The sequence below is a fragment of the Trichomycterus rosablanca genome, chromosome 2 (assembly GCF_030014385.1).
Source record: "Trichomycterus rosablanca isolate fTriRos1 chromosome 2, fTriRos1.hap1, whole genome shotgun sequence".
Classification (NCBI taxonomy): Eukaryota; Metazoa; Chordata; class Actinopteri; order Siluriformes; family Trichomycteridae; genus Trichomycterus; species Trichomycterus rosablanca.
In genome coordinates, this window is record NC_085989.1 from 36855538 (window position 1) to 36999716 (window position 144179).

Sequence of the window (144179 nt, forward strand, 5' to 3'; positions counted from 1 at the left end):
GACTATCACAAATTCTTTACTGGATCCCCTGCAGTTTGCATACAGAGCAAATAGATCTGTCGATGATGCAGTCAATGTGGCCCTGCACTTCATGCTACAGCATCTCGACAGTCCTGGAACCTACGTTCGAGTTCTGTTTGTGGACTTCAGCTCGGCTTTTAACACCATAGTGCCAGAGCTGCTGCAGGTCAAACTGTCCCAGCTGTCAGTGCCGGATGCCATCTGCCGGTGGATCATGGACTTTCTGACAAATAGGACACAGCGGGTACGGCTAGGAAAACACACTTCAGACCAGCGGAACCTAAGTACTGGTGTACCACAAGGCTGTGTGCTTTCACCCCTTCTCTTCAGTCTTTATACCAATGACTGTGTTTCTAAGGAACCAGCTGTAAAGATCCTTAAGTTTGCTGATGACACCACTGTGGTGGGCCTCATAACCGATGGTGACGAGTCTGCCTACAGAAAGGAAGTCGAGCAGTTGGTCTCCTGGTGCAGCGACAACCACCTGCTGATCAACACACAAAAGACTGTAGAGATGGTGGTGGATTTCAGGTGCAACGCACCCTCCTTACACCCCCTCACAATTAATGGCTCTATGGCCTTAGTGGTGGAGTCACTTAAGTTCCTGGGCACCACCTTATCCAGGGACCTAAAGTGGGAAAAGAACACGCTCTCCATCGCCAAGAGGGCTCAGCAGAGAATTTTCTTCCTGAGACAGCTGAAGAAATTCAACCTGCCACAGAGTCTGCTGATCCAGTTCTACACAGCAATAATAGAGTCCATCCTTACATCGTCCATCACCATCTGGTTTGGTTCCTCAACATCACATGAACGAGCCAAACTCCAGCGTATAATCAGGACAGCAGAGAGGATCATTGGACGTAGTCTGCCAACGCTTCAGGACATTTACAACAGCAGAGTGCTGAAGCGTGCCGGCAAAATTACAGCAGACCCCTCTCATCCTGGACATCACCTTTTTCAAACTCTTCCATCTGGCAGAAGACTCAGGACAATAAAAACAAACACATCAAGACACGCTAACAGCTTTTTCCCCAGAGCTGTAACACTTTTTAACCAAAGTTGTTCTCTTGGGCAGATGTTGGTAAATACTGGTTAACAGTCCGTGTGCTGTCGGGTCTGTTAAAAATGTTCTATGTTACATGTCATACGTGTGTAATTGTCTGTACTATTATGTGTATTGTTTGTACTACTATGTGGACTATTGTGTGTATCATTGAGTGTATCACCAAAGCAAATTCCTCGTATGTGTAACATACCTGGCCAAATAAAGAGATTCTGAAATATCAGAATATATGTAATCACAATACACAGTGATATACACACGTGGGGGCCCACAACCAGCCGTAGCCCCTGGGCCCACAGGCAGGTTAAATCACCTCTGACTACGATCAGCTGAACATTTAATATATCCCTGACCATGACATGCACAATTGTTAAAGATTAGGTATTCACATTCACATTTTGGTTCATTAGTGTTTATAAATAACTTTTTGTCATGTCCAGTATTGGTAAGCAGGGTGGCACAGTGGTTAAGTGGGTAGCACTGTTACCTCACAGCGAGAAGGTCCTGGGTTGTATCCCCAGGTGGGACTGTCTGGGTCCTTTCTGTGTGGAGTTTGCATGTTCTCCCCATGTGTTCATGAGTTTCCTCCAGGAGCTCCGGTTTCCTCCCACAGTCCAAAAACATGCAGACACTGAGTTGCCCTATAGGTGAATGGATGTGTGTATGAGTGTGTGTGTATGTGTGTCTGCCCTGCGATGGACTGGTGCCCCGCCCAGGGTGTTACTGTGTGCCTTGCGCCCGTTGAAAAAGCTGGGATAGGCTCCAGTACCCCCCCTGCTACCCTGATTGGATAAGCGGTTAAGAAAGTGAGTGAGTGAGTATTGCTAAGCTAGGACTGTAAGAACATAACATCTGGTGACCTCTGTTTCCATTTGAACCTGGTTCTTTATTCATATTCTTTATTTTCCAGTGACATTTTACTCCTCCTTTTTAACTTGTTAATGGTGTTATGATGTCGACTGCAAACAATAAAAAAAGAAAAACAAGACCCCCAAGACAAAATCTATAATTGATACATTATGTATAATATATTAAGGCCAACTGTGTTGGGTAGTTTGTGTTTCTTTCTCTAGTACACACATTTGTAAAGAACCAGACAATAGTCAGAAGGCATTTTGCCAACCAGGGCAAATTTTTCACCAGCATAGAGAACTAATACACATGTGATGTCTGTATTTGTGTTGCCTAAATTTGCCCAGTTTAACTTATTAGGTAATTAACCCACATAGTTAAGGCTAATGAGTCAGAGTCAGGAAATGCTAGGAGTTGGCCCTGAGAAGCACTGCATGTAAGCCATTCTTACAGCAGTGGACAGTAATCTGCTGTTATTATTAAGGTATTATGTTATGCTGTGTAATCAGTTTAAGCCCAGCTGTACAAACCACACAGCAGCCACTTCATCACTGATGAAGTAAGTGCAGATGGTCATTCAGCCTTCAGTAACATCACGCACTGAATAACTGTACAAACAGCAAAAACACTGCTATGAAACAGTGAACCCGTGCCAGAGCAGATGCATCCAGCTGTAGGACAGAAGTGGGTCAGTTCAAGTCCGCTTGATTAGAAAAGTGGGAGACAGAATTAGCGTTTTACATGTGCTTTGCCACAAGAGGGCGCCCGTTCACATACTCTCTCTATTAAAACATTCTTATTCTGGTTCTCTTGATGCATGCTCAATAATCCAGGTACACAAATCCACAAAGTTGAATCAGTTCATCTGGACACAAGTTTGTTGTAGAGATCGTTTCGCCACTCAATCCAAGTGACTTCTTCAGTCTGAGCTGGTGATGAATACCCCAACCTTATATGCAGCTGATTTGCATAACGACCGTTACACTACGCCAGAAATTAGTTCACCCTAAGGACCGGGTCCCTTGACACAAACAGAGTAACGTAGTCTATGCTGTTAGGTGCCAGGAGGATTGCCGGGAACTGTACATCGAAGAAACTAAACAGCCACTGGCTAAACGGATGGCCCAACATAGCAGATCAACCTCTTCTGGCCAGGACTCCGCCGTTTAAACTCACCTGCAAGCCAGCGGCCACTCATTTAATGATGACAATGTGCAGATCCGTGACAAGGAGGAACGCTGGTTTGAACGAGGAGTCAAAGAGGCCATCTATGTGAAGAGGGAACGACTATCTCTGTACCAGGGAGGGGGCCTGAGAGTACATCTCTCACCATCTTACAACGCCGTAATAGGAGCTATACCCCAATCATGTGTGAAAGGCACACATAGCCATTGTAATTAATGGTCATTGTGATTTGCAGATGAATTTGATCACCGATTCTATTGTTATGCAATGGGCGGTGATCGGTCGTTATGCAAATCGGCTGCATATAAGGTTGGGGTATTCACCACCAGCTCAGACTGAAGAAGTCACTTGGATTGAGTGGTGAAACGTATCTCTACAACAAACTTGTGTCCAGATGAACTGATTCAACTTTGTGGATTCTTATCCTGGTTGTTTAGGGTCTCCTCTCCATAGGCAAGGCTTATGATGGCAGCTTCAAGCCTAGAGTGAATCCTTGACACTCCAGCTCTGAACCTAAATTCAATTTATATTATATTTTTACTATATATAATTCAGGGGGACTAGATGAATCTTATCTACCTATCACTGTAGTAGGGTGGGTACCAACCCCATTTCCAAAAAAGTTGGTACATTTTGTAAAATTCAATAAAACAAGAACCTGTGATTTCTTAACTACATTGAATAATTGTATACCCCATGCATGTATAAAGAAAAGACTTTCTTATATATATATATATATATATATATATATATATATATATATATATATACAGTGTATCACAAAAGTGAGTACACCCCTCACATTTCTGCAAATATTTTATTATATCTTTTCATGGGACAACACTATAGACATGAAACTTGGATATAACTTAGAGTAGTCAGTGTACAACTTGTATAGCAGTGTAGATTTACTGTCTTCTGAAAATAACTCAACACACAGCCATTAATGTCTAAATGGCTGGCAACATAAGTGAGTACACCCCACAGTGAACATGTCCAAATTGTGCCCAAAGTGTCAATATTTTGTGTGACCACCATTATTATCCAGCACTGCCTTAACCCTCCTGGGCATGGAATTCACCAGAGCTGCACAGGTTGCTACTGGAATCCTCTTCCACTCCTCCATGATGACATCACGGAGCTGGGGGATGTTAGACACCTTGAACTCCTCCACCTTCCACTTGAGGATGCGCCACAGGTGCTCAATTGGGTTTAGTCCATCACCTTTACCTTCAGCTTCCTCAGCAAGGCAGTTGTCATCTTGGAGGTTGTGTTTGGGGTCGTTATCCTGTTGGAAAACTGCCATGAGACCCAGTTTTCGAAGGGAGGGGATCATGCTCTGTTTCAGAATGTCACAGTACATGTTGGAATTCATGTTTCCCTCAATGAACTGCAGCTCCCCAGTGCCAGCAACACTCATGCAGCCCAAGACCATGATGCTACCACCACCATGCTTGACTGTAGGCAAGATACAGTTGTCTTGGTACTTCTCACCAGGGCGCCGCCACACATGCTGGACACCATCTGAGCCAAACAAGTTTATCTTGGTCTCGTCAGACCACAGGGCATTCCAGTAATCCATGTTCTTGGACTGCTTGTCTTCAGCAAACTGTTTGCGGGCTTTCTTGTGCGTCAGCTTCCTTCTGGGATGACGACCATGCAGACCGAGTTGATGCAGTGTGCGGCGTATGGTCTGAGCACTGACAGGCTGACCTCCCACGTCTTCAACCTCTGCAGCAATGCTGGCAGCACTCATGTGTCTATTTTTTAAAGCCAACCTCTGGATATGACGCCGAACACGTGGACTCAACTTCTTTGGTCGACCGTGGCGAAGCCTGTTCCGAGTGGAACCTGTCCTGGAAAACCACTGTATGACCTTGGCCACCATGCTGTAGCTCAGTTTCAGGGTGTTAGCAATCTTCTTATAGCCCAGGCCATCTTTGTGGAGAGCAACAATTCTATTTCTCACATCCTCAGAGAGTTCTTTTCCATGAGGTGCCATGTTGAATATCCAGTGGCCAGTATGAGAGAATTGTACCCAAAACACCAAATTTAACAGCCCTGCTCCCCATTTACACCTGGGACCTTGACACATGACACAAGGGAGGGACAACGACCCATTTGGGCACAATTTGGACATGTTCACTGTGGGGTGTACTCACTTATGTTGCCAGCTATTTAGACATTAATGGCTGTGTGTTGAGTTATTTTCAGAAGACAGTAAATCTACACTGCTATACAAGCTGTACACTGACTACTCTAAGTTATATCCAAGTTTCATGTCTATAGTGTTGTCCCATGAAAAGTTATAATGAAATATTTGCAGAAATGTGAGGGGTGTACTCACTTTTGTGATACACTGTATATATATATATATATATATATATATATATATATATATATATACAGTATATATACTGTATATACAGTATATATATATATATATATATATATATATATACAGTATATATACTGTATATACAGTATATATATATATATATATATATATATATATACATATATTATATGTATATATATATATATACATATATACCGTATATAGTGGTGCTTGAAAGTTTGTGAACCCTTTAGAATTTTCTATATTTCTGCATAAATATGACCTAAAACATCATCAGATTTTCACACAAGTCCTAAAAGTAGATAAAGAGAACCCAGTTAAACAAATGAGACAAAAATATTATACTTGGTCATTTATTTATTGAGGAAAATGATCCAATATTACATATTTGTGAGTGGCAAAAGTATGTGAACCTCTAGGATTCACAGTTAATTTGAAGGTGAAATTAGTCAGGTGTTTTCAATCAATGGGATGACAATCAGGTGTGAGTGGGCACCCTGTTTTATTTAAAGAACAGGGATCTATCAAAGTCTGCTCTTCACAACACACGTTTGTGGAAGTGTATCATGGCACGAACAAAGGAGATTTCTGAGGACCTCAGAAAAAGAGTTGTTGATGCTCATCAGGCTGGAAAAGGTTACAAAACCATCTTTAAAGAGTTTGGACTCCACCAATCCACAGTCAGAAAGATTGTGTACAAATGGAGGAAATTCAAGACCATTGTTACCCTCCCCAGGAGTGGTCGACCAACAAAGATCACTCCAAGAGCAAGGCGTGTAATAGTCTGCGAAACCACAAAGGACCCCAGGGTAACTTCTAAGCAACTGAAGGCCTCTCTCACATTGGCTAATGTTAATGTTCATGAGTCCACCATCAGGAGAACACTGAACAACAATGGTGTGCATGGCAGGGTTGCAAGGAGAAAGCCACTGCTCTCCAAAAAGAACATTGCTGCTCATCTGCAGTTTGCTACAGATCACATGGACAAGCCAGAAGGCTACTGGAAGAATGTTTTGTGGACGGATGAGACCAAAATAGAACTTTTTGGTTTAAATGAAAAGCGTTATGTTTGGAGAAAGGAAAACACTGCATTCCAGCATAAGAACCTTATCCCATCTGTGAAACATGGTGGCGGTAGTATGATGGTTTGGGCCTGTTTTGCTGCATCTGGGCCAGGACGGCTTACCATCATTGATAGAACAATGAATTCTGAATTATATCAGAGAATTCTTAAGGAAAATGTCAGGACATCTGTCCATGAACTGAATCTCAAGAGAAGGTGGGTCATGCAGCAAGACAACGACCCTAAGCACACAAGTCGTTCTACAAAGAATGGTTAAAGAAGAATAAAGTTAATGTTTTGGAATGGCCAAGTCAAAGTCCTGACCTTAATCTAATTGAAATGTTGTGGAAGTACCTGAAGCGAGCAGTTAATGTGAGGAAACCCACCAACATCCCAGAGTTGAAGCTGTTCTGTACGGAGGAATGGGCTAAAATTCCTCCAAGCCGGTGTGCAGGACTGATCAACAGTTACCGGAAACGTTTAGTTGCAGTTATTGCTGCAAAGGCGGGTCACACCAGCTACTGAAAGCAAAGGTTCACATACTTTTGCCACTCACAAATATGTAATATTGGATCATTTTCCTCAATAAATAAATGACCAAGTACAATATTTTTGTATCATTTGTTTAACTGGGTTCTCTTTATCTACTTTTAGGACTTATATGAAAATCTGATGATGTTTTAGGTATATTTATGCAGAAATATAGAAAATTCTAAAGGGTTCACAAACTTTCAAGCACCACTGTATATACATCATTTGTTTATGTATTTTCTCCCTTTTTCTCCCGACTTTTAGCGCGTCCAATTGCCTGATTGTATTAGCTTCCTCTCCACTGATGCCGATCCTTGCTCTGATTGAGGAGAACAAAATGAACACATGCCCCGTCCGACACGTGTGCAGCAGCCAACTGCATCTTTTCACCCAAAATTAGGCAAGTTCAGATCAGCTTTGTGTACGGTACCACTGGCACAGAGGCATATATTGGAATTTACGACATCTTTTTTTAGTCCATGGGGTATTTTAGCAAGACCACAGAGTATGAGTATGTGTAAAAATCTTGGGGGGTGCTCAGGTGGTGTAGTGGTAAAACACGTTTGCACACTTGAGCTGACGTTTCAAACTTGTCTGTTCAAAACTCAGCTCTGCCATCAGGCAGGCTGGGTGGCTACATGAACAACGATTGGCTGTTGTTTAAGGGCAGGGTGCCAGAAGGGACCTGATAACTGATGCAATTACGACCTCTGCTGGCTGATTAATGGTGCCCGCACAGAGACGAGGGATAAGGGGATCAGGGTGTGTCTCTCCGTACTCAAAGCTGATCCACATATGAACTCGCCTCATGCCGGTGATAAGATGCAGTCGACTACTGCACATGTGTCGGAGGCAGGGATGGACTGGCCATCGGGAAGGTCGGGAGTTTTCCCGGCGGGCCGCTCTGTATGTGGGCCGCTGAGAGAGTGAAAAATAAATTCTGTTTTAAATATTCCTGAATAATAATCCTGAAGTGTACATTGGCCCACCACAGTATCCTCACTGCATGTCCATTGGCCAATCACAGAAATGTCCCTCCCCCAGGATAAACTGTAATCACAACCACCAGTACAAAAACTATGAATGAGTGCGAGATGGAGAAAGGGTCGAAAAAGCGTAAAGGAGGTGCAGAAAAAGCTGCAAGCAGATGCAGAAAAGTGCAGGATACTGAACAACCTGTTTGGCAGGGAGGAACTACAGCACAGCCAGAGAACAGAAAAGGTGTAGTTAGTGTTCAGTGACTCTGCTTCGTTAGTAACGCCGTTTAAGAAGAGACTGTGGGCCCATCTCAAATGTCGCCTATGCCCTACTTAGGGTACTTCCTAACAGTACAAAACATTTCTTTTAACAGTCACTGAATGATTAATAAGTAGTTATCTAAGCTACTGTTGGATACCAGGGGCTTTAAACCAGCCGTTTTAAGGACTATTTTTGTGAAAGTTCTATTATGTCCTGTCCAACATAGTGCACTACATAGGGCGGTGGATATAATTTGAGATGGTACCATTAGTCTCTGCTCTTCAGAAAAAGTAAACACTATCTTGTCCTCTATAATACAGAAAGGAAAATGCAGTTGTTCAGGAAATTTTTTAGAGTGATTATGTGCATAGCTCACATGGTTAATTTCCCTTGTCAACATATAAAGTATTTACACATGCGATGTATTTCTTTGCTCATCTGAGCCATGCACTAATTTGGAACAAACGTGAATCACGTGTGAATAAAAGTGCGAAAAAAGCATATTTACCAGTGTTAAAGGTTTAATGAAAGAAAGGTTTAATTTTATTTCTTGTGGTTTAATGAGACAGGATGGTGAAATCCAATAGAACCATTTCAGAAATTGTAAATTTTATGTGTGTGATAGATGGATAGAACTATTAATCACAAAGGAAAGTGTTGGAAATATATATATATATTTGTTTGTTGTTATTTTTTATTATTTAAATTTTTATTATAGTGAGTTATTAACTTTAGTGGTAAGATAGATGAAAACTATTAATATCAATCATCTAACATTTGATTAGGGGGTGATATGTGTGGCGTGATGTGCTTGTAGTGGGCTGGTCAAGAAAAAAGTCCAGGGCTGAATTCTGTTCCCAGTCCAGCCCTGGTCGGAGGGGGCGTGTGTCAATCTCGCTCTCCTCAACCAGGGTGGAGATCAACATCAGTAGAGAGGAAGTGTAATGCAATAGGGTGATTGGATACGACTAGATTGGATAAACAAATTACATTGGTTGATATCTGCTAGGTTCATTCAGAGCCGTATGATCAGCGTATTTTGTAACAGGCTTACGATCTGCTGCCATCAACAAACCCAAACTAAACTCTCAGAAAGTAGGACAGGATACCTTCTGCACTTCCCAGTTCGAGCCTAAATGAGCCGCCTTTATCACTCGTGCATCCCTTGTGCCACTGTAGATCATTTACAGGGCTAGTCTCATCTCCTGAAACTGGGACATCACGTTGCAGCTTGGGGCATTCTGCTCTCCCAAGACAAGCATGGTGAGAGGTCCAATGCACCAAAACCAGAGCAAGTTCCCAGAATAATTAACAGAATGCTGACATCCATCACTAGCAAAAAATGGAGCAGTCAAGCATAATTCCTTCAAGAGAAAATGCCCGGTATTTAGGAAACCATGCACCTGAGGCACATTAGCACTTACAGGTCACAAATGACTCTCATTAGGAGAATGACAGCTCACACTGTAACTCCGTGCTTCCTCAGCCAGCCAAAAAGGTAGTGGAAAAGGCCATTATTCGAATGGGGTGTTCTGCTTATAATGGATTTAGCCTCTACCCTGTTACAGAGAATGTGAAACATAGACACGTGTCTACATCGTATAAAATCTCAGCTCTGCCATCCAGCTGGGCTGGGTCAGCCACATGAACAATGATTGGCTGTTGTTAGGGATGGGAAAGCCGGAGCAGGGTTCCTCATAACTGGTGCAATTACGACCTCTGCTGGCTGATTGATGCAGCCTGCACAGGGTTGGGGAATAATGCTGATCAGGGTGTGGCTCTCCATGCACAGAGCTGATTCGCATATGAACTCGCCTCGTGCGGGTAAAAAGAGGCAGTCGGTACTGATCACGTGTTGGAGGGGGTGTGTGTCAGTTGCGAAGCTCCTCAGTCAGCAGTGGAGGGTTGTATCGGTAGAGGTGAAGCATAACGCAACCATGGTACTTGGATACGACTAGATTAGGGGAGAAAATTGTGGGGGGAAATCTAGAAAAAGAGGGAAAAAATCGTTATGGAGGTATGTCTTTCTCCACTTCTCTATTCAGTTTACACTACCATAATACTGTAGTTTGACAGATGCACCTCTAAAAGCAAATCTTACAAGCTAAGTACACACCTCACACTGTGATTTAACTAGTAAGCACACTGTGTTTGTATTCTTGTTTTTACAGATAGCTTGTGGTCAGTGTGTTAGTGTAAATCAGAGCCTGAAGCCTCTGTGTGTTTATACAAACCAGAAAGTCCCCTAAACTCCAACCAAACCAAAACATGCATCTGCTAGGCACAGAAATGAGTTGAAGGTCAGGGCTGTCTTCCAAATTGCCAAAATCATGCACAGACTGAAATTGTAACTAAATGCTGTTTCCTCCCTTTTCAAACAATTTGCTTTTGATCTTGTTTTTTACAAGCCTGAGCAATGTTAGAATTGTTTTAAGTACAGTAAGCCAAAACTGGTGTGTTCCTCAGGAGAGAAACTGTGAAATACTTCCAGATTATTCAAACAACAATACAAAAAAAAGGGTCAGAACAGATGCAGTGAGTGTAATCATATAATCTTTTACTGCCTTTTAGGTTAAGGTCACATCTGTGCTAAATAAAATAGCATTTTCTGTTATTCTGAAACTTTTTTTGCCAGATGTGTGAAGTAAAATGGCAGCTGGACAGAGGTAACTGAGTAATAAAGGTATTGGACAGAATCGCAAGGCTGAGGGTTCAATTCCCTTTTCCACCCAGATGCCAATAGAATGGCAACTGTTGTAATAGTTTTATTAAAGCAAGTATACCATACGCATAGCAAATGAAGACAGGTCTGCCTGGACTTACTGCTGTGTGTTCAGCTCTTCTGATATCCATTTACATTACATCTGGAGCATTTATCAGACGATTTTATCTAAAGCAACTTACATTTATGTCAGAATACAGTTTGAGCAATTAAGGGTGAAAGGCCTTGCTTACAGCTTACTTGCCAACAGTGCTAACTTGGTGGAGGTGGTGGGGCTTAAACCAGCTACCTTCTGATTACTATTGCAGTACCTTAACCACTAAGCTATCTCTGAGCTATCCACAAAAGAGACATGCTGTTAGAGTACCCATCCTTAAAAAAGCTGATTTTAATGCTAAATAGTCAGCCTTGTTACAAAGTACCTTGTAACCTCTCAATTCTAAACATTAATGGATGCTTAACTGTCTCTGATGCAATCATTATTGGATGTAAAAGGAGCTACAAAAAAGGCCTTATATTTTATAAGCTAGGATGGGTTGAGACTTGCCACCTTTTGCCACATTTTTTATAAACAATTCCAAGGTTTAAGTATTTTGCCCTCTACAGTAGTGCATAATAACATAAACAAATCTCTGTGCATGTATGGCCTCTTCAATGGCCATGTCAATCCATAAGACAACATAAAACTAAAAATCAATATACTTCTGTGATTGGATTTATCATATAGACTCTAGTAAAAAGAGCTTAGCATATAGCATATTCCACCAGCACACCAGTGCCGAGATTCTGAACTCCTCGGTTCGAAACTCGGCTGGGCGCCATCTAGCAGGCATAATTTGCAGTGCCTGCAACAGACACGTCTGTACTAGGGTGGTATGACCAGACTATGTGGGTGAGGTCTTCAATCGCTGTGTAAGGACCCTGATTGGCAGATAGAGAGACGCCTGTGCAGAGTGCATAGGTGAAAAAAGGGTTTCGCTAAGGGCTGCACGTGGGTCGGAGGAGGCGTGAGCAGCAATATATCCACCTTGACTGCAATCAGGGCTCTCCCAGCAGCGGAAGACAAATTCACTCACTCACTCACTTTCTTAACCGCTTATCCAATTAGGGTCGGGGGAGCCTATCCCAGCCAGTACATCACAGGGCAGACACACATACACACACATTCACCTATAGGGCATTTCAGTGTCTCCAATTAACCTGACAGCATGTTTTTGGACTGTGGGACAAGACTGGAGCACCCGGAGGAAACTCACACAGAAAGGTTTGATTTAAATTGGGATAAATTGGGATAAAATGGGATAAAATGAATAAATAAAATAGAAAACAGAGCTTAGTATACTTGCTTTTAAGGCCTGTTATTCACCATTACTGTTTCATTTTACAGGAACTAAACACCTCAAAGTGATCCTGTAATAAATGTTGTTAAAACAAATAAAGATGACTGTAGCATGTGTAAATGTGTTAATGCTACATGACCTTGCTCTGGAATACACCTTTCCAGGAAAAGACTTACCACTAAACAGTGTAGATTCCCAGAAGAGTTTGCAAAATACAGTGATAAAATCTGACTCAGTAGTAATTAAACTAGTTAGTTAGTGGTTATTATTTATTTTTTACATTTTTAGATGTATATATTTTATAAACAAAGTTCTACCCTTGCACTGTGCATTGAAATTTTATTTATAATTTATTTATAATAAAAAAAAAACAACAACAGTGATACGGCCAAGTATTACTTTCTCAAGGACCTGTGTGTTTTTCAGTACAGCTCTGTGGTTCCGTGGGATTAAATGACGTAGTTATATAGCAAATTCTCTGTGGTGATATAGCAGCAAAATCCCACAACCTGTGGCTATGTCATGGTTTCTTGTGGCTATTTTAGCATGGGTGTAACCACTAATAACCACTGTAAATGACCGAGCACTATATGCTAACCTTGACAAGAGTGTGATGTGGTTAAAGAAAAGCTAGAGTTTGTGTTTTTTACATTTCAATTGCAAAAGTCTATTTGTTTATGGTGGGCATGAGAGAGTGAAGTGGGCCTTAAACAAGGAAGTTAGTGGTTAACTTGGACTTTTCTAAGCTTTTTTAGCCTACATTCATTACACTTTGCAAAGCTTTGTTTGTCTTTGCAGTACAGACAAATATGAGGGAAGAAGTCAAGCACTATACTGGTCAGCCATAACATTAAAACCACCTCCTTGTTTCTACACTCACTGTTTATTTTATCGGCTTCACTTAAAATATAGAAGCACTTTGTAGTTCCACAATTACTGACTGTAGTTCATCTGTTTCTCTGTATCCAGGCTCCTTGAGCAAGGCTCTTAACCCTGTCTGCTCCAGGGGCACCGTAGGGTGGCTGACCCTGCACTCTGACCCCAGCTTCCAAACAAGCTGGGATATGTGAAGAAAGAATTTCATTGTACTGTACTGTACACCTGTATATGTACATATGACAAATAAAGTATATCTTCTTCTTCTTGTGCTGGCATGAGTGGATAAGACACATCAATGCTGATGGAGTTTTTAAACACCTCACTGCCACTGCTGGACTGAGAATAGTCCACCAACCAAAAACATCCAGCCAACCAATGAAGGTCTAGAAGACAACCAACTCAAATGGCAACAATAGATGAGCGATCGTCTCTGCCTGTACATCTACAAGGTGGACCAACTAGGTAGGAGTGTCTAATAGAGTGGACAATGTGTGGACACAGTATTTAAAAACTCCAGCAGCGCTGCTGTGTCTGATCCACTCATACCAGCACAACACACACTAACACACCACCACCATGTCAGTGTCACTGCAGTGCTGAGAATGATCCACCACCCAAATAATACCTACTCTGTAGTGGTCCTGTTCTACAATAATTGTAGAACTACAAAGTGCTTCTATATAGGACATGGAGCTGATAAAATGGACAGTGAGTGTAGCAAGGAAGTGGTTTTAATGTTATGGCTGATTGGTGTATATACCATAATTATTTAGTTGCTTTCATTGAGTAGTGTATGGGATTTTTACTTTGAATTACAACTCAAAATTTGTAAAGCATGGAACCCAGATTCTTAAATCAAATAACTACAAATAACTACGTTTACATTTACATTTTCGGCATTTAGCAGACGCTCTTATCCAGAGCGACTTACAAAAGTGCTTTCATAGTGAACATTACCTTACTCTAGTTTAAGTAGACAACTGTCAAAGAATAAAAATCTGAAACACTGTTAGAACAAAGATTGTTTTTTATGCAAGAAATAAATAAGAGCGTTAGTAAGTACGTCAGCTTAAGTGCTTAGTAAAGAGGTGGGTTTTTAATTTCTTTTGAAGACAGCAAAGGACTCAGATTTCCAGACGGACAAGGAAAACTCGTTCCACCACTTGGGTGCAAGTACAGAAAAGAGCCTTGATGCTTGTCTTCCTTGAGTTCTGGGTGGAGGATCAAGTTGAGTGAGACTAGTGGCTCGGAGGTTGCGTGGTACAGAGCGGGGTTTCATTAGCTCTCGAAGGTAGCTTGGGGCTGGTCCATTCTTTGTAGGCAAGCATCAGTGTTTTAAACTGAATGCGTGCAGCTACAGGAAGCCAGTGATGAGGACGCAGAAGTGGGGTGATGTGGCAGGGTTTAGGTTGATTAAAAACCAGGCGAGCAGCTGCATTTTGAATCAGCTGCAGGGGTTTAATAGTGGACAAAGAAGCACCTTCCAGCAGGGAGTTACAGTAGTCTAATTGTGAGATTGCAAGTAACTGGACACAAATCTGAGTGGCTTTCACGGAGAAAAAAAAGGGACGAATCTTCTCAATGTTGTAGAAGAGGAACTGGCACAATCTTTAAGATGTAATAAGAGGAAAAAACTCTTTTAAAAAACCCAGGTGAACTTTTGTAAAAATGCACCTTTTCATGGTATCATGTCCTGTTGATGTGAGAAGGCTTGCATGCTTCAGGAAAACAGAGAGCTATGCTGCCTGGCTCTCCCATGGCCAAAAGGTTCTAGCAGAAGTGCCAGATTAAGAAAAGTGTAAAAGGTCCCACCTGCCATGGAGATCAGCAAGTGAGGGGGTTCTTTTGAACTGACAGTCAGATGCATCTTGTTATGGGTTAATTCGCTCCAGGTGGAAGTGTTTCTATTTATAACAAAGTGGCCGTCTTCTTTGTAGGCAACCTGTTTTTCTTTGAAACCATGATGTCAAGCTTGAACCAGTCAGATTTTCCACCAGTGCAGATGCTGGCACTGAAATATGTACGTGTCAAGTGCGTCAAGAGAAACAGAAGGATGTCAAAATAAAACATCTTTTAGAGTGTGATTGTCAATAAAACGCGTTCCAGTGCGATCAAGTAATAAATGACCCATGGATCTGCTGCCTCTAGATCAGGGGTGTCAAACTCATTTTCATTGAGGGCCACATCTGCATATGGTGGCCTTCAAAGGGCCGATTATAACATATCCTGCTGTGATTGCAGTCTGCCTTTTAATTTTTGGACAATTAGTTGTTTTTCTTGGAGGCTTAATTCTGTGCTTGGTGTCAAAATGCCATATTTATACTACATATTTATAATGTACTGTATATCTACACTTATATTGTACTCCTTTACCACAGACACGCCTCATAACACAAGAGACGTAGCGGTTTTTCTTCTTGAAGCACAAACTTGTATTCACTTTCCCATCTATTATTAAATTAACCTCCTTTTGCTTCAATTTTCTCTTCTTGTACATTTTGGGATTATTTGTAAATATTTCTCAACATCACTTGTTGGAAAACTGCCTCAGTTAAACGCTGATGTGGAAACACTGCCATCTAGTGGCAGAATGTGGTCTCTTTGCGGGTCACATAATTGGCATGCATTGTTGGAGATGCAGTTTATGTATGATTTTACCGTGTATTTTTACCGTCATATGTCTTTTAAGCTCTCGCTCCCACGGGCCTTGAGTTTGACATGTGCTCTAGATTAGGGGTTTTCAACCTGTAAAATGAATAAATGAATGAAATGAAACCCACTGGTTGAAAAGTTGAAAGGTTGGAGTACCTGTCCGGGGGGGGCGTGAGTGCCTGTCCAAGGAGCGTGGCATTATGAGTTTTTTTTACTTCTAAAACTAAAGCAATTCATTTTAGACATATTTGATTAGTCTCGCTGACCACGCACACACATGTTTAATGTTATCCAGTTCAGTCTGAAAAAAACCTTAAAAATAGGGCTAACAGTGAAGATAAATCAGTGACAAAACAATGAGTGCTGTAATAGCGTCTTTGTGTGTCTTTAAGAGAGGTGTTCTGTTCACAGTGTCGATATAAGTGAGTCAGGAGTCGATTCATATGAAGCAAAGCATAAGTTTCTTTTCTCTGACATCTCTCCGTTTTTACTGTTATTAATTAATGTCACGGTTTTAAATAAACACCAGCTACTGCAGAACATTTTGTGTGACTTGCTTACCTTAAAAAGCTCAGGCTTAATTAAAATGCTGTTACCACAGAGAGGTAACCAAGTCAGACTCATTTTTTCTGTGGAGCAAATAGTTTTCTGTAAGTCAAAGGAGATTATCCTGAACTGATCAACCGCTTACGATTTACGAAAGTGAAATACAAATTTATATAACGTGCTCATAGAATAGGCTCAGACTGGATCTGGCACAAGTTCGTGGTTGGCACCCGGGGGGGGGGGGGGGGGGGGGGTGCATGTCCTGGTGCATGTCCATAAAGGTTGAAAACCCCTGCTCTAGGTGATCACAAAGTTGACAATAGCAACAACATTAGTTTAACTGGGTGGAAGAAGACAATGGCAAACCACTTACTCCACCAAACTCCACCTAGAAAACCAAATACTTTTATTCCAGAGAATACAGTGTCTACTATGAAAAACAAATAAGATATGTAGTGGCTTTCCCACTGCATATTTGTTTTGACTGTGTGAATCAGTGAGATTATAGTGCCAAATACAATATTGTACAAATATGTGACCACACAGTGTCTGCTTATCTATCCTTCAGAATGTGTTTTTATCTCCATACCTCCATATTTAGATAGATAGATACTTTACTGGTCCCACAGGAAATGAAAGAATATTTTCATATTTCTTTAAATTAGCTTAACTACAGTGTGTCTACAATTTGGCTGTACTAAACAATATACTATTTAAAAAAAATTAAAGTATCTATTCCTTGTGTGAGGTAATGCTACAAACTTTGTAATAGCCATCACCCATGTAACAGCTGATCCGCTGTTTCATGTGCCTCACAATAATAACCAATCTTTTCGTAAGATCTTCTAGTCTGGTAAAGACTGACTAAAAACAAATCAAGATGGAAAATAATTTAAAAGAAGTAAAAAAATCAAGTCAAAAGGACAACAGATCTCCATCAAAGAAGTAAAAAATACGAAACCACACTGTGTTGCAAACGTGGCTGCGATTGGAAATGCTGTGAATCAATATAATGGAAATAATGCAAGGAAGAACACCTTTCTTAAAAAGTCTCTTTTTTGTATTTTATTTATGCATTTTCTCCAATTTTCTCCCAATTTAGCATAGTCAATTTGTCTTCTGCTGCTGGGGGATCCCTGATTGCAGTCAAGGTAGGTATATTGCTGCTCACGCCTCCTCCAACCCGAACGCAGCCCTTAGCAGAACCCTTTTTACCTATACACTCTGCACAGGCACCTCTCTATCTCCCAATCAGGGTCCTTACACAGCGTTTGAAGAAAACAACCACCCAACCGGTCATCCCGCTGTAGCAGAGACATGTCTGCTGCCGGCCCTGTCAATTATGCCCGGTAGATGGTGCCCAGCCTATGGCAACACAGAGTATCAAACCGACGTGTTCAGAATCTCAGTGCTGGTGTGCCAGGGGAATATCCACCTGAATGCCACCTGGGCACCCACTAAAAAAAGTCTTTGCCACTAAATTAATAATGTCACTTGGAGGACATCTATACAAAGTGGCAAAGAGTAGTTTGTCTAATTAAAGTTTTTAGCTTCAATTCCAAGCTGTTTGTACTATACATCCAACAACTCACATCAATCAGGGAGAACAAAGTTCACTCTTGTAAATGTAAATGTGTTCCAGAAAAAAAATGGTGTGCAGTGCAGAGAGATAAAACCTGCTTCCCTTTGACAGAAACATATACATGGAGGGATGTTTCAACAAAACAATGACCTCAAGCATTCTTTCACAAAAAATATTTTTCTAAAACATTTATCTGTTAACGTCGCCATGTGAGAATCCTGATCTCAACCCCAAGTACTTAATCAGCTAGACTTTAAAATTAGCGCTGATGGAGTCTTTAAACACCTCACTGTCACTGCTGGACTGAGAATAGTCCACCAACCAAAAATATATCCAGCCAACAGCGCCCCATGGGCAGCGTCCTGTGACCACTGATGAAGGTCTAGAAGATGACCACTGAAGAACAGCATGAAAGGAGGCTAACAAAGTATGCAGAGAAACAGATGGACTACAGTCAGTAATTGTAGATATACAGTGTATCACAAAAGTGAGTACACCCCTCACATTTCTGCAAATATTTCATTATATCTTTTCATGGGACAACACTATAGACATGAAACTTGGATATAACTTAGAGTAGTCAGTGTACAGCTTGTATAGCAGTGTAGATTTACTGTCTTCTGAAAATAACTCAACACACAGCCATTAATGTCTAAATAGCTGGCAACATAAGTGAGTACACCCCACAGTGAACATGTCCAAATTGTGCCCAAATGTGTCGTTGTCCCTCCCTGGTGTCATGTGTCAAGGTCCCAGGTGTAAATGGGGAGCAGGGCTGTTAAATTTGGTGTTTTGGGTACAATTCTCTCATACTGGCCACTGGATATTCAACATGGCACCTCATGGCAAAGAACTCTCTGAGGATGTGAGAAATAGAATTGTTGCTCTCCACAAAGATGGCCTGGGCTATAAGAAGATTGCTAACACCCTGAAACTGAGCTACAGCATGGTGGCCAAGGTCATACAGCGGTTTTCCAGGACAGGTCCCACTCGGAACAGGCTTCGCCAGGGTCGACCAAAGAAGTTGAGTCCACGTGTTCGGCGTCATATCCAGAGGTTGGCTTTAAAAAATAGACACATGAGTGCTGCCAGCATTGCTGCAGAGGTTGAAGACGTGGGAGGTCAGCCTGTCAGTGCTCAGACCATATGCTGCACACTGCATCAACTCGGTCTGCATGGTCGTCATCCCAGAAGGAAGCTGACGCACAAGAAAGCCCGCAAACAGTTTGCTGAAGACAAGCAGTCCAAGAACATGGATTACTGGAATGGCCTGTGGTCTGACGAGACCAAGATAAACTTGTTTGGCTCAGATGGTGTCCAGCATGTGTGGCGGCGCCCTGGTGAGAAGTACCAAGACAACTGTATCTTGCCTACAGTCAAGCATGGTGGTGGTAGCATCATGGTCTTGGGCTGCATGAGTGTTGCTGGCACTGGGGAGCTGCAGTTCATTGAGGGAAACATGAATTCCAACATGTACTGTGACATTCTGAAACAGAGCATGATCCCCTCCCTTCGAAAACTGGGCCTCATGGCAGTTTTCCAACAGGATAACGACCCCAAACACAACCTCCAAGATGACAACTGCCTTGCTGAGGAAGCTGAAGGTAAAGGTGATGGACTAAACCCAATTGAGCACCTGTGGCGCATCCTCAAGAGGAAGGTGGAGGAGTTCAAGGTGTCTAACATCCACCAGCTCCGTGATGTCATCATGGAGGAGTGGAAGAGGATTCCAGTAGCAACCTGTGCAGCTCTGGTGAATTCCATGCCCAGGAGGGTTAAGGCAGTGCTGGATAATAATGGTGGTCACACAAAATATTGACACTTTGGGCACAATTTGGACATGTTCACTGTGGGGTGTACTCACTTATGTTGCCAGCTATTTAGACATTAATGGCTGTGTGTTGAGTTATTTTCAGAAGACAGTAAATCTACACTGCTATACAAGCTGTACACTGACTACTCTAAGTTATATCCAAGTTTCATGTCTATAGTGTTGTCCCATGAAAAGATATAATAAAATATTTGCAGAAATGTGAGGGGTGTACTCACTTTTGTGATACACTGTATATATAGTAAGTGGAGCTGATAAAATGGACAGTGAGTGTAGAAACAAGAAGGTGGTTTAAAAGTTATGGCTGATCAGTGTATGTTTGTGGGATAAATACATTTGCCTACATGTGCAAATAATGTTGACACGCTCATCAAATACAATTGGGGCCTTTTGGATTTGACCAGAGACAGTCTAAGCCTGGGACTTTTGACAAACCACGGGAACAAAACATGTGGTAACAAATGTCATTCAGACACTCTAATTATATGTCTACAACAGTTTATTATTATTTCATTTGCTATTTTGACAAAAAAAATCCTATCCCATGTACATCTAGCTGATTTAGCTTATGTATTTAGACACAAGTAATATTCACTGACCAAACATTAGAGCATAAATCAGTGTGAGGATTAAAGTTGTCGTAATGGAGTCACTCTGGCACTGACCTCTGGTTAGACCTGTCATGTAAAGTTTAGACAAGATTCTGGACAATCTCACGATAGCCCATGACCTCATTAACATGAATGTCAGATTGTAGTTTACAAGCCCTTATGAAAAGAGTCATCCTACTTCTCTGTGTTCTAGCTGATGTTTGCAAACTTTCAGTCTGAAAAGGCTATTGAGGGGTTTACCAAAACTCATGTCACCAGTAGAGAGTTCAGATGCCATCGATGTGTTCACTGGACAGTGTGAAAGACTGTACGGGTCAACAGACAAGGGAAATGAATGTCGGTGGTATGTCATGCAGTGGCAGGAGGATTAACATGAGCAAGCATGGCCCAAAGCCCAGAAAGAGAACAAAAGAGCAAAGAACGACAGAGACACAAAAGGCAAGGATGGTGGGTGTAAAGTGCATTTAAAGTGTAGATAGGCCTAATTCACCTGTCCCGTTTTAATTAAAGTATTAAAGTATTTATTAAAGATTACACTTTTATTAACGCAATGCTTTCTATTTCAGGAGTGGCTTAAGCACTGTTTTTTTGTGAGACAAGTAAAATCTTGTATTTAATTAAAGAAAACACGTTAACTGTGTACTCAAACCTGGCAGGTGACGTAATACAACGTTTCGTCTAATGAACAATTAGTATCATCTATATTACTCTCATTATTACTGACTTTGAACATTGCAGCTTTTCTTGCTTTGTTTCCTCCATAAATTTATTAGGGTGCAATCAGGCCTGTTTCTGTGGATCTGTTGCCTGGGGAATAAGAGAGGTCATTGTCTTTTATCTCCACCCTACATAGAGAAGAATTTATCTTAGCCTTGAAGCAGCATTTGGGTATTCATGAATAACCTTTTGACAGCAGATACTGCTGTGTTACGACTACATAAATAGTTCTTACTGAAGCCTTGATGGTTTCTTGGTGAAAAGACACATGATCCTGTAAATTATGTTACTGTTTGTTTGTAGTAAATGCTAACCATTGTGGTGTTACAAATTTTCCTCCAACCTTATTACCTTTCTCTCACTAATCTCTGGCTCTTTGACTATACCGCTTGGAATCATCCTTATATCCTCCTACCATCAGCTGTACCCCTGTCCTTTGCATTCATGTCATATAGGAAACAGCACACAATAAAATGGCCATGTTTTATGTTGTTGTGGTCTGTATGTAAAACCTAGCTTGAAATTTAAACAGCAAGAGTCTCAGCCCATTGAGCTCCTTATCCTGTACCTGTTGTCTTTTGTAAAATGTATGTAAAAACACTCCCAAATCTTTGTAAATGTTGGTTATCCAGGGGCAGTTTCAGTCCAAGTCAGAATTCACATGTTTGTCCACTTGGCTAGCAGGGAGGTGGATGAAGGTGCTAGCTGCTAACCATTATCTGTGATGGTAGGTCAAAGACAGCCAAAAAAATATGCAAATGATGGACTGAGTGTGACAATTCTAGCAAAACCAACTTCTGTCTATTTGGTAATACAACACAATCAATAAGCTGGGAGTAAGGTAGACCACAATACTGTTGTTATTTAAAACAGAATGTACAGCAGTGCCTGGTCAATTAATGCTATTCTGGGGTGGAAGATGCCTATTGCAATCGAATGCAGAAGAATGCAAAATGGGGGTGTCTATAAATCGAAATTGCCAGACAGAGAACTTGTTTGTTGCTTCTTGTGTGTATGGTGGAACCTCACACCTCAGGGACCTTCCATATGAGCCAAAAAGCCACCCCTTCAGCAAAAGTGTAATTCCTATGGTTTCTAGCTATTATAGTAATTTTCTAACAGATTTTAGTACATGTAAACAGGTCTGGGGGAGTACTGATGTTTTGTATACAGCTGTGGAATAGGGAACCTAGTGATTATGGTTAATCTTAGACCAATTCCTACAAACTTACTGCCCTACAAAGCCAGGACAGTTTTGTTCACAAACGTTGCCACAAACCCAAGACAGATTATTTGTTTGTCTGTTCTTAATCTGTGGCTTAAAGCTGTGGGACGAGGCTGGTATGAATAGCAGTCATGTAGCTAGTAAACATCTAATGGTTGATTTCACTACATTACCACTACATCTATTTTAAGTACTTTTAGCCTAGACGTTGGGTCTTTGAGAACTGTCCTGCTCTAAAGTGAACAGATCAACAGACGGTGACTACGAAAGATTCTGATTCAGCTGTTGATGCAGATCCCACTGAAGCAGACAAGGTGAGGAAGCTCCCACCAGAAGTAAACCCACATCAAACAAAATCAGAAAATACCAAGATTTGTACCTTGATTGTGGATTCATTGAATTTCCCATGCACAAGAACACAATACCTTTTGTCATACTCGCTGAAAGCATAAGAATTATATTATAACTCATGTCAAGGGGGTTCCAGATTTTTTTTAACACAGGGGGATCTAAGAGGGAAAAAGTTTGAGAACCACTTCTGTATTATTGTAACGAATGGGCTAACGTGACGAGAGGATGACACACACGCAGAGATGTTTTACAGAGTTTAATGATAAGACAAAAACACATGAACTAAGCTAAATGCTAATCTAAATGCTAATGCAATAATGTGATTAAACTATCCTGAACCTAAGCTAACAATGCTAAAACATGAACTGACTAACACAAAACATGAACAAGACTAAACAAGACTTAAACAAGAAGCATGAGCAAGAGCTTGGACTAAAAAGAGAATGACAAAACCAAACCAAAATCATGACAAAGTCAAAAGTCAAACCAACATGAAAAAAACCAAAAGCATGACCTGACCAGACTAGACCAGACCAAATTAACATGAGCTAGGAACCAAAATAGTCTCCAATGTAGAAGCCTTATTACCTCAAACGAGGTAATTATCCAGAGACCAATCACAAAAGGGGCTCGAGACAGAGAGGCTGGATTCATGACAGTTATCTGTTGATGCATGCTCAATAATCCAGGTACACAAATCCACAAAGTTGAATTAGTTCATCTGGACACAAGTTTGTTGTAGAGATACGTTTCTGACGTATCTCTGACTGAAGAAGTCATTCGGATTGAGTGACGAAACGTATCTCTACAACAAACTTGTGTCCAGATGAACTGATTCAACTTTGTGGACATGACAGTTATATTTCATGATTCTTTCTATATTAACTTCTACTGTCTGTTGATTTTTTTTGCCACAGCTCTTTTAAAGGGTCTTTTGTTTTTATTAGGACTATATTAAAAGGACACATTTTGTCATATTTTGCTAATACACCCAGTTGAGTAAACTGAAAACACATGTAGCTTAGAGTTATGGGTAGTTTTTAATTTGTTAATTGCTGTTAATAGCTAAGTAGTTAGCATTTAATGTAGACTGTTGAATAGCTAAATATCCAGTGTTTTTCCTAAGCCAGTTTAGTCTTGCCTGCTACTGAAAATAAACACAATTCTTAAAAGGCATGTTAGTCTATATTTTGCCAGCATGTAGCTGTATTTAGATCTATATTGGCTTTCTCAGATACCTCCACTGGCAGCACCTACAGAGGAGGTATTGATACAGCACAATCATATTGATCAACCAGAACAGTGAAGAAAGCACTTAAAGAGTGTGTTCTAAATTTGTAAAGGGGGTGGGGGCTTTCTTATTAACTGTCCATTTGACATTTATTCCCTTATCAAAAAATGAAGGACAATACACGTCTTATTTTTGAAGTGAACTTTTATTGACATTTAAAAAACACATACATAATCCATCTTATATTGACCGCCAACATGGCCCCAGAACCACTATAATCTCCAAGGGGGTTCCTAGAAGTGAGTTGCTGGGATTTTTAAGAAAGTAATTACAGCTCTCCATGGACCATTTGGCTTTTTAGAAAGTGAAACATGTCATGCATTCCCCCAACCAATTAAGAAACTTTCCTAGTGTCACCAACAGTTGCACTTTGTTCTCACGATCAGCCAAACAAAAGGTCTGATCATATGCTCATTTATTTTCAGTGAACACAAGCTAATAAATCTACTACCACCATGTAAGTGTTGACATCCAGGTGCTGTCCCACAAACCATTCCCTAGGCAGGGTAAAGCCAGAGAGACTGCTGATGGAAGCGTGAGTATGGAAGGTATTCTAATAGCACATAAATATGCTTTACATAAAAAAAAAAAGTGCTAGATGACATGTTAGTTAGCTTAACTTTAACCTAATGTTACCTATTTCAACACCTGTGTATGGTGACATAGCTAACATTATTGTTCATCATTTTAGAGGCATTTAGTATATATGGATATATGTTAATGTAGTAGTTTATTTGTCGTGGATCTTTTGTTAGAATCGATCCGAATTTATCACTATCTATAGCTTGTTTAATACACTACTGTTTTGCCTGAAGTTACATATTAGCTAACAAACGACCAATCTGGTGTTTTTTTTTTTTTTACCTCTAATGACCCTCTCAATCCCCCATAATTAAACCTTTGTTGAATTAGCTTAATCACATGTTGAAATAATTATTTGTTATTTATAATTATTTAATAAAGCGGCACGGTGGCCCATGCGTAGCACTGTTGCCTCACAGCAAGAAGGTCGTGTGTGTGTTAATGTAAGTAGCTAGCTATCTAGCTGTTAATGTAAGTAGCTAGCTATCTAGCTTGTTTATTACACTTAATTGCTTTTCTCTGACTTTACAGATAGCTACTAATGACCAATCCACCCTTTACTATTTTACCTTCCCTAATGACCCTCCCAATCCCCCCATAATTCGACCCATGCTGGCACCCATGTTAAAGATAATTTAAAAAAATAATTTTTATGATTATTTAATAGGGCTCGGTGGGTAGCGCTGTTGCTTCACAGCAGAATGGTCCTGGGTGCGATTTCCAGGTGGTGGAGCGGTCCAGGTCCTTTCTCTGTGTCTGTGTCTGTGTGTGTGTGTGTGTGTGTGTGTGTGTGTGTGTGTGTGTGTGTGTGTGTGTGTGTGTGTGTGTGTGTGTGTGTGTGTGTGTGTGTGTGTGTGTGTGTGTGTGTGTGTGTGTGTGTGTGTGTGTGTGTGTGTGTGTGTGTGTGTTGTGTTGTGTTGTGTTGTGTTGTGTTGTGTTGTGTTTGTGTGTGTGTGTGTGTGTGTGTGTGTGTGTGTGTGTGTATTCATGTAAGTAGCTAGCTATCTAGCTTGTTTAATACACCTGATTGCTTTCCTCTGACTTTACAGTTTAGCTAACTAATGACCAGTCCGCCCACTGGTATTTCTACCTTCCCTAATGACCCTCTCAATCCCCCCACAATTTAACGATGAGTAAAATCACCTTTTGGTGAATTAGCTTAATCGCACAGCCAAATAATTAGTTATTATTTATAATTATTTAATAGGGTGGCTCGGTGGGTAGCGCTGTTGCGTCACAGCAAGACGGTTGTGTGTGTGTGTGTGTTGATGTAAGTAGCTAGCTATCTAGCTTGTTTAATACACTTAATTGCTTTTCTCTGACTTTACAGTTTAGCTAACTAATGACCAATCTAATGGCCAATGCTGGCAACCATGTTAAAGATGAATATTTTTTTATGCTTACTTAATAGGGCGACGGTGGCTCGGTGGGTAGCGCTAGGTAGTGTGTTACCATAACGCCTCCGTGTAACGCGTGCAGCCTCACTTTTAAACCGAGAGAGCGAGCCAGCAATGTGTGTAGTGCTGCAGACCGAACCTTTATAACCGTAAACGGACAAACCTGATGGCAGCGGGGACTTCCGACACCGGTCACCACCTGAGCGCGTGTGCGGGCTGAATGGAGGGACGGTGTTCAGCGGAGTTCAGCGAGGAGCTCGCGGTTTCGTTATCCTCCGAACAATACGCGCTTTGTGTTGTTTTGCTGGCATAATAGGATTTTTGAGGACTCAGTACGGTATTAAAATGTTCACTTAATAAATATGTTATGATGCAGTGACTGTGAGCGCTCATTGCTCAGTCTTTTGTTTCGATCGCCGGTTTCGATCTCGAGTCAAAACTACCTGGAGAAGAATCACTCCGGTTCTCGATGCTGCTATGAGTCCCTGCATGATCAAGTACTGTACTTTCAGTCTGCAAAGCCTGGTGGTTCTCGCTGTGTTTTCTCTTGCGTTCTCTCATTCCGGTGAGTAATAACAGAATCATACATCTTACTGATTGATTAGGAGAATGTGCGAGTAATGGACGAAAACAGCTCACAGGTATTCGTGTTACTGGTTTCGCATAGATCTCGTTTCTGTTACGCTTGAAGCTTCACCGCTACCTGATGTCACTTAGCAGTATAAATCATGACCTTTGCACAGGTTTGGGAATCGTTCTGATTAGTTTTTTTTGTTATCCTGTTTTTCATTTATGCTGATTTTAAAGGTAGATAGACTCTCATCAAAAGTAGAAAAAAGTTTCACAGTACCAGAAAGGTACAGTGAAGGAAATTGCTCGCAACAACAGTGAAACCCTTTTTGGTTCCATAAAGAACCATATCAAGTTCTCCATAGAACATTTAGTGTTAAATTGAGCCATGGGGTTGTCAAGTCAAGTCAATTTTATTTGTATAGCACTTTTTACAGTGGACATTGTCTCAAAGCAACTTTACAGACACCAGGACCATCAGACCAAAACCCCTGTTGAGCAAGCAGAGGGCAACAGTGGCAAGGAAAAACTCCCTTAAAAATACTGGAAGAAACCTTGAGAGGAACCAGACTCAGCAGGGACCCCATCCTCCTTGGGTGGCCTGGAGGGTTTTCAGTCCAAGAATTTATTTATTAGGATTTTAACCTCATGTTTTACACAAGATTCATCAGTTTACAAGATTTAATGGTAAACACAGTCATGGACAATTTTGCATGTCTTTGGACTGTGGGAGGAAACCGGAGCTTCCGGAGGAAACCCACGCAGACACGGGGAGAACATGCAAACTCCACACAGAAAGCACCTGGACCACCCACCTGGGGATCGAACTGTGAGGCGACAGTGCTACCCACTGAGCCACCGTGCTGCCTCGGTCCAAGAAGACTTTTCCTCTTCTATTGTGATATTATACCTGTTTATACTCGTTCATACTTGTCATATGATATTCTATAATGACTACTTTATACAATAACCATTTACAATGCTGTAATAGCAAAAAATTCCATTTCTGAAAGTTAAATAATTTACAAAAAACAACAAATGTAATATGTAAAATAAATACATTAGTAATACATTCAGTAATAAATAAAAACAATATCTTACCAGCAGGTACTGGTTACATTAAAATACTCACATAAAAATAACATGGGCAAGGAATCATGTTAATAATGAAATATTTTTTAATACTGGAGATTTATAAAAAATTAGTGTAATTAACAGTTCTCAAAGAACACCTGTCTAAAATTATAAAGAAATAAATGATAATTGTGGCAATGTTTTAGGAAATGGGCTTTCCTGTTTCAGCATGAACAGGTAGCACAATGGTGCAGTGGGTAGCTCTGTCACCTCACAGCATATAAGACCAGGGTTTGATTCCCTGGCTTTGTGGAGTTTGCATGTTCTCCCTGAGTATATTCAGATTACTAGATCCCAGTTGGATCTACTAAAATTGCTGTGATTGTGTGTGTGTGTGTGTTTGCCTGCCTGTGTGTGATGGACTGGTGACCTATGCTGGTTGTTTCCTGCCTTTTGCCCAATGAATTCAACTCACTGTGACCCTGATTAGGATAAAGCGGTGGTAAAACATAACAGGAATAAAGGTTTTAGCATACAGTGCCTTGCAAAAGTATTCAGCCCCCTTGAACTTTTCAACCTTTTGCCACATTTCAGGCTTCAAACATAACGATATGAAATTGTAATTTTTTGTGAAGAATCAACAACAAGTGGGACACAATCGTGAAGTAGAACGAAATTTATTGGATATTTTAAACTTTTTAGAAATAAAAAACTAAAAAGTGGGGCGTGCAATATTATTCAGCCCCTTTACTTTCAGTGCAGCAAACTCACTCCAGAAGTTCAGTGAGGATCTCTGAATGATCCAATGTTGACCTAAATGACTGATGGTGATAAATAGAATCCACCTGTGTGTAATCAAGTCTCCGTATAAATGCACCTGCTCTGTGACAGTCTCAGAGTTCTGTTTAAAGCGCAGAGAGCATCATGAAGACCAAGGAACACACCAGGCAGGTCCGAGATACTGTTGTGGAGAAGTTTAAAGCCGGATTTGGATACAAAAAGATTTCCCAAGCTTTAAACATCTCAAGGAGCACTGTGCAAGCGATCATATTGAAATGGAAGGAGTATCAGACCACTGCAAATCTACCAAGACCCGGCCATCCCTCTAAACTTTCAGCTCAAACAAGCAGAAGACTGATCAGAGATGCAGCCAAGAGGCCCATGATCACTCTGAATGAACTGCAGAGATCTACAGCTGAGGTGGGAGACTCTGTCCATAGGACACAATCAGTCGTACACTGCACAAATCTGGCCTTTATGGAAGAGTGGCAAGAAGAAAGCCATTTCTCAAAGATATCTATAAAAAGTCACCTGGGAGACACACCAAGCATGTGGAAGAAGGTGCTCTGGTCAGATGAAACCAAAATCGAACTTTTTGGCCACAATGCAAAACGTTATGTTTGGCGTAAAAGCAACACAGCTCATCACCCTGAACACACCATCCCCACTGTCAAACATGGTGGTGGCAGCATCATGGTTTGGGCCTGCTTTTCTTCAGCAGGGACAGGGAAGATGGTTAAAATTGATGGGAAGATGGATGGAGCCAAATACAGGACCATTCTGGAAGAAAACCTGTTGCAGTCTGCAAAAGACCTGAGACTGGGACGGAGATTTATCTTCCAACGAGACAATGATCCAAAACATAAAGCAAAATCTACAAAAACGTTCACAAATAAACGTATCCAGGTGTTAGAATGGCCAAGTCAAAGTCCAGACCTGAATCCCATCGAGAATCTGTGGAAAGAGCTGAAAACTGCTGTTCACAAACGCTCTCCATCCAACCTCACTGAGCTCGAGCTGTTTTGCAAGAAAGAATGGGCAAAAATTTCTGTCTCTCGATGTGCAAAACTGATAGAGACATACCCCAAGCGACTTGCAGCTGTAATCGCAGCAAAAGGTGGCGCTACAAAGTATTAACGCAAGGGGGCTGAATAATATTGCACGCCCCACTTTTCAGTTTTTTATTTCTAAAAAAAGTTTAAAATATCCAATAAATTTCGTTCCACTTTACGATTGTGTCCCACTTGTTGTTGATTCTTCACAAAAAATTACAATTTCATATCGTTATGTTTGAAGCCTGAAATGTGGCAAAAGGTTGAAAAGTTCAAGGGGGCTGAATACTTTTGCAAGGCACTGTAAGTGTGCCCCTTTGCACATTGTGGTTAGGCATAGATCAGGGCAAGAATATAATACAATAGCTAAGACTTAAACCTTCCTGGAGTCATCCTGCCAAATTGGGCATAAGGGCAAGAAAGACTTTGGTCAGAAAGAACCCAACTGTAAAAGAGCTCCTGTACAGAAATGGGAGTACCTGTTAGATGGACAACCATTTCTAAAGCAGTCATATATCAGGTCTTTATAGCAGAGTGGCCTTGGTGTTATTATGTTCATAGTAATTTTTTATTCCGTTTAGATTTGTGTTTAGATTTGCTTTAGCTTAGTGTAGCATTATCTTAACATCAGCGTAGAGTTTAGTTTACTCTGACAGTTTATCTTGTCTAGATTTGACTGATTATGTGACTGTATATTATAGTATATTGTGTCCAATTTCATCTGTAGTGTGTTTGTGTTTTCCATTAGTACTGTAAATAAAATATCTTGTACTAGCTTTCAATAACTAGTGTTTAAGCGTCTTCTGATAACAACTCTGGCAACAAAGATTTTCTGGTCTGATAGGACATTGAACTCTTTGGGCAGAACAGCAATTGTTATGTCTTGCAGTAACAGGCAATACACATTACTTGGATAATACCATTCCTTTGGGGAAACATGGTGTTGGCTGCATCATGCTGTGGAAGTGCTTCTCATTGACAGTGACACCCAAACATCACTGGAGTGGCTCCGGGGAAGTCTCTGAATGTCATTGGGTGGCCCAGTCAAAGGGCAGATCTAAACTTTATTGAGAATTTGTTTTGAGATCCGTAAGAGCATAAGAGGATCTGCCATAAAGAACGAGATACATTGCCAGAATCCATGTGTGCAAAATTGTAGAGATGTAATCAGAAACATTTACAGTCACAATTTCTGCTAAAGGGGATTCCATAATGTACTGAATATGTGTCTAAATTCTTTTTGAAAGAGATTTAAGTTTTTGATTTTTACATGTTTGATCATCATGATGGGGAATAATGTAGATTGATAAGTTACATAGCATTTATATCTTTTTAAAAATCAAATCCACAACACAAAGTATGCAAAAGTATAGTGGTCTGAAGGGATCTTTCTGAATCTACTGTAAAGGTTGTTGCTTTTCCAAATGTTTCTAAGCACCTCTATGTTTTAATCAAAGGTTCTTTTGTTACTCTAAAGAAATGTGAAGTATGTTTGTGTTCCTGAGTACTTGTGTAATGCACATGCTCTTTTAAATCTAGTGTAATTAAGGTGCACAGGAAAAGCCTTAGAATGTGCAGTTACACTGCAAAATTGGAAATTGGTCTGTTCTTTGCAAGGTGTAATCCCATCTTTTCTATGCTGCAGCGGATAACCACTGTGGGTCACCCATCGTCTCGACGTGTAAAGAATGTCTGCGGCGTGGACCAGAATGTGCCTGGTGCTTTAATAAGGTATTGTAAAGTGTGTTTTGACTTGATACTTGGTACACTTTGCTTCGTTTTATTATCAATCTTTCTATGTCATATGAGAATGTTTAGTCTGAAGGGTGATGACCCTGAGGAGCCCTTGCTGCTGCTCCCTCCCCCAGCACTGTTTCTGGACCTTCCAATTCAGAGGGCCAAAGGCCCTCTAAGCCTCAGCAGCCCTTTAAACAGTTTACTTATGGTTGGATTGGTCGTGGGAACCCGTTAACAAGGGGCTAAGAAGGCTACAAACACAGGCTTCTAGTCAGGTGCTTTCCCAGCCCACACACAGACCATGACTGCCCTCTAATCTAGATGAGGCTTCACACATTGATAAATATTTTTGACCTCTAAAAAGATCCATGACGAAAGGCCCACTTCTCTCTAGTGAAAAAGCAAGTGTCATGAAAGTGAAATCTGGCAATGCTTATTTTTAGTGGTACTCCTCCTCCCCCACACTTACACCACCAATCAATAACAGCAGATTAGTCATTTCTGCCTATGTGTTTCCATTATCTGTATGTCAAAATTTTTTTAAAGGGCAAAATATTTCTAAAGTGCACATTTCATATGTCTACATAATGTTTCATAAAAAAAAGTATCCTCATCTAACTTCCTTTGTCGTATATTTGTCAACCTGAATTATTACAAATCACTAAACAAAACTTGATATATCACTTTTGTAAAAAGAAAAAATGATGTTAGCCAGTCTTAGAATATATTCTTACTCAATTGCAACTTTACCATTGAAGTCAAATACTAGTTAGTCAGGTTTCTTCTGGAAACATATAATCTAGAAGAGCTCGAAATAAAGTTCACTAGGGGAAGGTGTTACAAGTCACTTCTAAGGCTTTGGAACAAAATCAAATCACACTGAGAGCCATTGTTTAACATTAAATAAACAGGAACAATGATAAAACTCTAGGTCAGTTTATCAAGATCCTAGGTCATCTTATCCAGAATATCATAAGAAAACATTTTAAGAACTATCTAGGCTTTTAGCTTCAGATAAAGTATGTGTTTATGACTACACAATACCAAAAAAAAAAATACAAAAAAAAGAACACTAAAATCTGGGATGGTTGCAAGAAAACCAAGAGGGATGTAAATATATGAAGAAGAAAAAAACTATAAACACGTAAATGGCTGAAAAGCTGAATATATATATAAGCCAAATCACAGAAAGAGTTTAGTTGCAGTCAAGCCTGCTAGAAGTGGTTTAACTAGTTATAAAGTGAAAGGGGCATTTACTCTTTTACAAGGGTGATATGTGTGTTACCTAAATAAATGAAACTATACAAATTGGTTTCTTTGTTTAAGTTTTATTAGTGGAATATCATGTTTCTTTTACAATCATTTAATGTGACAAATACACAGTAACAGAGAAAATCAGAAAGGAAGCAAGTGTTTTTTTACAGCACTGTATATAATCGTTTATATAGAGGAATATGATCATCTTATGAAGTAAAATACCTGTGATAATTCACATCACAAGGGTCAGTATACATAATCCTTTAGAGAGCATTTAACATAATCACCCTGTATAGTATCAATGTACCTTTCGCTTTATTGACAAATGTACATTTACATTTTACATTTACAGCATTTATCAGACTTAAAGTAACTTACAGTGATACAGTCTAAACAACTGAGGGTTAAGGGCATTTGTGGCAGTTTGGTATATCTGGGCCCTGAACCCACAACCTTCCAATTATTAAAGAACATGCAACTCTATAGTCATGGAAAAGTGTTTTTCTCCTTAGACACTATGCCTTGTACTACATTACCATCTTGCATAATTGTGTAATGGCTTTAAAACCTGTAAAAAAGCTTAAGTGACTGACCTCTATCCTGCAATAAAGCAGAGTAGTCAGCAGACTCAGTTTACTGGGGTACATGCAATACAATACACTGCTGCTATAATGTACCAGGTGTTAGAATATTGAAGATCCAGTTGCAGAAAAAAGCATCTAATAGGCACCTATTAATTAGAAAGTTCTAACTATAATGTCACATCAATTTCTGTGTTTTTGAATATTTCAATAAAATGTATACAGGGGTAACATAAATCATGCAAACAGTTAGTGCAAAGAATGGATTAAAATACAGGCATTTATTTAGACCCTGAATTGTATGCAGGTCATATGAATGAAAAGTTTATGAAACATGATTTTGTAGACATTTGGTAATAAGATTCTACTAAAGTAATGTTAAAACAGTAGAGCTGCAGTAATTAAACCCAATTCATTTAATCACAGTACCACTTTGTGTTTAACTACTTTTTTCTAATAACTAAACTATTAATTAGAAACTGTATTTTGTGTTTAGGCAGGTTGTCTTTGTCATATAGTCTTTGATTTAAAGCTTTTAAACAATTAAGTGTGACAAATGTGCAAAAATAGGACAAATACTGGGAGGCAAATACTATACTCATAGTCTCATATGACTCATAGTCATGTTTTACTATATCTATAAAATGAGAAAAACTGCACAAAACACAAATTCTTTGGAAAATTATATATAAATACTGTAACCTTGACCCTTTTTATGTTCTAACAGAGGTTTCTGGATGGAGCTCACATAAGCCAGAGGTGTGATACTGCTGCTCGACATATTTTAAAAGGCTGTGGTGAAAAGTTCATTGAAAACCCTGGAATTAAGGTGGAGGTAAACGCCACACAAAGTAGCTCACAGGTGGCACCCAAAGAGATCTCCATCCAGCTGCGTCCAGGTAAGCAACAGTGTACAGCAATACATTCTGGCCACTCTAAATTCATGGACATTGAAAAAGAACTTTTTGAGTTGTTTTTAGCTGTTTAGGTCTGTATTTTATCAGCCGGGTTATTACTACAGATAGGGTTTAATTTGCCATTTAAACCTAGCAGTTGGTTTAATTTTGAAACAAATATTTAGGACAAGGGCTGTTACAAAACACAGTAACAAATGGAATAAGAAGTGGTTGACTGGGGGAAAACCTGTAAGTACACTGTTTCATTATTTAAAAGAAAAAATGCTGTTCAGCCCTATCTGGACTGATGTGAATAAGTAATTGCAGCACATACTGAATCAACCAGAATCAACTGAATGAAATTTAGTTAACAGTGGGGTTTAATGATACAAGCACGATTACTGCCAGACCTGTTAAATGTAGTTTAGCTGCTGAACGTACAGCCAAAGCAACACTGGAGTGGTTTTGGTTTTTTATGTCTCTAAATATCGAGTGGCCCAGACAAAGCTGAGACATAATCCCAATTTAACAACTGTGGGGAGACTTGAAGACTGTGGGGAGACAGTTCACAGATGCTTGACATCAGTCTGACGGAGCTTGAGAGGATTTGCCATGATTTATGGCATAAATCGGCCAAATCCAGATGTGCAAAGCTTGTAGAGATGTAGCTGTAATTGCTACTAAATGATATTGTACAGAGTATTAAATGAAGGGTTGGATTAATTTTGGGAACAGGAAATTTAATTAATTTATTCATTCATTGCTGGTTCTACCACAGCTTTATCCTGGTCAGGGTCCGGAAGACAGGAAACACCCGGGACAGCTCACAGTCCATTACAGGGCACACACAGACATTCACACACACACACACACACACACACACACACACACACACACACTCACATTTAGGGCAATTGTTAGTAGCTCCAATTGGCCTGACTGCATGTCTCTTGACTTGTGAAAGGAAACGAGCACATGGACGAAACCCACACAGACACAGGGAAAACATGCAAACTCTACACAGAAAGGATCGTGGCTGCCTGGCTGGAGAATTGAACCCAGACCCTTCTTGCTATAAAGCTATCGACTGCTCAATCATGCCGCCTCAAGAGATTTCAGTCTTTGTTTATTAATTAATATTCTCTGAATACTCTCTGAATCAACTGAATCAATTATATAATTAGACCATGGAGTTTGCAATGAGTAAATTTGGTAATAATGTCATTTCTTGTCTCAGGCAGTGAGGTGAGCTTCATTGTGGAAGTGCAGCAGTTGGAGCTGTATCCAGTAGACCTGTACTACCTGGTGGATGTCTCTGCCTCCATGCAGGACAACCTGGACCGGCTAAAGAATATTGGAGTGAGTCTATCTCACCGCATGAGGGAATATTCCAGCGATTTCCGAGTGGGGTTTGGATCATTTGTGGATAAACCAGTTTCACCATACATTGATGTGCACCCTTCGAAAATTGTAAATCCTTGCAGGTAAGCAGGTTTCTAAAAACTGTTTGCCTTTCTACTCTACCAAGATATACCGAATAGTGTAGTTGGTAGTTCATAATTCAAGGACACACTACATCTTTTATGTTCTTTAATACTTAGGGTAGCTTTAAAAAAGCCAAAATAATTTATAGTTAATCGAAGTCTTAGAACAACTAATTAGACCTTTCAGTTTATATCAGATTGTCTTAGCATGGTGTAATATTTTAGTAATTTAAGCTGCTTTGCCTCTCAAACATAGCTCAAGAAATGCACACAAACATCAGCAAACACTTTTTAACCGGAATGAAAGGTGTATAAAATGCTTTGTTAGTTGGTTATTAATGTGGTTACTAAGCTTCACCCATTGGTGTGAGTGAAGCTTTATTTTGCAGCAGCTCTGAGCAACAGCATTTTACATTTACAGCATTTAGCAGACACTCATATAGAGAGCCTCTTACAGAAGTGCTTTCTTGGTAAACAATTCCTTACTCTAGTTCAAATAGACAACAGTCTAAGAACGCAACTCTCCTGAATCCCTGTTTGAAGTATGAGACGAATATTTTGTTCAAAAATAGATTAGTAAGTGTAGTGTTAGTTTCTGTTCAAGTAAATAGCTAGGTCTTAGTCATTTTAAAGATGGCTAGACCCAGCTGTTTGTACAGATGGGGAAGTTCATTTAGCACCTGGCTGCTAGTACAAAGAAGAACTGTGATGAATGTCTTGCTCAAGATCTGATTCATGGGTCAAGATGAGCCAGCCAACACAGTAGTGCTAAATGGTAGGCCAGATTGAAAACTCAGTAGAATAACTATATTTAAATGCTAGCATTTTGGCCTGTGGTTAGAGGAAAGACTGTATGAGATACAGTTTTCATCAGTAGTGTAGCTTAACTTAATAAGAAAAAAATCATTTCCAAGTAGCAGTGCAGCATTAATATTTAATACAATGTTTAACACACACAGGGTTCATTTATTTATTTAATTGTTTTGTTTTAGTAAAAGGTTTTTGTTGCAAGTCAGTGGAGGCTACAGATAAGCTTAACATGGCTTAATATGGTAAAACTGCAACTTAAAACACCAACTACCCAGAGGTTGATGTTAAGTTTTATCCAAGTGCCCACTTACTTTTGATAATACATTGTAAATGTAGCCATGAATTTAAATTTGTATTTGGAAAGCATTGTCATTATTATTGCATGTTTACTATCAGCCCCTTGTTTGACGAACGGCTACAAACCTCCTCTACTGTTCTAATAAATTACTAAATGAATAACCATTTGCTAGTTTCTAAAAACTTCTAAAAAAGCATGTTACATTACAGTGGCTATTTTATCATTTGAAGTTGACTGTCATGAGCAAACCATCCTCCATTGTGGTTGTGGCGGTATCGATGTTAGGTGTAGTTTTTTTCTAGAGCTTTGGTTGTCACTCTCTGGTGGACCAAGTAGCTGACATTACTGTGGCAACACAATTACATAATCTTTAGCCACAGTATTGTTCTACTTTGGTTAGGTATCCTGCAGCTGGGTTCATTTATTCCATCCTCGCAGTTGCGGGGCTCCATCTGGTGCCTCTTTGGTGTAGCACGACCCTCTCTGTTACAGCTATTTCCTGGATTAATTGTTGGCTACTTCTGGAAAGTGTCAAGTTTCAAGGTGTTCAAGTTGCTTTTTAGTAGTTTTCTTTTCACAAGAATAAATTCGTTTGGTTCTTGAGGACCTGAACCTTAGAAATTACTTTCTAATCAATTCTGGACGCATATATTGCAATATTTTAATAAGAATTTCTTTTCATTGTAATATAGTCTGCTGCTTCTTGAGACCTGTTAGCATTGTTTCACGTTGCTGGAAATGTTTATTTAAGAGGTTTTTATATTCAACAGGGATAACATGTACAAATAGTTGTAAAGCTTAGTCTTTCCAAAGTCCACTGCTTATATAACAATCACACACAATAACCCTTTGTCAAATGTATTATTGAAAAAAAATTCCCAGAATTTTGTGTAGGAAACATAATAACCCCTTTCAACGTTGACAGATATATATACACCGATGAGGCATAACATTATGACCACCTCCTTGTTTCTACACTCACTGTCCATTTTATCAGATCCACTTACCATATAGAAGCACTTTGTAGTTCTACAACTACTGACTGTAATCCATCTATTTCTCTGCATACTGTTTTAGCCTGCTTCCACTCTGTTCTTCAATGGTATTATTACAGAGCAGGTATTATTTAGATGGTGGATGATTCTCAGCACTGCAGTGACACTGACATGGTGGTGGTGTGTTAGTGTGTGTTGTGCTGGTATGAGTGGATCAGACACAGCAGCGCTGCTGGAGTTTTTAAATACCGTGTCCACTCACTGTCCACTCTATTAGACACTCCTATTTAGTTGGTTCACCTTGTAGATGTAAAGTCAGAGACGATCGCTCATCTATTGCTGCTGTTTGAGTTGGTCATCTTCTCTAGACCTTCATCAGTGGTCACAGGACGCTGCCCACGGGGCACTGTTGGCTGGATATTTTTGGTTGGTGGACTATTCTCAGTCCAGCAGTGACAGTGAGGTGTTTAAAAACTCCATCAGCATTGCTGTGTCTGATCCACTCATACCAGCACAACACACACACACCACCAGCATGTCAGTGTCACTGCAGTGCTGAGAATCATCCACCACCCAAATAGTACCTATTCTGTGGTGGTCCTGTGTTGGTCCTGACCATTGAAGAACAGGGTGAAAGCAGGCTAAAAAAGTATGTAGAGAAACAGATGGACTACAGTCAGTAATTGTAGAAATACAAAATGCTTCTATATGGTAAGTGGAGCTGATAAAATGGACAATGAGTGTAGAAACAGGGAGGTGGTTTTAATATTATGGCTGATCGGTGTATATACCGTTGCATAATTATAATCCTAGGAAAGTGTATATAGACTTCTGACCTTAACTGTAAATAATGTAAACTGTTTAGCTAATGTAGATATTTTATCCCATTCCAAAACAATCCAACCCGCAAGTGGTTATTTTGTTAACATTACAGAAAGAGTGCCACCACTCAGTGGGGTAACCTTATGACCTCTCTGAAGCAGGCCTGGGGAACACCAGCACATTCCATAATGATCTCATTCATTGCAATGTGGGAATCTGCTCCAAAGAGACTCGTATTATTTCCTGCCTCTACAGCCTGCCCTATTTGTTAATGTCTTTTAACCTCAAAACTGTGTTCTCATATCTGTTCTTTTCTGCTTCACCTCTCTATATGACACCCAATCTTACTTTTTCTTTAGTGATTATGAGGTTAATTGCCGGCCAGCCCATGGCTTCACCCATGTCTTGCCAGTAACGGAGAACATGACCGAGTTCAAACGTGTAATTCAGCAGCAGAGGATCTCTGGGAACATGGATACTCCAGAAGGAGGCTTTGATGCCATGCTGCAGGCTGCTGTGTGTCAGGTAAACACTGAGACGTAAGCATCTGATGTTCACTCAGAGTGTCTTACTGCTCAAAATATAGGCACCTAGACCACATAGTTATAACTTATTTCATGTAAATAATTAGATTTAAGGGAGGACATTGTATGTTTCAAGACATTTATGATGTATTTACATCAGAGAATGAAAGTATTAACTTATTAATAACATTAATTCAGTAAATTAAATAATAAACTTTAATATAGACAGACAGACAGACAGACACTTTATTGATCCTTTGCAGAAAATGTCTTTGTTACAACAGCTCACTTCAGACAAACAACTTGTTACATACAACATCCACAGACACAGTATAAAAAACAGGCAAAAAAAATTCACAGGAATATCTATATACACTGATCAGCCATAACATTAAAACCACCTCCTTGTTTCGACACTCACTGTCCATTTTATCAGCTCCACTTACCATATAGAAGCACTTTGTAGTTCTACAATTACTGACTGTAGTCCATCTGTTTCTCTACATACTTTTTTAGCCTGCTTTCACCCTGTTCTTCAATGGTCAGGACCACTACAGATGATTCTCAGCACTGCAGTGACTTTGACATGGTGGTGGTGTGTGTGTTGTGCTGGTATGAGTGGATCAGACACATCAGCGCTGCTGGAGTTTTTAAATACCACTCACTGTCCACTCTATTAGACAGTTGGTCCACCTTGTAGATGTAAAGTCAAAGACGATCGCTCATCTATTGCTGCTATTTGAGTTGGTCATCTTCTAGACCTTCATCAGTCATGAAAGGACGCTGCCCACAGGCCGCTGTTGGCTGGAAATTTTTGGTTGATGGACTATTCTCATTCCAGCAGTGACCGTGAGGTGTTTAAAAACTCCAGCAGCGCTCCTGTGTCTTATCCGCTCATACCAGCACAACACACACTAACACACCACCACCATGTCAGTGTCACTGCAGTGCTGAGACCATTGAAGAACATGCAGAGAAACAGATGGACTACAGTCAGTAATTGTAGACCTACAAAGTGCTTCTATATGGTAAGTGGAGCTAATAAAATGGACAGTGAGTGTAGAAACAAGGAGGTGGTTTTAATGTTATGGCTGATTGGTGTACATGTAAACATTAGACATTGGTGTATGCATAGCATTCAGTAATGGTAGGTGTTTATTATAAATTATTATGAATTATTGTATAGTCTGATTGCAGCGGTTAGGAAAGACTTCCTGTAGCGTTCAGTCCTGCTTCTATGAGGAAGGTGCTCTCGAAATATTTTTAATATTTTTTTGTATTTAAGTGAATTTGTAAATGAGTACTCCTGAGAGGCATGTACTTACCTATGCATATTTTGTACTATGGATATTCTGCCTGCAGTTATTGTGGTGATAATAGTACAAGAAAGTTTTTTTGCAGGTGTGCTTAATTTAATAATTTCTTTATTTTACTGCATCACATCTATTGAATTTTGAAAAAAGCATTTCATACCATTATGGACAGCAGCTTTATCAACAGGGCTTTTCATTTTTAACCTGTGTTTATGGTTGTCATACATCTTGAATAAAAGTGCTGTAAACTCATTACATATTCAATTGTAAGGGATACGTATGACATGGCAGTTTTAGATTTTAATTAGTACAAGTGAGGAGGGAGACAAGTTGAGTTTACTTTCAGACCTTGGCAAAGAGACCACTCTTTCATATACTTTTTATGATTGCAGTGAAACTAGCTCTTTCTGTATGGGCACAGAAAAGTCAACAGCTGTAGTCAGTAACACTTTTTAACAAAGAATTGTGAGGCTAATAAATTGATAAACCTATAAAAGAATATTATCATATTTAGAAACCCATAATAATACTTAATAAAAGTAATAATAAATACCTACTTCAAGCAGCACCAGATTTGCTTATATCTCTTTATATTTGAGCCCCTCTTCACTACATACACTATATGGACCAAATATGTGTACACTGTGTTTTAACTATACCCATTGCTGATATGGGTTTAAAATCAGTAATAAAAAATAAATGATGTATATTTGTATATTATATCCCATTATACCACAATATATTCCAACAGTTTTGGGAAAGCTCTTTCATGTTCTAGCATGTGTTCCCAAGTGCACAAAACAAGGTCAATAATGTAGAGGAACTCCAGTGGCCTGCACATAGCCCTGACCTTAATGCCATTGAACACAGTCAGGATCAATTTAAACATTGATTGTGAGCTAGACTTTAATGTCCAACATTACTGCTTGTTCTTAAAAGTGCTATTTTGAGTAAATGGGCACAATTTCCTCACACAGACCAAAATCTTGTGGGGAAACCTTCCCAGAAATGTTGAGGGCCAACCTAATATTAACACAGATAGTTCAGGTGTCCACATACTTTTATCCATATAGTACCGGGGTGTCCAAACTACAGCCCGCAGGCCGTTTGCGGCTTGTTAGCATTTTTTAAATGGCTCGCAAGGTATTTTAGAAATAAAATAAAAGTTTGCCCGCTATTAAGCAGGTTTTTAAAAAACTGCGTGAACTGTTTGAACTCTGGGTGTCGTTATAGCATAAAACAAATCTAAAACAGTCCCCATCTTCCTTCCCCCAAGTCAAAACATTAACGTTACGCTTACATTTTCGTTCCTCAGTTTTGAAATAAACATGGCGACTCCGATAAAACAAAAACTAGACAGCGAATGCAGAGATTTCAGGCGCAATGGGAAAATGAATATTTTTTCAGTTCAGAAGGAATAGGGTATGTTTAATTTGAAGAAGCATAATAATCTTCACATTAAGATTATAAACTGGTGAATAAAATCGGCAAAAATCTTAGTTTACACATTACAAAATAGGGTAGTTGTAGCCTAGCGGTTAAGGTACTGGACTAGTAATCAGAAAGTTGTTGGTTCAAGCCCCACCACTGCCAGGTTGCTCCTGTTTGGCCCTTGGGCAAGGCCCTTAACCCTCAATTGCTCAGGCTGTATACTGTCTCACTACTGTAAGTTGCTTTGGATAAAGGCGTCTGCTAAATGCCGAAAATGTAACTAGTCTGAGGCCCATGTTTTCATATTTTTTAACTCCATCTGGCCCCCCAACAGGAAAAGTTTGGACACCCCTAAAATAGTGGTTATTGACAACAATGAGCACAGACACAAATGTCTTAAAAATTCTCTTTGCATGTTGTGGTAGAAAAACCCTTAATAAAATACCTCAGAGACTGGATTGTGAGTACAAAAGTTTTAATCTTTTCTGCAGAGAAGGATCACACAGCTCCATGTATGCGATAACAAATGATAAACTAAACATCTTTTTATACAGTGACCTTGTAGGACAGTAGAAGATTCCACAGTTAACACAGGAGCTGGTCTAAAACAGCTCAAAGTGGGCTGTGGAGGTCATACAATGCAATTGATGCACTTCTTATCATTTACACCGTGTACACATCCTACATTCTATTGTAGCAGTATTCTTGCAATATGACTACTGGCAAAAATGCCCTAAGCATATCTACATTTTAGTATATTCAAGTAGTAATTGATTATGTATTAATACTTCTAGTGTAAATTAACATTTTTCTCTCACAGTGTCATGTGCACTATTGTGTATGGTAGTTCAGAGATGAGCTTGCCTTAGCAACAGGTTAAGTTAACACTTTTGAAGCACATGTAGCGGTGGATCAGCGTCAGTTATTGACGAACTTTTTCTTGAGGACAATTCAGTTAGATTCAGTGTATATGCTTTGATTTTCCATGCTCTCACGCTCTGACTGGTCGGACTGGTTAGGTCAGTCTTTCATTGTAAATCCCCTTTTTATTCTAAAACTAGGCTTGACTGTTTAGAAATCTGACTCACTGGCTGTTTGTGCAATCTGGCCTTTTATTGTGGTAGGTAGAACATTTCACCTTTATTTTTTGCTAAGCAAGTCAGTTATTGGAGTCTTAGAAAAAAAATCTCAAGTATGAAACATTGTAAAAAACCAGGCATTATCTGTGTTGAGAAAAAATCATGAGATGCTATGGCATATCTTTAGACTGAAGTCACTACACAAGCCTGCAAACAATGCATGGGAATGAGTGTATTACATTGCACAGCCCCCCTTTGAGAGCTCTAATAAAAACAACCTCTTCAAAAAGCCTGAGTCATTCTCTGATCACCGATGCTGGTATTGTTTTTAGCGATGGCATCAATAACGGCCTCTTTCAGTTTAGCGGATTTCTCATACGAAGTGGGGTGTGTGATTCACAACAAGCGATACACAGTAAAAACCTGATCAACTAATCAGACTTGTAGCAACAAAGAAGGTTTTGTATCATTTTACTGACTCAGGATGCATTTGTATCCACAGAGGTCCTTGAACTACTCTCACTTTTAGAATTGCAGTGTAGAAAGTGAACCCATACTATGATTTATTACTGCATTTTCATGTTTAGCTGTAAGTAAGACAAAAACTGCTATTGAAGCTCTTGGTGTTTTACTGTCTTTCTTTCTCTTTCCCTTTATTTCTGTGTGTAATGACCTGGTTTCACCACTGCATGCCTACCAAGCTTGCCAGGTTGTCATATAGTTCTAAAAACAGTGATTATTTTTTTATATTAGTTAAAGTTCTATTAATAAATGTTATGAGTTTGTGCAGGCTTGTTGTGCGTCATGGACTCCTCAGAATTGATTCTTCTTGTTGAGTCCTGCACCTACCTACTTTCCCCAAAGGCAATCCTCTGTTTGCTCAAGCAGTATACAGATTTTTTTTTCTTCTTTTAAACACAGTACATAGTTGGACCAATGTCAGCCCTGTTTTTAGTCAGTCTTGCTCTTTGTGGTTTATTTACCTAGTCTGTAGGTAAGCTTACTGTAACTTCTTCCATTTCCACACATATTGTAATTAATTAATTGACTTAATTCTGCTGGTTTAAAACACCAAACATTAAATTATGATAAATTTAAGATTCGAGTTTTGACGTATGAATTAATTTTTAATTATTTAATTATTATTTCCAGTCCTCTCATTTCTATTAATCCGCTCACACTCAGTCGGGATGTTTGACTGTCTGATCTTACACATAAACATTCCATTTAGTCCTGCACCAAGAGCGATTGCTTTGGATCCTACTGCCTTATTCACCTTATTTAATCGTTACATACACCGAGGGCTTGATGTTTGATGGTGACAAAGCTCAATGCAAAGTGAATCTTTATGTCGTTGTGGTCTGCATACACAATACGTGTGGCATTAATGTTCAGTGGCTGTAATTATGTGATTAACTAAATAAACAGAACGTAATTATTCAGTGTTTACACATTTTAAGAGAAATCAGACCAGCACATAAATGTTTACATTGACTCACATCAAATATAAAGGGTTAGAGAATAGTTGCAAGTACAGTGGTACCTTGAAACTCAACCTCAATTGGTTTAAAAGTTTAAAAGACTGAGTTTCAAGGTATTTTATTCAATAAGGATGTATAGGAAACCTGTTAATGCGTTCCATGGTCCCGTGGAACTGCGTATATTATAGGCTAATGTAAAAAAATAGGGTTGTTTTTGACACTTATACACTGAAAATAACAGAAATATAATTTTAAAACACTGAAATACGATTAAAAAACAGTTAAAAATCAATATAAAAATACAATAAAACCTGCACTTTACCTTTACCTCTTTATAGTTTCCTTATGCTTCTTAATCGTGGAGATGCTTGATCTTGGAATACCGTATTCCTTTTAGTAAAGGTGCATTCATATGAGAAGCGGCACAATAGCTTCTGTGCTGGCTGTGCCGTTGTTTCCTATGGAGTGTACCAATGCACAAAGCCTAACATGACCTATTGTACTAAAACGAGCAAGGAATTTAATTAGTGGAGAAAACTTATGAGCAGTAATGATTGAGAGGTTTAGTGTTTCTATGTCTTTCCTTTATTCACGTTAAGCTTTTTTTAACGATAAGCATTTTAGACTCTCTTGGAAAAGCTGATTATTATCATTTCTCAGAACCCTGAGCTGTAACACAAGTTTAAAAGTAAAACTGGAGGAAAATACAGCTAAACACAGATACATGTGGACGGTTATTCCACACAAATGCAGATTAATCTCATATGCGCTCTTTGATAATGTTTTACTGTACCGCTCAAGCCGAGCGCTGAAGAAAGCTGTTCATTGTTAATATAAAATTAAATGAATAAATTTTTTGTTGAGTTTAAGGTAAACGTCAAATTTAAGGGTACAAATTTCACGACAAAGGGCATTGAGTTTCAAAGATTTTGAGTTTAGGGGCCGTTGAGTTACAAGGTACCACTGTACCTTGAATTTAGTCAATCAGCCAAGATGTATTTGGTATGCAATTTAAGGGTATTGTTATGTACCTAAGCTACAGGTCTCTCACACAAAATACTTGCTGATTGATTACCTATAAGCAGGTAAACATTTCTTTGTAATTTTTTTTTTCAGAAGGACATCGGCTGGCGCCCAGAGGCTAAGCACCTGCTGCTGATTATGACCGACCAGCCATCCCATCTAGCACTAGACAGCAAGCTGGCAGGCATTGTAGTGCCTCATGATGGCCGCTGCCACCTAGAAGACGGCACCTATTCCCAGTCTGCCAATATGGTAGGCTGAGTGTAATCAAACACACTGAAGTACATTATAACAACATTATGATGTGGCCATTGTAATCATCACTACCTAGAAATTCTCTTTTCCTTTCTTTGAATACTATTAATTGTTAATGAGTTAGAAAGTGTGAAATGACCCAGCGTGGACTGGCTTATTGCCCAATTATGGACCCGGTGTCTCTAGTTTAGGCTTCAGGCTTATTAACTAAATGTCATTGACTTATTTCTCTTTCAGGAGCACCCAACCATTGCACAGCTGGCAGAAAAGCTTCTAGAAAACAATATTTATTCAATTTTTGCTGTGGATTATATGCAATATAAGTGGTATGAGGTAATTTCTCACAAAACCAAATTATTCTTGTTCTAATTGTATGGTTTACGACGTGCTGATTGTTTCTTTATTTTTTCCTCTTTTGTGTTCTGTGAACAGGAACTGATTAATTTTATTCCAGGTAGTTACCTGGGACAGTTACTTCCTAAAGCCCCTAATCTTGTAAACCTTGTAGTGGATGCATACAGGGTAAGGTCCTCTAAACCTTTCATTTTCTGTTTGACTGTGATACCTTTTTATAGTACTGTTTCGCTCTTAGATGGCTAAAGATTAACTGTTACAAAGAACAAATCTTTTCATGAGTCTCAATCACAGTGTCATTTTTACAGTACTTTCCTTTGGAATTTACCAAAGCTACTATGAGGTGCATAAAGATGCTAGTGTTTTCCTGTCTGGCATGCAAAGTTAATGAGTTGGAGTGGAAAAACACTGGCAGGGGAGCTGAGGTGGAAACAGGCATTTAGCAGGGCATAGGCATAGGTATGGGGGCACAACCATCTATTGTTCCGCCTCTGGGAGTCTACAAAATCCACATGTACTGCTAAACAGTAGCCTGCATTATTATTGTGCCTAGAATGCTGCGGTGATACTGCGCCCTGTCCTACTGCTCAGTTAGGAACACAAACCCCTGTTTTTCTGTTAGGGCTGCTTTCAATTAAAAGTTGTTGGTTTTATTCCAAACAAACATGCTTTTACAAAGCTTAATTATGGTTTCACAAATGTGCTGACAATAAGCAGCATCTCTTCTCCTATTCACTTTTTAGAAATTCTTGTCAGATGTGGAGGTGGAGGTGGGAGTTAAGGACAGAGAAGCATCCAGATTCTGGTTTAATGTATCAGCTATCTGCCCAAATGGATCCACTGCAGCAGGAAATGCCAGATGTGCAAATGTTCAACCTGGGCAAAAAGTATGGAAGTCTTCTTTATTTTTAAATTTTATGTACTACAGTTTCATTTACATTTTATTTTTATACTGAGTCGGGTTCCATGGGGAAACACAGGGCACAAGGCAGAAATAGCCTGGATAGTGCATTAAACCATTGCAGGGCTTTGGATGTCCCCCACCCTTTGTCAGACATAGCCAATTATGTCTGTGTAGAGACTGAGATTCATCCACATAATATTTAATCAGTGCTGGACTAGCAAAATAGACTGCTGCACCACCCTAACCCCTTGTACTACAGCTGGGTAACAAATTAAGGAAAAATATATAAATCAAAACATGAGTGCAGATACTTCCAGACAAGCGTAATATGTGTAATATGTGATTTGACCCCACTTGTGCCTGGAATTAATATGAAGTTATTCTGACTGATTACTCTATCAATTTGTCAAAATCCTGATTGAGATGATCACTGAATAATTCAAGAAGTATGCAATAGTTCTTACTGTCACCATATCTTCATATTATGGACAGACATGTCTCAACCACTATTATCAAAGCGCCAAATGAGGAAATATCTTTAGGGACAGCTTCGTTCCTTTACGTCTTCTTACCAAGATGTGTTATGCTGTTTATAGCTTGCATTTGACATATGTCTATATATTATTTTTCATTACTTCATTTATTGCCCCATGCATTTAGAACTAACATATATGGATACTGTAATACAGATTTAAAGAATTTATGAACTAAAATCACAGGAAATATTTCTTTTCTAACTTAAGAAGACATGAAACTCACATAAACGTCATATGTGTGAAACTGTAAGCAACTGTAACATTAGCAATCACTCTTTAACTTACAATAAACACTTACTGTATTTCATAATAACCCAATATAAAAACTCTAATATTGGCCAGGATTTTAGACAACCAGTATATCAGTTGGGCCCTACTGTGTCCTGGGTTGTGGTTGAAAGTTTACATGCATGTACACCGATCAGCCATAACACTAAAACCACCTCCTTGTTTCTACACTCACTGTCCATTTTATCAGCTCCACTTACCATATAGGAGCACTTTGTAGTTCTACATTTACTGACTGTGGTCCACCTGTTTCTCTACATACCTTTTTAGCCTGCTTTCACCCTGTTCTTCAATGGTCAGGACCCCCACAGGACCAGCACAGAGCAGGTATTATTTAGGTGGTGGATCATTCTCAGCACTGCAGTGACAATGACATGGTGGCGGTGTGTTAGTGTGTGTTGTGCTAGTATGAGTGGATCAGACACAGCAGCGCTGCTGGAGTTTTTAAATACCGTGTCCACTCACTGTCCACTCTATTAGACACTCCTAGCTAGTTGGTCCACCTTGTAGATGTAAAGTCAGAGACGATCGCTCATCTGTTGATGCTGTTTGAGTTGGTCATCTTCTAGACATTATCAGTGGTTACAGGACACTGCCCATGGGGCACCCTTGGCTGGATGTTTTTGGTTGGTGGACTATTCTCAGTCCAGCAGTGACAGTGAGGTGTTTAAAAACTTCATCAGCGCTGCTGTGTCTGATCCACTCATACCAGCACAACACACACTAACACACCACCACCATGTCAGTGTCACTGCAGTGCTGAGAATGACCCACCACCCAAATAATACCTACTTTGTAGTGGTCCTTTGGGGGTCCTGACCATTGAAGAACAGCATGAAAGAAGGCTAACAAAGCATGTAGAGAAACAGATGGACTACAGTCAGTAATTGTAGGGGTTGCTGTTGAAAGTTTACATACATGTATAATGGACATGCAGGCATGACAGTCTTTTGGTGGTTCTTGGATTCCATTCAGACACATTTCCTTTCAGCATAAGCAGACAGATTAGGTTTAATTTCCAGCCATACCAAATACCACTGTTCCTTGTTCTTGCACAATTTGCTTTGATCTTGTTCCAGGTAATACTCCTGGTGTTATGATAGGTGTGTTGAGGCAAGATGCAAGTGCAGTGTTATATTGGGCAAAATCCATTCACAATAGTAGTTCATCCCTAGCGTAGGTTAGCACACAAGTAGACAGTAAAGTACAGGGAAAGTCGTTGATCAGAAGTAAAAATAATAGCCATGGGTAAATCACTGAAAACTATGGAACAATACAATCTAGACATACAGAAACCAAACTTGATCATGTGGACAAAAAGCCGTGAACAAGAACACAAAAGGTGCATACAGTGAACAAAAGAACAAATCACAGAGGAGGGGCGGTGAAAGACCAAGGAAACAAAACAAACTGACGTGCCAAATTTTGCTTTGGGAATCACAACCCCAGGAGGGGAAACTAAAACCATGACACAAGACATTTAAAAAATGAATGACCTGCTTTTTGTGAACTGTACAGAGCTTAACCCTTTCCTCTGTAATGCATGTAGATTAGTCTAATAGGTGCAGTCAAACTAAGATGCAACTAAGATTTAGGGCCAGCTGTAGACAACCTTCATAACACAAAATTAGGAGTCCATGCCACAAATACACTATATGGTCAAAAGTATTTGGAAACCTGACTATGAGTTTGTAAACACCCCATTTTAGAAACGAACTGTATTTAAAAAAAAATGACCTCTATGTGATCTTTTCTCTTTTTTTATATTTATTTATGCATTTTCTCCCATTTTCTCACAATTTGAAGTAGTCAGTTTGTCTTCCGCTGCTGAGGGATCCTTATTTCATTCGAGGAGGGTATGTTTCCTGCTCACGCCTATTCCGACCCGTGTGCAATCCCAGCGAACCCCTTCTTTTCGCTTGTGCACTCTGCACAGGGTCATTGCACAGCGTTTGAAGACCCCACCCACATAGTTCGGTCATCCCACCTTAGCAGACACAGTGGCCATTTAGTGTCTTTTACAGGCACTGCCACTTATGCTCGCTAGATGGCGCCCAGCTGACTGTTGGCAACGCCAAGTTGAACCGAGAAGTTCAGAATCTCGGGGCTGGTGTGCTAGCGGAATATCCAGCTGCATCAACTGGGCTCTTTTATGTGAGCTAATCAGATGTAACAACAGCCACTCTTCTCAAAAGGCTTCTCACAAAGTATGTATGTGGGAATTTATGTAATTTTGTCAAAAAAGCATTTATATAGCTGGACACTGATGTTGGTCAGGAAGGCCTTAATTTGATGTTCCAGTTCATTCTAAAGGTGCTCACTGAGGTCAGGGCTCTGTGCAGGCCACTGGAGTTGCTTTAAAACAAGGGCTGCATCCGAAATCACATACTTAAACAGTACGTACTACATTGGAGGCAGTGCGCACTGCTTGGCCGATAAAGCAGTAAGCACTTTCAGTACGCAAGTGTGCAGTATGTTTACTGTTTAATGAATACTTAGTATTCGGACACACTACCCGCTCTTGCTTACTGCTTTCGCGTACTGTTCAGTATGGAAGTATGCAATTTCGGACGCAACCAAGCTTTTTGAAGTTGGAAACATAAAATTTATTTTTATAATTGATTTGTTACACCTGTTAGCAGCTGTTGTTGCTAAAACACATGAATTCAATTATTAGAGAGGGGTGCCCCAGTTCTTTTATCCAAACAGTGAAAAATTACTTAATAAAACATATTTTGTTGATGTACAAAGTTGGTGAAGTTGCTGTATGTATAATTTTACCCTGGTAGATTTTCAAATCACCCACAATAAACTTAGGAAATAACTCAAAAATACTGCCGCCTTATACCAGTGACTTAGTATCTAATTACCCATGTCCCTAGAAGAACCGGTTTGCTGTTTTGTGTTGCCTGCTTTCGATATTATGTGTATCGTTCAAGGCCAGGTCCTGAATCAATACTGTGTTCTCAAGAAGGTGATTAGACTGTTCTGAGCAGAGGATTACAATACAGTTTACAGGAAAAAGCTTCAATAAGCAGAGGTCACATGTTATTAGTATAATACAAGCTTTCAGAGTAAGATACGTGATATGTAATCTGAGTTCAGGGTTATAATAGGCTTTGTAGCAATGTTGCAATGCAAAGGCATCTCTTTATCATTCAGGATTTCAATTTTAAATAAATAGTAGAATTGTGGAGCAGTAGGTGGCACAGTGGGTAGCACAGTTGCCTCACAGCAAGAAGGGCCAACATTCTTTTAAATAAATAAACAGAATTAAATGGAAAATAACAATTGGTTCCATAAAAATATTATTTGATGGCAATCTTTTGTAGCCTTTGAATGCAGGAACCGCACTGAAATTAGATATTTTGTATCTCATTGACACTTTATAAAATCCATGAACTGTGAATGAGCCACAACTTTTTGACATTGAGGCTGTTCAATTCCAAATTTCCTTGATAATATTTTGATATCATTAAGCGCTGCCCAGATTTATGGACCCCGGTGAGACGGTATCAATACAAAGAGTATGTGTTTTTTTTTTCTCTGGCACTGGAAACCTGTGCAGGGTATTATAAAATTAAGTCAAAACATGTGTTTGCTATTTGCTATCTTCTGGGCGGCACTGTGGCTAAGTGGGTAGCACTGTGGCCTCACAGCAAGAAGGTCCTGGGTTCGATCCCCAGGTGGGGTGGTCCAGGTCCTTTCTGTGTGGAGTTTGCATGTTCTCCCTGTGTCTGCATGGGTCTCCTCCAGGTGCTTCGGTTTCCTCCCACAGTCCAAAAACATACAGCCAGGCTAAGTGGAGATACTAAATTGTCCTATAGGTACCTAGCCGCTAGGATGCATAAAACAGTGCATTGTAGTGCCGGTCCCAATAAATGGGGATAAATAGGGAGGGTTGTGTCAGGAAGGGCATCCGGTGTAAAAAAACCGTGCCAAATCAATAATGCGTATCACGATCCGCTGGCGACCCCTAACGGGAGCAGTTGAGGAAATAGAGAGCTATTTGCTATCTTCTGATTACCAAGACACATTTCTGGGAAGACCTGAAATTGGGAGAAAGCACCTGTTAATGCTCACAGAGGTGAATCAATTAATGATTGAAACAAATGAACAATTTAGCTACAGAAAGTGTAAAAAGGTTTGTTCATGCCATACCATGTCATTAATTATAAACATGACAGTTTATGTTTCATTTATAATAAAAGAAAGAATTGTGATTACCATATATGTATATCTTTAATGAAAAACTCTGGATCAAACTATGCATGAACACTCCAGAACTGAGATTACAGAAAGCTTTCATGTATCAAAAATAGCACTACATTTCCCTGAATTCCACACTTATCTGCTTTGTTCTTCTTCAAGGTCTTTTTTAACATCACAGTTGGAATGCGAACATGTCCAGTTGAGGAACTGCAGAAGGAGAGCGAGCCAGAAATTCTGATGATGGTGAAGCCTGTGGGATTTAATGAATCTGTGACTGTGCGAATACAGCAAGCCTGTGGGTGTCATTGTGGAGAGACGGGAAGTTGCCATGATGATCCAGAACCTTACTGTGTACCAAGAGCCTATCTGATGTCTGATAAGACATTTATTGACAGTTGTCATGATGAAAGGAGTGGACTGGTCTGCAGTGGGAGAGGAACCTGTATGTGTGGAGCATGTGTGTGTGACCACAGCAACCTCGGTTCTGTCTACGGAAAATTCTGTGAAAAGGATGACTTCTCTTGTCCCTACGATGGGGGTCTAGTGTGTGGAGGTGTGTGCTTCTAACAGATAGATAGACAGAGAGACAGTCAGACAGACAGATAGAGTACTTTATTAATCCCAAAAGAGAAAGTCAAAATTTTCAGCAACTCAGGGTATATTAAAGTACAAAAAAGGTATTTCAGGTAAATCAGTGTTACTGTAGATTAGTTTGAAGTTGTATAAATAATACTAACATACACTCTTAAAAATGAAGGTACCAAAAAGATTCTTTGCTTGAGAAAGGGTTCTAGAAACAACCTAGTAAATTTTGCTAGCAATTAGCAAAATATCCTAAACTGGCCAACAATTAAGTAAGTGATTAAAGAAATTAAAATATTTTGGCTAACTGGCTTAGCTACATATTCAGCAAACTAGCTAACATCACCAATCAGGCAAAACATTATGACCACTGACAGGTGAAGTGAATAACACTGATTATCTCTTCATCACGGCACCTGATAGTGGGTGGAATATATTAGGCAGCAAGTGAACATTTTATCCTCAAACTTGATGTGTTAGAAGCAGGAAAAATAGGCAAGCGAAAGGATTTGAGCGAGTTTGACAAGGGCCAAATTGTGATGGCTAGACGACTGGGTCGGATCTCTAAAACTGCAGCTCTTGTGGGGTGTTCCCGGTCTGCAGTGGTCAGTATCTATCAAAAGTGGTCCAAGAATGGAACATTGGTAAACCGGCAACAGGGTCATGGGCAGCCAAGGCTCATTGATGCACATGGGGAGCGAAGGCTGTCCCGTGTGGTCCGATCCAACAGACGAGCTACTGTAGCTCAAATTGCTGAAGAAGTTAATGCTGGTTCTGATAGAAAGGTGTCGGAATACACAGTGCATAGCAGTTGCAGGGCTGTTTTGGCAGCAAAAGGGGGACCAACACAATATTCGGTGGTCATAATGTTATGCCTGATCAGTGTATGTGTATCATGAAAAAATCTATTTAATTTCACTTTTAATTCCAGCTTGAATTACAGCTTATTTACTTTAAAAAAGCTGTAGCCAGTACTGCACACGTGTCGGAGGGGGCATGTCAAGGTCTGGAGTGGAAGGTCTGCAGCATTAGAGGTGAAGTACGATCTGGTAATTGGATACATTTAGATTGATAGGAAAATTGAGGGAAATGCATAAACAGAAAAAAACAGAAAACTAAAAGGTCCAAACAATAAAAAATCTGGAAGTTGATAACTGTAATGTCTAAACTTTGTTGTTTTTGTGTGGCATTGATAACTCAGTGGTTAAAATAATAGTCTAGTAATTCAGTCCCCACTGTTGCCAAGTTGCAGCTGTTGGGCCTTTGAGCAAGGCCTTTAACCTTCAATTGCTTGCTTGGTATTTAGTCATAACTGTAAGTCACTTTGAAAAAAATGTCAGATAAAAATTGATTGTTGTATTTTATGTTAGATTTTATAACCAGGCTGTTAAAGAACCATCTAGGTCTGATGAATCTTTTTGGGTTTGTTTGTAGAGTAATAGAGGAATAAATTTATACCATTTTAATGTGATGCTCTCTATAAAATATATTTTTGATGATCTGAATAATCATTAAGATATTTTTAAGAACTACCTTAAAAGAATTGTAAAACTAAAATGTCACAATAATCAAACATGGTTTTCTACAAAAGCATGAATTGCAAAAAGTGGTTGATTTATTGCTTGCCCTAAAGAGCCATTTCTTCTTCCAGCTGTCACCTTTATTTATAAGAGTGTAAAACATTCCTATAACAATATACAAATTATTATTAAATATGTCTTTCTGCTATATATAGCTATATACTTTTAGATGTACAAAAACCTAAAAAGCTCATTTTAATAATGCTCTGTACTAAGGGAAACCAGAAGCATTGTGCAAAGCTGAGTTAGCTGAGTATACATAAGTCTAGATGCCAGCTGCATACTTTACAGTAGCTACGTAAAGTATCTGTCTGTCTGTCTGTCTGTCTTTCTATATATCTATCTGTCTGTCTATCTAATCTGTCTGTCTGTCTATCTAATCTATCTGTCTATCTAGTACTATTTTAACAAATGCGTTTTTTAATTTTAACCTTTATTGTCTGTACTTTTTGTGTGTTTTCGATGATAGGTCACGGTCAGTGTGTCTCAGGAAAATGCACATGCCAGGCTGGCTGGACAGGTGAGAGTTGTGGCTGCCCAGTCTCTCCAGAAAGCTGCATGTCGGCTGATGGCTTAGTGTGCAGTGGGAATGGCCAGTGTGTATGTGGCAAGTGTGTGTGTGATGACCAGCTGCATTCTGGAAAGTTCTGTGAGAAATGCCCCACCTGCTCTAACTCCTGTCAATCACATTGGTAAATAACTTCCGCTTTCTTTGTGTTATAGCTTTATCTCTCAAGTATTTTCTGTAGATTGGACTACTGTACTTTCCAACAATGTCAAATGGTAAAAAGACAATACATGAAGACGCAATGCAAATTTCTTTTTCTACACCTTAGTCAGTACCTATATGGCTATCTATAGTCTTTCTCACCAGGATCTTGCAGTGGCTTCCCTCAAAATAAAAAAATGGCACGACTTGTGGCAATGTTAACATTATATGGCCAAACGTAAAACTCAAACATTAACATTTGTTTATAACACACTGTTCTGAGAAGGCTTTGCACAGGATATTTATTGACACTTTGCCTAAAATCACAAATGCTATTTTGATGAAATTCTCACTGATGTAGTGCAGCTTATTGCAGGCCACTTAAGTTGCTCCACACCAAATGTCAAATCATGTCTTGTCTATGATTGATAATAGCAGTCACCACATCCTAACTAAATCATTTAGAATATTCTTTAAATTCAAATAAAAAGAGTGTATGTACGTATTTCTCCAATGGTGCCATTGTAATTGTTTTAGCTTTGTGTAAAACATACCAATAGAAAGTAAATTACTGTTTGCCACATCTAATACAGGGAATTACATCAGATGATCTTTCTCCTGATAACCCTACTTAGTATAGTTGCCAAAATGCTTTATATGTTGATATGCTGATATGTTGCTCCACCAAAACAATCCCTTGACACTCTATTGAAATAGCCCTATTGTGTGGAACAACTTTCCTAAACCATTAAGGGAATATCAAACTGCTCTGTTACTCCTACAAAAACAAAACTCTTGGGTCTTGCTGTCAAGATGGCTGCCATGTTTGGATCATGTGACACCACTAAGTTAACTCTCTTAGAAAAACATTTGCTTACTCTGCTTAATAGTACATTGCTGGTCACTTAAATACCAAGCAAGTTAAACCTGTGAAAATTAAATATGACAATGTTATTAGCCTTTTAGTGTCAATCCATCCCAAAGCCACAGAGTTACTAATCATTTAACCAGCCATCCACCTACTATAATGTTTAAGGAAGTTTAGAGAAAACCAGAGTAACTGAAGAAAAACACACATATGTAAGGAGCACATTCGTAACACTTCACAGACAGTAACTGCAAGCCAAAATCAAATCCAGGTCTGTAGATCCCATACTGCTATGCAGCACCTACTCGCCTTCATAGTCAGATGTAATACAAGAAAATCCAAAACAAACAGGCACTTGACACTGTACAAAGACAAGCAAGCTTTTTGTTGCCATGTGCTTATGGTTTTTAACTGGTTCAAACTACAAAATGCACCACAAACTACATGAAATGCACTAGATACTACGTCTAAAAAATAACAATGTATTAATCTGTCACGCCTTGTTATTTGTTTATTCCAGGAGTTGTGTGGACTGCCACCTGTCTAAAGGCCTTGTACTGGAGAGTACACAGCAATGCAACAGAAGCTGCACATCACTGGTGGTTTATGTTGATGAAATCACTGGTATGTCAATAGCTGGAAGTGTGTATAATAATGTGAAGATGGTCACATCACACTGAGAATAAAACATCTGTTCTGTCTCTTCTGTGTCTTTTGCAGTACTGATTAAAGGAAAGTACTGTTTGTATCATCGCAGGGATCAGTGTATCTTCAGGTTCCATGTGGATCTGGACACACTACAAATTAGCAGACGTGCAGGTAAGGCTGAAGGCTTTATATACATTATACTGTCCGGGCTGGGAGGCATTTATATAAAAGGGAATATATGGAAATATGGAAATCAGATGGTGCTTAATTCGGACTATAAGCTCTCTCTCAGTCTTCCAGACTTGACCGATTACTACTCCTCCCACCCTCACTGTTTCCAACCAAAATATGAAAGTGCAGAAACATTTTGAAGATTCCTCATATTTGCAGTCTTGTATTGATAAATGTTCTGTTTGAACTGATTGTTAATTCTCAGACTGGTGAGCCATGACCCACCAGGATTTCCATCATGGTGTAACTTGAATGCTTTGCCCCCATCCTAACTTTAAGTGTTTTGAAAGCATCAAATTCAGAATTTGTTTATATTTACAAAATACAATTCGGTTGGTATGTCAAAATATTAAAAGTAATTCATTTTTACTTTTGTCTGGTAAAGAAAGGCTCAAGACAATCAACAAATCACAGATTGTGTTTTGTATTGCATTGTACAAAATGACCCAGCCTCACTGGAAATAGTTTAAATGGTTTATACTATGTGTGTATATACGTACGTACTTTAAATGTATATGTACAGTGTATCACAAAAGTGAGTACACCCCTCACATTTCTGCAGATATTTAAGTATATCTTTTCATAGGACAACACTGACAAAATGACACTTTGACACAATGAAAAGTAGTCTGTGTGCAGCTTATATAACAGTGTAAATTTATTCTTCCCTCAAAATAACTCAATATACAGCCATTAATGTCTAAACCACCGGCAACAAAAGTGAGTACACCCCTTGGTGAAAGTTCCTGAAGTGTCAATATTTTGTGTGGCCACCATTATTTCCCAGAACTGCCTTAACTCTCCTGGGCATGGAGTTTACCAGAGCTTCACAGGTTGCCACTGGAATGCTTTTCCACTCCTCCATGACGACATCACGGAGCTGGCGGATATTCGAGACTTTGCGCTCCTCCACCTTGCGCTTGAGGATGCCCCAAAGATGTTCTATTGGGTTTAGGTCTGGAGACATGCTTGGCCAGTCCATCACCTTTACCCTCAGCCTCTTCAATAAAGCAGTGGTCGTCTTAGAGGTGTGTTTGGGGTCATTATCATGCTGGAACACTGCCCTGCCACCCAGTTTCCGGAGGGAGGGGATCATGCTCTGCTTCAGTATTTCACAGTACATATTGGAGTTCATGTGTCCCTCAATGAAATGTAACTCCCCAACACCTGCTGCACTCATGCAGCCCCAGACCATGGCATTCCCACCACCATGCTTGACTGTAGGCATGACACACTTATCTTTGTACTCCTCACCTGATTGCCGCCACACATGCTTGAGACCATCTGAACCAAACAAATTAATCTTGGTCTCATCAGACCATAGGACATGGTTCCAGTAATCCATGTCCTTTGTTGACATGTCTTCAGCAAACTGTTTGCGGGCTTTCTTGTGTAGAGACTTCAGAAGAGGCTTCCTTCTGGGGTGACAGCCATGCAGACCAATTTGATGTAGTGTGCGGCGTATGGTCTGAGCACTGACAGGCTGACCCCCCACCTTTTCAATCTCTGCAGCAATGCTGACAGCACTCCTGCGCCTATCTTTCAAAGACAGCAGTTGGATGTGACGCTGAGCACGTGCACTCAGCTTCTTTGGACGACCAACGCGAGGTCTGTTCTGAGTGGACCCTGCTCTTTTAAAACGCTGGATGATCTTGGCCACTGTGCTGCAGCTCAGTTTCAGGGTGTTGGCAATCTTCTTGTAGCCTTGGCCATCTTCATGTAGCGCAACAATTCATCTTTTAAGATCCTCAGAGAGTTCTTTGCCATGAGGTGCCATGTTGGAACTTTCAGTGACCAGTATGAGAGAGTGTGAGAGCTGTAATACTAAATTGAACACACCTGCTCCCTATGCACACCTGAGACCTAGTAACACTAACGAGTCACATCACATTTTGGAGGGAAAATGACAAGCAGTGCTTAATTTGGACATTTAGGGGTGTAGTCTCTTAGGGGTGTACTCACTTTTGTTGCCGGTGGTTTAGACATTAATGGCTGTATATTGAGTTATTTTGAGGGAAGAATAAATTTACACTGTTATATAAGCTGCACACAGACTACTTTTCATTGTGTCAAAGTGTCATTTTGTCAGTGTTGTCCCATGAAAAGATATACTTAAATATTTGCAGAAATGTGAGGGGTGTACTCACTTTTGTGATACACTGTACATACACTGTACATACAGTGTATCACAAAAGTGAGTACACCCCTCACATTTCTGCAAATATTTCATTATATCTTTTCATGGGACAACACTATAGACATGAAACTTGGATATAACTTAGAGTAGTCAGTGTACAGCTTGTATAGCAGTGTAGATTTACTGTCTTCTGAAAATAACTCAACACACAGCCATTAATGTCTAAATAGCTGGCAACATAAGTGAGTACACCCACAGTGAACATGTCCAAATTGTGCCCAAATGTGTCGTTGTCCCTCCCTGGTGTCATGTGTCAAGGTCCCAGGTGTAAATGGGGAGCAGGGCTATTAAATTTGGTGTTTTGGGTACAATTCTCTCATACTGGCCACTGGATATTCAACATGGCACCTCATGGCAAAGAACTCTCTGAGGCCTGGGCTATAAGAAGATTGCTAACACCCTGAAACTGAGCTACAGCATGGTGGCCAAGGTCATACAGCGGTTTTCCAGGACAGGTTCCACTCGGAACAGGCTTCGCCAGGGTCGACCAAAGAAGTTGAGTCCACGTGTTCGGCGTCATATCCAGAGGTTGGCTTTAAAAAATAGACACATGAGTGCTGCCAGCATTGCTGCAGAGGTTGAAGACGTGGGAGGTCAGCCTGTCAGTGCTCAGACCATACGCCGCACACTGCATCAACTCGGTCTGCATGGTCGTCATCCCAGAAGGAAGCTGACGCACAAGAAAGCCAGCAAACAGTTGAAGCTGAAGACAAGCAGTCCAAGAACATGGATTACTGGAATGCCCTGTGGTCTGACGAGACCAAGATAAACTTGTTTGGCTCAGATGGTGTCCAGCATGTGTGGCGGCGCCCTGGTAAGAAGTACCAAGACAACTGTATCTTGCCTACAGTCAAGCATGGTGGTGGTAGCATCATGGTCTTGGGCTGCATGAGTGTTGCTGGCACTGGGGAGCTGCAGTTCATTGAGGGAAACATGAATTCCAACATGTACTGTGACATTCTGAAACAGAGCATGATCCCCTCCCTTCGAAAACTGGGCCTCATGGCAGTTTTCCAACAGGATAACGACCCCAAACACAACCTCCAAGATGACAACTGCCTTGCTGAGGAAGCTGAAGGTAAAGGTGATGGACTAAACCCAATTGAGCACCTGTGGCGCATCCTCAAGTGGATGGTGGAGGAGTTCAAGGTGTCTAACATCCACCAGCTCCGTGATGTCATCATGGAGGAGTGGAAGAGGATTCCAGTAGCAACCTGTGCAGCTCTGGTGAATTCCATGCCCAGGAGGGTTAAGGCAGTGCTGGATAATAATGGTGGTCACACAAAATATTGACACTTTGGGCAGAATTTGGACATGTTCACTGTGGGGTGTACTCACTTATGTTGCCAGCAATTTAGACATTAATGGCTGTGTGTTGAGTTATTTTCAGAAGACAGTAAACACTGTTTACACTTAGACACTGACTACTCTAAGTTATATCCAAGTTTAATTTCTATAGTGTTGTCCCATGAAAAGATATAATGAAATATTTGCAGAAATGTGAGGGGTGTACTCACTTTTGTGATACACTGTATATAAGTGACACTTTAATGTCTGCTGTCTGAGTTGAGTAGATGGGATTGATTGTACCAGCTTGCCATCTTGTTCTCAGCCATATGTTGTTTTTAAATGTTCCTCTCCTGCTTAGTGTCCTTCATGTTCTTTTTTGTATTCACCCACAAATGTCACAGTAACTGCACCCCTCAATTGATGTTTGTGGTATGAAAACAGTGCAGGCCTTTGTGTGTGTGTGTGAGCGAGCATGCAGTCATCCCTGTTCCCCTGATGAGGTCGAGCTTCCTCAGTCTCCTGCTCCCTGCCTCCACTGCCAGATCACTATGGCAACACAAAGAAGGGTCAATTCAGTACTTTAGCCTCTTTGTATTTGGTAAAATGGCTCAGTGCCAATTCTACTGAATTTCACAATCTGTGATAACGGAGTGGACAGCAGCTGTGGAGGCTGCTGCTTGTGCTTTAACACTTGTGAAGATCTCGTTTGATCTTTTAGTTTTAGCTCTGTCCAGTTAGCATGCACTTTTTTTACAGCAGCGATTGTTTACTAGTGGGCATTCCATAGTCTATTTAGTTATTGCTGGTTACTTGGTTTTGTATGTAGGGTTGCCAGATTAGTCAAAAAATTTACCTGACAATGTGTCTTGGTTGCTTTACTTAAATTAGCCTAAATCAAACCTTACCATATTTAAGCCTAATATTTCAAAGCTTTAAATACAGGGTGAGTCAATATTATGTTAACACGTGAATGGCGGAAACCATTTATTCACAAAACATACAGTACTTCATATGTGTAAGATGATCTATGGGACATTCTCAACCTGTTCGCCATCATGTTCAACACACAAAAAACAGCGAGCAACAGTACCATTTAAAGCCTGGACACATTTCGCGGAGAATAGATCTATTAGTGTTAACATAATTTTGACTTACCCTGTACTTTCTCCTCAATCCCAACCTGAAACAAATACACTTTATGACCAAAAGTATGTGGACACCTGATCATGAACACCCCATTCCACCCATAACCATGGGCATTTATAAGAAGTTGCAGCTATAACGGCCTTTACTGTTCTGGAAAGGCTTTTTACATTTACATTTACATTTTCAGCATTTAGCAGACGCTCTTATCCAGAGCGACTTACAGAAGTTTTTTACAATGTTTTGGAGTATATCTGTGGACATTTGTGACAATTCAGTCCAAATACTTTCATTAGAATTAACTTTTCTCTTTGTGTTTTCTTAGAATGTATGTCGATTCTTCGACACTTTAAGACATTTCTCAGCATCTTCCTCCTCACTGTGGTGCTCGGTCTGGGTATTCTAGCTGTGGTCCGTTTGCTTCTTCGGGGCAAGAACCGCTCATGGAAGGAAATGTCAAATAAGACTGACAGTGACAGTAAGGTGGGTGTCTTTGTATTAGATAAATTGTCAAGCATTTCAGTTTCCAGTTGCATGCTCATTTAATTATAAAAAGATGTTTCCATTGGTTGGCTACTTTCTATGGTTGGCTACTTTCCATTGGTTGGCTATTTTCTATGAGTAGACACTAGAGAGCCAGAGAAAACACTTTAAACATTCCTGCCAGTGCAATTGGTTTAACAATCTTAATCCTAAAGTTAATGGAACCAGGCATTTTAATGCATACAAGATTTCACAACATTCTTTAAAACAACTTAAGGATATAGAAGAGAAGCCAGACGAAAAAATGACCTGAAAACAGCAGGAACGACAGTTACAGAAACAATAAGCTATGAACTGCATCTTTGTTTCTACATCCCATTCAGATTGTTTCTGCTAAAAGAAAAAGCACAGAGATGCATGGCTAAAATGGCATAAAATAATGTTCTGATGAATCAGACTTTTGGGTATATATGGGTTATTTATGGCTTTTGGATGTAGCTCCTATCTTAAAACCAGTTAAAATGTTCTAGAGTAAAAAAGATTAATGAGATGGCCAAAAAAAAGGTCAAAATTAAGCCTCAATTTTACACACAGGTAATTATGTTTTTGCTTATGCAAAAGACTGTATCTGTGTAAATTTAAAGTGGATCTTTTGACTAGTAGTATATTAAATAGCAAATAAAAATACTAAATACTTTTATTGAATGTATAAAATTTGGCCACATTTATTATTATTATTATTATTATTATTATTATTGGTGCAGCACGGTGGCTAAGTGGGTACCACTGTCGCCTCACAACAAGGTCCTGGGTTTGATCCCCAGGTGGGGCGGTCCGGGTCCTTTCTGTGTGGAGTTTGCAGGTTCTCCCCGTGTCCTCGTGGGTTTCCTACGGTTTCCTCCCACAGTCCAAAGACATGCAAGTGAGGTGATCTGGAGATACTACATTGTCCATGTCTATGTTCGATATAACCTTGTGAACTGATTAATCTTGTGTAACCAAAAGTGTAAAATCCTAATAAATAAACAAACATTATTATTATTATCATCATTATTAGTAACATTGGTTTACCTAGACTTTCATGTTATTATACAATCTGAAATCACAATAATTAGATTTTCCAAAAGAGCCAAAATTTCTGGAGCTCAGAATTTAAATTCTCTATTTCTTTTGCTCATGGTTTAAATCTTGATCTTAACTATGTATTAGTATGCAAATCCAATTTTCTGTGCCACAGGTTATGTCATACGCACCCACCGCCAGTGAGAAGACGATAACTTACAGACGGGACCGTCTTCCTGAGCACCCCATGGAGATGCATGTTCACATTCCCAAGATGCCCCTCCATGACATCTTTCCATGACAGAAGAAGAAAGAGATCCATAAATGAGCAATAAGCAATTTAACAAACAGATATAATGAGCAGATTTCTTATTGTGTGTGTAAATAGATTGGCTGTCTGTTCTTGTATACTTGTATTTCTTATACAGAGAGGTTAGCAGGGCTGAACCATTATTTTCATGGATTGTTTGTTCGGACAGCTCACATCTGTGTTTTGTTTTTGTGTTTTTATTGGCCTCTGGAACTGACAAAGGTACCTGAATTCTGTTATTTAAGTTTTAAGATATTTTCCAGTTTTACTTATTTAAAAAATGCGTCATTTTATTTAAATTAATATATATTTTTCTTTTGTATTTGAAACACTACGTTTTTACTTAACTACTTTTGCTTTCGAGACCTTAAGGGTGAGCTAGTTATGTTTTTGTCTGGTGTTTGGCTGCCACCTAGTGGACAAAATGGAGATGACCCAGATATGCTTGTACTTGTTTTTAAAGCTGCATTTGGTAAAATTGGAGTGACATTGTGGCACACGTGGTAGAGAGAGGTTTTGAGGACCTGCTTGCTATCTTTGCTTCTGGTCATTATTCGGTTGATGGTCATTGAAATTGCCCTTAGATGTAACTGAGTATCGAGTCTTGTCTGGTTCGATCATCCTGTCTACTGCTTAATCTCACCTTTTATACGTCGCCCCTCATCCATCTACTAAACTAAGTTTTTGTTTAGGGTTGGTCTAATTATAGGCTCCATTGTTAGATGAATTATTAACAGATTTCAATGATCATGTCTTACTTTGTCATTTATTTAAACTAAGTTACAAAATATCCAGTTACATGAGAATTTAATCCAAGTAGTAAACCAGCAACCTTTATTAACCTGTCTGTTTATGAAACCTATTTTTTTTTTCCTTGGCCAGTTTCTATACGTTTAACACTGACTCTTAGCAACTGGTGTACTAATGGTATAGACTGGGAATATTTTAAGTGTAGGCCACTACCTCCAAGGCTTGAATTACCTTATTGCCACTGCAAACGCAACTCCTACTGTCTAGTTCAAATAGTAGCAAGGTATTTTGCTAAGACTTTGTATAAAATTGCTGCTAGCTGGTGTAAAGATGCGACCAAATGATTCTGCTCAATGCAGCCATTAAGAAGTGGTTCATTTGAAAATTTAATGTACCCATTTTTGTCTGTACCCCAAATAATCAGATGTGTTCATTTGCACTGAAGCTAATACAGCAATGTAGCAAACATTTAATAGAAGTCTAGCTATTCTAAACTGTTTTCCATAAATACATTACCAGATTTATAAATACTTGCTTCAAACTTCTTTTAAACATCTTTTTGATTGATCAATCAATTTTTACATGAACAATTCTGCATAAAACAAGGATAGTAGAATAATTCCATAAATTAAAACACCTCTAAAATTTAAGTTGAGTCAGATTTGGTCATAATGTTCTTTTCCTCAGTCTCTTCTACCTCTTAATGTATTGTGGGGGGATACATTCTTCTTCTGCAGGATATCAAAACTTAAAAGCAAATATGTCAAGTCTTGGCTGACTAACTGCATTCTGAGTAAGTGAAAACATGTTTTAAAAAGTGCTTAACCACTGCTTTTATTGTTATTATGGGTACTATAGCTGTCAATGTAATTTAAATTGGACTTAATTGTGGTACAAAGTAGCTCTGATATAAAGTAATTACATGCTGCACTTTCTTAATCTCAAATATGTTGTTTCACTCAGAACTGGAGTTATACTGTCTCGCTTGTTTGGATTGTGGCTGTTTTCCTCACCTTCCTTTTTCCTTTTTTTAAATGGGTAATTTGAATATTTGTCGAATGTTTGCTAATGTGAACTTCTATGTAAGCTGCACATGTAAATGACAAACTACTGAAATTCTGCAATGTTCCATTTTATGTGCTGGAAATCAGCAGTATGATTAAGTACTGAAGACTAAAGAGTTTCAATAACGGGCTCGATAATGCTAAGGCATAATGAAGATAGCAATCTTTGGTCTTAGGCATGTTTTACCTCTGTTTACATCAGACATCGTCTCACACTAGAATGTTATTTATTGATTTTCTACTTTATATTTTGTTATTTTGCTTTATTAGTTTAGGCTTTGTTACTGGTCTGTAAAATGTTGCTGTTGAGAATTTTACTAAGAATCGTTGATATGCACTGTTAGTTTTATACTCTTCTGAACACTAATTCATCAGATGTGGAAATCAACTTCATTGTTTTTAGATGCAGCTATTGATGGCAGTGTGGTGTTCAAAGTACTGAATGAATGGGCATTATTATTAATAACAATTTTGTTTTTCTATCATTTTATTTTACAAATACATTCTTTTAATAAAAAAATTTAAAACTTTCATTGTCATTTCTTTTTCTGTTACTATTAAGTATTTAGTTTAAGAGTAAATAAAATATAAGACAATGGTTTATTGATATCTTGTCAAATGTGTGCTTTAAAAATGCACTAGTGGCCCATATTGTACAATTACACAGGACCAGTGTAAACGTTTAAATCAACTTATATCAGTGGCATTGCTACCTTAGCTTTAGTAATTCTTTTTCTTGTTTTATATCAAATATAGATTTAAGTTTCTTTTCCATTTTCTTCCTCTACAGTCATTTCTGATGACCAGACACGGTTCAAATAAGAACAAAACCATCAGATAAACCGAACTGCATGAACTCCTGAACCAAGTAAAACATGGTGCTAAAAATGGTCAACACATTTCCTAGGACGCCAATCAAAGGAAATAGGTACCAGGTGAACACATTAGGGAACCAGCCAATGAACTTAACGGGGTGGGGGAAAATCAAAACAGACACGTGTCTCGTGTCCCCTGTGGAAGTCGCTTCTTGATAAAGGTTCTTTATAAGCTGATTAACAATTATCTCACAAATTTTGTAAAAAATAAATAAATAAAAATAATTGCTTACCTTTGGTGGGAACCTTTGGTGGATCCTGCTTTTCATCATAATACTTGTACCTATTACCAGTTCACCTGCCTATTGCAGGATTTAGTCATTTAAATGGTTCTTTAAAATTTATTGTCTTTATTTTGACCGTTTCAACATTTTTATGTGTTGCAGGCGTCGGAATTAGTTTGAAATCAGTTTATATTCACAAGATACAATTAAGTTGGTCAGCCAAATAGTAAGTTTTAATGTTAATTTCTTTGTATTTTTGTCAGTTAATAAAGGTGCAAGAGAATTTAATAAATATCAGATTCTTGTTTTCATAACATTATACAACATAACTATGATTTGTAGAATTGACAAATAGATTTGGATTTTAAATGTTTTTTTTAAGCTGCAGTTTCTTTAAGGGCCTTCAGGGAGCACTAAGTATCCACAAAAACAAACGCGAGCGTCAACTTTTGCGGACGATACAATTTAATACTATTGATATACCCAAGAAGTTCATTACTAGAGTTAAAATCATATGGTTTGTGAGTTATTCTTTCTTTTGGATTTGTACTCTTCTATAGCACTTCTTAAAGAGTAGGTGTTCTGAAAAAAAACAGTGCAAGTTTTTTCTGTTTTGTTTTGTCAATAAGGAGAAAATGTATTATTATTATTATTTTTATTATGTATTGTTGTTACTACTACTGCTACTATTATTAATAATTATTATAAACTATCAGTTGTTTCATCACCTTCCTAATTAAGATCAACTCTACTTAATGCTTATACTGTACCCAAATAAACTTAAATACATATATGAAAGTTGGACAGTGTTAAATCCCAAGCTGCCACTGTTGGGCCCCTGAGCAAGGCTCTTAACCTTTAATTACTCGCATGGTGGTCATAACTGTAACTCACTTTGGATATTAAATTGTCTACTAAATAGCATGTAAATGTAAACATTAAAAGGCATGACTGTGTCATCCATGAAACTAACATGATAGACTATCATGTTAGAGCTGTTGTCCAACATAAACCCCCATACCAGAAAAAAAAAAAACATACCATATTCAGCCATTAAATGCCTTACTTTTTTGTCTGATTAGTTTAGTCAGGTGTGTTAAAAAAGGTAAAAGATGTAGTTGAGGCAGTTGTGTTCAAAGAGTACATACATGTACATGTAAATGTACATGTAAATGTACAGTAGAACCAACGGGTGGAAAATGTTCATCTCGTGCTGTTAAGGATGTATTCCAGTTTGTAATAAGTAAAAAAATTTTGGTATATTGATAGGTCTTTATTCATATGCATGTGAAAGACCAAGGTGAGGTGAAGATTTAAGAGGAGAACTCTATAGGACAGTGGGGAAAACAACTATATGGCGATATATAAACAGAAGAACTTGGCAATTCTCAACTTAGCAGTTTTCGCCTGACTACATTCTACTACAGTTATTTTTTGTGAGTACCGAGTAGTTTGCAAATATGAATTTGAAGTTTGGTCTGATCCGCCACAAATGGTTTGCTTATGTCAAACCCTGACATCAGCTGTGTTATAAGCAGGGTCAAGTCTAAAGACCCAGAGCTCTTGATAGCTTTTTAAACAAGTATGATATTTGTTGTTAGTTACTAACTAGAGTAACCAACAAGTTCAAAAATGTAACGTAACTTAGTAAATCAAACAAATTTAATTAGTGTTGTTTTTAATACAGTTGTGTATTCATTTACTAAATAGTTATATTTATAATGGGTCTAAAATTTTATTTGATTAGGCTACATCAACGCATAAACATGCATGTCATTTTAGTGCATGTTTGTAATGCGTTTAAGTCTCTAGACATTACTGTTTAGTAGCAATCTTAATCTTTTGACACCAATGGTTTACAACTGTAAAAGAATAATGGATTTAGTTCATATTTGAACAAAATATTTTTCTGGCCTATTTAAGTTTCTGTAATTGTGACCATGTTCATCTTAAATGTACGTGATTTGTATTGTAAAGCCTTAAACATTTTCAAGTAGTTTTATGTTTTCAGAAGAAATGTATTTTTCATTTTATCTCACTGTTGCATCCTCTCTTGTTTTAATCTACGAATTTTAAGGGCAATGATTCTCAGCGTGTGAACAGCCTACAAAACACATTATTACTTAAGCCTTTTTACAACGCCTACAAATCATAGTAAACAGATGTTTATGTGAATGAAAAAAGTAATAAAAAAAAGAATGAAACACACAGGTCAATGAGTTGAACAGTAAAGATACGCTGATTAGATGTAGATAAGAACTTCACTATTATCCCGTTCTAAGAGAGTCGGTTCATCATCAAAACTCTCAACTTCTTCCCTCATCGCTAACTAAGTATTATTTAACTTTTGGTTTCTAAATTGCTAAGTTTGTGATGTTTTCTGTGTGACCTGACAATGTTTAAACCTATCTTTTTAAAGGCCAGTAAAACATTGACGCAACCTTTAAACTAAAGAAATACAGTATTTATACGCGTTAAGTTCCACAATTGTGCGTTTTCATTTATAAAAAAAAAAACCTATTGGAAAAAAATTACGTTAAATGGGTTAATAATACTACAGAAACAATTTTGTTCTCATATTAATCTTTCAAGCTTGTGTTAGTTTGTTGCTTAATAGACGTTATATCCAAAGTTTAATTGATTGTTTGGTCGTTGATTTGTTTTAAAGTAAATTGATGCTTAACTTTAGTTATTTGCTCGCCATCTGTATCTGGGAATTCGCCCTGGTCATTCATAAATAATGTTTAAAAAGTTAATTCTTAAGTCAGTTTAAAGAACATACATTGATTATAAATCTATATAAACCTAAATGCCGCGTCAAAATCCTATAGAAATGGAACTGAGATATGTCTAAACAGTTTTCAATTAACAATATATGCTACAGAAAATGACAATTTCTTTTTGTTAAATTGTTTCCAGTTTTGTCAAATGCAACTGTCCATTTATAAAATGCTAAGTATATAACATTGTTATTTTATATTGGGTTTATATGTCTCACAAGGACAATTTTAGAAACTGCTATAACATACTTAACATTTATCTTCAAAGAGCCACTGGTTTCACGGTAATAAAGCAAAATCTGACTCATTTTGGTAGCACACAGGAGACAAAAAGAAGAATTAAACTGAATTTGTAGTCAATCCAAATCTGACTTTATTACGAGATATTAACCTTAAACTCAATCGTCAGTAAATGCAAACACACATGCGCAATTAAATTAAACAAACAAACAAAAAAGATTAAATAAAAAAAATAAAAACCTGATCGACATGATTTTATTCTAAAATCATAAATATAAATTCAAAGTGCGACTCTGATAGACTTCAAAGTACAGTCCAAACTCGTGGATAAATAGAACTGAGACACGTATGTACAATTTTAGTTTTTCAGGAGAAAGTGAACAGGTGAACAGATAAGCGAACTTGTAGATATCAGAGATATTTATGAATCACAAAGAAATTAAAACTACGGTACATAATCCATACTGAGATTGTTTTTTTTTTATTTGCTGAGTACAATTTACAACATTTCGAATGCCTTTTAGACCCTCTTGTAACTAAGCACTGTTTGTTCACAAACAAAAATTGCTGTATGAGGATGGAAGTAAAGAGAAAACAAATCTTATGGAATTCACTCAGTGTTGTTAAGCTGAGTTTGTGCATTAATTTACAAGAAGTAAACAGCGTTTGTGTTGAAATATTAGGAGTAAAGTGCCTCAGTATAAATAAAACCAAATACGCAAATAAGCGTGAAAATTTTTCAGTAAGTTTCTTTGACGCACATTGGTCTGTCTCTAGGTTATCATTATGGTTCCCTGTCCACACCTGAGACATACAAAATAATCTTTTACATTTTTTAAAGGTTTTTGATGATGTGAATATTCTATATTTGATTATAAGTAGGTTATATCTTTATACCTACTTATGCAGTATATGCCTCCGCATTTCACTTTTCAACCCCAAGATTAATTTGCTTGCTTACTGGACCTCCTGACACTTTACATGGCAGGTTATATATTTAAATTGTTCAGTTGGTTAAACTGTGGCCGTTCGGGCTTGACGTCTGGACTGGATGCGTAGTTTACAGGGTTATCTGGGGACTGGCACGTTGGGCTGCCCGGTGCGCTTTGCTCGCTGTCGGTGTCGCTGCCCTTTTTGCAGGCTCCGCTGGTGGATGTGGTATCTCCGCCTGCGCTGTGCGTCTTCACGTGTTTGCTGAGATGATCGCTGCGCATGAAGCGCTTGTTGCACACGGGGCAGGCGAATCGCTTCTCGCCGGTGTGCGTGCGCAGGTGCCGCTGCAGCTCATCAGAACGCGTGAACCTCTTGCCGCAAAACAGCCAGTTGCACACGAACGGCCTTTCCCCTGTGTGCCAGCGCAGGTGCGCCTTGAGGTGAGACGTCTTTCCGTAGACTTTGCCGCATCCTGGAATGTGGCAGCTGTGAAGCCCTTTGCGCCGTAGACTGGCACCTGCCGGTCCGAGTCTCTCAGCTTCTTGGCAGTTTGGGCAATCGCACGTCGCCCTGCCTGCGTAGCGTCGTGCTGATGAACGCGGAGAGCCTGCAAGGGTTACAGCAGCGGACGCGCCCGCTACCGAGCTCTGGCTGGGATCTGGATACGAGCTAGGCAAAACGGGCTTGAACCCGTCTACTATATGCTGTCCGCTGGCGAGCAGGTGCGGTGAGGAAGCGGCGCTAAATGCGGAGTGGCCAAGCGCAGTTGTGTAGTCCGAGTTGTAACCTCCTAGCGGGGAATGCAACGAGCTCTGGAGGCCGTTTGCACCCAGTGGATTGTCGATCCATCCTGTCCCCACGTCCCACCACGCAGAAGCGCTGGCCGATGCGCCCACGTCTCCAGTCGACTTGAACCACGAGTCGTACGCGTGCGCGACTCCCATCCTTGGGTAAATACCCTGTAGGCTGTCTACCGAAGTATGAACTTTGGAGATAAATACGGGCTGTGAAGTCGGTTCCTGGGACCCTCCCGAGATTGACACTGAACTTTGGAAGGCAGAGTAGTCACTTACGAACGGGCTGGTCGACGCACTGGTGGTTAAAGAGAACACGCTGGATACTGGCGAGCCTCCGGTGCTGAAGGAATCCGCAAGACCAGTTGCGCCACGGGACGAGAGACTCGAACCGAGGCTGCAGCTTCCAGGTGATGCTCGTTTCCAGGGATGAAAGCCTTTCCCGAAGGATGCGCTGTCTGAAATCATGGCAGATGTGGGGCTCGGGCTGCCGATTTTGTTACAGGTAGCAGCAAGCATGGCTAGAGGAGTAGATCCAAACTTAGGCTCTTCCTGTATGGTTAAGAACACAAAATAAAGAGCTGTTAGTTTTGTTTGTGTTAATAGACATAAGTAAACATTTCTACTACCAACTGCCAAGTTTCATTTGTCCATTAAATTAATGCTTTTATAGAAAACTAAAACTCTCTCAAACTCTAGCAATTTAAATTTAAATTCCTGGATTGCGTCATATACACAGATAATAATAATAAAGACGCCAGAAATAATTCTCCATAACGTTGTCATACAAAAGCCCTTTGGTTTCTCAATGTACATTTTGTTTTTGATATTTTTCCTTTAGGGTTGTGATATGTGGAATGTTCTTGTGTGGTGACATTATTAGAGCAGCAACAAAAAGGTTAAAACAAACTATTACATTTAAAATTTTAGGCTTACCAGAAATAAGTATGTTTTTTATTACTATTATTATAACTTATCATTAATTAGATATAAAAACAGATTTTAGTTGTCGCTGGATTCCCTAATCTGTTACGTGTAGTACTTAAAAGTGAGGAGGTCCAAACTTAAGGTCTTTTTTACACAGGTTACCAACAACAAATAAGGACCACAATGGCAGAGTGTGCAAAACGTATATAGATTCTTCTTGTTGTTGTTATTATTATTATTATTACATTTTTAATTAAAATCCGATCTGAGAAATCTAAAATTGACCACGTTTAGACCAGTATACTTGGTCTAAAAGTTAACATTTAAACCATCGACCCATGAAATACCTTGATAAATCTTACAATATGTTTCAAAGATATAACAGTAAAATATTTCAAGCATTAGACTTTCTAAAGAATCTTTTGGCATTCCTGCCCCATACTGGTAAAATAAGCAAAAGTGTTGCCTGTTACAATTTAGCAAATTTAGAAAACACTTTCACTGTAGATCAGACCTGTGAATGTGCATGGGGTTGAAAGTTACAGAGACAAGAAAGCCATGTGACCAACGAGGTGGTTACACAAATCTGCAGGTGTAAAAAATGTGTTGTAGTATTGTTGCTCAAGAAAACCAATATGACCCTACATTTAAATGTATTAGAATGTGGGAAAGTATTACAATACTTTTAAATAACAATAAATAATTAAAATAACTTTAGTTCGAAGTGTTGAGCATACTGAGTGAAATTAAAAGTAAAATTATTTGAAACTTATTTGACAACAACAGTAGGAGAAAAGCAGAAGACAAGTTCTTACTCACCCCTAGAAGTGAAGTTGCCATACCAGAGGTGTCCACTTTTAAGAATCCTTTTACATTTATAAGCTGCGTAAGACTGGGTTGTTTCGTTAGGAGAAGTGAGTTGTGCGGATTCCTGTCGCCCTTCCTGGTGCAGTTGTAGCTCCTCTCAGGCTTTGAAGTTGCGCAGGTTTGAGCTCAGCCAATCAGATTCCTCAGGGTTTCTGGAACGCGCGATCTATCGAGAGGTCTTCACCAATGACGTATTTAAGCTCCACAACAAGTGCAGATGTTAAAGTCTACAAGTGGGCGGGGCACGGGGGTGAAACCTAATCCGGTCATTTTTACTGATGGGGATACCCTCTTTATGAGCGCCTGTGACTGCTGTTTTAACGCATTAACGACTTATAGATAAATATTTTAAGCCTTAAATTACCAGTCATTTTATTTTCGTCGTTTTATAACTGGACCTTTAAGCCGGCTGTATGTTCAAGCTTATATTTTAATGAATGACTTTATAGTGCATTGTTTAGAGGGTTTACCACTTTGTAATTCAGGTTTTAAGTTTAATTAACAGGGCACAAGGTAATAGGGCAAATTGTCCAAGTACTGTACCAACAAAAACTTTTGGAAGTGGCAATCTTGTCAGTAAATATCCTATCATTTTTATTGGTGCAGCCTACATTTTACAACATCATTGGCTTTTATCAGTTGCGTTTTTTTCTGTTGTCATCGCCGAATCCAAATATTTGTAAGTGGGGTTCTCAGGGGCACTGTGCGTTATGAAGGCGTGGTCGACCTGCCCTAGGGGCGGAAGTGGGTGTACGCACATAAAAAAGGAATTAACTTCATCCTCGTTATCCCTTTGCATTTTAGTTCATTTGCTTGTTTTTGAACCTTATATAAACATGTTATATTTCTATTCGTTTGTTTTTCTGGCGGCACATTAGCATGATTTACTTGAATCAGTTACTTCATTTAAATGCATAATAATAATAATAATAATAATAATAATAATAATAATAATAATAATAATAATAATGACAATAATAATAATAATAATTTGATGAATAAAAATGATTGAATTAAATCTTCAGTGCCTAATTGTAAGACTCCTGAAGCGCAATTAATTAAAGCCATTAACATGCTCTGCACGCCGACAGCCTACATTTCATTTGAAATTCAAATTTAATAAAGTGCCGAGTTTAAATCACGCCTGGTTTTATTTGCTTGATCTGACATGTGTCTTGATCGAGCCTTCGCTGTCTGACACGTTGGACTCTATGCAAGACAGAAAAAAACACTATTAAAGTGTCTGTTAAAGATAATGCATGCAATGAATGTACATTTTAGTGTTATTATGGTTGAGTGAATGTTTACACAATTTCTATATTTTGTAACAGTAATAACAGAAGATATTCACATTTTTTATTAAAATATCTAGAGCCCTATACAGTATCTGAAATTATTTTTAAAAAGACAACTGAAATGATACAGAAAAAGGATTTCAGAAAGTACCCAGATTACTTAGAACGTTTAAGTTGTTTTTATAACATTTGATATTATATTTTTAACTAAATGCCCTAAATTGTTAGAAAAATTTTATGGTTGTTGAATTATGGGTACACTTTTACTCTTTATTTTATTTTAGTCAAGTCTTGCATTTACTTACTTATCCAGCGCGACTTTTGTGACCGAACACAATCCAAGCAATTAAGGGTTAGGATCATTGCTCAGGGGCACAACAGTGGCAACTTGGTGGTAGTGGGAATTAAACTAAACACTAACCACAGTTGTCCACGCACAGACCTTTTTGTAGACATGCAGATCAGGGACCACCCTTAATGAGTCTGTCTGTCTGTCTGTCTGTCTGTCTGTCTGTCTAATCTGTCTGTCTGTCTATCTATCTATCTATCTATCTATCTATCTATCTATCTATCTATCTATCTATCTATCTATCTATCTATCAAATGGATAAGTAGCAGAACTAAACAGAATTTGTCACTTGCATTTTGCATCATAATTGCTATTGATTATAGTTCTGTTGTGGCCTAGCGGTTTAGGTACTGGACTAGTAATCCAAAGGTCGCTGGTTCAAAACCCACTACTGCCAGGTTGCCACTGTTGGGCCATTGAGCAAGGCGCTTAACCCTCAATTGCTTAGACTGTATAAACTGTCGCAGTACTGTGCGTCGCTTCGGATAAAAGCGTCTGCTAAATGCCGAAAGTGTAAATGTAGTAATTTATCTGTATATGCTTGAATACTTTGTCGGTGCGACTTTTCCCTTCATATGCATTATCATAAGGTTCCAGCATTCACTTGTGCCTCAAACATTAAAGCCCAGTGTACAGGTTGAGCTGACTTTTTACAGGATCGGAACAGATGTTCCTCTTTTAGCTCCTCTGTTCTCACAGGGATGGCGCAGGAGCCCGCGCTCCTAAATTCCCCCTAAAAACCTGTTTCGCTCTTGACGTCATAATGAACGAATTATTACGGACCGGCGGACGCGGACAAAACGGAGCGAAATTCGCGTGCTTTCAAACAATCCTGCCGAGGAGAAGAAAACAGATGCCTGCCTGGCTCTAATGTCTGTAAAAACGAAAGAGGGGGTTTTAATGTATTTTACTTCCTTCTTCTGATTTTTTTGTAATTTAATGCAATTTCTGAAAACAAATAAGCTGTTGCAGTGCGTAATCCTTTTTAAAATATCTCTCAACCACAAATAGATGCGTAATTTATTTATTTATTTTACAGTAGTATAATAGATACAATTTTGGAGTACCATACGGGGTGAAGATGACGACGATGATGATGATAGTAGTAATAGTGGTATTTCGCATAAAGTCGTCATCATTTACTCTTGCAGTCTACAGGTTGAGCTGAATAACTGTTTATTCTTTTTCATATTTTATTCTATTTTTATGTAAAGCATTTTGGGCAAAAATAATTATTGTGGGTTTTTCATTCGAGCACAAGTCAAAGTAATTACCCTTCATGTAATTAACTGCACATCATAAAGAAATTAGCGAGGGAGATGTTGCGTGAAATTTTAGGTTATAAAATATAATGCCTTGAACAAAGATGACCAGCAGGCTTGCACAGTTTATTAACCACATGAGGTGTTCTACATAATAAAATTTCGACTAATTAGCGTTTTCGAGTGCATTATAATTTGTGTCTATTTTATGCTTTCGTTGTCGTCAGCATTTTTCCTTAAAACCTTAAACACAGTTGTCAAAGCTCTCATGCAAACACATAGCAGCACACATAGCCACAGCATCCCGCAAAGCATTCTCCCCTTATAAACACTATATAGTGAAACTTGCTGACGAACGACTGTGTATGTGGGAACTTCAGACTGCTGGAGCACATTTCTGAACATGTAAATTTAAAGGGTAAATAATCCTGTGTGAATCGGCTTCCTTTGGATGAAGACAGGTCCTCAATATTACTTGCGCTTTAAGTGGAATTTAGCTACATGACTCTAAAGAGTGGATCATTTAATAATACTCATATAAATAATGAACCTACATTGAAACTAAATGGTACATTTACATTTCGTTTCTTATTTTTGTTTCATTCTAGTTACAATGTTTAGCATGACTGTGAAATCGCGTTTTGTAGATTTGAAGATTGTAAGCAGTAATATATTAAATTTTTCAGTGTTTTCTTTAAGAGGGCAGATATTTGCGCAGTTTTAGAAATTAGTGCCCGTAGTTATACCCGTAGTATATAGTTCAGGAGTTCTATAATCATGTTTAAAAAATAATTTCATTATTTCAAAAGATCAGCACTACTTTATGAACAAAACATCTCAGTAAGCAACGTTTTGTTTTTGTACGGACTAACAATTTTAAAATATGAAACAAAAAAAACTACAAAACAAACAAAAAGTGGGCAAAAAGAAAATAATAAACCTGAGTACAAATTCTGAAAAAGCTTTAAAATGGATCGATATAGCATACATTTATCTGTTATGGGCTTTTTATCTTTTAATGTTTGCCAACATAAATAAGATTTCATACTATGCATGGAGCAGTGACAACACTTTCAACGTGGTTAATAAAAAAATCAGATTTAATTTGAAATGCATCTTTGTATTTTTAAGTGATCAGAAATGACTTGTTGTCAGGTTCCACAACCAGAAGCATTTGTTTATAATATTATATATTGTACAATTTATAAACACCTGTATTTGTAGACTTCATTAGCACAGTTAGAACAGTTTAAAAAGTACGTGAAAAAGTAATTTCTTGGCAAGGTCTGAATGAAAACGCAAATTGTCACATTATGCCCAGCAAAATATTGATCGGATTGACAGTGTTTGTGCCTATTGAATCAAACATGAGCACCATATATATATATATATGGTGTGTGTGTGCGTGTGTCTGTGTGTGTGTGCGTGTATTTTTTAACATATTTTCTTTGTGGATTTTTAAAACTTTACATGGTATGTTTCATTTTCAATTAAACTCTATTTACACAGGCACAGAAGTCACATACGTTGTCATTTATAAATGTATGTTTGACCCAGCATGTTTAACCATTTAATAGTCTCACCAAGAAAATAATGTTTAAAAATTATTTCTTTGCATTTCTTAGTTTCTTGGGACAATGTATATTTTTTACTAGTGCACACAGTATTTTTTTTAATCAGCTTCTACCAAACAGTTGAGATGATCACAAAAATTATGCAACTTTCATGGATGATTTTTTTAGCTGCTAGCTTCAAGTTGACCTACAGGTTAAAAGGCCTGTTTTCCTAAAACCATCTACCAACATTTTTGAGTTTAACACGTCAACCAAGGAGTAGATACGGTCCAAACAAGATTATTTAAATACAGCTTATTTTTACCCAAGTATTTAGACTCAAAGTAAGATCAACCAAATAGGTTAAAAATGACAGTAAAAAAAAGACGTAGGCCTATGTTTTAAGCCATTTAGTCACACAAGATCAGGTGTAAATCCAGGTGAAATCCCAAGACTGCCATTAAATAAGTGCCCCTTCAAGTGAATGTAAGGTTTGACTTCTAACCATATAAAAGTCTGATTTACCCGACTTACTGCTTAGTATAGAAGTATTTCAAAGTCAGCTGCCCAACCTGTCTGTCTGAACTCAGACAAAAACAGGTTGGGCAGCTGTGTTAGCATGTGTAAGCAAGTGTAAGTGTGTGTGTGAGGAGGAGACGAAACGACAGCTTCCTGTAATTATCCTCTTGAGAGGCCTTGTTTCTCATCCCCGGAACATAATGGCGGAAGTTATTCGCTGTCTATCATCATCGGAGAGAGGGAATGATGCGTGAGGAATGAGATGAGGGGATGAAAAAAGTGTCAAGCTGACAATTCGGCTCACTGTGCAGCAAGAGGGAGTTGTCACATATCATTTTCAAAAGGGTTACCTGTCACTAGAATATGATGTATGGACAGAGACAATCTAATATGTGAAGATAAAATTTGCATTTAGAATTTTAATAAATGTGTAAGGTCATTTATTCTTTTGGGACTTTCACTTACTTTTATTTGTGAAGATAAAATCAGTTTAATGATTTTTTTTTTGGAATGCAAACAAGCATTCTTTTCCAAAAAGCACTAAAAGCAGGTCTCAATATGAACACATTTATCCAATAATTGGCAACAAGAAGACTTGATAAATAGGATCACTATATATATATATATATATATATATATATATATATATATATATATATATATATATATATATATATATAATCAGCCATAACATTAAAACCACCTCCTTGTTTCTACACTCACTGTCTATTTTATCAGCTCCACTTACCATATAGAAGCACTTTGTAGTTCTACAATTACTGACTTTAGTTCATCTATTTCTCTACATAATTTTTAGCCTGCTTTCACCCTGTTCTTCAATGGTTAGGACCCCCACAGGACCAGCACAGAGTAGGTATTATTTAGGTGGTGGATCATTCTCAGCACTGCAGTGACACTGACATGGTGGTGGTGTGTTAGTGTGTGTTGTGCTGGTATGAGTGGATCAGACACAGCAGTGCTGCTGGAGTTTTTAAATACCTTGTCCACTCACTGTCCACTCTATTAGACACTTCTACCTAGTTGGTCCACCTTGTAGATGTAAAGTCAGAGACGATCGCTCATCTATTGATGCTGTTTGAGTTGGTCATCTTCTAGACCTTCATCAGTGGTCACAGGATGCTGCCCATGGGGAGCTGTTGGCTGGATACTTTTGGTTGGTGGACTATTCTCAGTCCAGCAGTGACAGTGAGGTGTTTAAAAACTCCAGCAGTGCTGCTGTGTCTTATCCATTCATACCAGCACAACACACACTAACACACCACCACCATGTCAGTGTTACTGCAGTGCTGAGAATGATCCACCACCCAAATAATACCTACTCTGTAGTGATCCTGAAAGAGTCCTGACCATTGAAGAACAGCATGAAAGGGGGCTAACAAAGCACGCAGAAAAACAGATGAAATTACAGTCAGTAATTGTAGAACTACAAAGTGCTTCTATATGGTAAGTGGAGCTGATAAAATGCACAGTGAGTGTAGAAACAAGGAGGTGGTTTTAATGTTATGGCTGATCGGTGTATATATGACATAAAGACATTTAATTAAACTCTAGTAAAGAACAGTGAGTACTTTTATTTCTTTTATTTTGTAAGGAACACATTTAATTTAAATAATATTTGATATCTCTAATATTTTAGTATGAACAAATTATTCAGAAAGATATTTTGTATTACATTTTACCAATTATTATAAACATTGCCTGAAATTCTGAAGATAACTGAAAGAAAGTGTTGAACAATTACTCACAGACTGGCCACAATTGAAGTTAAAGTACTGTCAGGTTCATCAGAAAAAATGACAAATGATTATAGTGGTGGTAAAAGTGATGAACCCACAGTAAACAATTACAGGTTTCAATCAATCTATCCAACCAGGCAAAGGTAAATAAAACAAAGTCTTCAGGGATGGGGGTGGGGAAGGAGGTGTGTTCATTGATCCAGACCCAATGCATACAGGAGACAGAGCCTGAAGCAACTGGTACTCAAATCAATAAAACTCATCCTCTCAGTCATATCCAATTAGAGCATGTGGAGTAAATAAACGCTTCTACTATAAATCAGACACACACAAAAAACACCTTATTGATAACAGGGATGATACAACGTATTGGAATGTAAATAAGTCTGGATTCATTTGGAAATTGGATATTGTTGGAGCAGCCTGTTGATGTGTTGAAAGCTAAATGAAAGCTATTTCTAAAGCCATGTAAGAAGAAGCTATAAATCTAGCCTCAGATACAAATTATATCATTAAATCAATGTAACATTAGACATGTGCCAAACACAGCAAAGAACCAACAAAGTATACAATATGTCTGCAGTAGTTAGTGCTTTGATTAGACCCAAATGTGAAGAGTAGAGCTTAAGCAAAAATGTTTTTGGTGGCACCTCTAAGATTTGTATTGCAGTTCAATGGCTAAAGGACTGGGATTGGTACTATTTACACATTTTGTTGGCTTAACAAACCACACAATGCCCAAGCTAAGCATAGCTGGCTATGTTTTTTCTTGACTGATAATTTGCCTTTTATGCTTAACAGTTTCTCAGGGGCCTACAAACATAATTGTGATAAAAGTGTTAAATTGAAGAAATGGTTGCTATTTACAGCAATGGTTGTCAGTCAGCAGGACGTTTATGTGACATGTGCCTCTTTGCTTTTGCTCTGGAGGTAGACCATATGAAAAATGTATGTGGACACCTGAACACAAACTTGTAGGACCATTCTAAAAATTACTATTATATGGAGTTGGACCCCCCCCCCCTTCACCAACCCCCTCCACACACATGCAAACAACTTCCACTTTACTAGAAAAGCTTTACACAAAATGTGGACTGTGTTTTCAGAAATGTGTGCTTTTTCAGTCAGAAGAGCACTTGTGAGATCAGGCACTGATATTGGATGAAAAGGCCTTGCTTGCATTCAACATTCCAATTCCAATGAATTCCAAAGGTGTTCTAAGGGTGTGACTGAAACAAATAAACTCAGTAATAGTAAGAATGTCTACATACTTTTGGCCATATAGTGTACCATGCTAATGCAGCTTAGTAGTAGTTATTTTATTCATCTTTATTAACCACTTATCTAATGGTAGGACCAAAGCCTTGGAAAACTATTCGCCAGTCAGGAACACTCCCTGGACACACTGTCAGTCCATTACAGGGAATCACGTATTCAATTATTTATTTATTGACTAAAAGTATGAAATGCTAAGGCTCAAATACTTCAGTTTGTAGTAATATAATTATGATCACTGAAACATTAATGCAACTATGGTACTAACACTGTCTTTATCTAGAACAAAACTATAGATGCATTTATATAGATGAATTTATCCCAATTTCTGCCCCATTTCTCCCAATTTGGCATATCCAATTACCTGGTTGTATCCCTCGTCTACTGCTACAGACCCCTACCCCGACCAAGTAGGGCCATACCCAACACATGCCTCCTTCAACACGTGTGCAGTCACCAAATGCTTTGTTTTAACTGTACAAGACACGTTCACACAGGGATCAGCATCGCACACTCTCAGGCCCCATTGACCCACCCACCCTCAGATATTAGCCAATCATATCTGCAGCCAAACAGCTGGTAGCGGAGCTGAGATTCAAACTTGGATTCGAAATCTTAGCAGTGATGGGGTAGCATGTTTTACTGCTGTGCCACCAGAGCGTCCAACACTATAGATTTTTAAGCTAAATATTTTTTATAGATATTCTTCATGCCCAAATGTCATTGTTAAATAAAGTAACATCTGTTTTTACAGATTTACTCTGACACCTTGACAAAAATGGTATTTACTAGGCAAAATGTGTGGACATTTATTTATAAAAAAATACATCTTGGGTCTAAAGCATTAATAGTTGCTTTCTTGAGATTTGTTTTAATGACTCTCTGTTTTGGATAACAATTAGAATTTTTGTATTAAATAAAAATACCTTTCCAGGCATGTTCATGTGTCAGCTATAAGCTTGTCTTACTCAATGGCTATATTATACGTTTACATATACGACATTTAGCAGACACTTTTATCCAAACTGACTTACAGTTATGACAGACCATTCGAGCAATTGAGGGTTAACAGCCTTGCTCTGGAGCTCAACAGTGCTAACTTGACAGTAGTGGTTCTTATTAGTAGTCCAGTACCTTAACCACTGAGCTACAGCTGGAAAGCTAAGAAACCTAACTATGAACACCCATGTCCAGTATTGTGTGGTCAACACCATTAAATATGTGGAACCTGGATTTGTGGACAATGAATTTTTAAAGTCAGCGCAAGTAAGGAAAAAACCCTGCTGCTATGTCAGTCCATCAAGCTCACTCACTAATTTAATTATTTACATCTGAATGTAGTTCAAAACAGCTAATACAGCTTTTTTATGTTTTAGAGGTGGAAGAAAATCTTACCAGAGTTACCACAGAAAACCCATGTGGCCATGGAAATATGATGTCATAGATATGAACAACCTCATAAGTAGTGGCAGGGTTTAAACTTAAGTCCTCAGGACACAACCTACAGCTACTCACCTTTAAAACAAGTAAGTAAGGTATTAAAAAACCTTTATAATACCGTCTTAAAACTGTAGTGTTGAATTGAATCCGACCAGGTACAATATAATTACCAACCTGAAATGCCTTACCAAAGTTAAAGGAAAAGGTCAGTGCAGCAAGTAATCCATCTACTCTTTTCCACCCTCCTGTAAGTTTGTGTTTTTCATAATGCCACCACCTCCACACTTTATATTGACTTTCAAATGGATTTCAGAAGCATCCATTATTCATTTGCAGATCCACGCACTAGCAGACCACTCCTCCAGTGACAAATAGGTCCATCAAGCAATCTCAGTAATCACGTTGTTTCATTTGAAAAACCAGGAGCCTATTTTTTATAATTCACGTACTATGACAAATTGTTAAGAAGAGTATATTAATAATAAGTGTGATAAAATGCTGGAATGATCATGTCCGGTCTGTAATACTTCTAGTTGCCCAATAAGATAGAATAAAATATATTACAGAGGAATTATAGTTTCCAGGGACAAGGTAACAAGGCTGAAAGTACTTGTTGGTTGGTATTTAAACACACACACACACACACACACACAAGCACTCCCATCAGCGGTGTATGTGATTAATACTTCTCCATCAGATTTGGATGAAAAAGCCATGTGTGTAATTGCAGTTAAATGGCATGATGCTGTTTGTTGATGCCATGTCTGTATGTAGTCATCTGTCATCTACCCATTAATCTGCTTCCTGTCACACAGAGTGGAGATGAGCAGAAGTGATCATGATGATTACTCATACACACACATACAAACACATTAACTCAAGATGAACATTGGATCATTAAAAGATTTTAATATAAGGTGCAATATATAAAGAGAAAATCAACTCTCAAACCAAACATTAGATTCAACCTTTAATAAAAGAAATAAAACTTACACAGTTTGCCCATTTTAGGTTCAAGTTAAAAACCCTTTTATGAGGAAATTCAAACATCCCTGCAGATATGGAATAGGACAGGGTTTCTTAACACCACTCAAGTTTTAAAGACTCACTACCTAGCAGACTATAAAGGTTACCTCCCCACCCAATACACACCTGATTCCTGATTCAGCATATAAGGTTATTATTAAGCCTGTTCACGTTTCTAGGTGTATAAAATGTTCACAGATGAAAAGCAGGATAGTGCAGAAGTTGGTGTGGTGGGTTTGATCCTATAGGCTGGTCCTATAGGTTTTCTTTACCAAGTGATGAAGGTTGCCTTAAGACATACAGCTTGTTTAAAGTTGGGTTTGATGTCCAATAGAATACAAAAAATGCATGTAGGTTTAATAAGAGCAAGTAATTCTTCTGGCCATTCTGCCACACACAGACGCACACACACACACACACACACACACACACACACACACACACACACACACACAGTGTCACTTAAATAAAGGTAAGAGTATTTACAAGTGACAGATTTTGGGAAATTGGGTTTGCTCTTAGAATACAATGAGCTCTACATGGTCACATGAGAGCGATTTTTTATCTTTTAAAAAATTGTAAGCATGTTAGTGTATTCTGCCAAGCTGTATTAGTCTAGGCTGAGCCCTAACTAGACTTTCTGTACACTTCATCTTTAGTTACAGTTTCATGTCTACTTTATCACATAAAAAGTGAACCAGTCGTGACTGGTAGCGTAAGCTGCTGACAGTTTTATCTTGTTACTCACAAGACCTGGGCATTAAGTAGGTGTTACAGTTTAGTGGAGGCTTGGCTTACCTTTCTATAACTTTATCAAGCAGGGAAGAGGTTAGCTCTGCTGGCAAGGTTATAGTTTATTAACAAATTGTAGATGGTAAAAAGGTAAATTATTTTTAAAATCTAATATCTTTCTGAGTGTTTGCTTAGTAGAAAATTAATCATTAATCATCACTTTTAGACAGTTTGATAATTGTTCCTCTTTTAAGTTAGTGACCCTGAATTTATAAATTAATTGGTCTCTTTATTTTATATTAACTAGACAAAAAAAAACCAAATTTCTTGATTTCCTTTAGGTTCAGTTAGATGTAGTTTGAAGAAATGTATATTTACATTTACATTTTCATAGTTAGCAGACGCTCTTATCCAGAGCGACTTACAGAAGTGCTTCCATAGTAAAAATTACCTTACTCGAGTTTAAGTAGACAACAGTCCGAGAATATAAATCTGCTGAAACCCTGTTACAACCATTTTTTTTGCAAGAAATGAATAAGAACATTAGTAAGTACATGTCAGCTTAAGTGCTTAGTAAAGAGTTGGGTTTTGAATTGTCATTTGAAGACAGGGAAAGACTCAGATGTTTGGACAGACAAGGGAAGCTCGTTCCACCACTTGCAAGTACAGAGAAGAGCCTTTATGCTTGTCTTCCTTGAGTTATGGGTAAAAAATGTTTATATCATTTTTAATTATTATTATCTTTGTAGTTGTAGTTTTCATCTAAATTACCTGGACAGTGAAGATCAATAGCTGTGAGGAGTATTTAACAATTTATTATTAAATTATTTACAACACACACACACACACACACACACACACACACACACACACACACCTTTGTTCTAATGTATAGATGTAGAGTACCAGCACATGAGCAGTTGTATGTGTGTGTGAGAGCATGTGTGTTATTTTAGCACTGCTTTTACAAATAAACTAAAAGCCCCATGTCAACACATACAAGAAAGCTTGTTAATGCCACCAGGAATAAATATTTCTGTCTGCTGACAACACAGGGGAGTCATGGGGGAATATCTTTACCCTTTTTAGCCTCCCCCCACACAAACCCCAGACAAACATTCACATACATAAATGCTCACATATTCGCTGAGAAAGGAGTGATGGGGGATGAGAGACAGCAGATGTGAAGACATGTTAAATTACCCCTGTGATGTATGGCTTAATGAAGCTCTTGTGTTGATCGCCCTGCGCATTTATCACTGGTCTGACGAAGGGAAGCACCTCTCTTTTTCAGTTTCTCTCTCTCTTTTATCTCTCTCACTCACAGGGAACCTCTGACAAACCACCATTTAATTTAATTTTGCCTCTGATGGGCAGTGCAAACAGCTCACATGGTCCGATTTTCAATAAACGCTGAGCAAAAGCTGTGATTAAGCTACAATCGCACACACACACACACACACACACACACACACACACTCACTCACTCACTCACACACACACACACACACACACACACACACACACACACATGCACCCAATACACTCAAGCTTTTATCAATCAGTAGTGTAGTATTTCAGTCCTGACATTTCATAAAACCATTTTGTTTATGTAACAGAATAGCTATGTGATAATGAACACATTTTTAAATCCATACTTTTCTATTCAGTTTCTCTACATGCCCCCTTTTTTTCTTTGCTCCCTTCAGCAGATCACTTAACCCCTACCCTGTCCAAACCCAATTTGTGCTTGTTGATAGGGATGCCTGTATTTGTTGGGACTATTGTGATACAAGGCCCCTGATTGAGATGATCTCCTTATGATTGCACCTATGATTGTGAGCCCTGACCTGTAATTCCCTGCAGTCCACGTTGATTTAGTCTGAATAAGAAAGAGACAGCTCTTTCTCTCTCAGATATACAAGGGTTTACTAGCTGTGGCACACTATGCTGGGATTTGAAAAGATCTGAGGAGCAGAGGGGATAGGGTGACTTTAGATTTACACAGTTAATGTCATGTGTATATATTATAAGCATAAACCAAAATTGGTTAAGAAAATGTATTTGGACATCGTAAACAAAACGCTTTTGTTATCAAATGTTTTAAGGGAGGTCCTTTTAATGGATTCTATAAATTCTATAAATTTCATGATAAAGTTTTTTTTGTTTGTTTAAATACATTGTTCTAATGCCGTAATTATTATAAAGGCAGATAAATCTGCTCTGGTGCACCAGTCTAGGGATCATTTTTTTGATTATATAAACTTTTAACTTTATTGAAATCAACCATTACTGAATCAACTGAATTGATTTTAGGGTTGTATATCTTTGTAGCTTTTTCCCCCATATATGTCATGTCTTATTTTCCCCTAAAATTTTTAGAAAGCTCCTTTATTTTTAACATGACTATTACTTCTTATTTAAAATATATCTATAAAATTGTTGCATCTTTGCATTATCTTTTACATTCTTTGCTTATATCTATATCTATATATACTGTATATATATATATATATATACACACACAGAACTGTGTGTGTCAGAACTGTTCTTTTAAAATACAGTGGTACCTTGAAACTCAACATCAATTGGTTCTGGGAGTGGCGTTGAGTTTTAAAGACGTTGAGTTTCAAGGTTTTTTTTTTCCATAAGGAGATATGGGAAACCTGTTAGTGTGTTCCATGGTCCCGTGGAACTGCATTTATTTTAGGTTAAAGTAAAATAATGAGGTTGTTTTTGACACTTATACACTGAAAATAACACAAAGATAATATAAATAACACTGAAATACTTTCAAAATCTATTTAAAAAATACAATAAAACCTGCACATATGCTTCTTAATTGGTCACATAATAAACATGAAAAGCGGCAAAATAGCTTTTGCGCTGGCTGTTCCGTTATTTCCTCTGAAGTGTGTCGGTGCACAAAGCTTAACATTTCTTATTGTACTAAAACAACAAGAGAGGAATTTCATTAGTGGAGAGAACTTATGAGCAGTAATAATTAAGTTTTGTGTTTCTATGTCATTCTTTAGTCACATTAAGATTTTTTATAACAATAAGCGTTTTAGACTCTCTCTGAAATGCTGATTCTCACAATTTCTTAGCACCTTGAGCTAAAACACAAGTTTAAAAGTGAAACAACAAGGAAAACACAGATAAACACAGATACATGGGGGCGCTTTCAGACTGAATTTAACGGTTATTCCACACAAATGCAGTTTTGTCTCATATGCGCACTTTGATGATGTTTTACTGCACACAGCAAAAACTGGAGTGTTGAAATTTCAGAGTTAAACATTTCAGAGTTGATTTTCACTCTTAAAGTGTCATTTTAACACATTCAGGTTTAAATTGTGTTCAGTGTTGGAGTTATTTGGCAGAGTTGATTGGACTGGTGTTAACCTAACTTAGATTAATTTAAACTCTGCCCATGCATTTAGATGTAATTAAACTCCACCCATGCATTTAGATGTAATTAAACTCCACCCATGCATTTTACTTCTTCGGTTGGAGACAAGGAGACGACGGCACCATTTTCCTCCTCTCAAGTTTACGCGGTAAATGTAATTAATTCAGTCTTAATGAACGTATACATTGATGATGATATAGTCAGTATAAAACATAGGTGTACTGAAGGATGTGTGTGAGAGAGTGAGAGAGAAAGTTTCTGGTGTAAGAACGCTGCACAGATTGATTGCAGCTGATTGCTGCCACTTAAGTTACATCAGCTGCTTTTGGTCCTGTGTGATTTTTTTTGTTTGCGTGTTTAGCCATCTAGTCAGCTAGGTTAGGAAGCTAAATGTCTTGTTTTCTCCCTGCCTGCTGGGGAACTGTGTACTGTGGTTGTTTGTGTTCTTTTTTTAATGATTATTCTGGGAAAATGGTTAACATTGGTGGCTCATATGATTGATTATCATGGGTATGTGTGTTCCATATCCTTTTTATTTGTGCCAAATAACTGCAGGACAATTGCATAAATTTAAATTAGATATTTAATCTCTTTTCAGATGATGAGGGAGATTTTTTAGCACCGCCAGAAACTTGTTAATGATCCAGGCAGAAGTGCTGATATCCTTTCCACCTTCCCAAGATTTATGGATACAAAAGGATTGGTAAGTTTGGAATGATGTTTGTACTGGGTTAAAATTAAGCATTTAATGTAGTAGTACAACTAGTGGTTTAAAATGAATTATTTAATAAAGACTGATCAAGACTGTTCTGATGACAAGATGGAATGTGTTCTTCAAGCCAAATATCATAAAAGAGGCCAAGAGGCTCACTTCAACACCAGAGCTGCATTACATGTTGCAGTCAGCAGAAAGTTCACCAGGAAGTGACCTTGACTCGACATGTGTGTTATGTGTGTTTTAATGCATTTGCTATAATTTTCACCTTTCATAACTTTGTAATTATAGACTACTTTATACACTGGACAGTCATTGTCTGTTTACTGTTCTTAATATATGTCTCTTCATTGTTACTTATCTGGACACTACTGCACTTTAACTGTATTATATGTAAATAATCTCTATCTTCTGGTTAGATGCTCCTGCATTTTGTTGGCTCTGTACTTGTTCTCTGCACAATGACAAAGTTTAATCTAATAATTGCAGTCTTTTTTTGCATTAATTCATGCATTCATTATTGTAGAGTTTAAGATTCAGTTTGTTTATTCTCTGTTTCAAAGTTTATCTGATTTGGGGGAAAGTATTACCAATATATAGACATTTAAAAACTCAACACCTCTGTGTAAAAGTATTACATTTGATGAATTTTCCATTATTTGATTGTGACTTTGTCTTCAGCCTATGACGAACAAATGGCCTGTTGTTGCTTTTGCATCTTCACCCGCCACCACCAGGAAAAATAAATGTTATTTTTGAAAATTATTTGGTGTATTGGAATTAATTCTTCTTATTATTAGAAGAATAATTTAGGGAGTTAAATAAACACTACTGAAATAGTAAAATATAACTCAGAGCAGTGTTATTTTTCAATAGAACCCAGCAGTGGTTGCATAGCAGAGCCTGGATTTGAACCGCCAATCTTCCAGTTGATAGCCCAAAGCTCTACCCACTAGGCTACCACTGTCCAAGTTCAGCTGAAGTTTGTACTCCCTCAGTTACTTTAACTCTGCTTTATAATTTAAACCGGAACTCTGACGGTGTTAAACATTTAACTATTTTGAAAGTGTTGATTTAACTCTTAAGAGTGTGGAGCTATATAAACCCTGAAAAAGTGTTAAAATCAACTCTGTGGGAGTTAATTCAACACTGGACTTTTTGCTGTGCACCGCTCAAGCTGAGCACTGAACAAAGGGGCTGTTCATTGTAATTTTGAAATTAAATAAATTTATTTTTTTAAGCGGAACATGTTAAGCATAAGGGAAACGTTGAGTTAAAGGGTACAAATTTCTTGAGAATTGGCGTTGACTTTCAAAGATTTTGAGTTTAGGGGACTTTGAGTTACAAGGTACCACTGTAATTCACTGTGTAAACGGAAAGTGGATATATGCACTAGAAATATGTTAAATGAAAATGAAATGAAAATATTTTAAGTTAAAACTAGTTTTTATTTAAAGTGCCCTATCACTGAGACAAAAAACACTCCTGCTATGAAGGTAAGACTCACCCTGAGTGGCTCACTAAAAGCCTTTGGCAATCCAGAGACTTTTAAATACAAAAAAAAAAAGTAAAACAATTTATAGCAGGATTGAGTAAAAAACAGCTTTTGCAATATAAAATACATTTTAATGCTGACTGCAAAAAACATAGTGCTGATGCAGTTACCACTATTTTCCTTAAGTTGAAACAAACTTATTATTAATAGCTATAAAAAATAATCTTCTGCAGCTTTATCCTGGACAGGGACGTTATGGGTTTGAGACCTATGCAGGAATATTAGACACAAGTTGAAATTTCTCTGTTAACTAATTGCCAGTCCATTGCAGGGCATTGCACATTTAGCTTGTCATTCACCCTCAAATTTAGAATTAATTTAGAGAATCCAGTTAACCTACTGGTATGTTTGGGTTGGGGTACATTTACATTTACATTTTTGACATTTAGCAGACGCCTTTATCCAAAGTGACTTACATTGCAGTTACAGTATACAGTCTGAGCAACTGAGGATTAAGGGCCTTGCAGGGGCCCAACAGCAGCAACCTGGCAGTAGTGGGGCTTGAACCAGCAACCTTCTGATTACTAGTCCAGTACCTTAACACTAGGCTTCAGCTTAGTGGTCCAGAAAAAATGGGTGTACTGTATTTGTATGGTAAATGTGCAATAATGCATCAGAGACCATTGTAAAGACTCTGACTCATTTTACAATTATGTGCCCCTCATCAATATTTATTGGCATTGTGGAATTGTAGTAAATAACCAGAAATTAATCAATATGTATTTTCTTTTAATGTAAGCTTACAGTTCCCTTCACAATTATTGGCTCCCCTGCAACATTAGTGAAAAAAGGGAATATAAGAAATTGACCTTATGATGAATTAGTTGTTCACACTGAAAATATAAGAAAAATCAGACTGGTATTTAAAGCAAATTCATTCTGAATAAAAAATCTCTCACCAGTTAATTCTTACTTTTAACATTTTGCTATTGTTGGTCGCTGTGTAAATGTGTGGTTAACTAACTTTTCATGTAACTTAGATACGATAGCTAATGTTAGGGATTGATAAGCTATTTTATAGCCATTACATGATTTATGAAAGCCAACATGACTCAATCACTAAGAGAATTTGACCTCTGTGTCAACGTATGTTTTGTGAATAAATTGTTTCTGCCATTCAAGTGTTAACATAATTTTGACTCACCCTGTATAATGTGAAAAAAAGTTATGAATTACAAGTACCTAAACACTCTGATCTAACAAATGCTTCAGTTACATTTTGTTTCTGTGAATTTCTATGGGTGCCAATAATTTTGACACAATAAATATATTTTTGTTAATGTTTTTCGATCTCTGAGTAAATTTACTTCAATTAATGGTTGGATTTGATTTTGGTATTTCTTTAGTCAAAGCTTGTATGGACACTCTTAAACCCCTTATGGATTTACTATGATGTTGCTGTTGTCCCTTGAGAGGTTTTTATAGGGGGGGTTCCACATTTTAACATTTGGAACTTTTATTTAGTTAAATGATCAGCCTTTAAAGCCCCAGGCAATATTCTGCCTCGTCTAATTTATAGCTGCCTCACCTCTGTGAAAGATTTGCCAATGTATTATTAAAGGCAGAAGAAAACCTTGTAAAAATGATACAGTTGTTATTTTTATGCTGTTGTTTTACATCTGTTTACAAAATAGTTTGGCTCTTAAACTGATGGTGTAATTATCACACCCTCACCAAGTCAGCGCGAAGGAGCAATATGAGGTATGCCTGTGTATATTTAAGATAACACTCAGAGGGACATCCTGACATACATGACCCTGTGACCCCCAAAAGCTACTCTTCACCATTTTATCCAGATTAGCCATCTTCATCCCTGTCGATACAGCATAAATTATCACCTTGTCACACTGTCTGATTAAAAATAATACACAGCCTTGTTTATGTACCATGAAAAGAGAGTGAGAGAGAGAGAGATGCAGGCTAAGAGTGAGAGTATCCTTGTCCTTTGGGAAATCTGCTCCTCAAAACTCTAATTAAGCCATTGTTGCTCTCTGGTGGATACCAGTTTATTCACTTTAGGCCAACACAGACAGGACACAGAGGACGCTGCTTCTCTTTCACTAATGAAATGATACTGTTGCCCATTTCAGTATAAGCATGGAGCGGAGCAGCATTACTTATTGGTTTTACATAAGTTAATCCAATGTGTCTGTATTCAGGGTTTTGCATAATTACTGGCTTACAAAAGATAACTCATTTTACTAACTCATTTTAATTTTATTATTAAGATTACTTTCTCAGACTTCTTCATACTAAGTAAGCTATGGATACATTTTATTGCTTTGAAGTGAAATGTGTTGAATCCAGCTTTTAGAATTTGGTTTTTGTCTTCTGCATCATTCCTGCAGCATTTTTTACTACAAACTACAAATCAAACTGTACTTGCAGATATTAGCAAACACTCATTTTTGTAATTGCATACACTCTAGGCAACAATACTGTATTAAACTTCAAACCTTAATTTATAATAATAGTTGCAGTTAAAAAGGAACACAGTAAATAATATATACAGCACTATTATCCAGTAAACTCAGTATATTTAAACTCTAGTAATATTTTTGTATTAAGATTTTAACGTCATGTTTTACACACTTTGGTTACATTCATGACAGGACAGGTAGTTACTGGTTACACAAGATTCATCAGTTCAAGTCTTTAATGTCAAACACAGTCATGGACAATTTTTGTATCTTCAATTCACCTCACTTGCACATCTTTGGACTGTGGGAGAAAAACGGAGCTCCCGGAGTCACACAGTCACAGGGAGAACATGCAAACTCCACACAGAAAAAACCCCAGACCGCTCCACCTGGGGAATCGAACCCAGGACATTCTTGCTGTGAGGCAACAGTGCAACCCACTGAACTATATATACACCGATCAGCCATAATATTAAAACCACCTCCTTGTTTCTACACACATTGTTCATTTTATCAGCTCCACTTACCATATAGAAGCACTTTGTAGTTCTAAAAATTACTACAGAGCAGGTATTATTTGGGTGGTGGATCATTCTGAGCACTGCAGTGACACTGACATGGTGGTGGTGTGTTAGTGTGTGTTGTGCTGGTATGAGTGGATAAGACACAGCAGCGCTGCTGGAGTTTTTAAACACCTCACTGTCACTGCTGGACTGAGAATAGTCCACCAACCAAAAATACATCCAACCAACAGCATCCTGTGACCACTGATGAAGGTCTAGAAGATGACCAACTCAAAACAAACAGCAGCAATAGATGAGCGATTGTTAATGTTATGGCTGATCAGTGTGTGTATATATACTGTATATATACTGTATATACACATTCACACACACACACATATTTTAATGTACACAGTGTACATATGGGTCACAAATTGAATAAGAAAGAACATAATTTTTTCACATTCATGTTTTTATATTTTATCAGGTAATCAGTCAGATTTGTTTATTAATTACTATTCTTAATTTGTTCAGGTGTTTCATTAATTGGAACCCAATTTGTATATTATTGTAAATTATAGAAAAGAAAATTATAATAATAATAATTACTGCAAATTATTTTAAAAAAAACAACTGGCACAAACAATTATGTTTTGCTCTGGCTAAATTCTATAAAAAACTCCATATATGGATTTATTTGGTTCTCAGTAAAGCTCCTAATAATCTCTTTGAATCTGTTGCCAGGAGTAAACACAAAAAGGTATTTAATTTAGATTCCCATGATTAGTCCCCTCGCTAAAAGTCTTTAAAATGAAAAGGTAAATGAGCCCTCTTCAAAGTTGCCTGGTTGGTTTTAGGTTTAACAACATCAATCACTCATGTCAGTTCTGAATTACTCTTGCAGCTCAGTATGTCTGTACAGTGGGAAAGATTAACACACGTCGCCCTAAGCACTCCTTTGGGAGATGCAGTCTGGTTAGGACAGTGACCAGTGGAGTAGTAGCTCCTTTGGGAGCTGTTAGACATTAGTACCCTTTTCTCTTTGTCCTTATCCTAAATATGAGTCTTTTGCTCTCTGCGTTTGTCTACCAGGTGATCTCAGCTGCAATAAAACAGTATTATCTGTCTGGAGCCCTGAGCAGATGGAGGCCAATTAGTTAGAAGAGCCTGAAGAGGTTAGAGGATGGCTGATTAAAGACCAGATACTGTAGAAAACACACAGGGACAGTCTGTGCGGCTTCCACTCAGTCCGTCAAGTTATGACCTGCTTTGTTATGTCCTCTATAAAGTTCCCACAACAATTTACCTTGGTCTGGGGTGATTTAAAGGACTAAACTTATAAAAGGCTTAGTAATGAGCTGCTCAGCAAAATCAGGTGTGTCTGAATAAACACAAGAAAGTCACAAGAAACGCAAGAAACCTTTACTTTTACATTATTTTCCTTATCCATGTTTTACCCAAATAACTAATATAAACAAAGAACTTGAAAGTTTCATTACCCAATTAACTATAGTTGGTAAATTAATAACTTATTTGTAACCCAAAGGCATTAATAGTAGATATAATGAAGTTCAAAATTAAAAAAATAAAAGCCCCCAAAATGCTAAAAATAGAGATATAATAATAATAATAATAATGTTACACTTATATAGTGCCTTTCACAAAACCCAAGGTCGCTTTACATACAAAAAGTAATAATCACACAGAAATAGCAGAAAATGAAGTGAGAAAGTGCTGAGAAAAAAGATGAGAGAGAAGAAGTGGAATGTAGAGAGGAAGGGAGTTCCAGAGCAAAGGGGAAGCAACACTAAAAGATCGACCACCCATAGTACTCAGCCTGAACCTGGGAACTACCAGTAAACCAGCATCTGACGACCTTAAATTCCAGGATGGAGTGTAGCACTTGAGAAGGTCCGACAAATAAACAGGACCTAAACCATAAAGTACCTTAAATGTGTATTGTATACGCTTATTAATGGGCAGCCAAAGAAGCTGCTTAAGGACAGGGGTAAGGGATATTTATCTTCCAATCTAGTTTCTGGCTATCATGTGCCCCCTCAAACACGTTGCCAGCTACATCTTTTCACCTGCCAGTGGCCAAGTCCATACAGAAAGACGCTATGAAGACATTAATTCCTCACCACTAGTGCACGTGTTGTGCCAATGAAACCCAGTTTACCTCCTGGTCAGGTCTATAGCACTGCCTGATCCCAAGAGCTCAAGATCTCAGCGGCGGTGGCCTCTTGACCTATACTCTCAATGCTCAGTAGCTGATGTATGGAACAAAAAAGTAGAAAACAGAGAGTTGCAGTAGATCAAATTTACAAGAGCTTGTATTACATTTTAAGCTGTTCTTTGATATTGTAAATAAGAAATTTGGTTTATTGCTGTGACACACCAGCATTAAGCTGAGGTCAGGTTGTTGATTGTGTTTTGTCACTAGTAAATGAACATTAATATCAATAAATGTATCTAAAAGTATCATTGTTATCTAAATACAAGCACATATATACACAAACTTTAAATATTTTTCTCCCAATATTGTTTTTTTTTCTCACTTCCTGAGTTTCCATCATATTACAGCTACCAATCTAGAAGAGTAAGGCTAACAAGCCGGGGAAGGGGGGGGAATAACTGCCCTGTTCCAAGATTAGATGGTGGCACTTTGATTGATAGTGAAGAGAGAAATGCCACTCCTCCCACCAAAAATCAAGTTATGCTTTTTTAGACTCCTGGTTCAAATTATTGATCAGAGTATTTATAGAGTACACTACTTTTGTCATGTAGGATTAGGATTATCACACATTTTTAATTTGATAGATGAATAGCATTACCACTACATATTGACCCCCCCTAAGGGGACAGTCCTCTGATTTGCAGCCCTATTGATAAAGAAATATATTGTAAACACTACTGTTAATATGGTGCATGCTTATGATTTTATACAAAACCTCATAACTTATGATTAATCATTCCACAAAAACAAATGACAACACATTTAGTCAGTTGGAAAGTGTGATTGGATGGTAGAAAAATCCAAATCCCAAAATCAAAAAACCCCAAATCAGAAAAAGTTGGGACAGTATGGAAAATGCAAATAAAATAAAAATGCAGTGTTCCTTACATTTACTTTGACTTTTGTTTGATTGCAGACAGTTTGAACCCAAGATATTGTTAATATACCTCCATTCCTGCATTTCAGGCCTGCAACACATTCCAAAAAAAGTTGGGATGGGGCCAATTTAGGGCTAGTAATGAGGTGAAAGAACTAAATAATGATGTGATTCCAAACAGCAGGTGTCAACAAGTGATTGTAATCATGGTTTGGTACAAAAGCAGCATCCAGGAAAGGCTGAGTCTTTGATGAGAAAATGTCAGCAAATGTGTGAGAAAATGATTGAAATGTTTAAAAAAAATTTGTCCCTCAAAGAAAGATTGGAAGGGATTTGCATATTTCTCCCTCTACAGTGCATAATATCATTAAACGATTGAAGGAATCTGGAGGAATTTCAGTGCATAAAGGCCAAGAACACAAGCTTAAGCTGATCGCCTGTGATCTTCGATCCCTCAGACGGCAATGCATCAAGAACCGCCACTCAACAATAGCTGATATAACCACATGGGCATGGGATTACTAACTTATGCTGCCTTCAAGACATCATCTTTTCCAGGGATGTCCATGCATTTTTCAAAAAGACCACATGCTGCACACATTACAAAGGCATGGCTGCGGAAGAAGAGGGTACGGGTACTGGACTGGCCTGCCTGCAGTCCTGACCTGTCCCCAATAGAGAATTTTGAAACGTAAAATGCGAAAACGACGACCCCGTACTGTTGTACATCTTAAGACATGTTTGCAGGAAGAATGGAAAAAATAAAAGCTGAAACACTAAATCACTTGGTATCCTCGGTGCCAAAACATCTTTTAAGTGTGGTGAAAAGGAATGGCAACATTACAGAGTGGTAAATGCTTTACTGTCCCAACTTTTTTTGGAATGTGTTGCAGACCTGAAATGCAGGAATGAAGGTTTATTAATAAATGAAATGAAGCTGAGCAGACAAAACATGAAATATCTCAGGTTCATACTGTCTGCAATTAAGTAAAAACCAAAGTAAATGTAAGGAACACTGTGTTTTTTTATATTTGAATTTTCAATGCTGTCCCAACTTTTTCTGATTTGGGGTTGTATATTTTACTGCTGTCATAGCTTACAGGCTACCTGCTATGACAGATTTGCAAGCAAGGTCAGTTGACAAAACCTCTCTAAGAACTTTTTTGTTCATGTAAAACCTGATTATGTTTTTTGACATAGATTTAAAATATTATATTTTCTTTTAAAGCTAGATAAATGAAAAGAATGATTAACCTGAAGTCAGCCACAGCTAAAATGGCAGGTCTGAATGGAAGACTTTGCTTCACAAATATTTAAGTTGTTTTTTTTTTCACAGGATTGGTTTCCAACCTTGCTGTACTAACGTGTCCTCTGAGTCAGGCGGCGTGCCTTTGTAAAAAGTTTTGCCTGAGGCCAGGTCGAGGCTTTTATCCAGTTGGCCGCAGTGAAGGGAAATGCAAGATTATGTACATGAATGGGAGCAATTTGCCCCCTCCTCTACATAATATAAAAAAGAGAGAAAAAAACTAAAATGCACCATCTGATACCCTAGAATTAGCTCTTTTGTCTGTAATCCTCTCTAAGTGTGCGTGAGTGAGCGAGACAGTCTTCTCAGGTGAATACTCGCTGACAGCTCAAACACAACAGGTGGCACCATACTGAGCAATTTATAGACTTTTATGTGTTGTCTTTATTTTTAAAGCTCCTATTACATCAAGCTGGATCTTTACCAAAGCTAATAATTTGAGGCTTTTATTTTCATTAAAGAACAGAACTGGTGACATGAGTGAGAATGTGAAGGTTTAGGTTTAGTTTCTTAAACATATGCCACAACAACTGAATTCAACACCTGACCTGACAATAAAATTAGATTATTCTTAGATTAAGCATTTAAAATATAGTTTTGTAAAGAATATGTAATTTAATTTACACAACCGTGTGTTTTAAAAAACCAAAGCTTTTAAAAATTCATTCATTCATTCATTTTCTTATATGCTTATCCAATTAGGGTTGTGGGGGGGTGGAGCCTACGGAGTCTATCCCAGCTTTTCAATGGGCGCAAGGCACACAGTAACACCCTGGATGGGACACCAGTCCATTGCAGGGCAGACAAACATACACACACACACACACACACACACACACACACATACACACACCCATTCACTTATAGGGCAATTCAGTGTCTCCAATTAACCAGACTGCATGTTTTTGGACTGTGGGAGTACACTGGAGCTCCCGGAGGAAACCCATGCAGACACGGGGAGAACATGCAAACTCCGCACAGAAAGGACCCGGACCGCCCCGCCTGGAGATCAAACCCAGGACCTTCTTGCTGTGAGGCGACAGTACTACCCACTAAGCCACCATGCTGCACACTTTTAAAAATATATTTTTTTTAAAACAATGTGATTTAAAAAAGTCTGGAGAAGACTAAAAGACATTGGCACTGGACATACCTTGGATCTCTGATCAATGCATCAAAAAGGTGAAACTACAGCCACATTGTCTCGGTCAGGCCAACCATTTGAACCTTAATAAGAGCACATTTTACTTAAATATAACTATTGTAACACTAATAAGAGACAACCTTCTGTAGTACTGAAACTCAGTGTCAATTGGTTCTGGGAGTGGCATTGAGTTTTAAAGGTGTTGAGTTTCAAGGTATTTTTTCCCATAAGGATGTATGGAAAACCTGTTAATGCCTTCCATGGTCCCGTGGAACTGCATATATTTTAGGCTAATGAAAAATAATGGGGTTGTTTTTTACACTTATACACTGAAAATAACACAAATATAATATAAAAACACTGAAATAAAAAGCTGATTCTTACAATTTCTCAGAACCTCGAGCTGTAACACAAGTTTAAAAGTGAAACAGTGAGGAAAATCCAGCTAAACACAGATACACGTGGACGCCTTCAGAGTGAATCTGACGATTATTTCACACAAATGCAGATTCGTCTCATATTCACACTTTGATGACGTATTACCACACTGCTCAAGCCGAGTACTGAACAAATCGGCTGTTCATTGTTAATTTGAAATGAAAAAAATAATTTTTTTAAAAACAAACTAAACACGTTGAGTTTAAGGGAAACGTTGAGTTTAAGGCAGAGATAGGGAGTCCGAGTCGCATGTAAGTTGCACACACAGCGACTTCAGACTCGACTCGAACTCGTGTCAAATGACTCGGACTCGACTCGTGACTCGCAAAAAATGTCTTGTAGACAACAAAAGTCAGCAGCATGTGTTAACATTAGTTACGTGTGACAATTATATATCTGATATTCTGAGCCAATCAGACCTTCTGATTAAAATTCTTAGTAAGAAATGCTGTTATTTGTATTGATTTAGTTTGCAGCGTCACACAGATGATGTGTCAATGAAATGCTTGATTGGCTTTCTAATGAGTTAGTGTTTTACTTCACAACCGGGAAAAGTTTGGAGGTTTTTAATTATAAGCACATTTACAAACTAAGAGATTATATTTCTAATGGGACAACACACGGTTATAAGTTTAATATCATCTGAAAGTACAGAAGTTAAGGTAAGCATTAATTATGGATATTTTGCTGTTGTTTTGGATTTTGGCCGCTGTGCTGTGATTTATCACACGCTTTTGTTTTGCAATGAAAACAAAACGTATCAGTTTCGCTTTTAACTGGTACCTAGGAAAGTAAAACGGCAAAATACACTTGCTAATCTGTTGTTTTTTATCTGAACGTACATATTTTTTGTTTATTTCTACGCTACATTTCCAATATATGTTTTGTGTAGATTATATTGACTCGTGACTTGACTCGGACTCTAGCCTAAAGACTCGTGACTTGACTCTGACTCGTATGTTGTGACTTGTGAACATCTCTGGTTTAAGGGTACAAATTTCTTGACAAAGGGCATTGAGTTGTACTAGGTAATGCATAGATCAACAATACCCAGGGTGTTTTGCTGAAAGATAAAGGTGTAAGGAAAAAGCCTTTACTAAAACAAATCTTTAAAAAATTAATAAAATCACAGTGTACATTATTTTATTGAAAAAATTTATTTTGGTCTGCGTAAAGAGGAACTTTTAAGCTTGAATTCCTAGGGAAAATTTTCATTTGTGAAGTAAATGAGTGGCATGTGTGTTAAAACATATGTGCCTGGTTAAACCATGTAAAATAGGGCATGTTTAACTGCTTTGTTTAGTTTTTTCTTTGTTATTTAATAAAGAATTTGGTAGTAAGTTAATTAATAACTGAATAAATAAATACATAATACAAAAGTCCCAGATAATAATTAATTATTTGGTACTATATGTAGTAACAAGTAACATTAACTGGGCGGTACTACTGTATTTAGACATTCAAGTGACATTACAACATCCAAAAGCATTCATTTTCTTTCCACCTTAAATGTTCCAAAGAAAAATTTGGTATTTAACTTGTGTCTTTGGCACACCCTTGCTTATTGGGTTATAATAACTAAAATGTTTTAAATTTAATTTTTAAAACGTTTGCTACCCCTCTGGCTTCAAATCAGAATGGCCTTCTGCATATACTTACTTGAGTCAGTCATGGCTCCTGAATTCAGTCTAAAGGAATTTGCCTCATACAATTTGCTTTGTAACCACTCTGTCTGATTGGCTTTTCAGCTCTGTGAGCCTCAATAACTGGGGAAATCCACAACTGTTCCCATTGTGCCCAGACCTGCAGGCCTCCTAAAGCCTAGGCCTTTATTTCAGTCCACCGTTTTCTGTTAGCACTTCCATTGAGGTAGAAAGGTGGAAGTGAGGGACATTGTCCCTTTGACCTAACTCAGTGGGACACTTCCAGATTCATATCCTTCCCCACCAGAGTTCAACAGACTGTGAGAGCGGTGTTCGGGCTGCTGTGCTAACTTGTAAATGAGAAGCCCTGCTCTGTCGGCCAAGTGAAAGATCGAAAAGAGCTGGTGGAAGTATTACAGGAATCAAAGCTGCAGGGTTATCACTCCTGTTATTCATCACAGCAAGGGGTTATTGTAAGCGCTAGGAAGTACAAAAGTTTTTGTTAGCCATGAGCTCTACAAGAACATCAAAGTTGATCAATTATTGGCTGCATTTTAGCATGCATAAATAAAAAGTGTTTTAATGTTACTTTTTAATTAAAATTATGAATTTAATTTGTCTTAACCTACATACAAGTTGCTGCAGGGTCTATCACAATTTGTTCATTCTTGTTGTACAACTCAAACTAACGTGTCTAGTCCTGACCTAATAAAGCTTTTTACACCAGATTTTCAGGGCAGGGAAGGGTCCTAGGTTTGATCCTGGTATATAGTTACTGCATGTTTACGTGGTGTGAGTGTGATTTCATCACATTGCCTCTTTTCTTCCTTTGTTGTCGTATTGAATCCATTTCAAAGCCCCTTTACACATTTAAAATCAGTATACACTGATCAGGCATAACATTAAAACCACCTACTTGTTTCTACACTTATTGTCCATTTTATGAGCTCCACTTACCATATAGAAGCACTTTGTAGTTCTACAATTACTGGCTGTAGTCCATCTGTTTCTCTACGTACTTCTTTAGTCTGCTTTCACCCTGTTCTTCAATGGTCAGGACCCCCAGAGAACCACCACAGAGCAGGTATTATTTAGATGGTGGATAATTCTCAGCACTGCAGTAACAATGACATGGTGGTAGTGTGTTAGTGTGTTGTGCTGGTATGAGTGGATCAAACACAGCAGCGCTGCTGGAGTTTTTAAATACCGTGTCCACTCACTGTCCACTCTATTAGACACTTCTACCTAGTTGGTCCACCGTGTAAATGTAAAGTCAGAGACGATCGCTCATCTATTGCTGCTGTTTGAGTTAGTCATCTTCTAGATCTTTATCAGTGTTCACAGTACTCTACCCATGGGGTGCTGTAGTGGTCCTGGAACAGTCCTGACCATTGAAGAACAGCATGAATTGGGGAGGAAGCATGCAGAGAAAAAGATGGACTACAGTCAGTAATTGTAGAACTACAAAGTGCTCCTATATGGTAAGTGGAGCTAATAAAATGGACAATAAGTGTAGAAACAAGGAGGTGGTTTTAATGTTATGGCAGATCAGTGTAAATACCTGGTAAAAGCTTTGCATCACTGGGACTACTTTATTTACTCATAAATGACCCGTTACACATGCAGTGATGAACAATCCCACATATAACATTTATTTTCTTTGGTTTGTTTATCATGTGCATCTTTATTTATTTTCACACATCATTATCATTGATTTACTTTTATTTTCACTTCATTTACTTTCAGTATTTTTATTAATAAATGATCATTATTACACCTTTAAACCTCCTTACTGTGCTACCAGCAGAACTTAATCATCTAAAATATAAATATTAGTTAACACAAAATGACCCACTGTCAATTAATACCCAGGTGAACATGTATGTGTAAACAGGGCTTAAGAGAGGCATGAGTTATCAGTCTAGGGTATATATTTGAGTTCTCACACAACACAATGAAATTGTAGATGAAGCAGTCTAATAAGCTTCACACAACCCCAGAAGGTCAAGCACCTGATTTCAAGTCTAATGGTGCTACTGACCTGACAAAAGTGTTAACACAAAATGACCCACTGTCAATTAATACCCAGGTGAACATGTATGTGTAAACAAGGCTTAAGAGAGGCATAAGTTATCAGTCTAGGGTATATATTTGAGTTCTCACACAACACAATGAAATTGTAGATGAAGCAGTCTAATAAGCTTCACACAACCCCAGAAGGTCAAGCACCTGATTTCAAGTCTAATGGTGCTACTGACCTGGCGGGTCACTTAACAAACAAAATTGGCCTCATCTGAGGGAGGAAAAATCAGATGCTGTTTCTTCTGATTGCTGCAACTTTGGTTCCTGCTGTCGGATCGATTCAGTGGCACGAACAACATACAAATACAAAAGGAGCAAGGATGACGCCAGTGGCTTCACACATGTCAGAAAAGGTCTTAAATGGTCTTTTTTGTTATAAAACGAGTATATTTCCCTTAAATCTTAAATTATAGAATAGACATTCCTGTAATAAACAATAATAAACAACAATTCACAGTAGTACTGTACATAAAAAATACACATTCAGTACAGTACGTGTGCTGTACCATACATCATAATACATTTGCTTATTATATAAAATATATCTACCAGGAGTAATTATACAACACAACAAATAGTAATAGATTTGTTCATTTCCTCAGCACTGCGCTTCCTCTGCAACTTCTTTGGGGCCATTTTAATATTGAATTTTACAAACTAATTTCAGATTACGAACCGAAATTCGTGGTGTTTCGCAAATTTTGGTTCGTAATCTGAAATTAGTTTGTACTTTAAGTTGAAACAGATCGCTCGTAACCCGAAATGTTCGTATGGTAAACCGTTCGTAACTCAAGGGTCCACTGTATTTATTATGCAAATTAAATTATGCATTTCTTCCAAAGCTATAACATTAAACCCCAGAAAAACTTCTTTTATTTTTACTTTTAATGTTATGTGACTGTATTGAAAAGATAAACAGAAGCTACTGTTTTGTCTTATCCTTGGCTTGATGTGAGAGTCATACCAAACAAGTGTAAAAGAGTGTAAATTATGTGTTTGTACGTGTGGAAGTCTGTCCAAAAAAATTCCCTTTTTATGGCCTCTCTAACACACGCGTCCTTTATAAATACAGAATCAGAGATAATCTCGGCTAGTAGGCCTTTGGTTGGCTGCTTGGCCGCAGCAGCCACCCTCACGCCCTTCACTTCCACTCCACAAAATTGATGCCCCCACAGATTGGAGTGCGTTGACAGGTAATAGTTAGCATGATAACTACTCAGATTTCATCAACCGTCTGGCTCCCTCATTCTCCTGCTCTCTCTCCCTCTGTTGTGGGTGTGCGTTCTGGGGGAATTCTCAGCAAAATTACTTTTCAGGTTAGAAACGGGAATGAAAACTGGCTTCACTCCTTCAGTGTCTGTTCCTGATGAACAATAGATTAAAAAACACTGAATGCCCTACCCAGCACACACAAGCAAAGATGTGAGATGCGGTGCCACAAGCAACCACGTATCATATCATGTACTGTTGAGTATGAGATCAGACAGATATATCAGACCATTATGCTTTTCAGGGCCACTTAGCGACACATGCATATGCTATAGGAGTAGAAATAACAGCCTGTGAGATCATGTTTGATTTTCATATGAATATAGGTAACCTTTTGACAGGCAGGTGTTCAGTTACCATAGCAGCATCACCAAAGAGTACAAAAAATGGACTAATAGAGTGACACATAGCACACCGTTGTCATGGCACCTGGAAGGACATAACTTTTCAAGCAGGATGCTAAAATTGAAAGGTGTCTAAACTGTTATTATGTGCTATTTGCCGGCAAAATGTGTGCATCAAAGCGTGAAAAGAAAGTGGCGAGAAAATGGCAGGCGAGAGCTGACAGATCAGGCGGAGTGAGAGGGAGAAGTTTCAGTCTGTTGGCAAAACTTTTGTCCAGATATATGCTTATGGACTGCTGTAGTAGGTTTCCCCTATAGAATTATTTCTACTCTTTGTGCTGCTTTTTTGTTGGTTTGTATTGTAAAAAACATAATTTGCAGAGACGTCTATTACAATAGCCATCACCACTGAGACCCAGGTTTGAATGACAGCAGTGCTGTTTGCTGGCCAGGCATCTACACGGAAATGATTGGCTATGTCTGAGGGGGGTATGGTCAAAGCCCTAAGATGGATTGGTGCCCTGTCTAGGGTGTTGCTGCCTTGTGCCTTTTGTTCCCAGTGAAATCAAATCTGTCACAACCCTGACCAGGATAAAATGGTTAATAAAATTTTTTATAAAATAATGTTTTTGAGAAATTAAAACCTTACATGGGTAGCATGGTGCCACATCATATTGAGTAATACTTAGCAAGATGGGGTCTGTGGTCCTACACTTTGCAAGTTCTATTCGTGTCTATGTTAGGGTTTATTTTGGGTACTTGCATATATGAAAATAGCATTATATTGTCAGTGATGTCACTCAACACTGGTTGAAATCTATAGAATGCTGGCTGGCAACCACAAAACATAAGCAAGGACTCCACAGCAAGGAGATGATGATGCTTAGATGGATGTTGAGGTTTGACCACATAACTAACAAAGAAGTCTGGATGGTGCCAAACACAGCTCAGGTGGTATAATCACTTCATGCACAGTGACAACAGGTTGATGGTAGACTGTGCTATGTTACAGACAGACAGACAGATATATAGATGGATAGACACTTTATTTATCCTGAAAGAAATCAAGGGTTTATAGAGTTATGCCCAAGGAGAAAAAAAGCCAAGAGGAAGATCAAAGAAATGACATGCGGCTAGTAAACATCAGCCCCAAACAACAGCATTGACAGAAAATAATGTACACAAGTAGACCCAGTGATGACATTGGTGACCCTAAAGGTAAGAGAAAGTTCTACAACTATCTTTGGCTGAAATGTCAGGAATCAAATACTACATTCACACAGATAAAGACCCTGGCATCTGGATTTGAAAATTGTCCCAGTCTGTAAGGTGTTTTTAGCATCTTTCCTGTATATAAAGATCTTACTGAGAGAAAAAGTATTACATTTTTTAACAAATTACTGTTACTTAAAAATAATACTGATTAAGTATTGCAGTTTTCATAATAGCTACCTGGGTATGAAAGTTCGCAAAATAAGTAAATGAACACAAAAATGGTTTATTGTATTAACATTATTAAGCAACCAATATTTTATAAAGCATATCCTGCTTGCTAGCTAGGTGGCATGTTACATTTGGCAGCTAGAAGTAATAAAAGTAATAAATAACAGAATAAATCTAAAATGTGTTCTTATCCTCCTACCGTTCAGTATGTGCGTGAAATGACATTCATAATTTGGGATCTTTTTTAAACCTCATGCAATTGTAACTCCAGTGGCCTTCACAGATCTCTGACCTCAGTCCCTGCTAATGCTTATTGATTAAATAGGACAAATTCTCACCAATACACTTCAAAATCCTCAAATGTTTTACACACGCTTTAAATAAGTGCACATGCTATTTTACAAGAGTTCAAGAGAGGCTTTATTGTCATTTTAGCTATAGACAAGTACATTTTGAAAGAAAACTACGTTTTTCCAGGACCAGGGTGCAACACAAAACACAAGTGCACACAGTGCAGGTAAACAACAGTACAATAAATACAAAGAAGGCCTACAATAAATACAAAAGACATTTGTAATCTAAAAAGACAAGTGTAGTATTGGCCAGTACATGGTACTGAGTACATGATAGGTGAGGTAAAAAAACATATTCTGATATACAGTTAGCAGTGTAGGGTTTTTATAGCAGCAGAGATAAAAAGAATAATGTGCAAAAATGCAATATTGTGCAAGCTAAGAGTATATACTCAAAACAGTGATTCTTAATTTTTTTTGACAGACATAGAATATGTAATTTTTTTGACTGTGGTTTTAGATGTAAATGAACTTTATTTGTTTGGTTGTGTTTGATGTGGATCATTACAGGAAAATTAATCATTTGCTCATAATTATCTATTGATTGTTGTGTAAAATATTACAGGCTAGCATCAGAGCTCTGACCACTTACACAATTGCAAATGGTTCAATAAAATGGTTCAATGGTGTTTTCTCGGTTCTACAATTTATCAACTGGTAGCTAATCATACACAACATGGACTTATTTGTTACGCACAGCAGCAACATGATGAAAGTAAAGAAGTGCACTCTGACAGGTATACGCCAGCTTCTCCCAAAGCCCGACAGCATTACGTAAAACATGTCAGTTTTTGATAGACGTTTGTAAAAAAAAAAAATATCAAATGTGGATGAAAGGAAGGCGTTTTGACATTGAGTTGGAGAGGCTTTTTCCCCCTCCCTGCCGAGGAAAAACAGCTGTGGGAACCCTTATAATACGTTAAGTATTTTGGGGCCTTTCAGATGGTGAAATTGTGCGGAAAATGTCTCTGCCGCTACTTCTTTTTCTCCTCTCTGCGCTGGACCCATTAGAGAACATCTGGTCCTCTTTTCTAACTGGCTGAGTACACGAGGCCTGCTGGGGCTTCCTGGGAAAACTCAACATTTATTTTCACAAACCTTCCCCACAACTCAGAAAAAAACAACACATGCATGAATGGATGATTACAGTCGGCAATAACTAAAGAGATAATAAATCTAAATTTTGCCCATATCTTCTAAATATTATGCACGTTTGAAATTGACAGTGTGAAGAGTGTAATTAAATATCAACAGTTGGAAATATTCTTCTTCAAACATGAAAAGCTGAGCTTTTTTCTAAATCCATTAACAACTAAACCCGTTTTGTTTTTTTTCTGTTTTATTTTATATACTTCCAGTGCATACTGTATAGCCACATTTAATATAGGGTGAATTCATTTTTCTTTTTATTTTCATTAACCAGGATACTCCTGGCAGACGCTAATCCATTACAGGGCTTTGGCCATTGCGAACCACCTCGTCCCCCACCCACCCAGACATAGCCAATCTAGCACCGCTGAGATCCAGGTTTTTGATTTAAGCAGTGGGTTAGGGTAATAGACCACTGTGCCACCCAAGCCCTCTGTGTAATGTTTAACTATGCTAACTTTGTGTTTATTGTAACATTTTACTATGCAGATTTGATTTTAAAAGCACATAATTGCGATATATAAAGATCAATTTACACTTAATCACCCATAAAAACAAAGTCAACACGTTTTAAAACATTTTAGCTTGAGCTTGAGTAAAAACTATAATTTCTTATTCACAAAAGTATTTATTTCATTTTTATTTTTATTAACTGCTTTACCCTGGTCAGGGTCACGGCTTGTCCTGTTCCACCATGATACCCCTGGCAGACACCAATCCATTACAGGGCTTTGGCCAATGCCAACCACATCATCCCCCACCCACCCAGACATAGCCAATCATGTCTGTGTAGACACCAGCAGCACTGCTGAGATCCGGGTTTTGAATTCAGCACCGGTGGGTTAGGGTAATAGACCACTGTGCCACCCAAGCGCCCTGTGTAATGTTTAACGGTATTAACTTTGTGTTTAGTATAACACTTTACTATGTGGATTTGATTTTAAAAGCACATAATTGCAATATTAATCTACACTTAATCACCCATAAAAACAAAGTCAACACGTTTTAAAACATTTTAGCTTGAGCTTGAGTAAAAACTATAATTTCTTATTCACAAAAGTATTTATTTCATTTTTATTTTTATTAACTGCTTTACCCTGGTCAGGGTCACGGCTTGTCCTGTTCCACCATGATACCCCTGGCAGACACCAATCCATTACAGGGCTTTGGCCAATGCCAACCACATCATCCCCCACCCACCCAGACATAGCCAATCATGTCTGTGTAGACACCAGCAGCACTGCTGAGATCCGGGTTTTGAATTCAGCACCGGTGGGTTAGGGTAATAGACCACTGTGCCACCCAAGCGCCCTGTGTAATGTTTAACGGTATTAACTTTGTGTTTAGTATAACACTTTACTATGTGGATTTGATTTTAAAAGCACATAATTGCAATATTAATCTACACTTAATCACCCATAAAAACAAAGTCAACACATGTTTTTAAAAATTTTAGCTTGAGCTCAGTTAAAAACTATAATCTCTTATTCACAAAAGTATACAGACCATTTCTTAGATACTTTGAAAAGTCCCTAATATTCTTTGCACACCTGCATTCGGCCAGTTTAACCCATTTGGGACTTTTGTTGGGCCACTTAAAGACATTCAGAGACTTGCCCCAAAGCCACTCCAGTGTGTTTTTAGTATTTGGCTACATTCATCCTGTAAAACACCCCCACAGCATGATGCTGCTACCAGTTTTATCATAGAGATGGTATTTGCTAGGTGATGTGCAGTGTCCTTTTTACCAAAATAATTTACATTTTTGGCATTTAGCAGACGCTTTTATCCAAAGTGACTTACAGTACTGTGACAGTATACTGTCTAAGCAATTCAGGGTTAAGGGCCTTGATCGAGGGCCCAACAGTGACAACCTGGGATGGGTGGGGCTTGAACCAGTGTCCTTTTGATTACTAATCCAGTACCTTAACCACTAGGCTACATTCTGCCCAAAGAGTTTAACCTTTGTCTTATCATACCAGAGAATCTTTGTCCTCATGCACTTTACCCATCATAGTAAAGTGGTAGCCTAGTAGGTAGAGCTTTGGGCTATAAACTGAAAGGTTGAGAGTTTGAATCCCAGCTCTGCCATGCAGCCACTGATGAGCCCTTGAGCAAGGCCCTTAACCCTCTCTGCTCCATGGGCGCCGTACAATGGCTGACCCTGCGCTCTGACCCCAGCTTCCAAACAAGCTTGGATACGCAAAGCAAGAATTTCGTTGTACTGTACATCTGTATATGTATATGTGACAAATAAAGGTCTTCTATAAAGTAGTGGCTTCTGTCTTGCCATAAAAGCCTAATTTGCCTAATGGTTGTTAGTTTAACAGAATCTCTCAACACAGAGAACTCACTGAAGTTTCTGCATAGAACTGATATATGCCATTTTATTTGTTTTATCATGTTTCTTGATAGCATTTTTTGATGCAGCGGTTGACTGTGTTAAATGACAACCGTTTTCTGAAGTACTCCATATTTCTATATTTATTACAGTAACATGACAATTTTTCATGCAATGCTGTCTGAGGGCTTACACAATGTGACACAACTCCTTTTTATAATACCCTCATACCCTTATGCAATTTGTGTTAAATACTTGGATGTGTGTAACTGTACATTAGAAGACTTGGTGACCCCAGATGCTACCATCCCCTGTAAATCCTATACTTTCATATATTGTTTACTTATCTAACCATCATGTTCTCTATGTAGGGGCAAAAACATTTGCATTTTTTTCGATGAACATTTCCTACAGCTCTTAGATTTTCTTAGTAGTGATACATTGTGGTGTAGCTTGCATCAGTAACCTTATTTACCTTAATTTTACTGTGTCCCTAATTCTGGCTGATTCTTAAACTAAAATGCTTCACTTTCTAAAAGTAATTTTGATCTGTGCAGGTATTTTAATGATGTCTGAAGTGAGAAACTTAATATAAGTTAACTTAAAATCTAACTTATTTTAGTGGGCAAGCAAAGTAAAAAAAAGTAAGAAGATGTCAGGAGACATCAGTGCACTATGATGGGGAATAGGCTTTGATCATGGTCATTTTGCTTTGTGAGTGACGTAAAGACTGCAAATCTTAGAAAATGTCAGAGCAATTTCTATGCGTTCCATCCAAAGGGACATCGGGTAATTTTAAAGCTCCATCCATATCCGGCACTCTATATGTCCTATATGTTTTAGTCCCATCCTTTCTGCACTATTCTCTATCTCGCCTCTTCACAAGTGTCTTTCTTTTCCTCCTGACATTTGAGGTGCAGATTTCTTATAGCACTTATGCTAATTGGTGGCACTGCAGCCTGCTTCCAAAGCGGTCACATGCTGCTCGGTCCTCGTTGGCTGATATTTTCAACTCTTTGCCATTTGCAGCATACAGAGGCCGCTAAGAGTAAATCTGAAAGCAGACAAATTGCACTGAAATTGCATCAGATTGCCAACATGGTGCAAAGGTAAATTGCTTGCAAATCTTTTTAAACCCCTGGCTGGTTTTTCCTCTGGCATGACTCCCTGCAGAATGGCCTTCAAGGCCTTCAGAATGGACTAATTGGTGACCTGTTTCCCACAGTGGGGCCTGGTAATGAGAGTAAGCACTTGCGCAGCCAATTACCCTTTTGTGTAGTGAATTTATTCCTTTCATATCTGGATAATATTTTTGTTTTGTCATCTAATATATGGAAAGTGTTTCTTTTGATAGCGCTGAATGGTTTAGACTCACTCCATTTTGCTAATGGATGCTGGTTGACTTTAAAGAAGCGTGAAGGTTGAGCAAAGGACAGAGGAAATTCACTGGTGGATCATAGAAAAGTATTTGTTTATACAATAATGACTCATTTGAAAGAATAGTTTATCATACAGTTATGAAGCAAATGTGTTTGTGAGTCAGAATAATTCTTTGCACACAAACTCATTCCTGAAATCTGCTGTAAATTTTAAGTAAATACTTTGGCTATATTTCTCAACTAAGACAAGGCTGATGTGGAGAGCCTATAACTCACACATAACAAACAGCCAGCCATATTAATCAATGTATCTCAGATAGATGTGCTTATGTGACTAAACACTGCAAGAAACACTAGACCTATTAACACCCTGCATGAGTTTTTAGGGGCAGCACAGTGGCTCAGTGGGTAGCAGTCACTTCACAGCAAGAAGGTCCTGGGTTCAATTCCCAGGTGGAGCGGTATAGGTCCTTTCGGTGTGGAGTTGTGTCGGTGTCTGTGCGGGTTTCCTCTGGGTGCTCACGTTTCCTCCCACAGTCCAAAGACATGCAGTCAGGTTATTAAATTGCCCTAGGTGTATATGTGTGTGTATTTGCCCTATGATGGACTGGCGAACTGTCCAGAGTGTTTCCTACCTCTCACCCAGTGAATCAGACCCACCATGACCCTGAATAGGATAAAGCGATGATTAAACAGACAATGAACAAATGAATGGTAATTGGTAGTTTTTGGAAATTGATTCACAATCAATTTCACTTGCATTGAAAGCCAGACCTAACTGCACAACTCATTCCTGAAATATATTTCTCAACTAAGACAAGACTGATGTGGAAAGCCTATAACTCACACTTAACAAACAGCAAGCCATATTAATCAATGTATCTCAGATAGATGTGCATATGTGATTGAAACACTGCAAGAAACACTAAACCTTGAATGAGTTTTTGGTGGCAGCATGGCAGCAAGAAAGTCCTGGGTTCAATTTCCAGGGGAGCAGTAAAGGTCCTTTCGGTGTGGAGTTTGCATGGTCTTTATGTGTCCATGTGGGCTTTCTCTGGGTGCTCACGTTTCCTCCCACAGTCCAAAGACATGCAATCAGGTTATTTGGAGATAGTTAAATCGCCCTAGGTGTGTATGTGTGTGTATTTGCCCTATGATGGACTGGCAAACTGTCCAGAGTGTTTCCTACCTTTCGCCCAGTGAACCAGACCCACCATGACCCTGAATAGGATAAAGCGATGGTAAAACAGACAATGAACGAATGAATGGTAATTGGTAGTTTTTGGTAATTGGTTCACAATCAATTTCACTTGCATTAAAAGCCAGACCTAACTGCACCCCAGACACACTGTGATTGAATCAGATAACCACATTCTAAGGTGGTCAGGGATTGATCCTGAGCATTTAACAAGCGTGTAAATGGAATGAATTTTCTTTAAATTTCTTTCCCAAACATTTGGGGTTGTGGAAGGGGAGGGATCAAATGTTGCTGTGTAATGTTGTTGGCCTATATGAATACACAGTAACACACTATCAGCTCTCACTAGTGATTCTTGTCTGAGCTGGTATTTCTGTGTCTGTCTGAATTTTCTGAATAAAATAAAAAATGAGTCATTTTTCACTCACTGATCTATAACACTTTATCTGATTGCACACCATGTGCATCAATCTGTGTTTTGTATTTTTATGTGTTGATCACAAAATCTCTCACATAGCAAACTATTTTAAAAAATAACAATTATCTTTAACATTTATGCATAGTTACTTTATATTTTACACATTAAAAAAAATAAAATAGCAATTGTGGTATTCACAGAGGTTTGAACAGCTTCTAGTCTCAGAACTTGTTAAGCTTCAATGGACTTAAGACTGTAATAAAGACTTATTGATGCTGATTATGATGCCTATTAATGCATATTCAGTTAACTGATAACTACAAAACAAGCAATCCCTCAGATTTGCAATTTTTTACTATGAAAAAGTCAGTGGCAGTTTTAGCAGTCAAGGCAAGATTTCAAGAACCAAATAAATTCTGGAACTGCTCATAGGCTGCCAAAAAGGCAAAGCAAAACCCCCATATGACAGCAAATCAGCTGAAAGTGATATGAAAACTGGCATGTTTAATTGAGGATTAGCTTTATTTTGGGTAACAGAACAGTGACTTTGATATCCCAGTGTCTCTCACCCCTTCGGATCCCCAGATCTGCCCATATGATTAAAAATAAGGAACAGCATTTCACTGCATGTATTCCGAATGTTCTCTGAGGAAATGTGTGAAAGGGCTTCAGGAGAATTTGTTCTTATGAGAAAATTACCCCAGGGTATCGCACCGTCTTTAGTCCCATCTCTAAATACTTAAACATGACAAGGCCTTAAACATTGTGTGTGTGTGTGTGTGTGTGTGTGTGTGTGTGTGTGTGTGTGTGTAAGCTGAGGGGTTTCTAACAAAAAGCACTAATTAAATGTACAGCGCCCCTGGGAGCATTTTAAACTCTACAGATCTGTAGTGCTATTCCAGTCAGTGGTGGTACATTCCTAATAGCTAAAACAGAGTCCAGTCTGAAAAAAATAATACATTTAGTTTCAGGCAAATGTTTGGACACCATGTTGATGCACTATTTATTTATTTATTTATTTATTTATTTACTTACTTACTCTGACTTATTAGAAGAATAAAATCCTGACATTGCCTTTAAAGAAGAATGCCTTTATTTGTCATATATACATGTACAGTATAATGCAATTATTTTACCCTGGAGCAGACAGGCTCACCGAGTGCATGGGTGAGGGTATGTGTGAATAAATGAGTTTTAATAGTGTGTGTGTGTGTGTGTGTGTGTGTGTGTGTGTTTTAATAGATGTGTGTGTGGTCCTTCCTGCACCCAGTGTTTTGGGTGATGCTGCCCCCACTGCAAATCAGCCAGGATAAAGTGGTTGGTTAACTAGGTTATGACTGTTTTTTATGAGAATTTGCCAGTTTAGAACATCAGAGAAGAGTTGTTCCAATAAATCAAGAGAAGCCTGTTAAAGTGGTGTGGACTTAATATCTTGGGATATCTGAAGGAGCTTGAATCTGTGACCATGTATAAAGAAGCCTATGCATGAGTTTAAATACTAGGGCCTCCTACCAATGCTGATTTCCACTAGAAGAAACTGAAAAAAAGAGGAGAGGAGAGGACAGAAAAAGTTGGGACAGCATGAAAAATACAAATAATAAAAAACAGTTTACTTTGACTTTAATTTCATTGCAGACAGGATGAACTGCATATATTTCATGTTTAGTCTGGTCAACTTCATTTCATTTATTAATAAACATCCATACCTGCATTTCAGGCCTGCAAAACATTCCAAAAAAAGTTGGGGCAGTAAAGCATTTACCACTTTGTAATGTTGCCATTCCTTTTCACCACACTTAAATGACGTTTTGGTGCCAAGGATACCAAAGTGATTTAGTGTAACAGGTTTAATTTTGTCCCATTCTTCCTGCAAACACGTCTTAAGATGTGCAACAGTACGGGGTCATTGTTGTCACATTGTTCATTTCAAAATTCTCAACACATTCTCTATTGGGGACAGGTCAGGACTGCAGGCAGGCCAGTCCAGTACCCGTACCCTCTTCTTCTGCAGCCATGCTTTTGTAATGTGTGCAGCATGTGGTTTTGCATTGTCCACGTCCCTGGAAAAGATGTTGCTCTAAGATGTCAATGTACTTTTCTAAATTAATGCCATCACAGAAGTGTAAATGACCTTTGCCAAGGGCACTGACACACCCCATACCATGACAGACCCTGGCTTTTGAACTTGTTGCTGATAACAGCCTGGTGGTCCATTTCGTCTTTGGTCCGGAGCACATGGTGTCCATTTTTTTCAAAAAAGACCTGGAATGCTGATTCATCTGACCACAGTACACGTTTCCACTGTGTGATGGTCCATCCTAGATGCCTCCGAGCCCAGAGAAGTCGACGTCGCTGCTGGACATGTTAACATATGGCTTCTTTTTCAAGTCGAGCAGACAAAACATGAAATATTTTAGGTTCATACTGTCTGCAATCAAATAAAAGTCAAAGTAAATGTAAGGAACACTGCATTTTTATTTTATTTGCATTTTCCATACTGTCCCAAATTTTCTGATTTGGCGTTGTATTTTATACTAACATTGTATGGCCAAAAATGTGTGGACACCTCTCCCAAGTGTTGAGTTCTTGTGTTTCACTCAGTGATAGCAGGTGTAAAATGTATATTATATAGAATAAATTGTATGCTTTAAAATTTGTGGCAACTGTCTGTAAAAGGCCATTGTCTGTTCCAGTATGACTGTGCACAAAAGAAACTGTTTGACAAGTTTGGTATGAAGAAACACTTTAAGGTATATTGAATTATACGAGTGTTCTTCAAAAAGTTTCTGCTGCTTTCACATCATCATCACATGAAAATTTTCTTCCCCTTAAAGCTTCTTTGAGCGGTCCAAAAAGGTGGCAATCAGATCCGGACTATAAGCTTTCTCAAACACGAATAATTACTACTCCTTAGAGTAGTTGGATCCAACTTGGATCCCTCGTAAAATGCAAGCCAGGCTTTTTTATCCGACATTACTACCCGACCTTTCAACTGCTTTTTTTGACTGAATAAGCACAAATTTGTATTAAACATGTATGGCATTTAGCAGAAGTGACTCAGTTGTGTCAAAAACAATGCATGCAGTTGAGGGTTAAAAGCCTTGCTCAAGTGCCCAACATTAACAACTTGAAGATAAAGGGGCTTGAATCAACTTCTGATCACTGGTCCAGTACCTTAATCACTATGCAACAGACACACTCCAAAATATTATAGACAGTTAAAATGATTTGGAACAGGATGTCCAAAAAGAATCCAGTCGGATGTTCATAGTTGTTGCCATATAAAGTATATAATACCACCAATAAGCTATTGCTCTTTGACATTTTGTGTCTCTCAGCATGCCTGCAGTTGGCTGTTATGTCTCTAATTAGCTGAGATCATCTCTCTGACATGTGAAATCTGTTTCATTATGGGTAGGAGGATAACACAAGAACCCCAGCAGAGAGAGAGACTGAACGAGTATGAAAAGAAAGAAAGCGAGTGAGAAGCAGGAGTTGGCAGTTAAATGTTCCAGCTGACTGGAGTCTCCATGGAGTGTGCTTGAGGGAGCAGAAGCACTTGATGGCCAGTGAGCTTGTGCATTGTTAGCCCAGCATGCCCCCTCCACTTTAACCCTGCTTACACTCAAGGGTGTCTTTTCCCCTCTCACTTTGCTAATCGTTTAGCTACTCTTTTTTAATGGTGTTAAAATGGGGAAAATAGGCTCAAGAAGTCAACCACCCTTACCCTCCACCCCTACTCTCCCCCAGACTCTGCTGCTGTCTCTCGCTCTTTCTTTCTCTCTCGTCAGTGAATGCACGTTGCGGGTGAGAACACAGCCAGTGGCAGCCGTAACTGTGCTTTGGAGCTGGAAAAGCTTCCGGTGCCCGCTCGCCCTGAGGCACTCAGTGACAGGAAGCAACAAGTGGGATTAAGAAAGGTGCAACCAGAGAAGAGGACGAGAGAAAGAGAGGCACACAATAAGAAATTGGTAGAGAAAGAGACAGGCACAAAGACCGGTGGGAGGGACCAGGAAGGATTAGCAAGCTGTTTTGGTGCTGCAAAAAAGCCATTGATGAAGTGGGGAAGAGGGCCAAAGCAGGGATAGATGGAGAGATGGATAGATGGAAGGACAGACTGGCAGCTGGATAGATAGATGTCAGGAGCGATAAGCTCTACAGTGTAGCAGAGGCCCTGCTGAGCTCGCACAGTGAGCCTGAAAGAGCAGCAACCGCTTACAATTGACCCCAGTTCCCCCCAGTGCTGTTTGACTCAGCGGCAGTGTGGAAAGTGCCGACAAGGACCATTGTGCTCCACGAGTAATGGGTCACAGGCTCTGAGGGAGGCAATAAAAAGGGGGCAAAAGAGCCAGCACAAGAGAATTTATCAATCACTCCAGCTCTCTTACTTTTCCATGCACGAATGGAATGGAAGGCCGCCCGTGAAGCAACAAACTAGCCTGCTTTGCAGCGCCAAACTCACCCATTCATCTCCTCCAAATGCGGTCTATAGCCGTCTATCGTCCACTAGCAGGAGGCCGATGGTAAAAAGGGGGGAAGTGACAGCTCAGAGGGTCAAAATAGACTTGCACCAAGAATTCGAAGGTCCATTACTTGCTCAAGCAGCTTGTGTAAAATCTCTGGTATAAACTGTAATTTATTAATGAGAAGGTTACATTTTGCTTAATTTCCTACTAATTAATTCATACGAAAAGAGACAAACCCTAACAAACCCTGACCCTAATCTTATTTCTAACAGTCAGCCTGCAAAACAAATACATTCAGCAGCAGGAAAACCAGAGGCAGGTAGCCAAAGACCAGCAAACTAATTGTTAATTGCATGGGTTGCAGGTACAAACAAGCTAGATGTCGGATCTCAATTTGCATTATTATATTTTGTGTGACTATATTTAACAGGATTTAAATATTGCATAATCATGATTTTGTGTATGAGACATAGATAATAGATTGGCTAAAAAGGCCAATGTTGCCTGATTGTTGATGGGATTGAAACTGTATTGCTGGATCACATTTTTTGGTCTAAAATCATGACTTCTGCTCTGTAATGACTAAATTGACCCTTAAAATCATGTTCCAGAGGTTATTAACTCTTTAAACTGACCCATGCAATTTTTTTTTATTTTTTGACGTAACAACAGCATCCACAAATATATACATATTTGCAAACAAGCAGACCAAGGTCATTGTTCTTAATAATTACTACCTTAGAAGACAAATCTGACCTGTATGGATATAAAATGCAGCCCCTGACCTAAAGCCAGTGTGAACCCATCACTTCTCAATAGTAGGCCTGAAAGAGATTTCATCCTTTCTGTGGCCCTGCACCCACCTCTGGCCTATTCTGTCTGAAAGGACTGTTTAATGGTGAGGTATATCACTGAGAGAGAGCCCTTCAACAGCCTCTGTTGTTCGTCGCTTAAGGATTCAGACGCTTTTTTTCTCTTTTTTTGATGCCACTTTTGAGGACAGCTGCTTAGGACCCAGCCTGACTGTTCATATGGATATGTATGGTAATGACTAGGAGAGAGAGACAGAAAGGCAGAGGAAAATAGAGAGAGAGATAGAGAGAGCTCAACAAAGCAGGGTAGTAAAAGGGGTACTGCCGTGGCCGGGGTGTTGCTCTGTTGTGTGGTCTGAATGGGGTTTATATGAGACCCGAATGCCCTGTTGCAATCACACACTGAGCATGGATAGGGAGGATAATTATTGACTGGTCCAAGAATAGCCTTTCTCCTCCTTGCCTCTATGATCCTCTGCTTCCACTCTACATTAACCCAATCGCAACACGCCCAAACACTCAACTTTTCTCAAGAATGCCAAGGTTTTAAACTTTTTAAAAGTTCATCTTGAAGCTGTTGTTCGATTTCTGTAAAACTGTAGTTTACAGTCCTGCACAAGTCGTTGATTTGACTTGTTACACCAGATTTGCCAGTTTTGTCTTCAGTGTATCAACTACAGAAAGTCACTTTAATCAAAGTAACTTTAAGAATCAATGAAAAAATAGTATATTATAGCAGTTCCATGCTTTTATAGTTTCTTATATATATATATATATATATATATATATATATATATATATATATATATATATATATATATATATACTGTATATATATATATCCTTAATTAATTTATTAATTATATGGGTTTGCATTTAAATTGTGTATTTGCTGCTATGACAAATAAGAACACATTAAACACTCACTTTTTACTAACTGTTACTAATTAATAACTTACTGGTTTGTAACTCAGTAACTAATTAATTGTTGCTCGCTGTTACAAGCAATCTGCTAAACATTAAGTCTACAGATGAAGTCAAAAGTGTACATACACTTGTAAGATACATGAATATCAATGCAGTCTATGGATTTCTGCGACCTCAAGAATGGAACTCCTTCTCATTTTTTTGCATGTGAACAACAACAAACTTTAGTTAAGCTGCACAATTCAGAGCAGTACAGGGTAATGTAAAGCTTATTTGACTTGTTCTATGTCACACATGTTCCACTATATTCTAATCCATGGCTAACCTGTTTCTGATATTTTTTGGACTACATCGGACCACCACATTAAGTCCTGCAGGATACGTTACTTTGGGTGTACACAACACAACTTTGGGCGTCTACAACATCATACTTTTTAATTAGAGCAGACAAATTAGCACACTTTTATAAGAATAGTCACTCATGTCAGTTAAATATAAATAACAACTACAGAAATAAGAAGTTGCTATATATAAATATACTTTTTTTTCATTCTGTCAAAACAATACAATAAACTTATTTAAGAACTTTTTTTTACTTTTATTATACAGTGTTCAAGAACAGAAATCCAAAAACTTACACTTGTAGGAGATTCATTTTTTTACAAGTGCATGTAAATGTTTGACTTTGACTGTATTTTCATTTAGTCATTTTTGTTGTGCAAATGAAATCTCTAACAGTAAAGCTTTTTTATTTTGTAGTTAAAAGCAAAAGTTTGCACAAACCCGAAACCAACTAAAAATGAAGAAATCTGAATAATAATACAACTGGTGTACTAGTTTTACTCCTGCTCTGTGTTTAGTACAGGTAACAAATTTCATAACAGTTAATTAATATATTAATAATTGATTAATTAATTTAATGAAAACATTTTAAACTTGCATCTGCCTACCTTAGCTTTCATTTATCTTGTTCTTACATTTACATTTTAGGCATTTAGCAGACGCTTTTATCCAAAGCAACTTACAGTTGTGACAGTATACAGTCTAAGCAATCGAGGGTTAATGGCCTTGCTCAAGGGCCCAACAGTGGCAACCTGGCAGTGGTGAGGCTTGAACCGGCAACCTTCTAATTACTGGACCAGTATCTTAACCACTAGGCTACAACTGCCCTCTTGTATTCTCTGTTTAGCTTTTAATGTCTTTTTTTTAAATATTGTAATAATATTAAAATATGTACATGTAAGATACTTTATTGATCCCGAAGGACATTAAATAATTAATTAATGAAATTAATATGTCTAAAATTAATATGTCTAAAAGTCTGAGACCACTAGTGAATACTAATCATTACAAATAATAAAATCAGAATAACAATTTGAGTGTAAAGTTGAATATTTAAAAGATACATTAATTTTAGAATTTGTTAGTATTTGGCATCACCAAAAAGCAAGTAAGCGTATTTGTGAAATTGACCAAGTTGATTCCTTATGTAGGAAAGGTCAGATTTCCTTGAGTTTTCAAGCACCATGTTTAGATCATTCTGAGCAGGTGAATTTATCTACTCATCACAAACTTGTTTATGGCCTTACCAAATACTAAGAAATTTTAACATTCATGTATGTTTTGTAAATATTTAAAGCAAATTGTTGTGCTGATTATATGATTTCTAAAGAAATGTTAAAAAAGGCAAAATAGAAGCATTTTTATTAGTGGTCTTGAAGTTATATATAATTGTCATATTAGTTATAAATACAATATAATAGTTTTAAAGACACATCTAGCCATCAAGCTTGTGGTGAGTCTTGTTGCAGCATAGGCCCATTTGAGTTGGGCTCAAGCTATTAGATGCTTTAGTGATGCAGAGTTAAATTGACTGGAAAAATGTTACTGCGATTTTATGCAAATTAAAACTGGGCTGATTGTTAATAAAATTCAAAATGCCTACATAAAGGGAACTTTTTTTAACACCAGTTTTCATGCAAAACATTCTTTACATCAGCACGTCCTGAACATGTTTTTAAAATTAGTTTTTATAGTTTTAGTGATAGCATTTTAATTTTAGTAAAAGTGGTGAATATGTGGATAAGGCAGAGCTTAAAGGCATGAAACAAATGGACTAATTGTTTTAATTTGTCGAGTGGCCTTAACTAAGTGACTTAATAGGCTCTCCTTCCTGGCTCTTTTGTGTGTTAAACACAGGGTGATGAGATGAAAGGAGGATTGCAGGTGGGGTTTTGAGGAAGGGGTGTGGAGTTAGAGACAGAAAGAACACTGTGTGTGTCAGTGTGTGTGTCAGTGTGTGCACTGGAGAAATTAGTCTCCCGTTTTGCACCTCTCAGTGGCAGATTCTCATGCCTCGGTGGGGTTCGTGGTGGCTCTCTCTGTCCCCTGTGACTGATCTACGGGCACAATGGTGTAGATTAAAGGCACTGCAGTTCTCTTTTCACTCAGCACTATTGAGGCTGCAGCCTCCCTGAGAGCCCAGCTGTGCAGGGTTAATAACAGATGAACTACTCTGCCAGGGGCCTGTACGACCTGCAGGTCCTCACTTTATACTCCCAGCCAGGAAACCTGCCAGTAAGATAGACGCATAGAGAAAGAGTGACCATGGAGAGATGAACATCATTATTTAAATTCCTAAGTGCACAGTGATGGTTCAGTGGTTAGGGCTTCTGACAACTAATTGAAAGGCTTCTATTATTTCAGTTCTTTAAATTTTAGTAAATTACTGAATGGCACATATTATAGATTAGTGTGTGGAAGGTAATTTTGTATTTAATTTTCATATACAGTGGGGGAAATAAGTATTTGATCCCCTGCTGATTTTGTAAGTTTACCCCCTTACAAAGACTTGAACAGTCTATAATTTTTATGGAAGGTTTATTTTAACAGAGAGAGACAGAATATCAACAAAAAATCCAGAAAAAAAACATTAAATAAAAATTATAAATTAATTTGTATTTATTTAAGGGAAATAAGTATTTGATCCCCTACCCACCAGCAAGAATTCTGACCCCCACAGACCGGTTATGTGCACAAAAGGCACACAAATTAGTCCTGTCCCTGTATAAAAGACTCCTGTCACAGAATCAATTTCTTCCGTTCAAATCTCTCGACCACCATGGGCAAGACCAAAGAGCTATCAAAGGACGTCAGGGACAAGATTGTAGACCTGCACAAGGCTGGAATGGGCTACAAGACCATCAGCAAGACGCTTGGTGAGAAAGAGACCACTGTTGGCACGATAATTCGAAAATGGAAGAAATACAAGATCACAGTCAATCACCCTCACTCTGGAGCTCCAAGCAAGATCTCACCTGGTGGGGTAAGAATGATTCTGAGAAAGGTGAGGTCAGTCCAGAATTACACGGGAGGAGCTTGTCAATGATCTCAAGGGAGCTGGGAGCAGAGAAATGCTGGATATGACCCCAAGAACACCATCCCCACCAGACATTTCTTTGCCTCCAAACACGGCGAGTGGAGTTGATGCCAAAGAGCTCAATTTTGGTCTCATCTGACCATATCACATTCTCCCAAGCTTTCTCTGAATCATTCAGGTGTTCATTGGCAAACTTCAGACGGGTCTGTACATGAGCCTTCTTGAGCAAAGGGACTTTGCGGGCACTGCAGGATCTCAATTCATTACGGCGAAGTGTGTTACTAATGGTTTTCTTGGTGACTGTGCTCCCAGCTCCCTTGAGATCATTGACAAGCTCCTCCCGTGTAATTCTGGGCTGACCTCACCTTTCTCAGAATCATTCTTACCCCACCATGGAGCTCCAGAGTGAGGGTGATCGACTGTGATCTTGTATTTCTTCCATTTTCGAATGATCGCACCAACAGTGGTCTCTTTCTCACCAAGCTTCTTGCTGATGGTCTTGTAGCCCATTCCAGCCTTGTGCAGGTCTACAATCTTGTCCCTGACATCCTTTGATAGCTCTTTGGTCTTGTCCATGGTGGTCGAGAGATTTGAACGGAAGAAATTGATTCTGTGACAGGAGTCTTTTATACAGGGACAGGACTAATTTGTGTGCCTTTTGTGCACATAACCGGTCTGTGGGGGTCAGAATTCTTGCTGGTTAGTAGGGGATCAAATACTTATTTCCCTTAAATAAATACAAATTAATTTATAACTTTTATTTAATGTTTTTTTTCTGGATTTTTTGTTGATATTCTGTCTCTCTCTGTTAAAATAAACCTTCCATAAAAATTATAGACTGTTCAAGTCTTTGTAAGGGGGTAAACTTACAAAATCAGCAGGGGATCAAATAATTATTTCCCCCACTGTATGTACTATCCAAGTCACTGAAAAATTAAATAATTCACTTTTCATAAATTTGTTTAATGATAATTATTATTATTAATCATTAGTTCATTCATTCATTCATTGTCGGTTTTACATCCTATTTAGGGTCCAATCCGCTGGGCAAAAAGTAGGAAACACTTTGGGCAGGTCACCAGTCCAACACAGGACAAACACACACACACATTTACACACAGGACAATTTTAGTAGCTCTAATTAACCTGACTGCATGTCTTTGGACTGTGGGAGGAAACTGGAGTACCCGGAGGAAACCCATGCAGACACAGGGAGAACATGCAAACTCCTCACAAAAACGACCTGGACAGCTCCATCTGGGAATTGAACCCAGGAGCTTCTTGCTGTAAGCAGACAGTGCTACCAACTAAGGCACTGTGTCGTATTATTAATTGTTATTATTAGTAGTAGTAGTAGTAGGGGTGGCACAGTGGCTCTGTGGGTACCACTGTCGCCTCACTGTAAGAAGGTCCTGGGTTCAATTCCCAGGTGGAGTGGTCCGGGTCCTTTCTGTGTGGCATCTGCATTGGTTTCCTCCGGGAGCTCCGGTTTCCTCCTACAGTCCAAAAAAGCATGTAGGTGAGGTGAATTAGAGATACAACATTGTTTATGACTGTGTTTGACATTAAACTTGTGAACTGATGAATCTTGTGTAGCCAATAATTACCTGTCCTGTCATGAATGTAACCAAAGTGTGTAAAACATGACATTAACATCCTAATAAATAAATAAATAAATAGAAGTAGTTGCTGTTGTTGTTGTTGTTGTTGACACAAGGACAAAGCTCTTAATAAATGCATAAGATACAGTTAATAGTATGTATTTCTTACAAAAGCTATACTAACAATGCACCAAATGTGATAAATTATGGTAACATAAAATATGATCATGATGCTAACGACGTACTTCTAATAAAAAGAAGGAAAAGAAGAAGAGAAGGAAGAAGAAAAGACAATATATATATTGTATATTGTTGATGTAGCCAGTGAGTTAGTGAACATGTACCCCCACACTCCCTGCCCCCAACAATGTAAAGTTCTGTCTGTGCTGTAGCGTGTGGTGTCAGACATGTTATTTATGATGAAAGAATTAGAGAACAGTTGCAGTAATCTAAACACATAGATTATGATGTATCACTCTAAATTCCTCAGACAGTTTCATCAAAAGCCTGTTGGATCCTGGTGTTGCCCATTACCGCCATCTCAGACATTGTAAATCACCCCAGGGGTAGAGTACCTGAACAACAGGTCAGCCTAGGAGACAGATGAGACAGAAGAGCAGAGGGTCAACATTAATCTATCCTAACACTCTCTTTTATCATATAATCTTAAATCTCTGGATTGTTTAGCTTTACAGTTCAAGTAACCTGTCATATTGTGTAAAACTGTATTAAATTGTGTTATTGAAAAAAAGCTTTTTTGTTTTTTTAAAGAACCCTGTCGCATAACTTATAATTTATTTACACTGTAAGAAGTCATTTTAACTGGTAGTACTATTTACGTATTTACATTCAGCTATGTTCTTCCCCTTCACTTTCTTCTGTGTGACTAAATATTAACTGATGTTCTTTTGGCATATAATAAACAGAAAGCCAATTGTAAATTTTTATATCTTTTGTGTATTTTCTCCCTTTTCCCAAAATGAAGACATAGCCCATTCCCACTGCACTTTCCCATCCTATTAAAACCTCTATGTGATTTTTACAGTTTTCCCCCAAAAATGTAGTGTGTTTGTGGGAGTTTGTTTAAATAAATAAATTGGGTGCCCAGGTGGCACAGTGAGATATTCTGCTAGCACACCAGCGCTGGGACACGATCGGGGACAAATTCGCTTTGCTAAATTGGGAAAAAAGGGAGAAAATGCATAAATAAAGATAGTAAGTAAAAAAAATATGTAATGTCAGGCACTGTTCCCTCTTTTTATGTTTTTTCTGGTTTCTACAAGGGTTCCTTCCTCCTAAAACCATGTAAACAGCAGATTGTCAACTCTAAAGTGCCATTGGGTGTGAATGTTTTAAGAGTTGCCATAAAATAATCATTGTGGAACACAATGAAGAAGTTAGTGAAATATGGAATGAAAAAAAATGAATAAATACATGAGAAAACTATTGTTAAATATTTTATTGTAATTTTCTAATATATTATTAGGATTTGAAATGGTCTGACTGAACACAGTGCTAAATAAAAAGTTTTATTTAGAACTTTACTCATCTTTGTTTTTATGAGTTTTATTGTTGTCATGTGTACAGAGTTGTGTGCAAAGCACCAATTAATAATGGGCATGGACAGAATTAATTCGTTCTTTTATACTGATAACTTAATCCTAATAGGGATTGCAGTGGGTCAGGCAGCAACGCTGGGTGTACAGCACTAATACTGCCTGAGCAGGGTGTCAGTCTATCACACACACAGATAAAAAGGGGTGTGCAAGTCTTGTAATGTGCACCAGATCTGCTGTGGCATCCCCTAAATAAAAGAAAAAAATCACAATATGCATGCTTTTGGGAGTGGGAAAATACCAGATGGACAGGAGGAGAACATGTAAAACTCTTTTTTACATATAAAGACATATAAAGAGAAAAAAAAAGGTTTTAATTGCACTAGTGGTCACACTGAGATAAAAGACTAATAGTGAGATAAATGAAGAGAAATACACAGAAATGTTAATGTGAATGTGAATGAAGCTAATAGAAGAGAGGCGGAGATAGAAAAGATCAAGCTCCTAAAGAAAGAGTGTAGGCTCGGCTCTCATTTACAGCCTACAAGTGTGTTTGAAGTGGGACAGCAGTAATTCCTTCCTGACCTTTCCTACAATTAAATCAGCATGGAGATTTAAGCCCACTTTAATAACAATGCAAACATTTACTTGGCCAGTCATTCATTGCTGTCCACCAGTTTAAACACACAATCAAATAAAACTTTTATAAGAGATCTGAGCATAATACACAGTGCTCTAAAATGCACCAGACTATTACATCAAAGTACAGTGGTACCTTGTAACTCCCCTAAACTCAAAATTTTTAAAACACGACACACTTTGTGAAGAGATTTAACCCTTAAACACGAAGTTTCCCTTAAATTTGACATTAGCGACAATAGCTTTTTTTTTTTGATTTATTTAATTTCAAACTAACAATGAACAGACGCTTTGTTCGGCGCCTGGCTTAAGTGGTGCAGTGAAATGTCATCAAATTATGCATATGAGACGAATCTGCATTTGGAATGTGGAATAACAGTCAAATCCACTCTGAAAGCATCCACATGTATCTGTGTTTAGCTGCATTTTCCTCACTGTTTCACTTTTAAACTTGTGTTATAGCTGGGGGTTCTGAGAAATTGTAAAAAACAGCGTTTCCAAGTCTAAAACACTTTAAAAAAATAAGTGCTTAACATGGATTCATGAACTAAAAGAACAACATGAACACTTAGCTTCACGTTTTGTGCACTGAGATCAAGCATTATTCCAAGATTAAGCATCTCCACAATTAAGAAGTGTAAGGAAACAATAAAGAAGTAAAGGTAAAGAGCAGGTTTTATTGTATTTCTATATTGATTTTTCAATTGTATTTTAGTGTTTTTATATTATATTTGTGTTATTTTCAGTGTATAAGTGTCAAAAATGACCCCAGTGCAACCCCAACCTGCAGTGGTTCGCATCACAACCTTCAAACCTTATCTACTAATATGCCACAGTTTAATTTTCAGTGAAAGAAACCTTGCATATTGTACTCCTCTGACTGTGTTTTAAACATTCAGATCAGGTTTCCAATATATTGTAATGAGGAAAACTCAACGCCTTTTAAACCTACTGACGTCGATTTTTAAGGTACAATAATATTCATACATCTTATATATTTAAACAATAATAGGACATTTCTGTTGCATGTATGTAGGACAAAATATCAATGACAATACAAATACAAAGCTGCTCTATGTCATTATTAAGTTTATTTTATTTAATACCCATTTTTACATAGATGCATAGGGCGTGGAATCTAGAACCTACCCAGAAACACTAAGCACAATAAGGATCAGTCAACTGCTTCATCACACACATTTATATACCATTATTTATGTGCAATTTGAAATAGAGAAAACATGGTATCTAAAGAAAACTTATGCAGATGAGGGAAAACATGCCAAATTTTGTAAAGACAGTGACAGGAGGCAAGGATCAAACCCACACCACTTGCTGCACTGCTTTATCACTGGTGGACCAAGTGTGAAGGAAATAAATATGCTTTTTCTTTGTATTCTACTCAGGTTTCCTGAACTTACCACATCATTAAACTCTAGTATGAATCACCGGATCAGTTCCACCTTTTACTTCACTCTTAACCAGAATCAAAGAGCTCTCTGTCCAAAGCATTTATTTTGCTGTCCACCAGACTGACTCAGACAGGGTAGGCTCGTGGTAGCAGAAGCTGCAGCATGAGGTTTGTTTTCTGTGGCTAATACCTGTTTATGTTGGTATGTGTTTAGTCGCTTCTGGGAAAGGGATGTTAGCCTGTGGCTAACATAACCAGATGTACAGCAGATGAACTGGCGTCTCGGTTATTCTCCCCAACTGTGCTGGGCAAGCCAATTCCTGTACACCACTTAATGCACAGAGGATGGGTTTTTCCTTCCTTTCTATGTCAAACCCTCTTGCTCTGTTTCTGTCTAGTTTTATCTCCACATCAATCTTTATGATGTGTGCACCTACCACTTAGTGCTCCTGTAAAACATCCTTCATGTGCTCTTTCTCTCTCCTTTACTCAGGTAAGCTAGATCACTAACCTGAAGCATCATCAAAGCCTTTTTGAACTCAATTTAGTTTACTGCTTTCCTGGAATATGTATGAGAAGTCTATACATGTTATCCCATACAAAGCATCTTTTATATTTAATGTTGTTTTTTATCATTCTAGTGGTCATCATGCAGTGTTCAACTTTGGTTGGGTGACAATATACATACAGCAATTTATTAATTACGATTATTGATTTGGTGGTGTGCAAAATTCTAGAATTTGACATTGTCCACAGTCAAGCATACTTTACTTTCTTTGTCTATGTGATTAGCAACATACCTGTAGTTGACTTACGCTTTTAGGTGCATTTTTTAACAACAGCCTTTAAGCTACAGTGTATCACAAAAGTGAGTACACCCCTCACATTTCTGCAAATATTTCATTATATCTTTTCATGGGACAACACTATAGACATGAAACTTGGATATAACTTAGAGTAGTCAGTGTACAGCTTGTATAGCAGTGTAGATTTACTGTGTTCTGAAAATAACTCAACACACAGCCATTAATGTCTAAATGGCTGGCAACATAAGTGAGTACACCCTACAGTGAACATGTCCAAATTGTGCCCAAAGTGTCAATATTTTGTGTGACCACCATTATTATCCAGCACTGCCTTAACCCTCCTGGGCATGGAATTCACCAGAGCTGCACAGGTTGCTACTAGAATCCTCTTCCACTCCTCCATGATGACATCACGGAGCTGGTGGATGTTAGACACCTTGAACTCCTCCACCTTCCACTTGAGGATGCGCCACAGGTGCTCAATTGGGTTTAGTCCATCACCTTTACCTTCAGCTTCTTTAGCAAGGCAGTTGTCATCTTGGAGGTTGTGTTTGGGGTCGTTATCCTGTTGGAAAACTGCCCCTGCAGTTTTCGAAGGGAGGGGATCATGCTCTGTTTCAGAATGTCACAGTACATGTTGGAATTCATGTTTCCCTCAATGAACTGCAGCTCCCCAGTGCCAGCAGCACTCATGCACCCCAAAACCATGATGCTACCACCACCATGCTTGACTGTAGGCAAGATACAGTTGTCTTGGTACTTCTCACCAGGGCGCCGCCACACATGCTGGACACCATCTGAGCCAAACAAGTTTATCTTGGTCTCGTCAGACCACAGGGCATTCCAGTAATCCATGTTCTTGGACTGCTTGGACTGCTTGCTTTCTTGTGCGTCAGCTTCCTTCTGGGATGACGACCATGCAGACCGAGTTGATGCAGTGTGCGGCGTATGGTCTGAGCACTGACAGGCTGACCTCCCACGTCTTCAACCTCTGCAGCAATGCTGGCAGCACTCATGTGTCTATTTTTTAAAGCCAACCTCTGGATATGACGCCGAACACGTGGACTCAACTTCTTTGGTCGACCCTGGCGAAGCCTGTTCCGAGTGGAACCTGTCCTGGAAAACCGCTGTATGACCTTGGCCACCATGCTGTAGCTCAGTTTCAGGGTGTTAGCAATCTTCTTATAGCCCAAGCCATCTTTGTGGAGAGCAACAATTCTATTTCTCACATCCTCAGAGAGTTCTTTGCCATGAGGTGCCATGTTGAATATCCAGTGGCCAGTATGAGAGAATTGTACCCAAAACACCAAATTTAACAGCCCTGCTACCCATTTACACCTGGGACCTTGACACATGACACCAGGGAGGGACAAAGACACATTTGGGCACAATTTGGACATGTTCACTGTGGGGTGTACTCACTTATGTTGCCAGCTATTTAGACATTAATGGCTGTGTGTTGAGTTATTTTCAGAAGACAGTAAATCTACACTGCTATACAAGCTGTACACTGACTACTCTAAGTTATATCCAAGTTTCATGTCTATAGTGTTGTCCCATGAAAAGATATAATGAAATATTTGCAGAAATGTGAGGGGTGTACTCACTTTTGTGATACACTGTATAATGAGTAAAACTCAGTTTGGATTTTTTCCTGACCTTGGCAAGAAAAGAAACACTTGTTTTATATACTTTTTTATGGGTTTAATAAAACTGGCCCTCTTCACATGAGAACAAAGAAGTCAGCAACCTATGGAGAACCAACATTACAAACAAGGAATTTAAAGGCCATGCCATTACATTTAATTAAATATTACATTTTACATTTTAAGCATTTAGCAGACGCTTTTATCCAAAGCGACTTACAATTTCCACATGCATCACACTGAACACGATCAGCAATTGAGGGTTAAGGGTCTTGCTCAGGGACCCAACAGTGGCAACTTGGTGGGGCTTGAACCGGCAACCTTCTGTCTACTAGTCCAGTACCTTAACCACTGAGCTATCACTGCCCTTATTATATTAGAACCTTGACACCAACATGAGTGGCAGAAACTTATTGATTTTGTACTGTGTGTAAATTTTAGACTCAGCACATTTATGCATATCTTTAGAACACTCACTATAAACAAAAAAAATAATAATAAAATAAAAAAAAGTTAAAATGTCAGTTATTTAGTCACATTTTGGTGGCACTGCAGTTCAGCGGGTAGCTTATTGCCTCACAGTCCTGAGTTCAATTCCCAAATGGAGTGGTCCGGGTTCTTTCTGTGTGGAGTTTCAATATCAATAACATTTGTTAATGTGGCAAATGCTTTTACTAAAAGTTACAATTAACAGTTATTGTATAAGGTCCTACCTGCAGTGGTTCTCTAGCTTATTTAATCACAACCTGCACATCCTAACTACTAACCACAGTTTGTTTTTTTCACAGAAATGTCAGTGAAAGGAACCTTGTATTATGAACTCCTCTGACTGTGTTTTAAACACTCAGACCTGTATTTGACCTCTAAGGTCAGAGTACCTTAGCGGTAACACCATTCAGTCCTTTTGATGAAAGGAACCCTTTTGTTACGCCTGAGAACAAAGTACAAAAATATTACATATATTAAAGATATTTTACTATTTACTATTTTACTAAGATAGATAACTATACACACACAATATGATACTGATTTCATGACAGCATTTAAAAACATTAACATGAATAAACAAGTTATTATTCTCCCAAAGATATGCACTTCTGAATAACTAATTTATAAACCATTGGTACATTAGAACATCAGTGGTACATCAGTGTTAGAAGGGCGCATTCGGGCGTTAGAACAGACTACTACTAGTGAGGGCTTAGATTCAGCTGTAGCAGTCCCGAATGCCAGCAGTTCAGGTGTAGAACCCCAGACTCCGGCATTAGAGCCCTCACAGCGGGGCGACTGGGTGACGTCTCGGCGACATAGTCGTAGGGAAAAGCACCGACCATCTCAGTTGCACGTGTCCAACAGGTTTTCCCCACTCAGTGAGCCACCCGCTGAGAAGCCTGTTAATGTAAGTGCTCTGGTTATAGGAGATTCTCAGCTCCGACACGTGCGTATTGCAACCCCCATAGAGACACCAGCAACCATAGTCACCTGTATTCCGGGGGCCAGGGCGCCTGACATCAGAGCAAATCTAAAAGTGCTGGCTAATGCTAATCGTAGATTTTCGAAGATTGTTATCCACGTCGGCACTAATGATGTTCGTTTACGGCAGTCTGAGGTTACTAAGAGTAATGTTAAAGAGGTGTGTGAGTTAGCTAGGTCGATGTCTGAGGCAGTAGTGTGCTCTGGCCCCTTACCGATTCGACCCAGTGGCGAAACCTACAGCAGGTTGTTGTCGCTGAACCGCTGGATGTCTAAATGGTGCTCAGAAAACTGCATTGATTTTGTAGATAACTGGTCCACCTTTGAGGGAAGGCCTGGTCTTTTGAAGCGGGATGGTGTCCACCCCACGTGGGAGGGTGCTGCTCGCATTTCTTGCAGCATAGGTGACAGGCTTTACCACCGCGTTAGTGTAGCGGCAGATAGTGTTAAATGACTATCCAGAGCCAAGACCAGGCAGCAGACTAACAGGCCTAACCGACTGTCTGCGAGTCGCCATCGGACGTCACCTGGAATCCTTAGGTCACAAACCATTGAGACTGTGTCTGTTTACCGTGGCAGGTGTAAGCCAAAACAAAATCAAAAAGTATGTCATAATAACTTAATTAAAATTAATCTAAATGAGCATCATGAAAACCCTAGTAAAGTTAAACTAAAGTTAGGACTTCTAAACATCAGGTCACTTGCATGCAAAACAGTAATTGTAAATGAAATAATTACAGATAATTGTCTTAGTGCCCTGTGTTTAACCGAGACCTGGGCTAGACCTGATGAGTATCTAGGTTTAAATGAAGCATCTCCTCCGGGTTACAGTTATGAACATAAGCCACGTCTTAGCGGTCGTGGTGGAGGAATAGCCGCAATTTATGATAAAGACATAGGTCTTACTGTAAAATCATCTCCCATAACAAACTCGTTTGAAGTTCTTATCTCTGACATAACCAATAAATGTTCATCTGATAAAAATAGTATGTTTAAGCTGGTTACTGTTTATCGACCCCCTGGTCCTTACTCAGAATTTCTTAACGAATTTGCCGATTTTCTTTCTAAATTAGTTTTATCAACTAAGAAAGCTTTAATTGTTGGTGACTTTAATATTCATTATGAGGATAAGTGTAATCCACTCAAAATTGCGTTTGACTCTATTTTAGAATCCTTAGGCATCACCCAAAATGTAACAGGACCCACTCACCGCTGTAAACATACCTTAGATTTAATACTTACTTATGGTATAAACATAGACAACCTGGAAATTATACCACAGAATGACTTAATCTCTGATCACTCTCTACTAATTTATGAAGTGTCCCTGTCCAATAATATACAGCAACCAAATCGTTTTAAATGTAAGCGCACTATTACATCTGCAACTGCAGCAGCGTTCATAAACTGCCTACCAGAATTACCAAATATATCAGCATCAGAACCTAAAGAACTAGATCAGGCAACTCAAAACCTAGAGACCGTACTGCGCACAACCTTAGATAACGTAGCCCCACTCAAAACTAAACTGATTAGGGAGAAAAAACTTGCTCCTTGGTACAATGACCACACATGCGCACTTAAACAAGCAGCACGAAAATTAGAACGCAAGTGGCGTCACACTACACTAGAAGTGTATAAGATTGCTTGGAAAGATGCTCTAACTGAGTATAAACATGCACTTATAAAAGCTAAATCTTTATATTATTCATCCCTAATAGAGAAAAATAAAAACAATCCCAGATTCCTTTTTGAGACAGTGTCCAAATTAACTAAAAACGTTAATGAAACTGAATCTAATATACCGCCTGACTGTACCAGCGATGATTTTTTAAAATTCTTTAATGACAAGATAGAAAAAATACGACTTCAGAGTCAGATTGTGTCACTTGCCAATGTTAAGTATGGACTCACTCCGAGCAGCATTGGTGATAACAGTGGTGATAATAGTAACGAGTTAATCCAACTAAATTCCTTTAATCCAATCTCCCAAAATGAACTAACTGTGTTGATTAAATCATCGAAGTCATCATCGTGTATACTCGATCCTGTTCCAACTCGTTTACTTAAAGATTTACTCCCAGCTATTGTAGAGCCCCTGCTTACATTAATCAATGCATCCCTTAGCCTTGGATATGTACCTAAATTGTTTAAAAGTGCTGTTATTAAACCCCTGATTAAAAAACCTAATCTTGATCCACATGTACTAGCTAATTATAGGCCAATTTCAAACCTTCCTTTTGTCTCAAAGATATTAGAAAAAGTCATTTCCAAACAGTTATGTTCTTATTTGAATGAAAATTGTATTCATGAAAAATTTCAATCAGGATTTAGACCCAATCATAGTACCGAAACCGCATTAATTAGAGTAGTTAACGAGTTGTTAATGTCTTCTGATAATGGATGTGTCTCTTTTCTTGTTCTATTAGATCTTAGTGCAGCGTTTGATACGGTCGATCATAACATTTTACTGGAGAGGCTAGAAAATACAGTAGGTGTTAAAGGACTCGCACTCTCTTGGTTTAAATCATATCTGACTGACCGCTCTCAATTCGTTTATGTAAATAATAAATGCTCGGAAACTACAAAAGTAAAGTATGGTGTTCCACAGGGGTCGGTACTGGGACCGCTATTATTTACACTCTATATGCTTCCACTAGGTGAAATTATTCATAAACATGGCATAAACTTTCACTGCTATGCAGATGACACACAGCTGTATATATCAGCCAAACCAAATGATACTGACACAATCAGTAAGATAGAAGATTGTGTAAACGACATAAAAAACTGGATGTCGTGTAATTTTCTTTTACTTAATTCAGATAAAACAGAGGTTTTACTTGTTGGCTCTAAAGCTGCAAGAGACAAATTGTCTAACCTGGTGCTAAACTTAAACACGTTCTCTGTTACTCCCAGCCCAGATGTAAAAAACTTAGGTGTCACAATAGATTCAGATCTCTCATTTGATACACACATTAATAATATTACTAGAGTTGCTTTCTATCATTTGCGTAACATTTCTAAAATAAGAAATATACTATCTGTTAATGACGCCGAAAAACTGATCCATGCGTTTATAACTTCTCGGTTAGATTATTGTAATGCTCTTCTAACTGGATGCTCTGGTAGATCCTTAAACAAACTCCAGTTAGTTCAAAATGCAGCAGCTCGAGTGCTAACTAGAACTAAAAAATTTGACCATATTACTCCTGTTCTATCATCTCTACACTGGCTGCCAGTTAAATTTCGCATTGATTACAAAATACTTTTACTAACTTATAAAGCGCTACATGGTCTGGCTCCACAGTATCTGAGTGAACTTATTAATCACTACAGCCCAGCGCGTCCACTTCGTTCACAAGATGCAGGGTTACTTATAGTTCCTAAAATTAAAAAGATCACGGCTGGTGGAAGAGCGTTTTCCTACAAAGCTCCACAACTCTGGAATAATCTTCCTGCCTCTATTCGGGATTCGGACACAGTCTCAATGTTTAAGTCTAGACTGAAAACATATTTATTTTCTCAGGCTTTTGATTAGTATAGACAAAGGCGCAGAGCTTGGGGGTTCTTGGTCATAGAAACTTGTGGTGATCAGGGATGTTGGGTTGCTGTCGTTCTGCCTCTCTTGTCCGATCACTCAGGTTTGGTGACGGTGGGGAGATGGGCGCTGATGTCCTGTGAAAGCCTTCATGACCTTGTTACCTGCTTGCTCTCCCTTTTAGTTATGCTGTAATAATTAGGGCTGCCGGAGTCTAAAACTCTCTGTAAAACTGTTTGTCAACTAGCATTGTACATTATTAACTACATTCTCTGTTGTTTTACCCCGAGGGCATTCTGATGGAAACCTGTTTACCCGCCGAGGTTAAGGATTGAAGTCGAGACTGCCGGGACAACGATGCTGCTCCTGTCAGATGTGACTGGTCTGGAGTAATTGCAACGACAAGAAATCACTACAGACTTTATTGAAGACTAGAGTGGATAACAACTCTATTATTATTTAATTGTTTATTTATCTATTTATTACCAGTTATGACTTTTAGATCATTTAATTCTGTGTTTGTATGATTTGTGTAAATCGTGTATTTATTTAAAGTATCCTCCAGGCCACCCATGAAGGATGGGCCCTGCTGAGTCTGGTTCCTCTCAAGGTTTCTTCCTGTAATTTTCAGGGAGTTTTTCCTTGCCACAGTTGCCCTCGGCTTGCTCAACAGGGGTTTTTGTATCTGTTGGTCCTGGATTTTTTAAAGTTGCTTTGAGACAATGTCTATTGTAAAAAGCGCTATATAAATAAAGTTGACTTGACTTGACTTGACTAGAAACGTGCCATCCTTGTAAAGTTGTCACAGCCAGCTTGGTGCTGGGAAATTGGCAGTAGAAATATTTATTCATAAGGGTGCAGCTCCTAGTATTTAGGTTTATGAATTAGTTATGGATTTGCCAGCCTCGTAAACACAAAAAAACATTCTAAAATAAATCTAGAGGATAAAATGAAGTCCTATGCTACAAAATAACAAATAACTGTTGGCAGTCTACCATGACTGCCAATATATTCAAGTCAGTTGAACCCCAAAGTTGAGGTCAGGGCTCTGGGCACGTCACTTCCTCTCACCAAATTTATCAAGTTGTGTTTATGGACCTTGCTTTGTAGTCAGTTGGAACAGGAAAGTGTGCCCCAAACTGTTGCCACAAAATTGAAAGCTTAGAATTTCATTAATTCATTTATGTATGATTTGGATGTGGAAGCTCATTCCAAAACTGAGAAGTCATAGAATAGAATAGAATGTCTTTATTTGTCATATATACATATACATGTGTACAGCACAACAAAATTCTGTCTTCGCATATCCCAGCTTGTGTGAAAGCTGGGGTCAGAGCGCAGCGTCAGCCATTGTATGGTGCCCCTGGAGCAAAGAGGGTTAAGGGCCTTGCTCAAGGGCCCAACAGTGGCTGCATGGCAGAGCTGGGATTCGAAATCTCAATCTTTCAGTTGATAGCCCAAAGCTCAACCCACTAGGCTACCACTGTCTTAAATTAGGCGTACAGCACTCAGTATTCCCAGGCGGTCTCCCATCTAGGTACTGACTGAGCCCAGCCTTGCTTAGCTTCTGAGATCAGACAAGATCAGGCAATCTCAAGGTGGTGTGGCCGTAAGCAGTAAGTCATGATACTGCATTAACACACATTTAGCAGATTATTTTGTCCAAAACATACTATACTAGCATCACACCAATATTAGTGCCCAGCCACAAAAATGCTATTTTAACTGAATGGGAGAAAATTCCCTCACACATACACACAGAAGAGTGGCTGATGTTACAACTGAAAAAATCACATTACACAGGTCACTCAGTTTGAATACCATTTGTTTCTGAAATCAGATGTCAAACAAGCTCATGGTCAGCATGATCAATATATGACCAAATACTATTGTGTATAGCACAATTTTTTTTTTTATTCAGTATGTATTGCTTAGGGTACATATAATGTCTTTAAATACTGTATATTAGCAGTTTTATAGTACTGGATTCTTTAAATCTATCGTTATAAAGCACCTGCCTCCTGAGTACTCCTTACTGTTTCTGTTTATAAACACTTGTGGTGCATGATCTATGCAAGTCCAACATTCACTTTTAATGGTCAACATTGTTTTGGATTTTGAGAACCATAAAACGATATTAAGAGACCAACTGGACCGCTTTGCCATATTAAATTAAAAACTAGATTTAGAGTCTACCCAACCTACCCTCTCACTTCCTTTTAAATATGAAGCAGGTTCACATAATTGTTGTGATATAACTACCCCTTTTTCAACTCAGTCTTTTCTAACTGGTCAGACAAAGAACATAAGGTGTCTCCTGAATGCTGTGTAATTACCCAATGCTTTTTTCCTCAGCACAACAATGGGCATTTAAGTGAAGAAAAGGGTCTTTTGTTTTGTGATTGCACACTTGTTCAGCTCTCCCGACACCAGATTGGGTCTCAGTGCAACAGGAGGTCCAGAGGTAGCAAGACGCCTATAAAGGGCCAAGCCCTTTTAACAACCAGAATCTCACCGCCTGTGCCAGACACCATCGTCTCACTGTAAATGACCCTGATAAACAGGCTCTTGTAAGGACTCACGTGCAGTTAAATCATAATGTCTTGTCTGATCTTTAGAGACAATATACAGCAAATAATTTGACTGATGTAATTCTGTGGCTTTCAACTGACTTTTTTCCCATTATAATAATGTAATTAATATAATTGATACACATCACTGAACTGCCATAACATTGACTTGTTGTTTTTAGTAGGTTTATAATCTCTTGCAGTCTTTGAATCTTGGCTGAAGTTTTGCCTTTGTCTTGCCCTTTGCTCTCAGCTTGTCCTGCTGAGGAAAGTGCATGTCAGAACATGTCCACATGCCAGTTTGATTCCCAGGACAATTAACCAATCAGGCCCTCACCTGGGGCTAAAAGGTGTCTTCGGTAACAAGGCCTCACCCAGCAAGAGGCACTCTAATGGGAGACTGAGAGGAAGCTTTTACTCGCACTCTGGACTCTTTATGGTGTGCTGCTGTTTGATCTCAAAATACTTCAGCTAATGAGGTCATTGGAAAATAATTGAGGTCATTTTCTCAACCTCTAGAGGTTCTAGAGCAATAAGCCAAACTGAGATGGGTTGGAAAGCAAAGTCCAAAATGCAAACATGATTGTTGTACTACAAAGACACTTCAAACAAGATTATGTCACCTAAAACGTTTAGAAACAATGCATCATGTTGAACGAAATTATGTTGAACTTACAAAACCCTGCTCTCTAAATAAGATGTATCAGGGTCAGGTCATCAACTGAATATAGTGTAAATCTAAGCACAGTGATGTGTTACAAAAACCTGACCCTTAAATAAAAATACACTACCAACAATTATTATTAGAACTGTTTATTTCACAACCATTTAATTAGTGACCCATGATCTACATTCCCTTATTAATTGTAAAAAATATTACTACAGTTTAAGGAACAATTCTTAGTATTAATAGCCAATTAGAATTAAGTATCATTACTCAGTGTGATGCTGTTATGTAGCATGTTTCCTAATTTCAGTCACTTTGTCATTTTAAAACACATTTAAACACAAATTGAACCCACATTTATATTAAATTGGCCATTGGAACTAAATCATCAAAGCTCATGGCAGCTCTAAAGTTCAAGATACAGTCCGTTCCTGATAAATTATTGCAGGTGTTTATTTACATTAGTGAATAAAAACAATAACCCCCCACCAGAGATTAGAACTAAACACCAAGCTAATACTCATAACAGATCCTAAATTGATAGCTAAGTGCTAATGCTAAAAACAAACTCAAGTGACAGCTAAGTTGTAATGACAATATGTAAACTAACATTAACTGAACTACACAAAAGAATGACCTATTCTAACACATACTGAGGCAAACCAGTAAGGAATTACATGGAATACTAGAAAATGTGGAGCGAGGAAGAGCAAAGCAAGAGCATGCAGGAAAGTGCAAGGCTGTGCGAGGAAACCATGGAATGGGAAGCTTTTTGTAAAGGGACAATCAGGTATGGAATAAACCTCAAGTGTCAGAACTCAGGTGATGATGAGCACTGTGATTGTGAGGGCAGAACTATGTGTTGAGCATTTTAGGACTTGGAGTTCATTACAGAAACTTCCCTTCTAGGAGCTGCTCCTGAGGTGACAGATGATTGCCATACCTAATTTAGTCCTAATGAGGGGGATTAAGACCCACAAGTTGTTTCCAAGGAGCACTTGTTTTTCCCAATCCTCCCGATGCAGGTTCTTTCTAAAGGCAATACTTTTTGGGGGAAACAATAGCTACGGGGTGCAAAAATTTTTTTCAACAACTTGAAGTGAAGGACCCACATGTACCTCCTGGTTGTGGGAATACACCAGAATGTTGTCAATGTAGACCACCACAAACCCATGAAGCAGGTCACAAAAAACCTTATTAGGAAATGAATGTAAAATTCATGGGGCATTCACCAGACCATAAGGCATTACCTAATGCTCATGGTTCTATGATGATGGAGAACAATCATTCATCCATTCATTCTTATGAGTACTCACTCGTCAGGTCAAGTTTTATAAAAACTCTGGCTCCAACTAATTGTTCCAGTGCAGCTGTCACCAAGGACAAGCAGTATTAAAACGTCTTGGTAATTTGGTTATGGCCATGTTATGTCTATACATCCACAAAGATCACAATCTGTCTTTTACAAAATTAAAACCTAGCTGACATAGGTGATTATGAGAGCTGGACAAACCCCTGCCCTAGGGCCTCCTGTGTATTCCTTTATGGCCAATATTTCTTTCACTAAAGGGGGAAAGAATTATGATCTGGTCAGTAGCACAGTCTCATGGTCTGAGCCAAGAGGATTTCTGTTTACTAAATACCAAAGTAAGATAATAATAGACACTGGGGAAATGGTTGTAGTGTTTTCTGTTGGGATTTGTAATCATTGTGGAGCTGCACTAAAACAGTAGACAGGTGTCCAAGCAGCTCCTCAACCCTTTTACAACTTTACTTATCGACCAAGCTGATATCTGGGGGAATTATTAACAAAAAATGAAATAATTTAGAAGTGCAAGGAAAGGCGCCCAGATGGCACAGCGGGATATTCCGTCACTGGACGGCTGGGTGCCATCTAGAGGGGACAATTGGCAGTGCCTGCAGCAGACAATAATTGGCCACTATGCCTTCTGGGTGGAAAGACTGGACTAGGTGGGTAGGATCTTCAAACACTGTGTCAGGACCCTGGTTAGCAGATAGAGTCGCCTGTGCAGAAAGCATAAGCGAAAAGAAGGGGTCCACTAGGTCTGCGCAAGGGTCGGCGCGAGATGCAATAAACCCTCTTTGAATGCCATTAGGGATCCCCAGCAGCGGAAAACAAATTGACTACGCAAAATCGGGAGAAAATGCATAAATAAATTTAAAAAAAGAAGAAATGCTAGGAATGAATAAATACCGATAAAGGATGTTCTGGAACTGGAGTTCTCAAGAGTTATGGATTCTAAAGGTGGTATGATGGGTTCTGTGTATGTAACAGGTATTTAGTAGTGCAGGTATTTATTTACAATAGTGAATACGATACAAAACACACAATACTTTATACAAAACCCACCACCAAACACTAGAACTAAACACTGTGTTGAGCTAATACTAATACCAAACCCATGTTGGGACTTCAAGTTTGTTAGAGTTGCACCTAATATGCTACATGACCCTTTCTGTGAGCTTGTCTGACCTAGTGCTTCATGGTTGAGCTCTTGTTCCAAGACATTTTTACTGTACAATAACAGCACATACAGTTGTATGGAGCAATTTAACCCAGGCAGAAATTTGTTGGAATGGTGGCATCCTATGATACTGCCAGATACAGTCACTAAGTGCAGCCAGTGTCATTCTGTCAACAGTGAATGGAAACCTACAAACATTTTTCCATTATGTGTGTTCACAAGGTACAGACTTTTACATACAGGGGTTGGACAAAATAACTGAAACACCTGTCATTTTAGTGTGGGAGGTTTCATGGCTAAATTGGACCAGTCTGGTGGCCAATCTTCATTAATTGCACATTGCACCAGTAAGAGCAGAGTGTGAAGGTTCAATTAGCAGGGTAAGAGCACAGTTTTGCTCAAAATATTGCAATGCACACAACATTATGGGTGACATACCAGAGTTCAAAAGAGGACAAATTGTTGGTGCACGTCTTGCTGGCGCATCTGTGACCAAGACAGCAAGTCTTTGTGATGTATCAAGAGCCACGGTATCCAGGGTAATGTCAGCATACCACCAAGAAGGACAAACCACATCCAACAGGATTAACTGTGGACGCAAGAGGAAGCTGTCTGAAAGGGATGTTCGGGTGCTAACCCGGATTGTATCCAAAAAACATAAAACCACGGCTGCCCAAATCACGGCAGAATTAAATGTGCACCTCAACGCTCCTGTTTCCACCAGAACTGTCCGTCGGGAGCTCCACAGGGTCAATATACACGGCCGGGCTGCTATAGCCAAACCTTTGGTCACTCGTGCCAATGCCAAACGTCGGTTTCAATGGTGCAAGGAGCGCAAATCTTGGGCTGTGGACAATGTGAAACATGTATTGTTCTCTGATGAGTCCACCTTTACTGTTTTCCCCACATCCGGGAGAGTTACGGTGTGGAGAAGCCCCAAAGAAGCGTACCACCCAGACTGTTGCATGCCCAGAGTGAAGCATGGGGGTGGATCAGTGATGGTTTGGGCTGCCATATCATGGCATTCCCTTGGCCCAATACTTGTGCTAGATGGGCGCATCACTGCCAAGGACTACCGAACCATTCTGGAGGACCATGTGCATCCAATGGCGGTGCCGTGTATCAAAATGACAATGCACCAATACACACAGCAAGACTGGTGAAAGATTGGTTTGATGAACATGAAAGTGAAGTTGAACATCTCCCATGGCCTGCACAGTCACCAGATCTAAATATTATTGAGCCACTTTGGGGTGTTTTGGAGAAGCGAGTCAGGAAACGTTTTCCTCCACCAGCATCACGTAGTGACCTGGCCACTATCCTGCAAGAAGAATGGCTTAAAATCCCTCTGACCACTGTGCAGGACTTGTATATGTCATTTCCAAGACGAATTGATGCTGTATTGGCCGCAAAAGGAGGCCCTACACCATACTAATAAATTATTGTGGTCTAAAACCAGGTGTTTCAGTTATTTTGTCCAACCCCTGTAATTTTACAGGCAATTGTGGAATGTATGATGTTTTGACAACCTCACAATTGTAAAGCTTTGGAATTAAATTACATCGGTAAGCTTTAACTGACTACAAGAACATGCCAGGTCGGTCCAGAACATTATGCAACAGTCAGCCATCTAATATTCCAGAACTTAATAAATAATCTGACTTTTCCAACCCTGTTCTAACACCCATCAACCACTGGCTTACTTAAAATACTGACTGACTCAAACTTAGGGCAAGATCCTAAGTTGGCTACAAACTGTGTTTGCAAGCTGTAGTAACTGCCAAGGTTAGTGTTAATATGTAAAAAATTTTATTGCACATGCCACAAATATTAGATCATTTTTCTGTTCTATTTAAGTCATTAAATATAAGTTAATTGTACAATAAATTTTAAATTATATATAAGACTGCTGCAGAATTTGGCTAAAGGTGTGCATCATAGCTTAGCTTTACCCAGAAAGCTAAGCTATGATGATAATCATAATGAATGAATGACTGGGATTCTTTGTTAGTGGCAGTTGTTTGGATCCGGTAAGAGCTGATTCTGCAGACTCATTTATGATATGACATATTTGCCCAGGGTGATTCCTGCCAGCTGAAGTGTGGAGGAATATAAATAGGGAACAGTTAAGTCTGATGAAAGACCTATGTCAAATGTTCATCCATGTTATGGATGGTTAAAATTATAATTACTTTAGGATTACAACAAGAAGAAGAAATCCCTCACTTTAGGAAATTTATTAGAAAAAAACATAATACTGTGTGTATAGTAGTCTAGATTAGTACTGAGGTACAAACCAGAGTACAGATAACTGGATGTGTGTAGAACTGATAAATGGCGGTGGTTATATTACATAAGAGACTAAAATAGGAAAATAAATAAACCAATTCTCAGGCAAACATATACTCAGGGACAAGCTAGACAGCTAAATTATTAACTACAAGTATTCTTATTGCCAACTCTTAATGACTCACACCACACACACACACACACACACACAGAGAAATACACACACAGTCAACATTAACAGTGTGGATCTTGAATGATGCATTTTGCATGAGATAACATTGCAATATATATATTTGAATATTGTAGCTAAAAGATGTAACATGTAAAATGGTTGTTTGATCCAGATGGTATAGTTTAGGATTTATTTCCCAAGACCAAAATCAGTATACACATACCATGTCCATACCATGCAATAACTTTTAAATATATCTCAACTCCAACACTTTATTTACATTTAACAAGTACTTTGCTACCCAAAACACAGTGGTTTAGTAGGTAGCACCACTGTCACAGCAAGAAGGGCATGGGTTCAATTCCCTGGCCGGGCAGCCAGTGTCCTTTCTTTGTAGTGTTTGCAAGTTCTCCCTGTGTACATGTGGGTTTCATCCAGGTGCTCTGGTTTCACCCTACATGTATAAAGACATGCAGTCAGGCCAATCGGAGCTACTAAAAATTGCCCTAAGTGTGCATGTGTGTGTGTGTGTGCATGTGTGTGTGTGTGTGTGTGTGTGTGCTCTGTGATGGACTGGTGATTTGTCTGTGGTGTTCCTGCCTTTCACTCAATTAATCAGACTGAAATCCCAGTGGATGCACAGCAACAGTCAATTGAAAGCCAGGTGGCAGCTTCAAACTAAAGTCCAGGAACTCAATTGGCAGATCAGTGTACCCACACACTGGTCAGTGAATCTAAGCAGGTTGGAGCAGGTTGGAAAAAAGTCAGACAAATTCAGCTGCTGACAGTTAAAGGTACCTGCTCTTTGGTCACTGACATGCTGCATCCTTAAGAGTATTGTGTAACAGTGGGTGAACAAAGGAGGTGCAACACAATTGCTTAATATCATGGATAATAAGTGCATAATCATTTTATTAGAGCAAAGTGCATAAACATAATCAAGGCTGACAAGAGCCAAGACCAGGAGAGCAATACATATGTAAACAGGAGAGAGAACGGCAACCAGGAACATGAATCAATGACAGGAGGCAGGAACTAACTTCTAAACAATGAATGAAGTGTACGGGACTCTGAAGAGGTATACAGGACAGAAATATAAAACAGGTATATAAATCAAGAATTTATGAAAATGCTTTGTAATGCTAGCAATGGCAATACTCGGCCAAGGACAAAGGACAAACAAAGGTAAACATACACACTCTGATTACAAAGACAGTGGAAAACAGTTGATTGCAATGGGCAAGGATCAAATCAAAAACAAGGGCCACAGACAGGGTGTGGGACACAGAAGTTAAAACAAAACAAGGTGCACATAGAGGATGTTACAATACCCGAATAACCACTTTTTTACTTATATTATCTACATTAAATAGATAGAGAAGGTTTTTGGTTGCTACATCATTGTTCTTTAATAATTACATATTTAAACTGTCATTATGGCTGTTTAGTGAAGTCTTATCTCAAATGTAATGCTTTCTCATGATGTGCTAACATTACATGAATAAAAAACAGTGTTACTGGGGTATGTTTTACATGCCTGGCAGTTCTAAAATAACTGACAGTATAATAAAGCAAATCCAGAACTAAATTTTAAATAGAATAGTCAGAAAAATGATCAAAAAGTTCCATAACTAACTAGACTTTACTGTGAGGACGTCAGCATTGGATTAGTCTTGTCATCTGCGAATATCAAAGCTCTGATATTACCCATTGGAGTTCATCTTTGGTTGTCTTTGGCTACCCCTGGCTAAAGGAACACAATCCCTATCAATAGTCTATTAATAGTCTAGCTGAAGGTCAAAATCCAGCCAAAGTCTTAAGCAAATTAACAGATTTTAAGATGACTCCTTGTAGACCATGTGACAAATTGTGCAAACTGACCTGCAGCTGGGTACTACTTCTCTATAAAGCAAACCCTATGCTTTGTTAAAGATTCCATGAAAGTATATATTA

The 144179-nt window shown here is 38.5% G+C and overlaps 2 protein-coding genes and 1 pseudogene across 2 annotated transcripts; 1 reads left to right on the top strand and 2 right to left on the bottom strand.

The window, feature by feature from the left end:
- Positions 1 to 26516: 26516 nt before the first annotated feature.
- On the top strand, positions 26517 to 62889 carry itgb8 (integrin, beta 8). Its single transcript, XM_062990807.1, has 15 exons — positions 26517 to 26604; positions 31161 to 31246; positions 33818 to 33989; positions 35224 to 35470; positions 38755 to 38920; positions 45340 to 45498; positions 45739 to 45834; positions 45934 to 46023; positions 46599 to 46742; positions 51955 to 52348; positions 54427 to 54649; positions 56055 to 56158; positions 56255 to 56353; positions 61369 to 61526; positions 62764 to 62889. Exons 1-15 carry the CDS (start codon positions 26517 to 26519, stop codon positions 62887 to 62889), a joined length of 2352 nt encoding a protein of 783 aa, XP_062846877.1.
- Positions 62890 to 69027: 6138 nt separating this feature from the next.
- sp8a (sp8 transcription factor a) lies at positions 69028 to 72325 on the bottom strand. Its single transcript, XM_062990808.1, has 2 exons — positions 72305 to 72325; positions 69028 to 71110 (listed from the first exon to the last, which is right to left on the bottom strand). Exons 1-2 carry the CDS (start codon positions 72323 to 72325, stop codon positions 69821 to 69823), a joined length of 1311 nt encoding a protein of 436 aa, XP_062846878.1. The 3' UTR covers positions 69028 to 69820.
- Positions 72326 to 135538: 63213 nt separating this feature from the next.
- Positions 135539 to 135657, bottom strand: LOC134309294 (5S ribosomal RNA; annotated as a pseudogene).
- Positions 135658 to 144179: the final 8522 nt, after the last annotated feature.

Excerpts from the sequence above, each read along its gene's own strand:
- sp8a (XM_062990808.1), bottom strand. The coding sequence starts at position 72,325 with ATGGCAACTTCACTTCTAGGG. Across the intron at positions 71,111-72,304 it reads TGGCAACTTCACTTCTAGGG|GAAGAGCCTAAGTTTGGATC; the intron begins GTGAGTAAGAAC and ends TTAACCATACAG.
- itgb8 (XM_062990807.1), top strand. The coding sequence starts at position 26,517 with ATGAGTCCCTGCATGATCAAGTACTGTACTTTCAGTCTGCAAAGCCTG. Across the intron at positions 38,921-45,339 it reads TGCAGGCTGCTGTGTGTCAG|AAGGACATCGGCTGGCGCCC; the intron begins GTAAACACTGAG and ends TTTTTTTTTCAG. Across the intron at positions 45,499-45,738 it reads ATTCCCAGTCTGCCAATATG|GAGCACCCAACCATTGCACA; the intron begins GTAGGCTGAGTG and ends TTTCTCTTTCAG.